We start from the raw sequence: 117,756 nt of genomic DNA on the forward strand, positions 1-117,756 counted from the left end.
GCTGTTTTGTGCATTTGATATACGACAGCTTTCGTTCCGAAGTTCTCCATGGCCCTCAATAGGAGACTTCAAAGATAATTTTCCTCATTTAAACAAAAATTGTAATGATAACACTTGCCATATAACAAGAACTGTTTATTTGCTTTCAACTTACACATAAAAGTAATTTTCAATCAGACAAACACACAGCTCAAGTTGCATCTCAATGTGGACAAAAACAATTATATATTGATATTTGTAATCTGGACCTAACATTATTTTTTTTCGTGAAATATAACTTCTGTGCAGTGAGTATTTGTGGCTCAAATATTCATACAAAGTGCAGTATTGCCATACAATGAATGCAATGCAAACGATAAACAGTTTAGCTGAATTCTTCAAAGCCTATGTAGGGGGAAAACTGCACTAATGTTACTCTGCTTCAAATACTTTAAGAAGCACCTTTACTTAATATGTAGATCAAATTTGATATGGCAAGAAAAAGCGGTACTTTGAAATTTTTCTCACAAATAACACCCGCACGACATTCTGCGAAATTATGAAGGTACCCACGTGACCACTACTTTTTTCTCTTCAAAACATTTCTGCAAATAGCTATTTTCAGAAGAGTAAATTACATCATTTTTTAAACTATACATCTGTGATGGTCGCCAGGCAGTATGGTTTGTATGTTTGGTGTAGAATAGCCCAGTGCGAAAAACAACAAATGTCTGAGCATCCTTTGACGCTCGGGCAATTTCGAAAGCATTTGTTTGTTAGCAGCAATTCAGTTAAGCCCTTGTCTTTATGCTTAGGCCCAGAAACAAAACACAAGTAACCAAAGTAGTCCTAAGAGTCATGCAGTCTCGCTGTTCCAAGGCTTGTGGAGCCTAATTTAGTGCAAGCTTCACCATTTTTTAAAAATTCAGACTCAACCAACAGGTTTTGGAGGCACAGTGCATTTTCAGCTAACTTGTTTTACACCAGTTACTTTGATAAAAAGCGGGAAGTAGAGGTAAAAATACCATTTTAAAGGCATTGTAGGTAATAACAAAAAGGACTGCTTTCTTTTTTTTGTGTGGTGCTTTACCTGAACGCTGTGCTTTTTGTGGTATAGTTCATTGTCTAGTGAACGTAGGCCTTAAAAACTAACATTAGCCATGATGAGGTCGATTTTTTGGTTATAGTCATAGTAGCCATATTAAAAATATATGACTTCAAACTTGATTGTTCTTTTGAAGATGTTTTCTTGCATAATGATATTTCAGAGTCTTAGTCAATTTTTTTATAAGAAAACGTGATGTCATAATAGGGTCACTTTTTGTAGAGTCGTTCAGTTCTACCTTACCTTTTACATTCCTAATAAAGCAGTTATTTTCAATATCGGTATTTAAAATGGAATGAGCATGCTGTATGTAGTAAGGTGTAAGCACTTACAGATAGCACATGCACTCAACTTTTCTGTTGGCAGTTTATTTCTGTTATTCTTGATTTATATGTGGGGTTTCACGTCCGAAAACCACGATATGATTATGAGAGACGCCGTAATGGAGGGCACTGGAAACTTCGACCACTTGGGGTTCTTTAACGTACACCCAAATCTGAGCACACGTGCCTACAGCATTTCTGCCTCCATCGGAAATGGAGCCGGGATTTGATACTGCGACTTGCGGGTCAGCAGCCGAATTTCTGGTACTCTTGCTCCCCTATATGTGTGCAGTTCAGTTATAGTGATCTGGCTTGCACAGATTTTTAATGGCACCTGCCTTGTCCTGCTTGCTTTCATGGTGATTTTAACCTTCATAAGCTGCATAGGTTTAACTCTCAATATTGTTCAAGATGCCAATTTTGTGCACAAACTGTATAGTATAAAGGCAGCAGATGTACATGCACACAGTATTAAATGTACATTGAGAACTTTCACTTGCAGTTTCTAAAGTTTTACTGTGCAGGAAGCATTTAAACCATAATTTCATAAGGACATATTAATCGATTATCTCTACCATTGAAAATCGTGACAACCTAGTTATTTTCACTGTGATAAGCATGCTGTTTACTTTGATGTGGCAGAACTAATTTATACACTCATTCCTTCTATTATTCACATATGCATAACATGAAGGATTGTGTGCCTTACATTTTCAGTTTCATTCTGTGTGTTATATTTCTTGTGCATGTGAACTAATGTGCTAACATGTGTCTCTGACATTATTTGTGCCAATTATTTTCATTTCCAGGTGCCTATGAAGGACACATAAGTTCTATGGCAGTGACCTTCCAAATTTACAGTGGTGCCGGAGCCTCAAGCAGCGTTTCGCCGATCTCCACAAGGCGTTCATGAGACACAGTGCCACACTTTCACAGTGCTATGATTATTATATATATTTAAACATTTCGTTCTAAAATTGCTGTTACATTGTGTTTTGTGCCACCATCCTGTGGCTTAGGTGGAGCTCGTGAAATTACGGTGTAGTCACCTCATTTGTGTACCATCAACACTGCAATGTCACCACTCACAGCTGAAGCATACAGACAAATAAAAAAATATATTGATTGTAGCAGGGCTGGTGTGTACAATAATGCTTCTCTATTGATAATAATAACTTTATAAGTTCTTTAGGTCTTGCATAGAACACTGCATTAATGTGTTGCAATGTAACCACCATTTATGATCGCTAGCATGTTAATTCAGTAGTTTTGTAACGTATTTTATTTGAAAGGTAATTTTGCTTCCGCATCACGACAATTAGAAAGATGCCGATGATTCAATCCCTCATTAAGTAGCTTCTTAACACATTTGTTTCTTTCAAGCTTTTGTTTACTCATCAAAGCTGTTTCAGATAGCAAACATATTTCACTTTCATGCAACATATTAAGAATGAAATATTCATATATATTTCTACACAGTACTTGCTTTTGCAAACAACGTGAATGGCCAATTGCTTTTACTCGAGATCTAGGATGTCCATTTGATCTTTGCAAGATGCAGCAGATAGATGCATGGTTTCTGCATTATGCTGATTTCCGTAAGCTGCTTATCGGGTAATTTAGCATGATATGGCACTTTCCGTAAGCTGCGGATGTCCGCATCTTTCTGCATGATATGGCGCTTTCCGTAAGCTGCGGATGTCCGCATCTTTTCGCATGATATGGCGCTTTCTGTAAGCTGCGGATGTTCGCATCTTTCTGCATGATGCGGCTTTCCGTAGTCCAATAATTGCGTATGTACGGATCCGTATATGCGGAACGTTTCAGTAGGGATGGTGCGGCATCAATGCTAGAATTTTGAATGCGAATGTGGCAGACGACGCTGACGCTTTCACCATGTGCAAAAATAAAGGCATTCGACACCATCCACATTTTGGTAGGAGTGGTTCCATGCAGCGTTTGGAATTGATATGGGATGTTCACTGGACAACTGCTGGAGCCAGCTTGCTGTAGGGGCAGAAGCTACTGCCTCTATTTACTGCATCGGCACATCTTCATTAGCAGAAATAATTTAATTGTAGCTTGGCTGTGGCGGAGAGTTCATGCGCAATGCACTCGAATGCTCAGACGTGAAAACCTCTTGGGCAATGGAGCTCACCTTGAAGTTCGTATTTGTTTGAACGCTATTACTCTGGTTGCTGGTGGCTACTGAATCTTTATACACACTATCGACCTTCACTCTTTCGGGGCTTCTTTTATCGGCAGTTTGAAGTACATTCAGGCTGACTCGGGGTTTCTCGCTGGTTGCAACTGCGGCGAAACGTCTGGGAAAATGCAAGGAACTGCCTCAGGTACCAACTCTGGCCTCTTCGGGTGGTCAAAAATGACCGCGCCTCCTAGCTCCAAGGACTTTGGACTGAATAAGTTTTCGTACTCTTTAGTTTTAAGTGTCTTGGTTGTTCGATGCAGGTGATTGCATTGTAGCGCGTATTGTTGTCTATGTCCATTGTTTCGAGTGTAGCTAATTGTAATGTGTAGTATGTCGTTTGATTGGTGACTTATCGTATTCAATATTCTCGAGTGTGCATATTTGTGTATCACTTGATCTGCCATATTTGAGCATATAATTTTGTTTTGTTTATCAACTCTCGGTTCTGACTCGTTCTTTGGACTACAGCTGGTGCCTACTGGCGGGCCGAGTGAGACCACTTCTGAATTATCCGCGCTTTCGTGGTGCAGTTCTGGGGGCCGATACTTCGGCCCTTGCAATTAGCCCGGCGATAGCCTTCCTAAATGACGGGGCCTGTGACAATTATTCTGGCGTCCACGACAAGGACCTTTTTGGTGCACAGTGTGTCCAAAATAGTGAGAAAGAGCCTTGAGTTGTTGATAGTGCTATCGGAACAATTTTTGTGTGCTGCTCAGTGTTCTCGTTAATGAGTGTGCAGAGAGTGTTTCGATATACTGATTTAGGCAGATATTTTGTGCACGCGCAAGGTTTTATTGGCGAGACGCCTTGGATCTAGAGAAGATAGTAGCTCTTGGTGATAAAATGGTTCTTTCTGCCGCCGAACTATGGAATTAGGTCACCAAGAAGAAAAAAAAAAGAAAAAGAGAGGGCCAAAGATGAAAAGGCTGCTGAGCTGGAAAAACAAAAGTTGGCGGTTGGAATAGCCAAAGCGGAAAAAGCAGCTGAGTTGGAGAGAGAGAGGTTGGCAGCTGAGAGGGCCTAGGAAGAAAAAGCAGCAGAGTTGAAGAGAGAGAGGTTGGCAGCTGAGAGGGCGAAAGAAGAAAAAGAGGCAAAAGAGCGACAGCTGAAAGAAGAAAGAGAGCAGCAAATGAAGTTGGAGAAGGAGAGAGAAATGCTGGCAGCTGAGAGAGTGAAAGAAGAGAGACAAAGGAGCGGCAGCTGAAAGAATAAAGGGAAGCGGAGATGGCGGAAAGGAAACGGCAGCGGCAACACAAATTGGAACTCGAGTGGCTCCGTTTGCAACAGCAAATGGAAACTCCCGTCCAAGCTAGAGTTGAAAGCAGCAAACGGGAAGATCATGGCTTCCGCTTGAACCCAAGGAAGCTGCTCGTAGCGTTCGATGAAAGGAAGGACGACCTTGACGCGTACCTTCAGAGATTTGAGACCATTGCAAGAAGCCAGAGTTCGCCGGAACATCAATGGGCAACTGCTTTGAGTACTTGCTTCAGTGGCGAAGCGCTCAGCGTGTACGGCAGGCTAACGCCGACTGGTGCAGCCAACTATACAAAGGTGGACACGGCTTTATTGAAGTGATTTAGAGTTACTGTGGAAGGTTTCCTGGACAGATTTGGGATGGGAAAGCCAGCTGATGGCGAGACGACTACGCAGTACGCCGCCTGACTTAGCGATTATTTTTACAGATGGATCGAACGTTTAGACACAGCACAGAAGTATAATGAGCTTAGAGAGCTATTTATTAGAGAGCGATTTCTCACCAGTTGCCATCCAAGCCCGTTGCTGTACTTTAAAGAGAGGAGAGCTAAGTCGGTTGAAGACATGCTTGAATTGGCCAACCGATTCTTAGAAGCGCAAGGTGGCACAAATCTGGCCAAGGTTAAAAAGGAATGTCCCGAAACTTCGGATAAATCGGCACCCGAACAAAAAAAGTGTGCACCGGAGAGTGTCCCGCGTTGTTTACTGTGTAACCGAGTGGGTCATTGCGCTAACAGCTGTCGAACTAACTTTACAAGTCCTGTGGTTGTAAAATGTTTCAAGTGTGATCAGACCGGGCACAAGGCAGACGCATGTCGTAACGGAGCGAGTCAAACTCACCAAGCAGCCTGTGTGCAGGAGGCACCGAAAGCTAATGATGATGACGTTACCGACGAATTCGTTGAGTTGAAAATGGAAGGAAACTTCCTATTGTGGGTGTTGTAATGACAAAACGGCCAACCGGTGTCACAAAGGGAATGCAAACGCTGCCTGGAAAAGTTGAGAGCAAGTAGGTTACAGTGTTAGGAGACACCGGTATCTCCACGGTTATCGTGTGGAGAAACTTGGTACGGGAAAGTGAGTTAACAGGCAAAACAAAAAGGTTTTGCCTAATTGACAGCACGATTCGGATGCTTCCTGAAGCGGAGATTGACGTTGAAACCCCGTACTACAGTGGAAGGGTTACTTCCCTTTGCAAGACGACCCCCCTGTATGACCTCATCATCAGAAATATCGACGGAGCGTGAGGGCCGAACGATCCCGAATGTTTGGGGGAAGACCCGAAGATGGAGCACCCGGCAACCCAACATTCGAGAGCTACAGTGGAGGAGAATCATGCGAAGGTTTCCACCTGAGCTCAAGCTGAAGCCTGGATGCAAAAGACTGTGAATCAGAAGATGATCGTGTTGAACGAAAAAACGTGCCGTGCAGCTGGACTTGCGGCGGAACGACCTCAACCGACCAACAGTGAAAAGGTGAGGGAGTCGGCCAGCCAGGCCCAATGTCGTGACGTGAACAAGCTGGTGAATAACCACACAAGATCGGTTGAACGTTATGACCCGTTAACGGTGTCGAAAGTGTCAACGATGGCTGAGACGCCACCTCAGATACCGTCGATTGGAAGGGCTCGCCGGAATAGAACGAGAAAAAATATTAAGAGATCGAGTGAGCACCGCAAAAAAGGGCGCAATCGCAGCACTAAGTGCACAGTATAGGAAATTGGGTTGGATTTCCATACGTGTGGCAGTGTTGTGTGCAATACGTCGTGTTATTATTGTTGTTATCCTCTGTCACAAGTGTCAAAGTGTTTGCTGCGGTGACGTGATGTTATCGATATGATTGTGCAATTGTTGTAAGATAAACATTTGTACGCTTGTATTGTTTTGTAGTGTTGTACTCATGTACCTGTGGTTATATTTAATGTGTTTTGAGATCAAATTGCGATGTGTAATTTTATTGAGTGTTCTATTGTGAATGTGACGCGCCCTGAGCAATGGACTATGTTACAGAGTTTAAGTGTGTAGCGACTGTACGCCCTCGTTTGTGTGGTGTTGAATATTATGAGATAGTATTCAGAAAGTGGGGGGGCAGTGTCACAAACGAGCGCTCAGAAAAGACGGCGGCGCCGAATTCTGGCGACCAAGTGCTGAGAGACGCCTCAAGATCAACGCTAAAAGAAGAAAAAAAGTATCCAAAGACTCCCCGGGCACGCCGTCTCCCCCCTCGGAAGCGTAGTTTCGCCGACCAACCTCCTCACATCGGCGGCTGAGCAAGTCCTGGAAGGTTCTCGAAGGAAAAAGGCAGGGTGACGCAGAGTTGCGTCACGTGTCGCGAACGGCCCTCGAAACGTCTCGCCCTTTCCCCAGCCTTGGCTGTGCATCGCGCCGACGAAGCGATGAGAATTTTCTGGAATCTAGCGCAAAAGGTATCTAAGCGAGCAGCGAAAAGTGGTGATAAGGAGAAGAAGAAAGTTTGCGCCAGGGTGCGTAAGATGTTCCGCCTTGTCGGCCAAGGTTTCGTCCTCACTGACAAAGCAGAGAAGAAGAAAGTTTGCGCCCGTGTGCGTAGGCAGGAGAATAAAGTTTTGCGCAAGTGTGCATAGGGTCTTTCCGCATATCGTATCGGCGAAGGTTTTGTCCTTAGTGACAAAGCAGGTGATGAAGAGGGTTTCCGCCTGAAGGGTGAAGGCTGTTGCTACCAGCAGAAGATTAGTTTGAGACTACCGCCACAGAGCAAAGACGCGTCCTGCAATCGCTACGCCTGGGAAGCTGACGTGTTACCGGTGAAGTTTGGTGCTTGGAGAGCACTCAAATGAAGACGCAAGGTTTCCTGGAAGAGAAACTTCGGGGGCAGCGGATCGACAACAGTGCTGGACTGAGTGTATGATTCTTGGAAAAGCATCATTCACACTTTGTTCCAAAAACTTTGGACTGAATAAGTTTTTGAACTCTTTAGTTTTTAAGTGTCTTGGTTGTTCGATGCAGGTGATTGCATTGTGGCGCGTATTGTTGTCTACGTCCGTTGTTTCGAGTGTAGCTGATTGTACTGTGTAGTACGTCGTTTGATTAGTGACATATCATATTCAATTATTGTCGAGTGTGCATATTTGTGTATTGTTTGATCTCCTATATCTGAGATAATTTTGTTTTGTTTATCAACTCTCGGTTCTGACTCGTTTTTGGACCACAGCCGGTGTCTACTGGCGGGCAAAATAGGACCACTTCTAAGTTGTCCGCGCTTTCGGCGTGCAGTTCTGGTGGCTGATACTTCAGCCCTGGAAATTAGCCCGGTGATCACCTCCCTGATTAACGACACCTGTGACAATCGCGATGCGCTTACAGTGCAACGCGATGCTCAAAAAGGTAAGTGCTTCCAACGCTTTGCTACGACAACACGGAGGTGGCACCTGCCCGTCGCTTTGCGTTCTATACCTTATCACTTCCGAGACAGGTGCGCTTAATTCTCCGCGGGCGCGCAGGCCTTCGTTTTTGAAGGTAACTGCCAGATGGCGCTTGTGGATAACGTGCCTCGATGCGCTCGTTCGCCTCCGCTACACGCTGGAGGCACTCTAACGCAGCGCTTCCACAATACCATTCACCAATTTTCTTGCGCAGAACATCAAATAAACGATTTGTTCACTCTCCCCAGACGCAAGACTATCGTCTTTCGACAACATTTGCAATGTAACATGCAGATTTAAGACCAATTTTTTCTTTACCAAAACCGATTACAATTGACAGAGTTCAAGCAAATATTCGGCCAAATTGTATATCTTAAGTAGCCCTAGCGCCACACTCACATGTCGTTCTCTTCTGCTTATGTTACATATGCCGCACGCAACAACTGATAAGAAAAAACGGTCCCAGCGCGCCACATAGTTGCAATTTATTTATTTTATTTAGCACCAACATTTGTGCATGCAACTATAAGAAAAAAACAGTCATATAATCATATCGTGGTTTTGGGACGTTAAACCCCACAAATCAATCAATCAATCAATCTGTTTGTTGCGCCGACTGAGCTAGAGGTCACCAAATCGCAATTAAAAAACGTTTCTAAAAATGGTATTTGCGGCAACAAAATTTAGTGATCCAACTGTAAGAACAATGACTAAATTATGTTATCAATTTTGCGAGGGCTTTTCCCTCGGTACTATTGAATAAAATTGCCAAATTTGGGAGTTTTTGCAAGAACAAGGGAAGCCTAAAGAACAGAAATAAAATATGCGCTGTTGTCTCTTTGCCATCGGATAAATTGAAATTACTTAAGCGATGAAGTTTTGGAAGCAGGCATATAGTTCGAAAAAAAATTCCGCCATATCCACGAAGTGAATGATGATGAGTGGGCGAAGCTCCGGAGGTAAACCTGGTAAACCATGAATCCTCTGTACATTTTGCCCACTCGATTTTATTACATCGCTCCCCTTAGCGTACGTCGCCGCACTAAATCAAACGATTGCCTTCAACCAATGACACGCGCCATATGTGACATCATTCCTATTTTATAAGATCTCGCGTCTTTCATCAACTACAAGTACCGCTTTCTAGTTTAAAACATCTTGCATCTTTTCATCATCAGCTACAAGTACCACCATCTAGTAAACACTACAAGAACTAAACGAGAGGTGGCTACATGCAGGAGACGGTACCGCCATCTAGTGAACACTGCAAGAACTAAACTAGAAGTGGCTACATACAGTGGACGGTACCGCCATCTTGTGAACACTGCAAGAACTAAACTAGAGGTGGCTACATACAGGGGACGCACAGCCCACGCCCTAAGGAGCTTCGCCCCTAAAAATTTCGAATTTCACTTTATTTTTAGAAAACCTGTGTATTCAGCGTGAAAATTATGCCTTGGTGGTCGGAATAAGTATATGCACATTATCTCACGTGAAAATCCCAAGTATTTTTTAAAAACAGGTGAAGTTCCTGAGGGTATTATATTTGAACTAAATATGTTTTCGAAATTACTCCTCTCTACCACTTTTTCACCAAAGTAACTGAAGTGGCATGATGCACTCGCAAGGGCAATCTTCAGCACAAGCCCAAGTTTGTCGTCTACATACCAGGTTAGTGGCCTTCTGCTATAGATTACCATTGCGAGTGGATCATAGCGTTTGAGTAAAACAGGTGAAAATGTGGTGGAAATACAAAATTAAAAAAAAATATTTCTCAAGTTTAAAAATTACACCTTCTAGTAACCTTGTCTATTTTTAACTAATAATTAGTTATTTCAAATGATATATTCAGAATAGTTATAGCCCGACCACCAAGCATGTTTTGGACCCTGAATACAAAGCTTTTTTTTTCAGACAATCTGCGGTAACCTCAGCGCCTAAATTACTCTATTCAGTATTGCTTGAGCGAAAAGCATTCGAAGAATTGATATACATAAGTAAGTCATTAATTTTACAGTTAGATCACTACATTAAGTTGCGGCACATGCGGTTTTTTTTAATAAAGTCTAGTAACCTCTTCTAAAAAATATTGCTGTTTGACGCCCTCTAGCTCAGACGGTGCAAAACAACAGTCCCACAAATAAACAGGAAAATTTTTGGCAACGGAAAAATGAGCAGGGTGAGTTTCGAACTTCAAGAAACTTGTGAATGTTTTTTCAGTCAGATTAGTGATGGCTGAAAAAACGCTAAAGTATTTGGCATGGAATGACCTCTATTTTAGTTTAAAAATATAAGGTGGTCACCAGAGGTAATCATTGTGCAAGAAGGGTCTACTGTTACTTTCAGTGAAAGGCCACAAAGGAGTGCTCGTTTCCTCGCAGGAGAAAGGGGTATTGTTTGTCGCGCACATTCATCGAATTTTTGAGGGTGCATGTATATAGTTTCCACAATAGCTAGATTAGAACGATAGAAAATAATGTACCATCACCCTTCCGAGGGCCTTTAAGCATGCTGGTCACCGCAGGTGATCAACTTCAGCGTTGCGGGGCTAAGTATATTGATCGAGTGCAGCTTTTCCTTATAGATTCCTTGTTATGAGCAGCTCGAACGACATGACGACCGATTCTATCAAGATAATACTGGGAAACATAAGTACTTCGCTTGCTATGGGCGCTTCAGTCGTGTTGACGTACTAAAGGCGATCTGCTCAACAACTAATAAGGTCGTTGTCATAAATCGAACAATTCAGAAAAGTTTCAACTTCAACTACATGCTTTAGGGGTCTCTAATGGTGGCTGGCAATAAACATCTTCGAGACGATACCGAGCCACAAAAGAACAAGTCGTTACTTGTCCAAGCCTCAGCCACGATTATGATCAATGATGATGATGATGATAATAATCATGATGACGATATCTTTTTGCTGATGGTGTTCGATGGTGTGTAAGCGGCCGCTCAGTGTGAGCTGCTACAGCATACCATTGTGCACCGTTCTATTCTTTTATGGTCGGTCAGCCCGCAGCCGCCACTTCCATAATGTGTATCACAGGCTTACTAAGGCCCTTCATTCATGGTGGTCACCCGAGGTGACCACCAACTTCGTTGACATGGCACTCTGTACTGGCGAGTACAGCTCTGCATTTCTAAATAACTTAGCGTTAGCTACTCCTACAACACTCTTTTCCACACAATCAACATAATAATACATACTTTTGAATCCATAAAAATATATAGGGTCCACAATCTAGCGCGCCTTGAAGACGATAGCAGCTGAAAGAAGGCAAACATAACATGTCAAATTGAAACCGAAATGAGGTAGCGTCAGCTTTGTCAGATTGTCGAAAGCTTCAAAAAATGCGCCATTGAAAATCCGACACGCAGGGCTTAAGTGTTTGAAGAGTAGAAAATGAAGAAAAGGTGGTTACCCTCGGGTGACTACCACGCTGAAAAGAGTTGACAATTCGAGATCGCAAAGTAACGGTTGCTCGCAAATATAGCGTCGATAGACCCCCGTATCCCAGCTCGCTTGTCAGCCTTACCTGGCGCGTTTGAAATAATGCTACTTAATGCGCAAGGGTGTCTGTAACGTTTGCCACAACGCCGAGGTCGTTGGCGACATGGTGCGCCCAGTGTTCGTCGCTTGAGCTGGTGGCAATGGAGTCGTAGTCAAAATTCGGATCTATTAATAACTGCCCAAATCGTGAGATGATAATGGGGCCGACGACATGGCGATGGTACGGGTAACACGCTGTAATGGTTTACAGTATAGTTTTCATAAGTGTACAAGCATATTGGACACATGTAGAAGCACATCAATTGTTGGGTCACCATTTATGACCCTTTTAGGTCTTTTCTCCAGACTTTCAGGGTGAGGGGGATGTATTCGCCCCCGTACCTCAAGTTTCGCATGTGTAGTATGTTCTGTATTTCGCGTATACCCCGGTCGTGTGTGTTGACATCGGCCATTTTACATTACGGCCTCCGAGCGTCGTAGAAATCGGAGCCTCCCCCCCGTTTCTTTTTGCTGTACGTTCCGTTGTACAAACGACACATCAGACGTCATCGTGTCTCGTAAGTAGAGAATTTACGCATTTGTAATTGTTAGTGTCATGAAAGTAGGAAACGCATGCGCAACGGCGGGTTTACTGGGACAACTAAATTGTATTAGAGAAATACGGTCATTGCTCTGGCAGCATTGCGACACATCGGAGTTGTATTCTCAAGTAAGGAATATCTTCGTACCTGTGCGTGGCATATCAAATACGTGCAGAGGTTTGCTCGGAAAACCGATTGAATGGCGTCGAAAACGGTGTGGAGCTTCGACAAAGAAAAAATGGCCCCGAATCAGCATGTTACAATGCAAATGTCGTCGAAAGACGATAGTCTTGCGTCAAGAGAGAGTGAATAAAACGTTTATTTGATGTTCTGTGGAAGAAAATCGGTGAAGGGTATTTTGGAGGCGCAGCGTTAGAGTGCCTCGAGCGTGTAGCGGAGGCGAACGAGCGCATCGAGGCACGTTAGAAAGGAGCGCCATCTAGCAGTTATCTCTGAAAACGAAGGCGTGCGCCTCGCGAAAAAAGATGCGCGCCTGAAGATTAGTTCCTAGTCAGCGCACTGTCCTGTCTCCTGTTTCTTCCCTACCGTTTTTGTGCATTTTTAATAGGAAGCAGATAGATTACTGGTGCTCCAGTGATAAGAGTACACCACAGGCACTAGCAAGCCTGTCAGAGCCAATGAAAAAACACGCTTCAGGTAATATATAAGCAGCTGCTGCTGGCACGACATCTCATAGCAGAAAATTGCAGCATTTACGACTCATTGGCTCATTTTCTAATTTGGTCCCACTATCTAGTTCTGTGGCTTCCCTGATTACGTTATCCTACCTTTGGTAAGCTTTCCGTTCCTGTTACTGTCAACAGGTTGTCTGTTGTACGTATTGCGTGACCAGCCCCGGTTCATCCCCCCCCCCCTCCTTTTTTTTTGCTTGACGTCAGGTAGGCTGTCTGCCACTCCTACCTGTTCTGTTACGCATGCTGCAAGCTCTCGCTCTCTCGATGTTATTCCTGTCATGTTACGTCCTATTGCACGCTGCGGGGTTCTCAGCGTTTCGCTCTAGTTGTTTGTTAATTTCCATTTTTCTATTCCGCACGTCAGAACTGCCAGCATGCAGGGGTTGTACACGTTTTGCTTAATGATAGCGGCAAAATTTGTGACAATATTTGAAAGGGCCTGCCAAATATGCTCCACTACATCCGTATTTTTCAGCTAATTTAGTTTTTTGTGATTACGTTCGCTCGTAAGTACATATCCTTGGTGTACATATTTTTGTATATATTTTGCAATTTTTGGTTTTCGACCATACATACTTTGTTTCGCCAGGCCATTTCGCATTACTTTATTTTTCCCGTATTAAACTCGAAGCTACCTTAAAATTTTCTACGTTAGTTCCTCTGTAGTCTTTTGCAGTACTTTGCTATCAATAACTGAAGACATGATGTCGTCGGTAAATTGTAGATTGGGAAGCCATTCTTTCTCAACCTTAATTTCCCTTTCCTCACAGCCTAGCTGTTTAAACCATAACCGACAGATTTGGCCATAGCTTGGCAACACTGACCCCTAAATCTGGCAGCAGATTTGTGCGACACCAAACGGAACCTCGCCGCAATAGAAAGTTAGTAAATGTCTCATCGTACCTTTTGGAAACACATTAACAACATTCTCACAGGAACCTTTTTGACCCAGCTTCGCTGCTTCCGAATTCGGTATAAATACTTTTGCTTAATTTGGTGATAAGTAGCACATAATAATGTGTTGGTTCAACGAAATCGCGCGCTGTCATAAAGTGCGTCAGCATATTTTCGAACTGTTACTAACGTTAACTGGTGAACTCCTGCATATCATGATGGTACGCAAATGACCGAAGGAAGTAGAGCCTTTTAATGCAGTGACAATTTCAAACATCGGAGGCTCGCGCGTGCTCTCGACGATGCCTCCGCGGATTGTCTTGTACGGCACTGTTCGCTTCCTTGCGAAGGCTCGTGGGTTTCCGGGCGCAGGCCGCGCGGCACTCAGCCACACTAGCGAAGCGATTTGGAGCCACCAGGCAGCGGTGGCCAACGAGCGTCGCCTGCGACGCCATCAGGCACCGCACACGGCCCGACGACACGTCGGCAAAGAACGGGAAGCGCAGGTGGCGCTCGCTGCACGGCTGCGACAGGGGTGGGCCACAGCGGTGACCTTGTTGGTGCTTCTGCGAGTAGAAAATGGACCTCGCGCTTCTTTCATACAACATGGCAAAGGTAGGAGGGCAGGTAAAAAAAAGTCACAGGCGAAGCTATGAACGCGATAGCTAAAATTTGAAAGGTCACGCGCAGAATGGAAAGCAGATCGAAAGGTGCCCCGCTTTTCTCGCGGAAAAATTACGCACGAAACGTACTCACAGTTACGAATGCACGCGAATAAGCGTCTCATTTTTACTTCGCTGAGTCTGAAAAGCGTGCGCTGTTCGCGAACGGAGACTACATTGATTGCAGTGACCTTTGTGTTCCAAAGAGGGAAATATTTTCTTCATAGTTTCAGTAGGGTGATGGAACGTGTGTGGCCTTGATTTGTATACAGCATTGCAGATTCCTTTGTCAAGAAACGTCGGTGTTTGTTGTGAATTGCTTGTTGCGTTTGTTGCAATTCATCGACCTCCAAAAACGCAGTTTTACGTGATGGTACACTTCTCGCATATTGCGAAGATGTTCTGCGGTGAATGTATGACACTTCGACGCGCTCAGAACGCAGAAAGTGGATCACTGTTCGTTATTCTTGTTTTGAGCAAACTTGGAACGGAACAGTTGTCACATAGCCTCAACAGAAGAAAGAAAATTATAGAAATTATTGTTAGACTCTCACAACTTCACCATAACAGTATAACAACAAGATTTGTGTGGTCAGGAGAAACGCTGTGCAATGTAAGAACAGTTATGACAAGTTATTTGTGAGTTGCTTTCGTAGAACATTCACGATAGGGCATAAATATTTATTGCACACATGACAGTCGACCCTGTGTACCTTAAACAATGATTATTACAGAAGCATGGAGAGTTTCATTTATATTCTCTGTGATTGACAGAACGCAGAAAATAATCTTAATACCACTACAGCTGTGCCGCCTTCAGAGGAAACAAATTGCTAGAAAATATTCGCTATATGACCGCTAATGAGCTTTGGCATGGTTAGCCTGAAGGCGCTAATTTGATTCAGAGCCACAATAACGTCGGTTCGCTGGTAGCTTCCAGAAAAAATGATGGTCCATTTGGGTTCACTATGAAGGACAATAGCTGATCGAAATTCATCTGATGACCTGAGTATGATGTACGCTCATTTTAATAATATCGGTTATGCGATGGGAGATTCCTGAATGAAGGAGAGAGAAAATAAACACAGCATAGCTCGTAGATTTGTGGGAGAATAAACAGTCTCAAATCGTTGATTTTCTGAATAAAGGCGTTGAATGCGCCTTGGGGCACTATTCACCTTGGGGCACTACTAATCACCTTGGGGCACTACTAGCCATGATATCGTTCGACAGCCACTGCGATCGCTTGGTGATCGTTTGGGCCACACTCAATCGCGATGCATCGAGACGGCTCTTGTTTTCGTCGCACACCACAGTTGATGCGGTGCGCGTAACGGGAACGCAAATGTTGTTTCAAAAGTGCCGGCAGTCAAGCACTCTGAGTATTGCTGTTCAACCACTGGACGCTGTCTAAACCAAGTCCTTCTGCGCCGCTCAGAATAGGGGCAGACTGATCACGATAAGCTGGGCACCTGTAATTGTACGAGCTACTTGAAAAGTACTTCAAGAAAACATATCTACAATACACGCAAACTTAAACTGCGCTAGAGGCGAGACACTATAGAGATGATGCTGAAAGGAGTGCAGCGTTTCGCCCCTGGCATAATTTAGGTTCACATATCTATTACCACCTAGCGCCCAACACACGCTTCTCTAGTTCGTATCTATATTTGTCAGAATAACACTGACATGTTGGCACCTAGTCTCCAACTGCCCAGGGTTATATCATAGACGATAGATATCCCAGAGCACAACACCCCGTTAGAATCACTGAAGTGATGTGGTATGGTGGTGGTAGTGTGAAGGCGCACTCCTGACTGGCATAAGCAGTGTGTACAAACATTGTCACATCCATATCAATATTTTACTACAAAACTTAAGGTCATTAATTATAAAAGAGTGGCTGACCATGCACTTGTTCTGCTGCGAAGCTACCAAGACAATTTGGGCAGAGTGATCACGCTTTATGGCAGCGTTGCCATTACCGCCTGCCAAGGCGATCGGCTCATCGCACTCAGCAGGCCTTAAAAGCAGCCGCAATAACTTGCGCCACTTCAGGGCCAATGAAGGCACTGCAGCCGTCATGTTTGAAACACTTTCCCCTATCTGGGTGCCTTTGAGTACCGCACCTAAAGTTTACTGTAAAACGTCAAACAACGTTTGGCTGCTAGTGCTTCCAAGCACACAAGTTTTGTCTTATTCAATATGTGATTGTGTAGCTAACACCTGGTCCCCCCAAAGACAATTCTAACAAACAATTAGCACAGGTTATAAATCACTCCACGATAAACTTGATTCCCAACATTCAGAAGTGATATCTGCCCTGAATGAGGTCAAAGAGGCTCACTGTTCAATGGATCAACACATCGCCAATATCAGCAACAGATCTAAGAACTGCAGAGTAGACTTGTGTTTTAGGATACTTGAAGTTGAAAGCATGAATACAACACGCACAAAGAGAGACACTACACAAACACGGAGCGCCACTTCCTACAAATATTTCATTAGAAAGAGCACAGAACAAAAGACCAGCAAGAGACTTTTCGCGGTAGAACCACACATTAGATCGTCTGACGGAAACACGAAGAAAGACTAGTCGCTCATAAGGCCTTACTAAACGAACTGTTCAATGAATGCGAATACCGTTCACGTCGAGAAAATCTGATATCGCACGGCATAGCAGATGCCGCTGCTCAAAGATTCGCACAGTGAGAACAAGACGTCTTCTCAAAAATAAATTCAGCCTTAAGTCTGAACAAAAATAGGAGCGACGATCATATTTCCCGACTACATAGACTTGGCTGTTTCTTCCAATATAAGTGCAAACCTTTTGTCCTATCTTCTAAAATCTAAGAGAAATGATTCTGTCTTCAATAAATGAGCTATAATCAACAAGTGTGTCCGTAAGTAAAGACCCTTGTTAGGCAACCGTAGAGAAGTCGGGACAAAACTATACAATTTTTCAAAAAAAGTAGCAAATTTTTTTTGAGGTAGATTGAGCTATATATCCACAAAAAATTACACTCCCCTGATGAAGCTGACATTGCCTGTGAACATAATTCGGGCCATGCTCCAACAAATGCTGAATTGTTACCTGCCTTTACAAACCACCATTCTGATGCGTCTTTTTTTTTAACAGTTCGGCATTAGCCACGCAGCTAGTCCTCTTCAGGTTTAAAATTTTTGTTGTCAAATGTGTGCAGGCTTATCAATAAACAGCACGCTCTATTTCCTATTTTTGGCTCGTGTGCCACTGACGTGGTTGCATATTGACATGCATTGGTTGACCGCTCAAATTTTCAGTCAACGGTTGTTTCTTTGTCACTAGAAATATGTGGTGTACAGTCATGACCGCGATCTAAAACTGCGTGGTAATGCCCGATTAATGCTGCTGATCACACTGGGTCTGCTAGGATTGCATTAACGACGTAGTTAGTATTGGTTTCTTTTCGGGCTGTCTTAAACCCCTGAAACACACTCTGAAACACACTACTGTGTGCTTGTTATGGGCCGCCAAAGTAACCAACTATTTGCTGTGATGCACATTCACGTTATTAACTTTCGCGTCTCAGAATCTCCTCATTCCCCCTTGTTTTTTCTGTGTGACTTCAATTTTTTCAAAATAAATTGGGCGTCACAATTTCTCTTCGTTGATGGTTCGTTCACTGAAAATAAATATTTTATTGACTTGTGCTACAATTTTATTCTCATGCAAATTGTTTCTAGGCGTAGTACTACAACTGGCACTACTTCATCAATTATGTTTGACCTGGTGCTCGCCAATAGCCGCAACGTAGTGCACTCATAATTGTTTACCTGGAATAAGTGATCCTTGTTTAATACACTTTTTTCGGTAAAGGTCTACGTCAAATGTCCTAAAAGCAAACCAAAATTTATCCGAGATTCTGCGAGAAGTGATTACACAACATTCAACAAAGAGTTTGCCCTATTCATTGACAAGTACATGCCAGCATGCTTTACCTAGACCGTCGTAGATATCTAGATTCGAACTTGTGTAAAAATAAGGTAACTTCATTTGTTGCTAAATACGTTCGACTGTGCAGGCTCGCCGACAGATAATTTACCCCTTGGCTTTAGACATTAAAACGATTGTGACACAAGAAAAAAAAACTGCTTTTTTTTACCTTGTGAATAACACTCAAAGTTCTCCTGGTTTTAATGATTGCTCTAACACACTTCATGGATATCGCACCACGTTAGGAGAATCAAAGGCAGCCTTCTATATACATGTCTACCTTCACTTCTATCCACTGTTGTGATCGGCCGCCATGTCTCGGCGCCACTTGGGTGCGTGGAATGGTTCCGGCTAGATCAACCCCAATTTGTTCCAGCTTTGCAGCGCCCCCCCCAAAGGTGCCCAGAAGCAGCGACGTCACTGAAAATTCTTCAGGGCCGGTGGCTCATCATCACATAGATAGTGTTGGGTGGCTCCACGCGCCAGAGCCTCTTTGGTCATGCTCGACCGTCTGATGGCTTAGAAATGGTTATCAAGGTACACCAGACTTTGAGCCGAACCTCGGGGAGTGCTCTTCGCGGACGTTTCCCACGTTTCATACTACCTTCTCGTTTTCATTTTTCCGCACAGCGTGGTCTTCCCGGCCTGGCAGCCACATTTATTAGCCAACACAACATGCGGGTCACTACGTCATTACGCTGTGCCGTGTTGTGCCGCACAATTGCATTGTCCCTTCCCTCTTTCTTAGGTTAAGAAAAAGGCGGCATTTCACTTTCCCACTTCGGGGGCAGAGGAGAAGACGACAATTTCGTGGACTCAATTGAGTCCTGGACTCAGTTGTTTTTCCTGCAGGGAATCTTGGGAATATCTTGGCTTTAAAACGCGAGCGCAAGGCGCTTCAAGAATCCTACCATCATTCATCTAGTACCACGCTACCTTCAACAAGTAAAAAACTGCTTCTAAATTACTGTAAATACACGTTCCTGATATCAGCGCTAGTTCTTATGCTCGTCCTCGTCTTTAAACTTGGAGGACTCTGGTCCCGACGAATTCCCCAGTCACAACACTGTGAATCTACCAATATATAGAAGCATTCTTTTGGAAAAAAAGCAAAATAAGAAATAACTCATAGGCTCTGACGGTTGTCTCATCATCAATGAATATTTATACATAATATTTGGTGACACCTTTGTGAAATATTTCTATGATTGCTGTAGTGACACAGTGTTGTGCATGTAATAAAATTATTTTTCCCTATGAATCCACTTGTTCATTTTGTACATATTTAATTGTTATTTCCTGGTTGAAAACTACATTTTTCTTGTGATGCGGATGAAATCAATTCCAAATTTTTGAATAGTTTTGCTGTGTACTCTGTTATACTTTCATACACCTTTTCACCCAAAGATGGAGTGCTCAATTTTCCCTGCATACTGAAAGGCGAAAAAGGGGATACCTCTGTTAAAATTAGGTAACCGGTATTCAAATATCAGTTAAAGGTCAATTTCACTTACTGAAGTACTTTGGAAAATAATTGAACATGTTATATTTACCAGTTTTGTTTCCTTTCTTCATTTTTTCTGATGAACTTTTTCTACTTTATTTCAACGTAGCTTTTGCAAGAAATCCTCTAGCAAAATGCAACAAATACTGTTTAACCACAACACTTCCACTTTTTTAGACAAAGGCAGTGTTATTCACTTTGTCTTTTCAGATTTTGCCAAAGGTTTTGACAAGCTGTCTTATCGCCTACTACTTATACAACGTAGTATTCTTGATAATGATCATAACACCTTGAACTGAATAGAATGTTTTTCGACTAATCATAGTTATTTTGTAACTGCTAATGAACTGCTAATGGCTTACCTACTGGTTTTGGCAGTCCCACTAAATTATTTGCTGTTGATTGCGTTCCACGCAGTGATATGACTGATAAGCAAGATAAGCCTAGTCTTTATACAAACTTAAGTAACATATAATACTTCTGCTGACGATAGAAAATGTTCTTGTTCTCACCAAATGGTAAATTACGCATTTATCGCGTCGCTATGACTTATTCACATCTGTCAGCTGTGCTATCAATAACATAAACCTCGAGTACTTAACATCCTATAATGGTGTCGGAGTTCAGCTCACCAAGAAACTTTCTTACATCTCTTAAAATGGCAACAGATCTCCCGCGTACATAAGTAGAATTTTTTTTCATAGCTGCACGTCGTTAAAAATAATATTTACAAACACTAATTAGACTTGAGCTGAAGTGTGCTTCTTTAATTATGGACACCAGGCAAAAACATATCTATCATTGAATCAGTTCAAAATCGTTCACAGCGTTTCATTATTTCAAACTATTCTCGCTCAACTAACATTTTGCCAAATAAATTGGCCCTTTGACTAACGGATTTGAAACTTGCAAGAAAAATTTGTCTTGTGCTTTTTTTCGAAAAATCATCTAACAAAATAATTCACTTAAATAAGGATTGATGTCAGCGCCTTTCGCTTTGTTTGTATTGATCATCAATAAAAAGTTTTCATTCTTTTTTGCTGCAGTAATGTTTTTCCAGGGTCCTATTTGTAAAAACAAACGCTGAGTGTAACAGCCTTCCCCCCTTTATTGCTGCACTGAAGACTCGTTCTCGGCAGCGCTAATTCATTATGCCTTCAGTCTCTAATACTTTAGAGCTTTTTGAACATTTATTCTCATTGTTTGTTGTATTTCTGTACTCTACTTTTAAATTTTTATTGTATATTTTTTTTACCCACTCCATTCTACGACGCCTCTCTTCACCATGAAGGTAAAATAAATAAATAAAGCGGATACTGCATTACATCTTATATTCCTTTACAGGAAAAACTATAAAATTATGAGGAGATGCATGCCACATGCAAGTGGTCGGCAAATGGATAGGACCTCAGCGGCGGCACGTTTGTTTTCCTTCAATGGGGCTTCCTTTTTTTTTTTTTGTCGTAGTTACAGAACGCCCGTAAAACTACGAATAATGGCTTAAGTTGGTTCTATGTGGAGCGAAAAAAAAGTATGCAAGTATATTTATTTTATTTGCTCAATACTGAAGATTCGTGATTCAAACAGAATGCCTAATACATATAGATCAGGAGTAGCAATAACAGAACAACGATATAAGCTGACGAAGCCAGATTTGTAGTTTGCACTAGAAATGAAGTTGCAGTAGCAATTTTTCTCGGAAAATGAGAAATACACAAAACTACGGCAGCTTCACAAAAATAGAGCTAAGCCAGAGGGAAGGGTGTCGCTGAGTGGCTCTTCTTGTATTTTTGAAATTTTCTTTCTTCCTTCCTTTCTACAGTTTTCGTTTTCTTATTGACTACATCAGCACTTTTCTTTTTCTATCGCTTTCTTTGGCTCTGTTTTCTATCTTCATTTCCTCTTTTTTTCTATCTCTACATCTTTTATGGTCTCCCCTTCCTGCGTATCCCGTGGTCTGAACTGTAAGTTAACGCTCGCACCTGACGTATTGAGACCCGCAATGGTTCTCCAGTGGTTACGCTCTTGGACTGCCACCCGCAAGTCGCGGGATTGAATCCTGGCCGCTGCGGCCGCATTTTTATTGAGGTGAAAATGGTTGAGACCCGTGAATTTAGTTGAAGGTGCCTGCTTACAAACTACGAGGCGGTCAAAATTTCTGGAGCCCTCCACTACGGCGTCTCTCATGATCATATATTGTGGTCTCGTAACGTTGAACCCCATCAAATATTACTGGCTATACTCTGTTCTGAGGCTTCCCCAATTTCACTGACACATGCAAGTTTTTACGAACTGATTGAACAGATCTGCTGTTAACATGTGAATAGCAGCAAGTCATGGGGCTAAGGTATATTTAAAAATCTTTGAGCCAGCTAGTTAGGCGTGTCATATGCGGCAATCAATCGAGAACTAGCTTGTTATGGAACAGTGTAGAAAGCGATTCTCTGATTGTTTTTTTTTGCTTTTCTTCGTATAAAAGGGAAATGTAAATGGCTCACATTAAACAAGATGGTGTATTAAGTACAGCAAATTTCCAAACCACACCGTGTTTAACGGCGCGTGGTTTCCCCTTATCTAGAAGTGCTGTCTCCGCATCGTCACTTATTTCTTCTTGAGTAGAATACCAGCATAGCGTCGAGTCTGTCAGGCTTTCGCACCTTTCGACTACATGCGGCTGTGTCCGCTTGCACTGTCACAAAACAAAATGAATGCACTTTATTACGCTTGGTACTCCTGCGAGACAAAGCAGAATGGGCCAGTGACTGCATGTCAAAGTAGGGTACGCCACAGTTAACAACAGATATTTCTCGCATGTCGTCCTTGATTGCTCAAAACATCCTGCCGTCCTGTGAAATTTCTGAGGTCCCCAATCAAAATCCTACGGCAGCAAACGCCCGAAGAGAACAACGTGGTCGTTCTTCGCATTTTCAAAGGTTGTTTAGGCGCCCTCTAAGTATATTAAAGGCTTTAATTGAATACCTGCGAAAGTATCAATATCTCGTTCAGTCGAATGTTCTCGTAATATATTCACGGGATTAAGACGACAAAGAGTGCTGCTGAAAGAATTGTAACTACTCAACTGTTCATTGCGTCAACTTGTGCCCGAAAATTGAATGGTCAATGTCAAGTGTAGGGCTCCAGAAATGTAGACCTTATGGTGTTCTTAACGTGCACTGTCATCACACGGCACACAGGTCTCCAGAACTACCCCTCTATCGAAATAGAATCGCCTCTGCCAGGACCAAACCTGCGAATTTCCGGTCCGCAGCCGAGCATCGTAATCACTCTACCACCGAGAGGGATAAAGAAGCTGTGTTCATGAAGATAATCATGCATTTGAGGATCAACAGGTGTACGCACAGAAGTAGGCGTCAGAATTGTAGCGTGCGGGCTTGTAAACAACAGTAAATTTGAATGCTTGACGTCTCAGGCTCTGACGTGCGACGCGCTGCAAAAGATCTCTCAAGGTTGCTAGACAACACAAGGCGTGGTGGTCACGCCATGTCATCTCAGTTTGCTCAATTTAATACCGCCCTGAAAAGCCATATTTTCTTTTTGTAATTATGATGTAGTGCTGTTTTCCAATTTTGTTGCAAATGCTGCCATGCCTTCTTTTGTTTCATATATTATATTTTTGCGCACCCCACATGTAATGTCCCTCGGGAATCTCGAGGTACTAATAAACGAACAACATGAAATTGAAGGGCCTGCAGCATAGGTAGGGGCAAAACACTGATATAGCTTTCGCTAGTGTACGCGATGACGGGTATCTTATGCGGGTCAGAGGGACTGCAGATTTGCTGGTAACGTCGCATAGGGAGAGGATCGCTTTATATGCGAATTGAACCTTTTGTGATCTCAGTGTTTGGTCAGTTACCCCGATTATCTGAAGTACTGTTTCAAGGTTTTGGAGGTGCTTTTCAAAGCTGGGAGTAAAGATGACGACGCCATACGGCTATGCACAAGACAAGCCTGACACTATAGTCAAGACAGAACAGCGTTCTTGATGTGCTGAAACATCGCAGGTGCTGTGTACAGATCAAACGGCAGGACCTTGAACTCAAATACGTGTTGAGTGTTATCGAAACCATCTTTTCATTGCTTTTCTTGTCGACTGCAACTTGACAGTTGTGCTTTGCCTCAATTCCCTTACATTGTCGAGGTAAGACATCGTCTATTCGGGATAGTCTATATGTATTGTTTTCCCGATCTTGTTCAGGTGAGTATAATCAACACAGAAACGCAGAGCTTCATGCTCTTTTTTCACCAAGAATACTGCCAATTCCTACACACTTTTCAAGGGATTCAATATTTAATGCTGCAATATTTAGCTAACTTTGTTGCATTTTAGCATCACGTCCTCACGTGCAAAGCAGGCAGGCTCTTTAGTGGAGTAGTCGAGTATTTTTTTCCAATAAGCTGTGGTGGTTCCCACGTGGCGTTTGTTGAATTCTCGATGACGACCAGAAACATTGTTTAGCTGCAGAAGGCATCGAAACTGTAGTGGCTGGCGAGCTGAAGATTGGCGTTGACAACATAAGACGCTTGGGTCATTGAGGTCATTGATATATCTTCGTCAGAATCGTCAAAAAAGCAAACGCCATGCCGAAGGCCACGTTTTCTTCAATGTGCGCGATCATCGCACACCTGGGCAGGTGTCTGCCTTTTTGGCTGAAGTTCGTTAATATCACGTTTCCTTTTCCTTCGTGTAACCAAGCAATCCAGCCCCGCCGCGGTGGTCTATTGGCTAAGGTACTCGGTATCTGACTCGCTGGTTGCGGGATCGAATCCCTGCTGCGGCATCTGCATTTCCGTTGGAGGCGAAAATGCTGTAGGCCTGTGTGATCAGATTTGGGTGCACGTTAGAGAACCCCAGGTGGTCCAAATTTTCGGAACCCTTCACTACAGCGTCTCTCATAGTCATAATATGTTTTTGGGACGTTAAACTTGACATATCAGTGAATCAATCAACCTAGTAATGCGTGTTTCGGAGCAAATGCAGTGGTCTAGTAGCAACCACTGATCGCACTCGACAACACTTTCATTGTCTTAAGACTTTTCGGTGTCGATAACAATTATGATTCAAGGGTGAGGCGGAATGGTGACTTAATCCTCCAGCACGTTCAAGGCAGGGTGACACGAGTTCATGTCCGGCGCTGAAGCTTTGTCCATTGATAGCTTTATGGACACAGTTCTGAAGTCCATCATAGTGCCTTGGTAGATTAAAAAGTCCATGCAAAGTATGACATTGCTCTAGCGATGTTGCAGGATTCACAATTCTGTCTGAGCTGTGGTTAGTAGGCAGATAGCAAGTCTGCAATGACGAACACAAAATAATCGAAAAAATTACCATAACTTAAGCTTATTGTCAAAATAATACATTTACGAAACTCTTATGATGACAAGATGCTTTTGTTTTCAAAATGTAGTAGTACAGACATAATTTTTTTTGCATTTCGTTGGCATTCCCAACCAATAATAAGAAAAAAAAAACTAATAACTAGGTGGTTTGAAGGAAGCAACAAGCTACATTTCTGGAGAAGTTTTGATGAAGTTTATTGGTTCAAAAGGTTGTTTTTTATGATTAGGCAATTAAGTTCAAACTTTGTAACAAACAATAGTTTCAGTCACTTCATATGAAAGAAAGCACTGTAAATTTGGTCACAATATGAATGTATATACGCATGCGTATGTAAACAAGGCATCAATTTAAGGGTCATTCGTGCCACAACATTGCTATTGTCTAAGCAAGCCCGTTGGCAATCTAAAGGTTTTAAATATTGCATTAGTTCAAACTTGTCGCGAGTGGCAAAGATGCTCACCTTTCCCCTAACCTCATCTGTGGGTCTGCACATCCTCATGCACTGGCTCCGCGTACGAAAGGCGGTGGCGTCGGCACATCGGCCGGCCGGGAACTGCCACGTGCGGCAGCGGAGACCATCGAAGAACCACCACGTGGAGCGTACAAGCTCCCTGTGATCATATTGAAGGACACGTGTGAGTGCTGTGGCCAAGTGGCTTTCAATCGATGCTGTGGCGCAATCGCAGACACCAACTTCGTAAGGTTCATAAATGGCGCGCATGAACTATAGTTGTTAACCTCATTTGAAAACTTATGTCGTCTGGAAAAACTGATAATGATGCGTACTGACAAAACCGGTTCAATTTTTTTTGTTGCAATGAAAGATACAAACAGTGAGAAAGGTGCTGGCTTGATGTTTTTCAACAAGGCTAACCTTAACCGGCACATGTGAATGGGCCTCGTGCGTAAGCTAAGTGGCATTTGATAGATATGTGGGGTTTAACGTCCCCAAACCACCATAAGATTATGAGAGATGCCGTAGTGGAGGGCTCCGGACCACCTGGAGTTCTTTAACGTGCACCAAAATCTGAGCACATGGGCCTACAGGATTTCCACTTCCATCAGAAATGCAGCCTCCGCAGCCGGTATTCGAACCCACGACCTGCGGGTGCTTAGTGGCATTTCTTTTTTTTTCTTCGAAGTAATCCCGAAGTAGTGCAAGTTGCTCTTTCAACTATACCTAAATCTATCGGTGCATTTCAAGCATTTGGAAGAAATATTAAATTCACAACAGAAGAATAAACTACAAGACACTTTATTGAAAGTTATGTTTATTTGTATAGCGAGCGTGTGGGCAAATTAGACGTTTTTATTGTCTTTGATCTTGAAACAATCATTCACCTGCCATCATTTATGTTGAGCCAATCGCATTAACAAATTGATTCAATCATGTGTATTTTAATACTATATACTGAGTAAGCAATTTTTCCGTTAGGACATTAACAACAAAAAAGTCAATCATGCTGTTAACTGGAAATACTATTGGGGAATTATTGACCGCTCATACTACTCTCTTGATCTATCACAGGCGTATTCCACTAACCCCTTCCCATTTACATCCTTTAGTGCCATCAGTGCTTCATAAATTTCAATGATGTATGTCAGTACAAGACATGTACAACAAACAAGGTCGTTCAACATTTCTGCGCCATTGCGCAGCCCTCGTCAGGACTCTACATTGCCTAACTAACCTCTGAAGCTATACATATCTTTTTTTTTTGTTCTCCACGTTTCTCTCTTTTGGACCAATCATTTCTCGTAAAACTTTTTTTTCGTCGTAGCGTGAGCTACGACGCATCATACAACAATGATATAAAAAAACAGCGTGTGGGAACATTCACTCAAGAGAGAATTAAACACTGTACAAACTTAGTTGGTGACAGCCTAAGAATAAATATAGGATCCACCTCTGAAACCGCTTTGGTCTTACTTTTCATGCTTTCAACGGGGCGCTACTTAACGCTCTAGAAACGACGGAAAGCGATGAAGCGCCGCAAAACACTCTGATCTGATGCCACTGTGGTGCATGTGAAATGTGACACAATCACACATTTCAACTGCGTCTAATGACGACCGACAGGTATTGTGCTGTGTACGTGTGGATAACAGGTGAATGCATTTTCATTAGTTCGTACGTCATAGCAAAAGGTAGCTCTCGTCTATAGGACGCGCAAAGTACAAATGAATAGTGGCGTACATTGTTTTTATATCTTAGCTTGCCACCGACTATAGGTAAGCTGCAATTAGATAAACTGCCAAAGGTAAGCTGCCAATAAGCTGAGAAAACTTGTGCCGCTGTGCAGGGAAACAATGAGACAGCAATAGGTCTACAAGCAGCAGACTTACATCCCTTTCCTAAAACACTCCAAAATATTACTGATTGGTGTGTATACGGTTATCTTTGTCAGTGGTCGCTTTACGACCAGCCGTAGTCTTAACCTGATATTACTGGAACATAAGAAATCACAAACGGCAAGCTCACATTTAAATGTTTCTTTACGCTGCCTAGAACTAGAATATAAACGCATCCCCCACTGCAGTGGCCTAGTGGCTAACGTACTCAGCTGCTGACGCGCACGTTGTGGGATCGAATCCCGGCTACGACGGCTGTAATTTCTATTGAGGCGAAAATGCTGTAGTTCCCAGTGTTCAGATTTGGGTGCACGTTAAAGAAACCCAGGTGGTCGAAATTTCTGGAGCCCTCCACTACGGCGTCTCTCATTTATATGGTGGTTTTGTGACGTTGAAATCCACACATCGATCAATCAGAATATAAATGCATGCCATAATTCGACGAATGTGCAGTTTTCTATCGTCGCAGAAATGCAGGAACATTTCTAATAACTGGGGCTCACCGTAGCGACAGTATTGATAGCGCATGCGTGGGTCAATCCTCTATCATCTTGAATAATGATAAAGAACAAATAAAATGTCCAAACAGTTAATATTCGAGTAGACCACCAAAGCGCTCCAGTTTAGCAGGTGTTTTATTGACTTCAGACTCTGGAGTTTAGCAAGCTGCGTAGTGCCACTTTTCAGAAGTATTGTACAACGCAAAGTCAACCACCGTAAAAGTGCACGACTTCTGTCACTCAGTTTGCGGTGGAACCCAGTGCAGCAGTCGAGTGCTAAACAATGATTTAGGTCAGTGGTGCGCATTTCGCGCATTTGACATTTGGAAAGAGAGCAAATCATTTTTATCTGCTAGTCGGACGCCCCACCAAACTGCCATGAATTTCTCGTTCGATCACACGCCAGAATGCCGGAGAAAATAAAGGCAGACGCGACAGCTCCGTGCCCTACGACGAAAAGCTGCAATCAATGCTACTGCAGGTAAGTGCCACGAATGTAAAGAACTGAAGAACCACGTTTACGTTTACCAGTTTTAATAAGTGCCGTACGAAGCAGACAAGCAAGAGTGCTTTATAAAGCATTCGAGGTGTTCGGTAAGGTAATTATACGTAATATACGCAGCCCCTCGTAGGAGAAAGCATGACAATGCGGCTGTGCTGCTTTTTTTTTTGCCTAACCCCGACGAAGAACCGTGGTTAGTATTTCCGTATGAAGCTCAGCAGAATCTCTGACCACGCTGCCCACCATGTAATGCAGCATGAGCAGCAAGTGCAGACTAAAAATACGTGATGAACAACATGCACGTCGCCACGTCACATTAAATAAAATTGGTTGCCACCAGACAGAATAAAACACTCATTTGTTTGAAGGCTCAGTGCGCTGGTTTTAACTGGCAAATGCTTACAAGTACACAGTACAAGTAATTTGAACGGTATTGCTCCTCACCATTTTCAGGTTTCTTTTACTTCTGTTGTACCCCATTAAAGTGGACACGTTATACCCCTGTCACACGTGGCAATTTGAGTGCACTCTGAGCGGTTGTACTTATGCTCGCGGAGTGTCATTTTGGCGCTTCGCTGCTGCATGAGAAAGAGAAGTGTGCTTTGAGAATGATCACAGTGGCAATGGACGGATTTGAAGCACAACGTATGTTGGTTATTTTTGCGCATGTGTCTCATCGTCATATCACATAGTCTTCGTGGAAGTAGCCCCTGTGGCACACGCTATTTTAAAGGACTAGAGAACGACTCACCTACACATGTGTTAGTGTGCTTGGAAGTAAACAACGCGGCGGACGCCGCCCTTGCAAAGCATGTGGCTGCCGCATTCACTAGCAGACTTGGCCGCATAGTGACCTATGGTGAGAGTAGCGAGCTTTTTGTTATATTCGATTAGTTGTTTTCAACACATAGCATTATTTCTTGTGTCAAAAACAATGCTTGAAATAATAGAAACACCACTTTAGGCAACAGCGTTTTTCTGTACAAGCCACTGGTACCTATAGGCTACACACATCGTCGCAGCCGTCGCAGCAAAGTGAGGTGGACGAACACACTTGCCGGCAAGTGTACTTTGACACCAAACTTTTTTGTGTGACAGCGCGCAAATTACACTCGTGGCGAAGTGTACTCGCTGAAACTGCACTTAAGTTGCCACGTGAGACCTCGTTTGCAGTATACTATACAAACGAAAAAAAAAACCGTCGCCTACATAACATTTGCGCTTGCGCATAAACGTTCGCAAGCAAGAGAAGGAATGTGGGGCTTTCACTCGGTTAGTCACCTTCATGGCGGGGGGGGGGGGGCGCATGTTTGCCCTATATATCACATAGCAGGGGAGAGAGTGCTGCGATAAACCTTCGCCGCCCCCTCCCCCCTTCTGAATGACAAGCCTGCGCACGCTTATCAGGATTTGTAACCAAGCAGCCTGATGCCCAGGAGACGAGAGCTGAAAGGAGAAATCACCTCAAAAGGTGAAAATCACCGGAGGTACTAGTCTCTCATAAAGTGAGCTTTGAACCAATGATGGTATGCATACATAGGAAACTGAATTGATCTTTTATGTACTTCACCACACTGCCATTACGTACATAGTCACATTTTACGCAATGGGGTTTTACACAACGGATATCTGCGAACTTCCCTCGAGCTCAATGTCGTACGATGCTCACGTGCACCTGCGAGTTCCACAGCGTCTGATACTTTTTTTAGCAATGTAGCCGTAGTTTCCTTTATTAAGAATCTGTTTTTCTGAAGCGTGAAATGTCGAAAGGAGCTTTCTAGCTTCTTGATTTTTTAGGAAACCGCAGCTGGAGACCAACGAAACAAGATTTTTGATTGCGGCCTAAACACAATCGTTTGGGGACCACTCTCTTTGTCCTATCCACTTAGCACCAAGGCTGCGATGAGGGCGCTAGAGGCAGAGTTTTTCGCAGCACTGCCTGAGCAGAGTCTGTCGTCTGCTTTTTGAAGACGCACAGATAACTTTTCTGCCTTAAACTGTTCATTGTAAAAGGCAGACACTGTACACACACACACACACACACACACACACACACACACACACACAGATATATATATATATATATATATATAAAGGAAAAAAGGGTACACCTAACGGCTCAGTTTTCCGTGTTTTGACACAATAATAACGAGATCTTACAGACAATAATGCCAAGGAGTGTATAGAGGAAGTTATTACAACCAATGTAATGTAAATAGAAAGAAATAAAAGTGTGTAAAAAAATAATTCGCCGTGAGCATGAATCGAACCTACGACCTTAAAATAACGCCTTCGATGCTCTAACGACTGAGCTATCCCGGCAGCTATCTCCTCATCCACTTTATTGGGTTTATATGTGAATTTAGACGTGGGAGTGTCGGTCGCTATCTGTAGCCATATATATATATATATATATATATATATATATATATATATATATATATATATATATATATATATATATATATATATATATATTCAGGAAAAAGGGTATAAAGACTGTTGTTGGTTTGGCGTGTAACGTTCCGTCTGGTACACCAGAGTACAGCTGCCATGGACGTCAGCGGAATGGAGATCGGCGGCAACTGCTTGCACGGCCAACTCCAGTGCCAAGCTTACTCAACAAGAGGGAGCCGAGAGACACCGAGCCATGCAGGGCCCCAGCAGTGATGACGTCGCCACTCCCATCAGTGAGGTGCTACAACGCCAGGCGGACGAACACGACGAAGACTAGGGCAGCGGCTTCCCATTGACACGGGGAAACAAAAGGTACGGGCAGTCTCGAACACGCATGGTCCTCGTCATTTCTATCGATTAGGAAAATGCTTGGAAAACGGGTGCAATACGAAAAACCTGCGGAAAACTTAACCAAATATCTGTCTCACTAAATTAAACTTAAGGGTCGCCGCCTAGCTTCCAACCCCTCAATGTCTATACGAAGTGAAGCAGAAAGGGGGAAGTGTGAAAAAAGCTTTACTGGAAGCGCCCTTGCAACTTTCTCAGGTCATTGCGGACCATAATGAGTGTAAGACCACCGAATACAGTGACACGGAGGCCACGCAGAAATTGGTATCTACTCTCGGAGGGCATAAGGCAAGAGAACTGGAAAGATATGCTCTAAAGAACAGAGGTGGAATTTCAATAAAGATAGAAACATTAAAGGGACAAGAGAAGCTCCACCGCTCAGCTACAGAAAAGTGTAAATAAGACCTTACAGGAAAATAAAAATAAGGCTTGACCTTTTCTCCATCATCTGGTAGATTCAATGAATTTGAACTGTACTAATACCTCGAGAACTTTTCGCGTTATCTCCGCCTCTGTGAATACTTTCAAGATCGGAAGCACTGTAGGGACAAGAATAGATTGATTGGTAGTGACAAATCAGGGTGGCCAGGTGAGCAGAGGGACAAACACCTTGATATTTATATATGAGCAGTGCAAAAAGATATCACAAGAGCGTATGAAAAAAATCGGCCATGTAGAAACAACCTATCAAAATCCAAACGAAGGGCACTCGATGAACTACGAAAAAAAACGCTGAAATTACCATCAAACCTGGTGATAAAAGGGGCTGAATAGTAATCTAAACACGTCGAAGTACCTGAAGGTAGAGGAACGACAACTATCAGACACAAATTTCCACAAAATACTTCCAACGGACCCGAATTTAAAAGTGAGATAAAAGGAGCCCTGAATTATCTCCGCCGGGGCGAGAAAACTACCGGCAAAATGTTAAAAGCAATATTACCGGCCCATTCTATTCCCGGTCGATTCTAATCTCTACAAAATACACAAGGCAGGCATTTCGAGACGTCCGATAGTCCAGTAACGGCACATCAAAAGAAAATGTATCGGAATTCATCAATTCCTTAATAAACGACATCCCCCGAAGTTTCTTTATTACCTAAAGGAGACAAACCACTTCATCTGCAAAACTTCAAGTCTAAACATCCCAGGTTGTACTTTTCTGGTGACCATGGAAGCCTGCTCACTGTACCCTCACATACCCTACTTGACGGAATAACGGCTATGGTATCGGAATATGTAGAACTTGACTCATCAACTGGTGGAAGGGGCCAGGTACTGTTTACACTTATTGAACTTGTACTAAAATTAACCATTTTTATATCAATGGCAAGCACTTCCTTCAGGTTTGTGGCACTGCATTGTGCACAAAAATGGCCCCAAACTTTGCGATCACCTTCATGGCTTCACTTGAAAGCCCATTCATTGAGGGGCACACCTTGAAACCTTTCTAGTAGAGAAGATACTCAGACAACATTTTTATGTTATGAAACAATGATGGAGGAAGTCTTCTGCGCTTCATATAGGATTTCAACAAGCTTCACTCGTGGAATACATTTACACACAAAACTCCCAAATGTAGCATTAACTTCTTGGACGTCACTGTCTTGGTCAAAAATGACCGCCTGTCAACAAACCTTTGCAAAAAGCCTACAAACCAGCAAATCCACCTACATTTCAACAGCAGCCACCCAAAGCATTGCAAAACGGGTATTCCATATTCTCAGGCTTACCGGTACCGAAGAACATGCACCGATATACAGTAGTTTGACAGACACGCAGAACACCTAACGCATTCCTTATTGAAACAAAAATATCCCGAAGACAATAATGACGATGCATGCCATATACGTGCTCGCAACGTGAACAGCAATGATATAAATGAGAGGCCAAACAGAGTATCTAAAAGGACTTCCCAAACGAGCCTTGTACTAACTTGCTCTTCATCAGTGCCACGAGTCAACAACATACTTTCCCGCCGTTTCAACATAATCATCAGTGCCACGAGTTAACAACGTACTTCCGCGCCAGTTCCACATAATCAGTAAAAGCAAACGACTAACTTCAATTTTCACGGAGCCACCTCACGTGGTGTACCGCAGGGATAAAAACCTAAAGGACATTCTTTTCAGAGCAAAAAGAAGCCCCTCCAAAAATCAATCAGGGTGCCGTCTCTGCGGAAAACCTCAATGGAAAGTATGCCCACAGATGGTCAGAACACGTCAATTCAAAGCGAACTTCTCCGACTTCCAATTCTGCATAACTGAAAGCCCTAATTGTGACTCCAGTAACGTTATACACATGCTACATTGCAAAATCTGCGGGCAAGATTATATAGACCAAACAGACACGCCATTTCGGCTGCGGTCCACCATCACGGGTATCACGCCACTCCACTGCCAAAGCTACCAATGTCTAGACATCTGCACCTTCCAAACCACAGTTTTCAAAATATCAGCTTACCTCTTTTACGGTCCTGTCTCTCAAACATGTGCGAGCGCGAACACCGTGTGGCATATTTTATTTTCAAATTCAGAACATTAGTATGCGGCATGAAGAAGAGCCCCGGAAGACTCTCCTGCCTCTGGGAGGTAAGCCACGAGGAAATTGGCTACTAAGATACATAACTGCAGACCATGTAACTTCCAAGTGTGGCAGCTTGGGCTAGTTGGTATGGCATGACTATAGTTATAGCACGAAAACGAAATGACGACACAGAGACAAGAAAGCCCTTCGTGTCTTTCTTGTCTCTGTGTCATCGTTTTGTTCTCGCGCTATAACTATCGTCATGCAGACTATGCCTGTTTTCTGACTGACTCGTACGTTTTCAATGTATTTTCTTGTTTTGGTTTTTTTTCACGTGTACGTACAAAATAAGTGTTTACGCTCGCCTGCAACTTGAAGGTCATTCAAGGGAAACGGGCGAAGATGAAAGGTAAAGAGCCGACCAACCCATTAGGGGACACTATTTCCTCATACGGGGATGTGCGGGCCCCTTCCGCCACCACGGCAGCAATCTTGGGTAGCCCCAAACACGTCGAGAATTGGCCAGCACATGATGAGAACCAAATGTGGACTTACACCAACTTTTGGATGTGCACAGTCTGATTTAGTGCTCAGCGTTCACAGTGTTTGTTTCATTCCTCTCACACTCTCGCAAACCGATTTCAAGGTGAGAAGGATAGGGCAGAAACAAAGCTTCAGCATATACGTCAGCCTAACTATTTCGGGAGGGGTCCTCTCTTCGTCAGAGGATGATCCTCTGACGAAGAGAGGACCCCTCCCGAAATTGTTGTGAAATGAATATATCGTTGTTGGCAATCCTCCCGTTGTGTTGTATCCCATATCTTCACCGAGATAACCTGCTCATTTAAATATTACTTTCAGTATATATATATATCTTACTAGGAACGGCAAAAGGAAAAAGCCCGGCCCGCACCGACACTGTCACTGTGATAGCGATGTCACCGAAGTAAAAGCAAATTATTTCAAAACTAGTATTTTCCCTTCCTCCACACAGGTTTTACGACTTTTTCGTACAGCTACTGAACCACCCTTTCTGGAAAAGCCGGAATTTCACTATCAATTCCAAGCATATTTATTCTAAAATCGCTTCAAGAGTAATAATTGGGCCGTGAAAATCACGGCCACACGTTACCTCCCGCACTCGGAGAAGATGGTCTTATCGAAGCACCGTTCGGCGGGCAGATGGCTTCGCAGGCATGTCTGGCGGCAGCTCTCGATCGACGAGAAGCGGTTCGGGCTGCTGTTGCACAGCGGCGCCTCGCCCTTGGTGACGCGGCCTCCGTGCCGCACGGCCCGTACTGCCACTTCCTGTTCAGCGTCCTGCTCGGCGGCCGCGGCGACAGCGATGCATTCGCTGCTCTCGCGATCGTAGAACACCTCTCGGCGTAGGCGCGGGCAGAAGGTGTAACGCACTGCGCCGCACTTGTCGTTCTTCTGGAGTGTCGGATGCGGCTGAATTACGGAGCATCATTTGTCATACTGGTGGGACTACAGACCGCAAAAAAGGTGGGAAGATTGCAATAAGTGCCGCAAGGCTCAATCACAATGAGGCTGATGGTTTCCTCGCCAGTCTCGGCTCTCACTCCTACCTACTGGTGGTGTTTGGTCATCGTTCGTCAATGATTGGAAATTAGTCTGAATCATTCGATAACACAGCAATAATTGTCAAGCCAACTCTACCTGAAATCTTATGCTGAATTCCAATAGCAGTTCGTGAGCGCAGGGCCGGATTGCGAATGCAGCACGCAGGTGCGATCGCGATTGCTCTCGCCAAATCTGCGATTGGAACGCGCGCGTCTCGGCAGCAGTTGTTGGAGAGCGGAAATCTAGCAAGGGAGCTCCAGAGGGTGCGAGGAAGTTCAAAGCGTTTTCCGGAAATTCATCGGTGATTGAAATAAAGGCGGGTGCATAGAATACGTCACTTTAGCTTCTGGCCAAATCCACCGATTTAGGCGGAGCGAGAATTCTTGGTCCACAGAGCAATCCGTGATCTATGGTTGCTCTCAATCTGCCATTGGAACACACAATTCACTCTGACAATTCGCCATTGGAATGTTATTGTTACACTTAGAGCAGAAACACTTGATCTGTATCTGCCATTGGAATTAAACATCAGTGATGTTTATATATTGTCATTGGGTCACCAGTATTAAGTATGTTGGTTGATTCGGTCCTAAACAACTTATTTAGTCGTAATAATAATGACTACTAAAAATCTAATTAAGAGGCATTAGACTTAACTAGAGTCGACTAAAGCAATAGCAACACTTTTCACTAAGGTAACAGGCCTTCAACTTGCAATGATTGTAGTTATTTATATATTGCCTAATTATATTTAGTCATACATGGTTTAAGTAGAAGATACCATGTTAAAATACGCTTAATAAGTTTTGCATAAGAATGGAAGCTAGAGTGAGTTGGTGCGAGTTATTCTCTATTGAACAGCGCACACGAGAAGACGACGAAGCAAAAGTAGACAGACAGGCGCTGACTCGCCTGTTGTGGCTTTGCTGGTCCCATGTAAGCCTAATCTGGCTGAAAATGGCTAAGCCAAGCTGGGCTATCCTTTATTATGCTCGTCTTAACGAAACATTATTACAATAGTTCTAGTTAGACCTTTAGGTTATCTAGGCTTCATTCGGTTTGGCTACACTTCCCTTGGCCTAGCTACGCTCATTTAGGTTTTAACTAGGCTCAACGAGGCGAGGGAGCGCTGGGCGGAGTTTTCGTTCCTACCACACGGCATAACACAAAACTTAAACAGCTCTGCGTTTAAGGGCATCTATGTAATTTGATTACACAGTTAGAAAACTTCACTTTTGCTATATGCACACGCCAACGAGCCGTCTGCGGAAAAAGTACAGAACTTGAAAGCTTGCGCCAAAGGTCAAAACCGCTTGGCGCTAGTTTTACTGATAAACAGGAGGTCGGCTCGAAAATTGCGCAGTAACTGCAATGGAGGCAATGCAGGGTTATAGCACGCCTGTCTCTTTACTGGAAATGAAACATCCTTGAACGTAAGGCTGGATATTGATAATAATACATGGATAACACGTATCCGACGGCCGAACAATATGCTCCACCGAGCCAGCGTTGGCGAAGGACGCCTACAAATTCTACACAGTCATTCATTCCTTAGGCGAGGACTGGTGATAACTGGTTTGACTACACAGTCGTTCATTCCTTAGGCGAGGACTGGTGATAATTGGTTTGAAACGAAGTTTTTAACACGTGTTCTATGATACTATTAAAGCGAAAAATATGCGGATATAGACTCAGGTTAACAGAACGAAGTGATTTCTCCCGTTGAGCTAGCTGGCCAACGCTGTGTCTTCGTTATAAATGTTTCGAAAATGACAAATAGGAAAAAGTATTGCTTAGGCTAAAGAAAATGCCGTTTCCGCGCAAATTGGAATTGCAGAAAGTGTCAAGACGCAAAGCCGAGCCTTCCTGTTTGCCTTTGTTCACCGTGCGTCAAACGAAACATAATTATTTACCGTAGCTTGTACTGGAGGAGCACTGCTAAAGCGACAGTCGAGCTGACGGGCACGTGGGTAGTCTTCGTTTTTACTGTTTTGCCAAGTTTTCGAAAATTTTCTTTTTTCCGTTTTTCTGATTTATATGACTACGCGTGCAAGACAGTCAGCACTGGCACGAAGGACTGTGACAGTTACGTGCGTCGTTTTATCTGGCAACGGTTGTAGGCTGAAATGCCCGCGTCTTTGAGTGCCGTGAAAGGTTCTCATGGATCTTCATCAACTAGACCGGTCAATAACTCTGTCCCCCATTTAGTTGCGGCGAAGCTTCTTCGCCTGTTAAAGTTTAATTTGGTTGATATGTAGAATTTAACGTCCCAAAACCACCATATGATTATGAGAGACGCTGTAGGGGAGGGCTCCGGAAATTTCGACCACCTGGGGTTCTTTAACGTGCGCCCAAATCTGAGCACACGGGCCTACAACATTTCCGCCTCCATAGGAAATGCAGCCGCCGCAGCCAGAATTCGATCCTCTTAAACTTTTGATGGGCGCTGGCACAACTTATCTCATTTAAAAAGTACTCAGAAGAATGTGATGGATATCCTACAAGCACGCAAGACAGGCGGACTCGACAAAGGCCGACTCCGTAAGTATGCGTCCCCAGTATTCTACTTGGTTTTTATTTCATATAGGGCAAAAATGGGTGCTTTAGAGCGCTACTGAGAGCTCTCAGGGCAGCGAAATTTGAAAGAAAAGTCGGTTTAAGTACAACCGCCGTTGCGAACCATTCTCTGCATTCATAAGCGTGCCCACGAGGGGCCAGGCATTTGGCGGTGGCTCCCCTTCTAGTCACCTAAACAGGAGTGGCAAATCCACCTTATATTTTTACTCAGTTGTACCTATTTCATCATTTCTTGAATTGCAATGCTGTGGTATGCATGCTTATGTCAATAATGATTCGTCGACCACACATAATACTTCCCAAGACCTGTTTTACTACGCGTCTTTTCACCTGAAAGTGCAGGACGAGGTGAAACTACTGCGGGAAAATTGCTTCATTTAAACTGTGCATACACCCCACAGCTTTTCCTTTTCCTTCTAAAGGGGACGGCTGCAGTTAGAACTGAGCACTCCCCTCCTCACCTTATCAGTTAGACCCACCCCCATGTTACGTATTAGGCACCACTTAGTGGAAGACCGAGTCAAGCACAACCGAATGCATGATCGAGATTCCGAAGGTTTCACGTGAATTCACACGAAAACTAGACAATTCCTTATCTTTTGTCTCACTGCATTGGCAGTCATGCGCTAGAGAAACTGAAGCGAACATAATTCGCATTTTACTCAATGATCGATACTTTGTTGATTACGTGTGTTTTTTTTTAATGCGAAGCACTTCTTAGCACACTTCTGCAACCTTGACCTTATCTATCTATCTATCTATCTATCTATCTATCTATCTATCTATCTATCTATCTATCTATCTATCTATCTATCTATCTATCTATCTATCTATCTATCTATCTATCTATCTATCTATCTAGCCGCCTACGACCTAAAGCCGTCCTGGCCGTTTCGATACTGGTAATAATACCAAAATTGTTTTTCTTCGTTCAGCGAACTGGGAGCGCAGAGAAAACACAAAGGACGAAGCGAGGAACCACACAACACGAGCGCTCACTAACAACTGATTTATTTTCCACATCGGAAGGACATATATAAACACAAAATGCGCATGTCAAAAAAGATTATGACGAAATCAAGGGCAGCATGCGAAGCGTGTAATCAAGGCACATGTCTAAGGGTTATCTAGGTAGCTGAATTCACAGTCAAGTAGTGAGAGGGAAGGATGACTTATAGATTGGTCCGTATTCCTGGAAATGTGATAGGCTTCAGAAATTTCGCGCGTAGTTTGATGAGGATGCCGGAACAGAACAATTGTATTCTCAAACAGAGGTTGGCACTTGCACGAAACGCAATGTGACGCTAAATGGGAGTAAGGTGTACTTTTCAACGAGCTTCTGTGTTCCCTGAGACGCACGTTCACACATCGGCCGGTCTGGCCAATGTACATCCGTCCGCAAGAAAGGGGTATCTTATATACTACTCCGGTGATGCACTTAACAAACTTAGTTACGTGCTTCTGGAGGCATCCTCTACCTTTAGATGCATTATGTGCCCTCCTGTGCACCATTGAACATATACTGGCCAATTTATTGGGTGCCGAGAAAACCACGCGCACACCGAACCGGTTTCCCACGTTTTTTAACCCATGGGCCACGTTTTTTAACCCATGGGCCATTTTATGAATGTAGGGGATTACTGCTGCGCGCTTCTTATTCCCTTCCTTGTTCTCTGAAGAAGTACATGTGCGTTTTTCATTATTTTTGACCGTACGCAAGAGCTTTTCACAGACTGAGGCTATTACGTAGGAAGGGTATCCCGCACCTATCAGCCGTTCCAACTGTGCTACGAAACCACTTTGCAAGGTATGCAGGCAACTTTTTCCGAGGGCTGAACGTAAGCATGACATTACGATTCCGCGTTTAACAAGCTTGGAATGGCCGGAAGAGTAGTCTAGAACGGGTTTTGCAGAACGAGGATTATATCGCCAGCAAAGGTGCTTATCACCAAAAAACAGGGAAAGGTCTAGGAACTGCAATTTGTTATCTTTTGGAAGCTCGGAGGTGAACCGGAGGCCCATGCCTTCCTTCTCGAAGCATGCCTTCATACTTTCAACGTCCACTGCTGAACACTTCTTGATGATAATCAGATAATCGTCAACATAACGGAATACTTTTGTGCCAGGTTGAAGTTTAGTGCTTAAGGCTGCATCCACCTTCCCAAGAAAGATTTGGCTTAAAACAGGGGCCACACTTGAACCTATACACACACCTGATTTTTGCATGTACAGGTTCCCAAGCCATACGACGAAGGTGGACTTCAAATAGAACGTCAAAATTTCTAGAAAAGACTGAGTCGAAATTCCCGTGCTATTCCTGAACGATATCTCATCATTGTCTTCCACAATGCACTGCTCTACGCTGTTTAACAGTTGATCATGCGGCAAAGAATAATATAAGTCGACTACATCAAGACTAAAAGCTGTAACACCGGAGCATTCACATGTGTTGAGGTATTCAACCACGACACCAGAGTTTTTTGCGTGAAAAGGGTCATTTACGCGCAACGCAGAAAGATGTGCTTGCAGATACTGAGATACAACCAACTGCCACGTATCCCTTTCTGAAACAATCGCGCGCAGCGGCATTTCCGGTTTGTGTGTTTTAATGGAGTAAAAAAGTTCTAGCTCTACACCTTTCGCCTTTTCTACTGAAGAGCCGAGTTTTTCCAGGTTAAGCCTTTTCAGCAGCGATATCGCTCTAGTCTTTACTTCCTTGCTTTTTACAGAGAGTGGTTTAAAATTTCTTTCTAAGGCTTCCTCAGCCTTCTTGAGAAAATCTAGTTCATTAATGATAACGAAGAACCCTTCTTTGTCAGAAATGAGTACCCTTAGCTGATTGTTCAAACAAAACTTAACAACTGGATGAACGCGCAGTCTTCTATTCACATCGCTAACATTGCTCGAAAATTGCTCACCGGAGTAGTATATAAGATACCCCTTTCTTGCGGACGGATGTACATTGGCCAGACCGGCCGATGTGTGAACGTGCGTCTCAGGGAACACCGAAGCTCGTTGAAAAGTACACCTTACTCCCATTTAGCGTCACATTGCGTTTCGTGCAAGTGCCAACCTCTGTTTGAGAATACAATTGTTCTGTTCCGGCATCCTCATCAAACTACGCGCGAAATTTCTGAAGCCTATCACATTTCCAGGAATACGGACCAATGTATAAGTCATCCTTCCCTCTCACTACTTGACTGTGAATTCAGCTACCTAGATAACCCTTAGACATGTGCCTTGATTACACGCTTCGCATGCTGCCCTTGATTTCGTCATAATCTTTTTTTGACATGCGCATTTTGTGTTTATATATGTCCTTCCGATGTGGAAAATAAATCAGTTGTTAGTGAGCACTCGTGTTGTGTGGTTCCTCGCTTCGTCCTTTGTGTTTTCTCTGCGCTCTCAGTTCGCTGAACGAAGAAAATGAATTACCAACTGGCCCACATTTTGATTCTTTTGCAATGATACCAAAATTGGTATGGAATTACATGACTGTGTGACGAGCATAAGTGACTAGCAGTAACATGAAAATAATGAGACGTATGTCATGAACATCATGATATACATTGCATGGTCTTGCGGCTCTTACAGTGGTTTAGTTCACAACTTCTTGCAAAACTGGTATGATATGACGTGACTGCATGGCGAACATAAGTGACAGACCTTAGCGTGGATATAATGACATGCATGTCATTTGAGCCCTGACTACACGCCAAGATCATGGTGCGCTCGTGGTTATTTTGTTAGCTTCATATATACCAAATTTAGTATTACGGGACGTGAATGGATGACGAAGGCATAAGACTGATGCAAACATCATAATCATGAGATACATGTCATGTAAGGACCTGACAACATACCACGCTCATGATGTGCTCGCAGCCGTTTCGCTAGCTTCACATATACGAAATTTGGTATTAGGTGACGTGAATGGCTGAAGTGCAGACTTGATAATGAAGGCATGCGTGTCATTTAAAACATGACAACTTGCTATGCTCACAGCATGCTCTCGGCCGTTACGCTCGCTCCACATATACAAAATTTGGTATCACGTAACGTGAATAGACGACAAAGGTAAATGAGACCTGCAAACAGTGCAATGATACGCCTGTCATGTAAAACATGACAATATGCTACGCTCATTGGGTGCTCGCCGCAGTTTTGCTAGCTCCACAATACCGAATTTGGTATCACGTGACGTCAATACATGACGAAGGTAAGTGAAACGTCCCAACATGGTAATCATGATATGCCTGTTATGTAAAACATGACATGCTACGCTCATGCATGCTCGCCACGGTTTCGCTAGCTCCACATATACCAAATTCGGTACCACGTGATGTGAAGAGACGACGAAGGTAAATGACACGTAAAAATGTGATAATCATGACTTGGACGTCATATACGGCATATTTTATGGCAGCCTCGTAACATTGTGCTGATTTTAAAGTTACATATCAACCTTCCCCATTCGTGCTTCGCATATAATTGGTTCCCACTGTACGGGGGATCTGACAAATCTTTTTTTTTTTCGCAAATATAGGGGCAGTTTCTTCTGGCAATGGTTAGTTGGCATTTGTAAGTGCCGGAGTTGCTTTTTTTGGTACTTTTGATAGTGATATAATGAATTTAACTTTTTCGTAAAAATACATTTTAAAATAAAAGCCCTTTTTGCACTTGGCAATTGTAGTTACGCGGCCAGTGCCACCATGTACGTAACATGCAAATGTAAGGCTATGTGCACGGAAGGATTCAGACCAAGTGTAGGCGATCTTTTGAAGTGGAGGGCTGGCTATCATAAAACTCACTTGGCGTAGGCTGCACTGCAAATCAAGAAGGGGGGGGGGGTACTTTTCAGGCAAAGAGAAATAATTTGTGAAATCGCCCGTAAGTATAGGAGCTAGAATAAAAATTATGGTCATTTTCAGCGCGAATGTTACGAAGCACAAGTTTAAAAGAATAGCTTTAACCAAACATTATTCCCTCTGCCAGAGCGCATAAGCTCCTGACCGCAGTCTAAGTGGTGTTGCCCCCCTCCAACTAAATATCAGCTACCAAAATGCAAGATTTGTCTATCCGCTGAAACAACTTTTGGTACTGGAATATTTCCAGGTAACTGGCAAATATCTACATCGAGGTTGCTTGCCGACAGATGCAGGAAGTTGTGGTTTCTATCGGATAGTCGGGAATGCATTCCATGAACCTCATTTTCGAGAAAGCTTGTTTCGAGATGCATCTATTCTACTAAGGTGTGATCGTGGCTATTTTCCTCAAACTTACTTCGCTCCTTCCTCAACCCGTTTCATGTCAAGACTGACATGTTGCCCTTCACATGGGAAGTGGGGAATTTTGACATCGTGCAGGGAGCGAAATCTCGCTCCCCCGCCTGCAGATGTGGCTCGCGACATACAGGTTCTCGACCTTGGTCTTATACACAACTGAATCACGTGGCAGTTGCTCAGAAATTCTGGGTGCTATAATACGGCAACGATGAATAAGCACTGATGTGAAAGGAGGGACAACGTTAGGTCATTTTCTACAACGTTGCATGCTTTCTGGATGCTTTGAAGGTTGAAAGAGTGGGACCATGAATTTACGTTTATCGGTTTGTTCTGTGCAACATTTTATGGTACAACTCGGTGACGATAAGCCTCCCTTACCGTGGCATCGATGTGGTCGTGGTTCACGCCAATAGGCGGCCGGTGAGCAGCATGCATTTTTCGGTGAAACAGCTTGCCATCATCCCCGATGACAGCGTCGTGACCACGATGCCAAGACTCGAGGGCTCGCCTTTTTGTCGCTGCGGCCTGTGTTCGCCGCTGCTCACGCCGCCGTCTCTGCACGGCAGTTCGTCTCGTCGACCGGGTTCTTCCCCTCGTCGGATACGTCTCGTCGTTGTAAGCCTTCGCAGCATCCCGAAAAATAAGGAGTGGATGAGGTTTTTTAGCTGCTTGTGGCAGCGATAAAAAGTATGGCTTCTCTGTGTGCATGTGTGCGTATGTGTGATGGCGTTTAGGTATTTGTGCCTGTGTATGTGTGTGTGTTTGTGTGCTTGCGTTTCTGCATACGTGCGTGTCTACATGCGTGTGTGTGAGTGCGTTCGTGTACTTGTGCGTGTGTATATGTTTGTGTTTTCGCTTGCGTGCGTGTGTCTGTGCGTGCGTGTGTGCGTTTGTGTATTTGTGCGTGTGTATGTGTGTGCTTGTGTCTATGTGTGTGTCACACCACTTTTCACCCGAAGATTAAATTGCATCTCAGCCAACCCCAGAGGTCGAGTGAATATGGGGCCCAATAGCTCAACCATATGTCGCGGGATCGAATCATGGCCGTGGCCACAGCATTCTTAATGTATGCGAAAGTGCATGGGGCCGGTGTGCTAATATTTAGGTGAGCGCACTTACGTATAGGTAGTCGAAACGTTTGAAGCTCTTTGCTACAATGTCTCTCATATTCGTATCACGGTTTTGGGACGGTAAACAGAAACGGTTCTTAGATAGCAGTTAAGTGGTGCAGCCGGAAATTTCTTCCTAGGAGGAAAGAAATTCACCTCGTTTGGCGAAGCAAAGAGTTTTCGCTCGAAACAGCGACTTATTATGCAATAGGCCTACATTGTTATAAGAAAGTTGGCATATTCACTAAGTGTTAACCATTAACCTGCCAAAAAGAACATTGTTGATCACCCTTTTTAGAAACCCAGGATAACACGAAAGTGAAACGTCTTCTTGCAGAGGTAGCTGAGCGTTCATTGTACATTGTTTTGCCACAAGGGCGAATGAATGGATGCTACAGCAAGAAATTCCAATGTCACGCGACAAACGGCAAACAGCTCGAAACTTGCCACGCCCAGCTTGAGCAAAAATCACGCACGAAATCAGCATACACAGGACGAGCGTGGACAAACAGCTGTCACAGCTCAACACCCCAAACGCGCTTTTCCAACACAAACAAAGGCGTATGATTCAAATGAAATGAATGTACAAGTACACACAGCACAAGCGTGAACAACTGTCACAGTTTTTACTTCTGCGTGTATGTGCAGTGTGCCCCTTTCGTAAACGCAGCCTTGGCAGCGAGTAAAGTGAAGTGTGCTTTAGCAAATGACGAGTCTGATAAGCGCGCACGCTGGAGAGACCACGTGCTGTGGAGGTGGTGATTACCGAAACACGAGAGTGACGGTCTTTAGAGCGCTCCCAACACTAAAGCCCCTATACCTTCGAAAAAGTACGGCCTTCTTTTGATCTGCGATGCTTTTTACTCTCCCCGCCAGAGCTTCTTCTCTCTTCGGGTGGATGCGGCGAAGAACCTGTTTTCGCCGCTCGGCGCCATGTTGGATGCGCCAAAGCGTCACTGTGTTGCTTGTTCACCGCACGCAAAGTGCAGGACGTTTATTTATTTATTTATTTATTTATTAGAATACCCTCAGGGCCCGTAGGGCATTACAAAGGGGGTGGGTACAACATATATAACACACAAGAAAAAAGACAAAATAAAGAAACAAGTATCAGATGCGCAAATCAGGAAGGCAACATAAGTCAACCAAAAATGTATAAGAATTCAAGCACATACAAGACAAAGATAGATAATGGAAACTGCGTATAGTTACAAGCATTGCTGAGAAATTGCAGTCTTGAATAACAAAGGGTCTGTTATTGATACAACGGAAGAGGGAAGGTGGTTCCAATCGGCGGCTGTTTTCGGTAAGAAGGCTGCTGAAAAGAATTTGGTGCGGCAAAACGTTCCAGAGCATTTCTCAGTTAATGTTTCGTTAATGTTTCGAATTTTCAAAATTATCGCGGCTGTTGTCAAGCGCAGCCCGTGTCTGCAAAAGCATGCACGTCGCGTGTGCTCTTTATGTAAGGAACCACTGTCACTTGCAAAAAAAAAACGCTTTGTTACAATACATATGACGATGTGTCAAACTTTTTTCATTTCTTAGAGGCGATACGGTGCATTGAGTTCAGAGAATACATCGCTAGAAATGAGCGAGCAGTAATTGCGATAGCGATGACGTGACTTCGTTTTCCGACTTCTACATCACAGCCCCATCTTCGCCATCCAGCAAATTGAAATAGTTTACGTGTGCAAGATTGACCTTCGTCACTTACATTATCTGCAACACTCATGAAGACATGTAAAACCTCAAGACAATGGTTGCTAACTGCGCCGCAGTGGACAATCATTTGAGAACGGCGAACTGCGTGCACAAGTCATTGGGCAGGCAGAGGAGAATACGTAGCTTGTGAAACGTCACGAAGTTCTGAGCGAGCAGTTTCATGAACATTGTTGACATCGCTGCACTTATAAAATATCGAGATAGTTTGTACACACTGGAACTTCTTTACCAGACGGCGTGGCTCAGGGCACCACAGCTGCGATTTAAATATTTCTTACCGGTTTATTAAATTGCGTGCCGAAATTACTTAATTTATTTCAAACTGTTCTCAATAAACCTAGATACGTATATCAGCGCCAGATACAGAAGGAAACACTACCCTGCGAAAATAAGTTTAAAAGACGTGCCATCCTCTACAACTTGTGCATGTCTTCTAGTAGCTCTTCTGCCGTAATATTGATGGGGAGTGCACCTAGTCTTCCTGAGAAAATCAGCGCAAAAGAATCATAACATAAAGCTGTATGAGGGGCACGGCATAAGGTTACGGCTGTACAGGACCGGCTGTTACTAATTCAGCAGCGGCGGCACGCCACCGGCTCGAAAGCAAACTGCAAGCTCGTGGCGCGTTACAGGGGGCGCCACTGTCGCAAGCGAAAGAAAAAAAGCAACGCACCGGAGAGGAGGGAGCGAGGGGAGAGCAGATGGCGGTACTTTTACGAAGTATAGGGGCTTTACTCAACACAAGCCCATCGCGCTGTCTTGCCACTGAGTACGAAAACGCACTGAAGTTAGGGAGCTCAGAGGACCGTCAAACTGTGTGGTGTATACAAATGGCTTGCAGTAGCAAGTTAAAGAAGGTTCGCTCTGAGACGTAGTGATTTTAATGAAGAAAATAGGATTGTATAAGCTTCCTTCAGGACTTTCAAAATTATGGTATGATGTATTACGTTAAACATGAGGCACATAGACCTTTCAGTAGTTACCTACCATGAAAAAAACAGGAAAGCCTTGGTTAGAAGCGACCAAACTTACAAGCTTTGCTAGCTGTTCCCTAGTAAAGGAATAACTTTGAGCGTAAATGGACAACATACAAGAAGCGAGGACGACTGTACGAGCGTTTTTTTCTTTTTGAGCCTCTCTTCTTTCGTGCTGTCAATTTGCACTCAAATCTATTCCAGAATGAACCGACGCACCCAACAAAACATCTTAATAAAATGCCCAGTAAAGAGATGCCACGAAGATAGTAAACTAAGCTCGAAACCGGTTATACATACACTTACTGTTTACTAACGTTTAGGGCAGAAGCTGTTATCATCTTTCAGAAGCAATAGGACAGTTGTCCACTACCACCGCTGTCCGCCACCGTCATCACGAGAGACAAGGACAATATTAATATCAGTAGTAGTAAACAACTTTATTAAAAAATAATGTCAGAAAAATATTTCAGAAACATTGACAGCTCTTGATAATTATCGTCATCAATCTAACACGAGCACTTCAACAGTTGGTATAGGATCCATTTCCGCTACCTCTCTTGTTAAGATAAAGTGATGACGTCAACCTGGGCGACAAACACGACTAGTTTGCTTTCACCTTTCAGCTGGTTCTTCAAGGTCACTCACTAATATACCCTATACAAGTATCATGTCCAGGAACACTTGGGACAATGCTTGAAACTTATTATAAAAGGCTGAGCCATAGTTTTTCTCCATGATCAGCCAAGGCCCACCATATCAAAAAAGTGTACGTACTGTCTTGCATATATTTAGCGGGTACCTGGCTTATCCGCCAAATGAAGAATATTTGCATAAAGGGTGCTTCACAACTTCATGAAAGTTACGGTGTTTCACGGGGTAGTAGTGGTTACCGTACACGTGTACATATTTTAGTCGCCGCAAGAAAGTGTGCAACGGGCTCTGGAAAGGCTGTTCTTACAGCTTTGGCTGTGACTGTGCTGCGAGTTTTGCGTAGGCCGAGTGATCTTTTACTTAAGTGTGTTGCGTATATAAAAACTCGTCAAGAACAAGCTGGGAACCTACCACTGCTGACATGTCTGCAGAGCAGAAGGCAAGATTTCCTAAGAATTTTGTGAAAGGGGCTGGTACTGAAATATCAGGGTGATGCCGCGAATAGAAGGCACCAAACTAATTATCAACCTGAAAGACATCGGTCACGAAATTCAGTGCATGTTGGAAGCAGCCCTGCCTCAAACAAGCCCTGGTGGTCATTTGATGTCGTTTAACGTCCGGTAACGACTATATCTACGAGAGGCACCATGCATACTTAAAGGCTACGCATTGGATCAACCACGTGGAGGTTTTCAACCCGCATTGACATAGCACAGTACATGCATGGGCTTTCAGCATTTCGTAACCATCTGAATGCGACCGCTGCAGCCGTGATGTAACCCACTAAGCTATCGCGGAGACAGATCTTGCGGTGTGGCAATTAGGAATCAATATTTTCGTTAAGCTGAGACGTTCACCTCACTGGTAGTGCCTCCTTGGTCAGTTTGTTCGCTTTCTTCTGTTTCTTCCTCGAAGCCCAAAGCTGTTGTCAACACAGGTGCATGGTTGCGGTTCCAGACCTTGGCCGACGGCTTCGTTGAGGCGACATCAACAGTTGCAGTCACTGGCATGATTTTCGCCTTGGATGCATTCCGGACTGCCATGGCCGGCGCGTCCAACGCTCGGACAATGTTCCACGCTGGTGCAGCCGCGGCGGTTGTCGTCACGCTGGGCTCAAAGGGAATCCAGTGGTCCAGCTACATTTGTAAAAAAGAAAGAACAAAGATTTAACGAAGTCTCCTTTGTCGTCAATAACCTACACGATACAGTATGAATGACTTGTTAATTTATACATGCTAAGTATGCAACGTGATATTTTTAACAAACCTATGTTTATTCATAACCTACCAGCATATGATGTACTCTGCATTACAGAATGCCTGTTGCCACCGTGAATATTTTATGTTCGTACAAGTTAGACCAGCAGCCCCTCTGTGCTTCAGTTGTTTTCAATACTTATTATGCTAGTGAAAATCAGCGCTAACAAGACTGGCACAATACACGAAAAGGACACAGCATAGGTGCAGATTCTTTTTCGCGCTGATTTTTTGAAGTACTCATCGTTTCGAACATGCGCATCTTTGTACCAACTCTACGAGTCGCTCTTTCTAAAAACTACAATGGGCCCTCTGCAGTAACTCATTAAAAAACGTTTTGCTACTGAGCAAAACATTGCAAATGCCCTGTGGTAGCTACACTTTTGATGCGGACGATATGAAATAACGCTTGCATGATTGGGCTTATGTACTCTCTTCAAAAAAGAACTTGTAATGAATTTCTAATTGCGTGCATTTGCATGTCTTGAGCGCACTTTATAATTTCGCACCATTCATTTACTAGCTAGCAGCTAGTAAAGTTCGTTCTAAGTAACCATGGAGGAATTTTAAGCGCCTTTCTCAACGTATCTGCTATGCAACCTATATTGGCAGATGCTTCGTAGGGGCCCCAGTATACCCTACTTCAGTCACGAGAGTCTGAGGCAGGATTTAGACAAACTCAAGTTTTTTTTAAAATATGGTGGAATAATAGTTTCGGGCTACATACTGGTAAACATATATGCAAGCAGTGAGATAGACAATAGTAGGTAGACATAGTGGAAAATTTATCTGAATTATGCACCATCTAACGTGTACAATGTTTGATTTTCTAAAACAGGAACACAAAGAGCTTTCCAGCTGTGCTTAGAGTAGATATGGTGAACATAAGCTTTCTTGACAAACTTTAATTCGACTGCCATAGGGAGAAAGTTTGAATGTACCCGCGCAATCACTTTACGGGCTAATCATTACAAGAACCCATCGGCGACCGCAGAAACTCGTGCTCAGTCGAAGAGTGCCTTCTAGAGAAAAACAGCGTAGTAAATAGTGGCTACTCGAGCCGGTATGAGGCTTCGCAGGGAAGGATATGGACACCGGCCAAGTGGCGCAACCATGCGCACCTCCACTTCATTATCAGCACTTCTAACAGCCGCTTCAGGAGTACCTCAAAAACACGAGCTTGCTTAAGAAGAAAAACGTTTAGTGATGTGCATATTCCTCCGTGTCGGCTCTTCTTCGTGCCCTGTAGATGTAGTTTAATGCAATGCCACAAAATAGAGTAGAGCCTGCATAAAAACTGTCCTGTTTCTTAATTTTTTTTCTTCCATGCGTACAACGCTTCCATATGGTTCAGATGTACACGTAGACGCCATCATAAAGTGCTCTAGCTTAGCCTAGTGCTAAAAGCAATCGCCTATACGCAGCATAAATGCGTGTGTTCAAAACTCAATACCAAAAACAAAACGTTCTTCTTTCCTGCATTTTATTTTTCGTCATGCCAATAATCCACCCAGCTGGCTTTTCGTGGCGTTGACATCTGTGCAGTAGCTCGGCCACGGGGCTCTATGGAAGTGTCGACTCTCTATGCATAGGTGTAAGTATACATATGTACTGGTCTATGTATACCTCTCTGAGGGCTTTCTAGTTCGCAAATCCGCAAGAGCAGAGCAGTCTCCCAGTACTCCGGGGTGGGGCTTTCTTTTTTGGTGAGGCCAGGGATGATGGGCATGCCTACATCTTGTGGAAAATGTCCGCGCATGTCTCGGCAAAGTCTGCACACTTTACTGTACCGGCATGATCAAAGTGTTTTCAAAGTGCCGGAGACAGCAGTGTTTTGGTGTAAACGTCGGCACAGAAACCTTAATGTTTTGTCTGTGCTTTTCTGACACTCGTTCGTGGTTCTTCATACCACTCTATGCGCGTTGTTAATGTGCTTACTTATCCTGGCAAATATTGGAAGTAATCAACGGTTAATAATCAGTGTGTGACAATCCCGCTTAGCTCTGCTTTTTTATTTTATCACATATGTGATTTTGTAATAGAATCCACTTGATATGGCAGTGCGCAAGTAAATATATACAAAACAGGCATTAACCTCTAGTGGGTAATTGTATAGCTCACTAGAATTAGCCTGGTTATTGAATGGCTAGTGTGACTGCTAACTTTAGCAATGAACTGAACATTTGATTTGCTCCTATTCACCTACTAAGCAGGCAGCTAATTTCACTAGCGCGCATTTTACTGCTCTCCCTACTGGGAGTTCAGTGCATTTCGCGACAGATAAACGGTTAGTATTTAGTGAGTCAATACTCAGGCTTTTTTTAAGTGCAGTTGTTAGGTAGTCGTGAATATTCTAAATAGGCTTATAACCCATAATCTTAAAATATGCCAATAAAATAAATGCAGCTCCACTACTGCGAAACTTGAGGAAGTGCGCCGTACAGGCATTCAGCGATATCCTTTCGTAGGGGTCCCACTGATTCGTTTAATAGATCACCGATGACCCCGATGTCTGAGAGGGGCATTCAGCGTTTCTCCGCTCACGAAGTATCTTGTTCGGGCGATTCGTAAAATCCATGTGCGGCAAGCGCACTGCTTTTTTGTGCTCTTTAGGTACTTCCTACTTGTTACGGCAATGTAGATACTTGTCTCGTGCAGCGAGTTCTGCCAGGTTGTTTCTCCTCTTCAAGTACGTGCCGTGAAGTGCACTTTGGATGAGCAATCGCTATAGCTGAGTGAGGTGGTAGCGTGCTATGTAGGATGAAGCTGGAGTCAGCCACTTTGCCTGCATATTTTGAGCGATTTCAGGTTAGTTACAACACTTACACCTGTTGTGTATTTACGTTGTTACCTGTATTATTTTTTGGAGATTGATAGCTTACTCTAAACTGTTTTTGAGCGATGGTAACCTCGTTTTAGGCTTGAAAGGAGCACTTTAATATAAACGTTATTGCGGCACTAAAATCTATGGTTGGAGTACAAGCAAGGCCCCCGACGTGCCAGGTATACTTTCAAAATTTGGGCAGCTATGCTCTTGCGTTGCGCAGACGGGAGACGACAGAGCCTGGAGTCCTTTCTCTTATCCTCGCCCTTACACCCCTCTTCCTCACAATGACTGCTCTTTCTATTTTCCTCTCTCGTTCTTTGTTTCTCCAAGTTTGTTTATGTGCTGCTCTCAGTTTTGCCTTTTCTCTTTCGTTTTTAAATACGGAGCATTTTTTGCGAACTTTGGCAACTTTGACCGTATCTATCTATCTATCTATCTATCTATCTATCTATCTATCTATCTATCTATCTATCTATCTATCTATCTATCTATCTATCTGTTTGTCTGTATATTTGTCTCTCTGTATCTATCTATCTATCTATCATACTATCTATCTATCAATCTATCCATCCATCTATCTATCTATCTATCTATTCCTCCTACGACTATGAGCTCTTCTGGCCGTTTCGATAATGCTATCTACACCAAACGTGGTATGCCATAACACCACTGCATGAAATCATAAGCGTCTAGTCATTATATTACAATCATGACATGCATGTCATGAGTGTCATGTTTTACTTGTCATGGTCTTGCTGCTCTTACGATGGTTTCGTTCACATGATATATTGCAAAGCTAGTATACACAGGCGAAAGATGGGAAAACTTAGGAGCGATGTGCTTTGCGACACATTACTTCTACTTTACAAGTTTTCTTTTTTTAGTTATTTGTTTCTCCCTTTCTTTTTTCCCACCCTCCGAGAATATTTTGAATCATTACCACCTAACTTGAAAGGAAGCGTGGACTGGACTTTTCTGCTTTATGGTTTTTTTTTCTTCTCAGACGGCAATGTCTAACAGGGACACGCGACACAACCAGGAGATTACGTCACTACTAACCCCTTAAAACTAACACGCCAAGATTGATCACGCCTCTGACAAAGATAGGTCCTCCTATGGAAACGTCGGCCAGCCTGTCTGAGGCACTTCACTTGTTCACACTGAGTATCCGACTACGTGTTTCTATCTGTCGGCCCCATCATGATTCTTGAACACTGGCACAGTACGACATGACTGCATGGTGAATACGACTGACAGACTCTAACGTGGAACTTATGATATGCACGTCGTCTAAATCATGATATGCACGTCAGTAAGTCATGTTATGGGACGTAAATGAATAACGACTGTTGCAAACAATATAATTATGAGATGCGTGTCATATAAGAACATGACTACATGCTACGCTCATAGTGCGCTCGCGGCCGTTTCGCTAGCTTCACATATACCGAATTTGGTATTACGTGACGTGAATGGACGACTAAGAAAAATTTTCCGTCCAAACTTGATGATCATTAAGTGCGTGACATGTAAAACTTGACTACATGCTAGGCTCATAGTCTGCTCCCGGCCGTTTCGCTAGCTCCACATATACTAAATTTGGTATCACGTGACGTGAATGGACGAAGAAGTCAAACGACTTGTCCCAACATAATAATCATGATAATCATGATATGCGTGTCATGTAAAACATGAGTACATGCTATGGTCATAGCGTGCTCACGGCCGTTCCGCTATATACATAATGTGGTTTTACCTGACTTGAATGTCAGGCGTAAACATGAGAATCATCCCACGAGAGTGATGAACGGCATAATTGAAGTCCACCTCGTAACCTTGTGTTAGTTTAAAAGTGGCATATCAACCTTGCAATTCGTGCTTTGCATATCATCGACTCCCACTGTATATGGGATCTGCCAATTTTTTCTATATTTTTGTGTTTTTCGATTGTTCTTTTCCTCTGACATGCTTCGTTTTACTTTTATTCTGCAGATGAGTTCGAGGTTCATTCAGTCACGTCCATTTTGCAAAACACAGGCTCGGAAACTCACAATGTTTTTGCACTGATTTTAATTAAACTTGTAACAGATATGTTGCCACCTTTATTTAGGTACATCTTGAATTCTATATTTGTTACAGGTGTGTTTGCAGCCTGAATGAATATTGATAAGGTACCAGCATTTGGGCTTATAGAGAGAAACGGGGCATCAGAAAACACCGTCCTATTTCAGTGCTGATATTTTTCAGCAAATTACCAGAAAAATATACGCTCCGTATATCACTTTGATGGCTATTAGCCCAGCTCAGTATTCTTTCTCGGTACTGATTTCGGAAATGGTCTTTTCAGTAAAAATATTTCTACAGTGTACACATACTGCAGGGTCAAGTTACAGACAGAATTATAAAATCAATAGATGGTGCCTATCTCGTGTAAAAAACTGTTCATATCTTTTACATAAATCTTCTGACTGGCTAAATCATTATATATTTAGAGGACATTAGGGCCCCAATGATCCTTTTTTTTGTGCTACAGTGAAATCTCACTTGAGAAATTGACTGGACTCGAAGTAATAGTTGAATTATCAAAACTGTACTAAACTGAATAATCATTGAAATATCCAACAGCATCGAAAACAGAAAATTATAAACGAAAAGCATAAAGTGCCGTTTAGTTTTTTTTTTAATTCTGCCACTTTAATCTGAACTGGCGTCTATAAAGCGCTGAAAGACGCAAAGATGTCCAAAGTGTACGTATCCGTGCACTGCTTCTGGCTCAGCTGCACGTCTTGGAGGTACGTGATGTGTGTACGATTACAGGCCCGCCAATCAGATGTGAAGTCTTAAAGCTGCTATGGGACAAGAACTCTGACGTTGCAGACAACTTTCATTCCGACATATAACACCGACAGAAAATCAGCGTTTTCCTTGGTTCCGACGTGTGTTGGCAGGTCGAAATTGAAATGATAGATTGCGTGTGCAGGTGAAATTATAGATTGCGTGTGCAGGTGTATCATGGCCGTGAAAACCAGGTTCAGATTAACCGATCAGAGGAAAATGAAAGTATCAAAAAGTTCACCTACTGCCGCTTGATTCCTGAGCTGCATCACGACCCCCAATCCTCACAGCGATGATTCTGCGATGCGATATCTCCTCGATGTCCTCGTAGTCAAGCCATCTCTTCAGAAAAAAAAACAAGACTTCACCAGAATTTGAGGCAATCGAAGAGCGCCTCGTCAAGTCACACAAGTGCTAGCAGGTGCTACTGATGTCAAAGTATCCAGGAATACCTGCACTAGCGACAACTGAAGGCTAGCTGAGCGCCGGTGCCAAGCCCAATTGAGCAAGCTCAAAGAGAAGCTCGAACTCCTTAAGCAGTGTGACTCGGTAGTTTGAGAGTATACGTCAACAAACAGTACCCAGAGCGAATCACAGAACTACTGCAAAGGAAGATTGTATATTCTACATGCTTGGTCAGGTGATGGGCCTGTCATGTTTACAAAGGCGGGTGAGGTGCTACGCGATGGCTGCAAAACTCTAACAAAGCGGCAAAAATGAGAGCATAGACCAAACAGAGCGCGAACGTCTTTGCATGAACGAGGAGTGGAGTTAAGATTGGTATGATGGATGTAATCCCGACGGTTCCGATGATCCCGACGACACGTTGAATGACTGGGCTGCACACTTCCTGGCAAACTTCCGATTATTTGCGCACTGACACTTATTCACCAACAAAGATCGGGGCGGCAACTAAACCGACCGCACATTAAGAACTGGACTGTATTAACGTCGACGTCACTTGCCCAGACCTTCGTATACTCAACATATCGACACTACTTCTAGATGTAGTATCAATCTTTGATCAAAGTCGGCGCCAAGCACGACTTCTTCCCCCGCTTCCCGATCTCCTTCTCTTCCATGCTACCCTCCTCTCTAATTTTCTCTAATAAATACCTCCCGTGTCATCTGAGACCGCCTAGTGGGACTAGCCCCTTCTCGATGCTGCACCAATGCAGTGAACAACTCTTCTGTTCTCAGAGACGCGTGTCCGCCTCTGGGTTCCCAGACTTAGCTATTCTCATCCTCCAAGAAATCGGCAAAAGAATTCCATCATTTTGTCAACGTACAGCTTGAAAATAATTTCGTGCGACAACAAGCCTGGCTAGACAGGTGGTCGGCTGTCTGGAGTTAATACACATGGTGCTGCCGTCTATCCACCTGTATTGTAACAGCACGCCACCACATTATCTTGTCGGGAGTGGTGTCGTGACAGGGACCACTTATTTCTTAGTCTGGCTCATCGTGAGAAGGCTTCCACCGTGCAGGTGACTCACCAGCACAAGGTGTGGTGAACAAAAGCTTATGGGGTTTGGTAACCAAAGCACGTGTAGAGGCGAATTGCCTAGTCCGCGCCTGCACAGCTTCTTTTCACTAACTTCCATTTTCGGCGGGCGCCGTTTACCAATTGGCCAACCTTCGCGTGCCCCAAACATAACTAGTGGGGAAGTTCGTAACGTCGCGTATTTTTTCGGGGTCCGGTCGGTTACCCGCAGCGTCAACAAGGTGCCCAAGCACGGTGACCTCTTGGTGGCCAAAGCGGCATTTTAAAGAGTTGAGCTTCAGACCTGCTGTGCGAAAGAAGTTCAATATTGCCGACAAACGTTGCAGGTGACTTGTGAACGTAGGTGGGAAAATCCCCGTCGAGGTAAAAGAGGCATGTGGACCACAGTAAACCGCGATGAGTCCATCATACGTTCAAATCTTGCTGGCGCAATCCATAGTCCATCGGGCATGACAAATATGTACATGACACTTGTAGACCCTGCCTGGTGTGTTAAAGTTAGTGTTCTACCGATAATTTTCATAAATTTCGTCGACAGCTGTTCGCGAAATGCCTGAGCGGAGGTCTATGAAAGTGCCACGCATCATGAAGAGTATCAAAGGCGTAGCCCATTGTCTGCAAAAGAGAGACGTCTTTAATGGTGATCTTGTTTAGGTTCCAATAGTGGACGCAGAATCTCCAGGTGTTTTTCTCATTACAAGAATGTCAGCCGACGCCCAAGGACTCGAAGATGGTTCGATTATGTTCTTAGCGAGTATCTTTTCGACTTCCGTTTGTACGATGGTGCGTTTGGTCGTGGAGACACCGTAAGAGAGTCGTTGAATGGGTCTGCGGTATGAAGTCATGCGCTCATACGCAGTAATCCACCGCGATCCCATAAAAAATTGTCACCCACCTGTCCCGAAGGGGGAGGGGGAGGTAAGGGGAGCTCGTGTAAATGCATTGCAGAGTGCTGGGGCTATCGCGTAAATGTTGCGTAATATGGTATGGTCTGGGAATGCATATTGGTTATTTAGTCTTGAGTGTTGCTATTTATTACATGAAGGAGAAGTGAAGGTAAGGAGTGTAAATTTAAAGCGTGTCTCTTCAAGCGCGTGTTCCACCGCTTACATACACATAACCCGCGTTCGAGGGAGACAAGATGAGGCACGAGATAAACCAAGCATGCGCAGTGGGGGTGGGGACGGTGCCGAGGCCGAAGCGCGATGTCGTGTGACTAAAAAATGCTCCACGTTGAAATGCTTCGTGTTGTATTTAAGGCTTCGCCGCAAGTGCAAGCCGCTTATCTCTGAGAGAATGATGTCCCACTGGTGTGTACAAACCTCGACGCTGATGCGCGGCTACCCATTGTCTTCCGAAGGCAACAAATCATGAAATAGAGGTTCCTGGGTAATAATAGAATTCATTGGTGGGCAAACAAGTTAGAGCGCGTCGTCCAATTGGCGAAAAGCGTATTTTGATTGACGTTCAGTTGGGAGCAACAATCTCAACACCGAGGGCCTCGCTACTGTGATATTTGAAGCTCAAGTGGTCATCAGCAGCGAAGCTACATTGTATGCATTGACAGCAATCCTGATAAAATCTCACCTCAGACTTGATCACACTTCTTTTGCCAAGGACACGACGTACGCTCCCTACAATAATCTACGCTTTCCGAATGCAAAAAAAAATTACAAGAGAGGACGTTCCCCGCCACGTGCACTATCATGAGTGCACAGCGGAACTACGGACGTGATAGAAGGGGTCGTTTTGGACATTACTTCAACTCGTCCACAAAGGGCGTGGTCGTTAACAGTGCCAGCTATGGGCTGGTGATTATGCGTGTGAGTAAAACGCACATTGAGTGCTACGCTAGCTGACTGTAATTGTGTTAGTGCACCCAAAAAATGACTGTTTTATGTGTATCTCTACAGTGCGATTACTTTATGGACACAAAAACTAAAAAGGCCATTCAGAAAGTACACAGCCACCAGCACGCTTAACTCGAACACTCCACCTCGGGGGCTCGACCCACTTCGACAGATGCCAGTGTCAAAGTAAATGTAGACTGGTGGCGTAACTTTCATAAAAGCCCAAGTATCTAGTAGTTGGCCGCTCGTTGAAACCGTCGCCTACTACGAATAAAAGAGACAACAGCAAACAAAAAATTAAAATAAAAATATTATGCCAGGCCGGAAGTGGTAACGACGTCGTGCAATTGTCCTACGTCAAGCAAAATTGAAAGTTTGTTAATTGCTAACTTTTACGTGTCGTTATAAATACGCGATTTTATTGCGCCTTATGGCTCAATACTTGCGTGCGTGCGAGAAAGGGAAGACCAACAAGGAAGATTAAGAAAGCAATGTTGTTTTATTAGTCTAACAGTGTACTTGCAATATACGCGAAAAACTTCACAGACCAAATTGTGACACAACTGTTCACCAGCACCAAAGCATTATAGCTCAAAAACTTATGTTGCCCGCTCATGGAAAACCAACGCAGTGAGGCAGCAGTTTTGAGAATAATGTTTTTGCAATCGTAGAGTACAGCATCTCGTTGCTTAGCGAGTCACATTCACCATCACCAGAGGGCATGCCAGCCATGAAGCAGCGAGGGCAGTTGTCAGTCACAGGAGCGGCTATCTACACATTCTGCGAGCTAGTCAAGCTCTGAAATGTCCTGCCAGTGAACAGCACATAAGCAACTAAATAAAGTACAGACAAAACGCAAGAAACCACCAGCCAAAAGTGAGCAATGCCTCGTTGAACCCCATTGCGCCGAGCTTTTAGTACAAGCCCACAAGACATCATATATGATTGCCTAAATTCACCCCTCCCGCCCCACTCACTCTTAAGACATTAGACCAAAAAATGAGGCAATCAACCATTTAGCCAAGTGTTAGATATACTGTAGAGTAAATATATTGGTAATGTTGGCATATATAAAATTACGACTATTTGAAAAATATAGTGAGTTTTTGTTTTAGTTTGTCCCTCTCCTCACCTAGTCGCGCTTTGGTCATTGGTAGGCGTTGATGCCAGTGGCAATAGGTTTTCGAAACATTTCGTTCCAAGTTTCGCGATATATGCATTTTGAATATCTAGCAGACTACCTGCATACGCCCCCATTTATGGCACTTGACCGAAAAGTGAAACAATCTACCATTTGGCCAAAGGAGATAAACTTCAAAGTAAGTTTCTCCTTTTTATTGTCATATTTAAAATTACAAATTTTGAAAAAAAATTTTGCCTTTATTGTTTGTCTACGCCTCACCTAATTACCTAGGCGCGCTTCAATCGTAGGGTAGGCGATGTTTGTGACAGGGGTTTTTACACCACTTTTCGTTTCAAGCTTCACGGCCATTGTGATTTGGCCACCGTCTCATTTATTTACTTCAATGCCAGTGTAAACACGCTTCTCAAAAGAAACCATAGGTCCCTGGTGGTTCAGAGAAGGGTCATGATGTCATGCTACAAGATCGCTAGCGCTGCTTGCGTCGCACGTTTTTTCGAGCGTTTTCGCGATGCGATAGACATGTTTCCTACTCCAATATGTTAGGTCTCTCAGATTCGTTTCATTGTGCTTCTTCTTTGTCACTTGAAGCATCGCCACCGCTGCATCACAGAGGAGCCCATGTAGTAGCGTTGGAGTGAAACTTCGCCATTGATTCGCCGCATAGCACCATGAACGACGACACTCTATCTGAAAGCACCAGACTTTTTACAGAGCCAGCGTGACCACCAATATTGTTACCACGAGGAATGCAAGACGCACCCAACGAATCTGTACACAACTAAACAAAAAAATACTTCATATTATTTCAGTCGTGAAGCACTGCATGAGGGGTTCTCTACCCCATGACCGCCAAAGCGCATGCGAAGGTTAGGCGATGGGCGAGAGCAAAAAATGGGCAGATACAAGGGTGGTGAATGGCTTAGTCGGGCGCATGTGGCTGGCATTCATAAAACAGAGGAGGCGTCCATTTGATCATGCCAGTGTCGCCAAATCATGGACGAAATATATTTGCTGCAGCTAAAGACAGATGGTACGTTGGTCGATTTCACTGTTAAGTTCCTACTTCACTTCTGCCTGACCAGTGTTTCGAAACCATTCACTTACTAGGGGTTCTTTATTGCTGTGATTCACTAAGCGTGGCGTTCTCATGCGTGCACACGAAATTCGTTGCCATACGCTCATCTCGGCACTAAATCATATGTGCGACTGCTGACGCCGAGATAAAAAATACCACGAGGAATTGATTGATTTGTGGGGTTTAACGTCCCAAAACCACCATTTGATTATGAGAGACGCCGGTGTGGAGGACTCCGGAAATTTTGACCACCTGGGGTTTTTTAACGTGCACCCAAATCTGAGTACACGGGCCTACAACATTTCCGCCTCCATCGGAAATGCAGCCGCCGAAGCCGGGAATCGAACCCGCGACCTGCGGGTCAGCAGCCGAGTACCTTAGCCACTAGACCACCGTGGCGGAGCACCACGAGGAATTTCATGCGCACTCGTGAAAGCGTAGCCACGAGTAAACGTAGCAAAAACGAACTTGCCATGCTAGTGTATTCCACCCACCGGTATAGGAGAAGTGAAATAGAAATTATTAGTGCAATCATTCGCTACGCAAACATACCGGCTCCATCGTTTGGCGACACTGGCGTCAGTCGAAGCGGGTCGAGGCCACGTGGTAGGGCTTTCGAGTTAAGCGTGCTGGCAGCTAGACTCAAGTCTGCAAGAAGAGGTTTCTGAGTGATCACTGCGCACCTTCGAGAATATGTTAATGATAATTGCGGACGGGCAGCAGCGAGAACCTCAAAAAAGAGGAAGACTAAGAAATTCGGCACGAGAACTCGAATAATAATTGGAGGCTGTGATTTAGATGTCGGGCCTTCAGCAGCAGAATTCTTTATAATATGACACTAGCAATATAAGCATAGAGAATCTAGGAGCAAAGGACCTTAGCGTCGCACGAAAACTCTCTTTGTCGAGGCTCATCGAAGTCACTAGTCGAAGAACATGCGCGAAAAATTTATGTATAATGCCTTCTACAAAGCGCACGTCACGCGCATTTCCTAAACAACCGAAATAAAAGTAGACAATACCGCAAACACCTACATTTAAAGGGACAATAAAGACAAGTATTGGGTCAAAGTTGATTGTTGAAATAGCGGTCCAGAAACATCGTAGTGTTACTTTTGTGCTAAGAAAGGTCCTACTTCCAAATAAAATCAACTTTTAGTGGTCCGCATTGGATTAGCGCACTTCAAATTACCTGCTTTATAAAGTGGAAAAGCCGGACCGACTTGCCGGGCACAAAGTTGCCCGGCTTTAGTGCGCTCATAGCAGCCGACCGAAAGGACAGTGAGGCACAGCAGCAACAACGGCCATTGATCAATTTCCCGCCATTGGCTTCGAGACTGCAGACGGTTTTTGTTTCAACAGCACTCTACTAGACGGCCCTAGCTGTCCTTTGTAACCACGCGATAATGGAATCTTTTAACCCCTCGCGTCATTCCCCATAGTAACGTCCGGCAGTTCTTTTTTTTTTCGTGAATCAAACAGAAACGAACAATCATATTTTATTGCGCCACTTGATGTACGGAAGGTTTTTTATTTAGTGCAGTAACATCGATTACTAGTGATGACAGCGGCATCATTTTGAAAATGTCCAACTGCCGCGCTTGTGTTCTTGCGCATTTACATTAATTTCTCGGTTAGTAGGGCACTGTAATTGATAAAGTTGTCGTTTTAGATGTCGTACATTGAGCTTTCTTTTTGACATTATTTGTTATTTGACTTTAGTGTCCCTTTAAGAATTCCGGAATGAAGAGTAACAAGAAGTGAAAGAGCTGACCCACAAAACACGCATTTTTTTTGTTTTTCTCCAATTCTCTGTCGCCATTAAAGTGACTAAGTCCTGTCATGTACGCTGTGAGTTTTTTTTATTGCTGTGTGCTACTAGCTCGGCTATGTTGTGCCTTAAAAACATATCAAAAATGCATATTAGAGCAAAGTGTGAAGAACAAAATAAAACACTCTTAACAAATACGAAAACTTGGACCATCTCCCCGAAGGGAACAGCGGTGTAAAGAGCGGCGGTCACGGCAAGTATTGCAGGCGAACGGATGAGGCGACAAGTGCGTGGGCCGCGGTGAGTGCGCGACAGACGAGGGAAAGGGTGACGTCAGCACGCACTGCGAGGGAAGCGTCACGCCAACGCCCAGCAACGCTGTGACCTACTTGGCAGCGCACCGACACCTGCGGCGGGCGGCACGTTAGTATGGAAGGACAGCGTTACGCAGTCTAGTCAAAACCTGCTTCACATCTAATAGGAGGGTACATCATAAAAGCGACAAAGTGGCAACGCCTACAATTTGGAAACAAACCGAAACATCTGTGAACAACAAAAGGTTATTAAAAAGCTATTAACTAGAACAAACACAATAAAAGGCCACGCCACCGTAATAGAAATGACATTCAACCGCCCATCCATCAAAGCTTATGACAGAACAAAAGGCTAACAAGAACGAAATTGAAGGCCACTATTCATAATCAGATACGCACTGCTTCTCTATGTCATCAGCATTCACTTCGTGGATATGCAGTGATAAAAATATTAAAATACGCTGCTGTTTCTTGTACAAGTACATTTGGCGAAAATTTTCCACTGCATGAAGCAAGCTACAACCCATTGATTATTGCTTTTTTCTCCTCGGTTTGCAATAGCCATGAGGGGTGGAGGCACCGCTCGGGGCACTTCCGAGAACTGCGCTAGTGTAGACGAAGACGTTTTGTGAAATACTTGTTCGTAGTAATAATTTCTGTTAAATGTGGTGCGGCATCTACGTCTAGAAAGTGTAGTTGTTGAATGGCAGCAGTAAAGAAGAACGACAAGATTTCTGCATTTAGCGCCTAGTTGAGAGCATCTCTAAATATGCCCACAGAAGTTCAACACATAGAGCCATTATCAGAGCAAGCAATCTTCGGTTTACTTAATACTGAGAGCTGAATTGTGTTTAGCTTGCTGAACCTGAATGCTTTCGTTTGTACGTTAGTATACGAACACGTTAAAATAACTAACATGTGAATACAGATTATAAAGGCCGTGTTCTTGGTTCGTGAATTAGAACAGTGAATGTCTGCTCTCACTGTGTATTCTGTATAATATTCTGTTACCACTCACCGCAGTTGCCGCAACGCAACCGATGATGAACATACCGAGCGCAGCCACCACCACGTTGTCACGGTGCGCCCGCCACCACGACTTGAACCCTTGGCGGTGGCGACGGCGGTGCGGAGACTCTCCTCGCGAAGCCTCCGCACGGCATCCAGTGCGCCGAGTGCCTTCAAGAGATGTGACCGAGCTACCATACTCGCTTGAACTGCGATAAAGAATAAAGGCAGCACGCTGGTTTAGGCAGTTTCAAGGCGAGCTGCCTTTTATATTGAGAGTAATCTGTAAATATATATTTTAAAATCTCATCTATTTGACGGAACTACCGTGACTAAAACATTCTCGTGCTAAAAAATCATCTCTCACTGAAACGGCCGTATTTTTTACCGCTGGCAAGTTGCGGTGTTAAAAAAAGATCCCATCCAAGAGAGTTATAGCCTTGACACACAGGCGCTCTAAAGTCGTTTGGACAAAGGGACATCTTCCGCAAAGACGTGCAGCCGCAGTGGCACACGAAAAAGCATCAATTACTTTCCGGCAAATATTCTTTTCGAAAAAGAAGATCTGCGTTCATTTTTGGGCATGAAGGGAGTATACTCTCTCGTGCAGTGTGCATAATTGATCATAGAACTAGACATGTCGCAACAATGCGGTGCCCTAGTATTTCTGGAGCTCAGAAAACGTGTCGATTTTCAGCAGTACCACGATTTGTTTAAAAGAGAAGGTTAATATTCTCGCTATACTCTCAAACGCCAGCATCACGTCACTAATGCCGCCATATTAGTGTTGGCAGCGGCGGTTGTTCTGTGCTGCCAATACACAGCAGGATCCTGGTCCTATGCGCATCGCACAAAACTGCCCCTTAAGAAGCGCGTAAGGAGCCCGTCGGTTGTACACTCAGTTATGGCTGACCTTTGTTGGCATTCTATTTTCTTGTGTGCGCATGATCGCTCTTGTGATGCGGAAGCGAATCTCTGTGCTCCTTAAGAAAAACTCGTCTAAATGTGTCTCTCCGCTGATTTATAGCAGATTCACAATAAAACGCTGCCCGCCGTCACTGTCTCAGCCATGAAAAAGCACGGAAAAAACAAGAACAGCAAACCACGATTTGCAGCGGCCGCCTTTTCTACGGAGGCGTAAAACTGTAAACGCCCGTGTGCTCAGATTTGAGTGAACCTTGAAGAACCACAGGTTGTCAAAATTTCTGGAGCCCTCCACTATGGCATCTCTCATAATCATATGGTCGTTTTCGCACAGTAAACTTCACATATCGTCTCATTTCCAGCAACAGCAGCAGCAGCAGCAGCAGCAGCTGCTGCTGCTGCTGCTGCATAATATCGCTTTACCGGCACATTTATGTTTTATGAGCACGATTCTTTAATATTGTGACATTAAAAATCTACAAAACAAATGCTTATCAGTGCAAGAAGGAAATCCCTGATGAGTTAAAAAGACAATCTTGTATATTTGAGACATAAGCCTGAATATTGGTTAAATCGTAAAAATAGAGTAAAAAAATTGGAGTTTGCACATTACAAGCTTTCAGACGATATCAGAAATAGTTTTTACGCTCTCTTATTTCTGGACGTGACGCACGTATATGCACTTTTTTGTAGATATTTGCAACCTTTTACCTTCCACAAATACCGCCATTTTTTCCGGAGGCATTCTTCTGGAGAACCACCTGAAGGAGGAGTCCGCTGTCGTGTGTCATCGGCGTGACTCCTTTCTGCAAAGGAACCCTTTTGGCGACAAAAGTCGTTTACTTCGAGGCACTTTACCTTTGCCCGTGTGTCACGGGTATTATCTACCATCTTAACGCCGTATAGCATTACAGTTTTTTGCTTGTTGCTATCATAATCACCGTTGTGTCTTTGTGGCAAAACTAATTTTCGCTTATTTTCTTTTTGAAGAAAGGAGTGGCTACTGCCCAGGGCTCCATGAAGCGCTGAGTGAGCACGTTGACGTCAAGTTTAGAATGGAATGTCATCTGCAACAGAAGCCCTGTTGAAGCGTGGCTTTCATGGTTAGCTCCGTTGGAAGCGCCCAGCCGGCGCTTATGCTGGTGGCCACAATTGAAAGTACCATAAGCTTGGCTGTTTGACGCCATGGTAGATATTTCAATTCATGAGAACAACTTAGTTTTTCTATACTTTCGTCAGCCTGCAGTACACAGTAAAATTTTATACCTTTTTAAGTAAAAAAAAGGTTGTTTCCTGAATTTACACCCTTTTATCTGCTGGTAGACTACAAGAGAAGGGTAGCATAAGAGTGTTATTATCCCAATTGTGAGGGTGTTAGTGGAAAAGATGAAGTGTGTGCATCTATAATTGCAATAACAATTTTTCGGTTGCATGTCCGAAAGCCGTAATATAGCACACACACACACACACACACACACACACACACACACACACACACACACACACACACACACACACACACACACACACACACACACACACACACACACACACACATATATATATATATATATATATATATATATATATATATATATATATATATAAATATATATATTGAAGAAGTTTTTCAATAGACCAAACGTACTTGGGAAGAGAAGAAACCTAACTTAGTGGTTGTCTTTATTTTACTACCAACGGTTTCAACTGGTGAACCGGTCTTCGTCAGGGCCGGACCGATCTACCCTGACGAAGACCGGTCCACCAGTCGAAACCGTTGGTAATATTGTGCGACGCCGCGTCCCACGGCATAAAATTTTTATTTGCTATCTATTCAGTTTCATAGCCCTTAAGGGGGCGATAGGCAAGTATGAGGTGATCAGGAGGGGGCACCGCAAACCCCTTCGGGTCACAATGCTTTTTCCCTATTTCTCTATGTATAGCGCTTCACTTTGCCCTCTCTTTAGTGATCAGGGGTCGACCCCTTCCCCCGCATGATGTGCACGCCTATGCATAAGCACCATCAATCATTGCAACAAAATCTCGCCTGTATATGTCTGAACTAATATTTGCATTTCTTTTTAATCCAAAACACATGAGAGTTTTGTGGTGATTATTACCGCTGTTGTCCATTTGTTTCAAATAGCGTTATACCTGCAAACGTTTCGAATATTGCGCGCTCAGGTTTTTAGTATTATGTTTTTTTTCGCAGAAGTAAAAATATTTTGCGCTTTGCGTATTTATGTATTAAAAATTTACATATAAATTTCATACTTATTTGCATTACCAAAACATTTTAGTGGGCAAATGCAGTGTACGTCTGCGGGGCTGTAACCATGAGACTTGTTCGGACGTGCCGGACATGCTGCCAGCTCATCGGGCGCCTCGCAGGGTGTCGGTTTTGCATCGATTTTCCTTTCTTTTTGAGGTTTGTTTGCGCTCTGTGTTCTTGCTTTGTGTTCTTCCAGTGATGCTTATTACGAAGGTGAGCTTTACTCAAGCGAGGATGTGTGGCGTCGTATAGTAGAGCACTCGCCAGATATGTACCACATTTCAGCTATCAGCGTTTCGTTAACAACAAGAGTGTGATAACGATGCCCTGCTATGTTTTTCGTAACATGTGGACTATAAAGTGAGATTTTTAACGTATCGAACCTGTTTGTGTGTGTCATTTCATCAGGGCGAAGGCAAATTTGTGGAAAGTTGAGCGCGGGCGAGCTCGTTCTTTCGATTGAAGCATGCTTCGATGTGTGAAGGAGAGAGCGAGTGTGTTCGCAGAGGGAAGTCGGCGGCAGATTTGAGCAGAATTGTGGCGGCGGCCGCCTCCTGCGGCAGTGGTGTTGGAAGAGAGCTTTGCTTGCCGTTAATCAACATTTCGGGTAAATATTTGTTGGGTGAAGACAGCGTTTGTTAGCTGTAAGTGTTGATCACATCTAGGGCGCGAATGCTTGGATCTGTTATTTGGGGATTTGGTTTGCATAGCTGTTAATATTGTGTGCTATAAGAGTGAACTTGACTGAGACCATTTTGTATGTTATACGTCCTATTTTGAGCTGCTATGATATAATTCTTGCGGGTAGCCGAACGTATGCCACCGTATGCATCCGCGCCGGCACGCATCTTTGAACTACCGTGTTACCCACGTTGGCATGCAGCATGTTGCCCTGTCTTAGGTAGTTCTCGCAAAGCTTTCACTTACGTTTAGGTGTTTATGGAGCCCGTTTAGTCAAATCTGACCTTACGGTATACAGCGGCAACAAAAGTAGCCTGATGTGGCCACAACCTATGAACTTTGAGCAATTCCTTAAATTTAAACTGTAATTTCGAACAAATTTTTTATGGCTAATTGTGGCCAAATTGCTGTACCTTAACTGTGCGAGCCCTAATTCGATCATTAGTTCATGCTGTTGAGCGCATTTGATTTTATTTTATTGAGCTTGTTTTCGCTATGCTTGGACTTCATTATTTTGTTGTGGTTTATTAAATATTGTATGCTCCTCGCCCAACCTTGATGTTCCAACTTAGCTAAACACTTTTACGTGTGCGAACAATAAGAACAGTTTAGACCACCACCTTCATTGAAATTTTCTGATGCTTAAACCCGTCTGTTGAGATACACACATGAAAAACTTGAAAAACTACACATTGGCCACGAATAAAAGTACAATTTTTTCACTTGTGAATATGGCTCTTGTGCGGGGGCCAAATCGTCACGTTTTTATTTGCCTTTATTTGTGGTCCGCATGCTGTTTTGTCTTTAGATCAGATGACAAGCTTAAGTAAATTCTCTAGACATGCGCTATGTATGTTGAAGGGATCTAGGGTGTTTACAGAAGCGAATAAATTATTATTCGCTCAAAACATGCAATATTGTTATACATCATGGCATGCATATATAAGGTATGCGCGTGTTACTATGAAAATGTTAAAGTGGACAAGGTCTGAGAATCATGAATATAGATTGAGATTCATGAATATAGACTGCATGTTTCCAAGCTGTTGGCATTGAAACAATTATTCAACTTCGGAAATCCGTCTCATCAAATGTTTAATATGTATTGCTGAATCGCAGCCATTAGCTTTAAGGATTCAGGTTACCGGAGATTGTTGCAGATGCTGGCAGCTTTCTTGGGAAGTTATTGATTGATTTGTGGAGTTTACGTCCCGAAACCACCATTTGATTATGAGAGACGCCGTAGTGAAGGGCTCCGGAAATTTTGACCAGCTGGGTTTCTTTAACGTGCACCCAAATCTGAGTACACGGGCCTACAACATTTCCGCCTCCATGGGAAATGCAGCCGCCGCAGCCGGGAATCGAACCCGCGACCTGCGGGTCAGCAGCCGAGTACCTTAGCCACTAGACCACCGCGGCGGGGCTCTTGGGAAGTTATGTAGTTCAAGATGGGTGCCTTGTATGTCTTAGCATTTCCCCATTTTTTTTTCATATATTCATTCAGCCTGTGGTGAGGGATATGTGAGGGATGAATGAAGGGCACTGCCTTTTTTAGCTACCTGGAAACATTGAAAATTATAGCTATATTTTAACAGCAAACAATAGTAATTTAGTTCAACCAATTGTTAGTCTTAGAGGTATAATCGTCTTAACATAAGCAGCCGGAAGAAAGTTACATTACCTGTGTTAAAAATAAAATTAAAAATTTAATTTTACATGTTACTTGCATTGGATACTTGACGAAAGGGCACACCGTCATATATGTGCTGTCCTGTCACTGAATTAGCATGTATATGCCGGTGGGAAGTTGTGTGTTTGTCCACCCTAATTTCTGAACATTTTTATCGTGATTGCTGTACTAATGTCAAAAAGCTACATATAACGTCTCCTATATTTTTCATGGGCTGATTGTCTGTACTCATTGAAGGACTGTATATACATCTGCACAGCTTTGTAATAAATTTCAGTTGAAAGATTGTGCTGCATCTTTGTATCTTTTGTCCCTTCTATTGCATTTGCTCGGAGCAGCCTTTGCAGGCGAGGTAACTTGTGGGATATGGGGGGGCACGGTTGTTGTCTACATAATATCAACAAGTGATGTATGCTGGAACACACTTAAATCAAATTCACAGTGCTTGTCATACCTTTACTTGCAGAACACCCCTTTGGTTTCTGTCCAAACCAGCCACTACCTTCTACATCATAAGTGTGTGTTGGCTTCCACGAGCCTTGCAAGTGCTCTCCTAGCAGACTTCCACAAATGAAGAGGGGGCAGACTTGCATGGGAGCACAAAGGCTGATGTCCTTGCTTTGGCTGCGAAATTTTATGGGTCATGCATAATTACATCTCAGAGGCAATTATCGCTGCAACCAGGAATCCTTCATTGAAGAAAGTTGTCTGTGCGGTGACTACGTCCATGCGGCTTTGTGTTCATGTAGCCAGCTATGTTCGCATGAAAACCATGTTACGTTCCACCTCTCTTGTTGACGCCCTCTGAAACCGAAATCGAGACGGAGCACTGTAAAACCTTTTTCTAGGTAACTAACTGTTCCATCCACGATGAGTGTGTCATTACCTACTTATTGCAACGGAAAAACCACTATGAAAATATTTTGTGTGAGTGATCAGGCTGTGTCCATGAAAGATAATTGAAGCCTTAAATGCTCATTTTGTTCTGTGACATGCAGGATGGTCAGTGGCTAAGACAGAAACCTTACATAAGATGCACTCTGTGAGCACCATTGCAATCTATAAACAGCAGTTTAAAGGTTTCTCGGAATCCCTGCGTGGGTTGATGGGTTAGGCCCATTTTGACGACAGTGTGTTGCTTGCACTTAGTCTAAGTCAAAAGGTCAGGGAGATAGTAGAGGTGCAGCAGATTGCAAGGTGAACTTACAGATGTGTAAGCAAGCTATCGTTGCACCTTTGAGAGAAAGAGCATTCTCTTTTGGTGTGATTTAGAGATGCGAGCAGTTAAGCTGCATCTTTTTAGTTTCGCTTATCCTGATATTTTTTTATTCTGGTCCATGATTTGATGCTTTTATTTCTTGTATTTTTGTATACAGCTTACTCTTGTTGTACCTAGATGGACAGGTGAACAGAAAAATTTTGGTGTTGCAAGGCTTTCGTTATTGGAAAATAACACAGTACTTACTGAAATATGCAAAGATGCATACCATCGGGGAACTAAACTGAGGACAGAACAGAAAATGCGTCACTCGCAACTAACTTTATTCTTGGAAAATCAGCGAAATATGTAAGCGTAGCAACCATGCGCACGCACATTGCCTCACATGCTAGTTATAAAACAAGCAATTAAATTGACAATGAAATAATAATGGCAAAAAAGCCACTAAACGAAAAAGATTCTGAGAAACAAAAATTCCCCCCCCCCCATGCAGAGCTACAGATGCATCACAAACATGCGTATCCCATTTTTTTAATGTAAAATGCTTCCATAATTTCACGTGTGAAGGTATCATTACTCTTTCCAAGGACGGATACAATGAAAAACCTAGCCTCACTTTTGCATGAACCCCAATGTGCTGGCAAATATGCCAAAAGTTGAGTTTTCACAGGAAGTTCTTGTTTCCTAATTCTGTCCTTTATGCACCAGCACGTTTGCCTGCACATTGTGGTTTCTGCAAGTGTGAGGCTACGTTTTTCAGTTTATCCTTCCTTGGAAAGAGTAATCACACCTTAGCACGCAAAACTATGGAAGCATACTACACTAAAAAGAAGAGGGTTACGCATGTTAGTATTACATCTGTTGCTCTGCGTGGTGGGGAATTTCTCCTTCAGAATCTTTTTTTTGTTTTGTGTCTTTTTGTCATATTTTTTTGTTGTCAATCTTATCGCGTGTTTTTTTACCAGCATGTGAGGCAATGTGCGTGCGCAAGGTTGCTACGCTTATATATTTAGCTGATTTTCTGAGAATAAAGTTAGTTGCGAATGACGCCCTTTTTGTTCTGTCCTCAATTTTCTTCTCCGATAGTATGCGTCTTTTTAGAATTAAGTAAGCATGTACCAACTACCCCAACAAAATGATTTATTAAGGTGGCGGTCCCTCCCTGGCAGCACCCGCTCTGCATTTTAATCACTGTTTGCTGATACTCTACGTTCAGCCTATCAACATGAATTTTATTGCATTAGAAAGCTTACATTCTCCACTTTCTAATGACAGCTATTATTGTCGCCTACTCTGAAATGGTTTTGCATAGCACTCAAAACAGTGCGAGCAAAGACCAGTGCTTTTGCTGTACAAGCCTTGGTTGCACTGGAAGTGTGGCAAACCTGTTCAACATAACCAAATGAAACTTCCTGAGCCTCTTTATAAAGCACTATGCAAGGTTTGTATGAAAAAATGTAGCCAGTAAAGCAATCAAAAAGTCATGCAGGCTTCAATCAAAATGAGCAGAACACTGTAGATTTATGAGTGAATAACTTTTTTTCTTTTTTGTGTGGAACAACAATATGGAATAGGTTTCCAGGCTATAATGTACTTAATGTCTATGATAAGTTGTTTCTCGTTTTGATTGATTGATATGTGGGATTTAACGTCCCAAATCCGCCATATGATTACGAGAGACGCCGTAGTGGAGGGCTCCGGAAATTTCGACCACCTGGGGTTCTTTAACGTGCACCCAAATCATAGCACACGGGCCCACAACATTTCCACCTCCATCGGAAATGCAGCGCCGCAACCGGGATCTGATCCCGCGACCAGCGGGTTAGCAGCCGAGTACCTTAGCCACTACACCACCGCGGCGGGGCTGTTTCGCGTTCTGATGAATAGCTCATAAATAATAACGGCTTGAAGTCACAAATTTATGGATCCATTTGTTCAAGCATTACCGACGAGGTGTAGGAACTGTCCAAGATGAAAATAGGAAATTTTCAATATTGAAGCAGCAAGCCTTCAATAATTTGTCATAAGTTAATTGGAAAAATGTAAGACAAAGTGAATTCAGCTCATTTTCTGCTTGCCAGGTTTGTGCAAATTAACTTTGTTCTTTTATTGCTAATTCACAGTTTTTGCACATTAGCAGGACTATGTCATCATTTGTAATTACCGGTGCTCGCTAACTATGCATGGCAGCGCTTGACTCAAAAGATTTTCAACAAATAATAAATATTGCAAACATTTTTGTTTGTAGTGGCGTTATCTGGGAAAAAAACCATGTAGTTGTCTCGTGTCAGTTCAGACGTTTGTGAAAACTGATGCCGCTAAACACGACTGCGCCGCCAAAACACACATTGATTAGTTCTCCAGATTTCAGACTTCAGTGCCTAGCCCAATGGGTAAATTTAGTCGCTACGTTTCCAATACACAATGTAACTACAAGAGGCTGCTGAAAAAAAAAGAAAGTAGGGACTGTGTGACAGAAAGAAAGAAGGGAACAAAGCGTGCCACATTCCTGACCAAGTGGTTTGGCAATTGTGCCGAGCATTCCAGGACCTGCTTGGCTGCTCGCCTTTGTATTCAGGGGACTGCAGAAGCGTTCTAAAGTACACAGAGAACTTGACCTTGCCTTCTATTTTTTGAGACTCGTGGGACATTACCTGGTGGTCTTTCCTTCGCGAGGAGGTGAGGTATGTTTGGCAGTGTGTGTTGCACGTGACACTGGTTGAAGGGTAGTATACCATTGGACCTTTTTCAAGAGACTCGTCTGCACGTGTGAAGGGGTGGCGACATGACACGCGTCACGTTTTGTTTCTTAGGAGAGGAGGGGAGTTCACAAGGCCAAGCTGCCTCTATAAACGTTCCACAGAGTGGCGACAGGTGCTAGCTAAGAGGTAGTATGAATCGTCTGCAGATAATTCCTGAAAAATTCTAAAACCCCGAGATTTTTTTTGCCAGTCCGTGGCGGATAACTTCACAGGCTACGGACCCCGAGTTTTGATTTCGGTGACTTCCAGAGGCGCTTTTTAGACTTGAAAAGGACCCATTGACAAGTTTGTGGATAGTTTGTGGGCAAGTCGGTGCATAACAAACTTGCATGTGCGCAGCAACTATGTCATAAACTGTCAGTTAATGAGTCATATTTCCCTGACTGCAGGAAAAAGTGTGGATGGCTGCGTGAGCTCTATAGCGTTCCCAGCCACGCGTAGCAAAACAAACGTCAAGTTTCTTGACGCTTTCTGAAGTTTGGAAACAATATTTTCAGTATGCGAACTTCTCGAGAAAAAATTGTGTTTGCTAGCGTAATACTAACCCTGAAATTATGGTAACACGTGTATTGCGAATGATCATTTTGTCCTCGAAGATCATTGATGTAATGCCATTTGCTTGTTGTAGTGGGCAGTGACTGGTCTAGCAGAGAAGTAGCAGGAATGAAGCTTAAACTGCACGAAATAGACAAGACTGTCTCAAATAGACAAGACCTCTAGCAAAGCTAAGCTTTGGCAAATAAACTCGTCGCTCGTGTCGGTCATGTTATATCTTACTTTCTAGGCACCCAGCCTTCACTGACCATAGCGGGACATAACGCATTTACTCTCAGCATCGGCCACCATATAGACACCTCGAAATTGAGACGTTCGCAGAAAACGTAGACGCACTCAAGCCTATTTCTCCTGTTAACTTCTTCGAGTGCTCACTCGGTGCAGCCACAAATGTGTGAGCTGTCTATTTCCCTGCACCTCAAAAATGACCAATGCAATACCCGGACTGGTTTTGCAGCTTCTACTCGCTAAGCCAAGGGTGTCAATCAGCTAGCGTGCTGTCCAGACACTCAAGATGGTAAAATCTCAAACGGGGTGGGAGAGCGAGAGGCAATTTCAAGTTTTAAACAAAACAAATGGAACTTTGAAAAAAAAAGACTGTGCGTGAGTTTCCGCGATGACCATATCACATGCTAGAGCTATAAGTACTCACATAGGTGAGCACTAATGAAGCAATCGTTTCGTGTGATCACTTCGTATACCAAACCACTGTGCTGCTCTTCTAAAACTGGAATGAAAATATCTGCAGTACCATGTGCCCAAACTGATCAGACTCTGACAGGTCTACCGTCGCTTTCGTGAAAGCCCAGTAAGTGCGCTGGTGGGGTGTGAAATTTCTGTCCCAGAAAAACTCCGAAGATCCCATATGCATTTGCCTCAGACGATTTGAACGCCAAAGCAGCCATCCAGTTCTGCTTCTTGGTCGACTGCATTTCCTCGCCAAAAGCTTAATGCACCGAATGCGATTTGTCAGTTTTTCGGGGATCTGCCCAATTTAGACCAAGCGGCGATGTCACTTGATGACATCATGATTTCAAAAACTTTGGTGACCTATGATGTCCACCAATAATTTTACTTAGCACTTGTGTAAATGGCGACAGGCACTTTTTATGCTTGATAATACTTTTCATACATTTAGGATTAGAAATCTGCGTATATATGATATCATTAGATTCGTTGTTCAAAGTTCAGCGGGTGCAATTTAAATCTGTCTTACAAATGAATTGCGGTGCAAAAGGAACTCGTTTTATAGCTGAAAGAATGGACTGTCATATGTTTTACTAAATCTGAACACTGCATTCCTGTATGTAAGTGCGAGACCACCCTCTAAGTATGACTGCTGCGCTGCTTGATCTCATCTTTCCCTCTGTGGGCCTACCACACTTGCACCACTTCATGACCGATGTCAGCCCAACCCCATTTATATTCTTGAAGGTTTCAAGTACCTATTTGAGAAAGAGAAAGAAAGTGGCAACCGATACATCTGTTTAGCGATGCATGAGGCTAGTAATGTTTTGGCTGGCAAAATATTTCCGCCCTTCATGCCCATGAAATCATCTTTTTTTCACTCACTTCAAGGCGTGAAAAAGGGGCTTTGTGTAATGATAGCCAAGAATTAGTAAAAGATAGTTTTCCGGGTAGCTTCTGTATGTAGCGACATAAGTACCAAGCGGACCATGAGCAACACCCGCAGTATATGTGCAGAGGGGTCCACTGTTAAAGGGAACGCCAGAACACGTGTAATTTGCTCTTGTGTTTTTTTACAAACTGCCACATCTAGTGGCCATGTGATAAAGTAGAGGAGGTTACTTTAACATCCACTGAAACGGGTTTGCAAACCTCGCCAGCTATCGCTCGTGTCTGTCAACTCACTACATTCCCCCTGTAGGGTTTCTAGAACGAATATGAATAGACTGGCAGTGATTAATGATGCCGGCTGGAGGGCAAAGCCCCGAAAAGGGGGCCATGTTAGCACTTTCGTTAAAGGAAGAGTGCACGATGTAAAGCAGAAGTGAAGAAAGGGAAGTAGCAAAACAGGACGTTTGACATCAATCCACAGGGGCGTCGGGCATCATGTCCATCAAGGTGCTGCCTCACAAAGACTGGTGTGCAGCTGCGCCCTGCTAGCGATGTTTCAAAAATACAGGCAGATCTTGAGAAACACTGAAAGCAAATGGTTTATCAGAACAGAAGCTGCTCTCAAGTAAAATTTTAATGCTTTCATTTTTTTTTCCCTGTTTTTGTTCAGTGTGCTTTAAGCTCCGACAGAGGCATTTTAGAGTGATGCATATTAGAGTAGTTTGAGTGTCAAAGAAGCGCTGTGTTGTAAACGAAATGTGGTAAAATGAAGGTATTCTGTTGCTTTGCACGAGTCAAAATGTTGCTAACATAAGTTATACCAGTATAATGAAGGCTAGGCATTGTACGTGATTTAGCCATGTTTTGTTGTGAATTTGCATGTTAAAATGATATTCAAGGGAATGACTTTGCAAAGCCACTGAAACAATGTCTTCATGACGAGGAAGTACATAAATTTTTAATCTTATGCGACAAATTGTAGAGCGAAAAACTAAGGTTGTCCTATTCTAAAAACTTTGGGAAATTTCAGTTAAGGCAAATGCATGAAATTGGGTTAAGTTTGTTTTGATGCTTTAAACTTAGACGGTGCAAACTGATAGATTGAGCAGCAGTCATTGAGCTAACTACTAACCAAAAATTTGTTAGTCAACTGTTGCAATTCTTGAATTGACACAGGCGGTGTAGCCAAATATAAGAGACACATAGATAACAATTTCCAAGAAAACGGTTCACTGGCAATAGCATAATTATGGGATGGTAGATAATTAGTAGTGAAAAAACGGCCTGAATGCTGAGTAGCAATGTATAATTTGCCTCAGGAGGGAACCATGTACGCAAAGATGGAAAACAAGTCTAAAATATTTCTTTTTTGTTTGAATAAAAATTTTTTTTCTCTGAAAATATTTTAACATATGCCAAATATACATGTAAATAAAACTCTGCTCCTTAGTGATTAGAATATGTACTCCGACTTTACACAACAAAATATAACAAATATACACATACAATTCGCCTCCTATGTGAGTGACATCCTGAGTGTGCACTGGCACCAAATGTGTGGAGGTGACCAAATTTAATGATTGTCTCGTATGTGTCTACTCATCCGGATGGAGGCCGTGATTGTTGTTGCACGCTGGCTGGCCAAGACGGTCTAACCACGACTCGAAAATCTTCCTCTTCCCTCTCTTTTGTTCCCGAGCCAGCGTCATCAAATTAGGGAATTGAAAGCATGCCCCATTTTCAAGCAGTGTTTGATGTGTTTTGTCTTAGAATGCGCAGTTTTTAAGATGTCCCCTTTGTGTTCAATAAAACTCGTTGACCACTTCCTGCTAGTTTTGCCATCATAAGTGGTGTCGCAGCCACCGCACAGAAACTTGTAAACAACCCTGTTTTTATCATTCGCAGGGGTGCTGTCTTTGGGCTTAGAACGCACCTTTACCAAGGTACAATGAGGCTTGGAAATTGTTTTCATTCCCAGTGGACGATGTGCTATTCAAACACAGTCTAAAAGCCTTCAACATAAGATACAGAAACAACAGGTTTTGTGTTTTCTCGCGGCACACTCCTTGTTCCCTTTTGCACGTGTTTCTGCGTGTTGTTGGTAAACCTGCTCAGATAATGGCTTCGTTACAATACACCAACTACGTTTTCTATCTATATGATTGCAAGTGCTGATCAGTGATGTATGCGACACCACATGCATGAGTGAAATAGGCACGAAGCGACCAACAGGGCTCAAAGAGCACAAAGGAGACATTGCAAAATCCACCCATGCCACGCATGATAAGACAAAACTCGTCGAACACTGTTCGACGACGGGACATGCCTTCGATTTCAGTATTGAGACAACGCTAGCTCGGGAACAAGTGGGGCAAGAGAAATCTCCTCGAGTCGTGATTCATGAATGTGCAACGTGTGGCATGTGGCATTTGCAACGCTAACTTTAAAGACATGCTTGTTCACGCAAAACATAAAGCAAAAACTAGGACAACCTTTAGCCCCTGTGGCGAGCCCAGATGCTCCACCTGCAACCATACACTGCCGGCTACCAACATAAAAAGCACAGCGTCTGACTGCATTCACAAGATCACATCGAGCTTCACCTGCTTCTCAACAACCTAATATACTGTCTTGAGTGTGCCACCTGTAGAAGAAAATATATAGGCAAAACTGGGCAACCAATTAAGGTCAGACTTAACGGCCACTGAGCAGACACAAAGCACAATTTACTAAAAGCAGTATACAGCCAGTTATTTCAACCAAAAGTACCATGATTTCGACCAAGCAAAGCTTTACCGTCTATAAACAAATTTAGGGTCACCACGAAAGAGAAAATACATAAAATCATATTTGACACACAAAATTAAGTCTCTACACCAATCAGAAACCAACGTAGCACGTGGGAATTTGAAATCGCTGAAAGCCATAGCCTAATTGCGGCAGTATTTAGAGACAAGATATGCTTAACCTTCCATTAGACATAAGCGGCATTACGTGTAATCGCTCCAAGCGCACATGTCGTAGTACTAATATTTTCTAAGTTCTTTTATTATCATTAAAAATGTATCTATGTACAACTGAACAGTTTTTATTTTCTAGACCCTTTCAACTACGGCTTTCATTCCTAATTTCTTGCTTCAAAAAATAGTCTGACCGCGCTTCGTTGAAGTCAATGCCAACCCACCAAATTTTCAGCGTGTCGTTGTTTTCACTCGTCTGTTAACGCTAACGTCCCACCTACCCCCAACCACCTTGTTCCATTTTCCCCTTTCTTTTTGTGTTTCTCTCGTCCCTGCTCATTTTCTTTGCATTGTCAATTTCCCTTTTTCTCTGCCAACATGCCGACAAATTCCTGGCCATTCCTCTGAGGGGGCCACCTATGGGGCTACTTGAAGCATATTTTAACCAATGACCTTCCCCGTGAAGCACGTGCTTTTCCGAACCCATTCGGAATTGCTTACCTTCGACGTCATGGCATTTAAAAGTACGCCGTCTGCTTCTCTCCCTGCCTCCCTTTTTGGAATTGCTTTTTTGTTATGCGTCCCATTCATAGGTGTTCGAGAACAGGCGTAAGCCACTATCGTCGGGAACCCTTTCGGTGGCCGGACACGTGGACCATCTGCCGGCTTTGAACTTTCAAGATCTTTCCTTTTTCGTGTTTATCGTGGCCACCACTTCGCAGCAGAACGCTCCTACTTTGCGTGTTTTCTCGGTATTTTTATCTTTCCTTTTATAAGACGATAGTTTTGCTTGGGGACCTTCGACGCAAAAAGTTTGGTCTGTCTGTCTGTCTGTATGTTTGTCTGTTTGTCCACTCATAACGTCACCTGGTACTTGAATTGGTCAACTCCATCCGCAGCGCCTACCAACGTTGCTCAAGATTTAGCGTTATACTTGTGCAATTGTCAATTAAAAAGCAATTCTTGAGCATGTCTGGGGCACCATAACAACACGTATATATTCTGCATGTGCGTCTTTTACTAGAAAAGGCATACATAGGTAATTTTAAAGACCGTAGCGCTTATCACGCTGCACTGACCATGCAACGCTTGCACGAAAAGGCGAGTTTCCAACGTTTCGCTAAGACGAAACGGTAGTGACACCTACCCGTCACCTTGCGTTCTACACCTTATCATCTCTGAGACGGGCGCGCACACCTGTCTCAGAGCCGCGCGCTTGGTTTTCCAAGAAAATGGCCAGTTGGCGCTCATGAATCACATGTGACGTGACTTGATGCGCTCGTTCGCCTCCACTCTAGAACAGCGCCTCCAGAATACTATTTACCGATTTTCTTGTGCAAAACATCAAATAAATGTTTTGTTCACTCTCTTCACACGCAAGACTATGGTCTTTCGACAAAATTTGCAGATTAACATGTAGCTACGGGGCCAATTTTTTTTTCTCCACCGTCCTTTTTTTCTCCAGTAGTGAGTATGAACTTTATTAAGGTCCTGAGAGGAAAGAAAGCGGTGCCGAAAGCCCCGCCATCAATCCGGCGGCTCCACCCAGGTCGGGACCGGTAGACAGAGTCTCTCGGCGACGGCCCGGGCCCTCTGGACAGCCTTGAGCTGGGCGATGAGCTCTGTGCTTCGAAGGGCGGAGTCCCAGGAGGACTGGTCAGAAAATTCTGTACCCACGTTGGCAGGGCACAACCAGAGCATGTGGTCGAAATTGTTATACTCGTTTCCACAGTGTGGACATGCAGTGGAAAAGTCCGGATTAATCCTGCTTAGTGTCGTTGGTGTGATGTATGTACGTGTCTGCAATTGTCTGTAAGTGATTGCTTGTGCTCTGTTCAGATCTCTGTGAGGAGGAGGAAAAGTTCGACGTTCTAATCTATGATGTGAGGTGAGTTCGTGATATGATACAAGTGGGTCTTTGTAATCGAGGTTCCTGCAGGCTGCATTTAAGCGAGGGGGCGAACCACTGACGCGGAAAGTGAGCTCTCGCGCCAGTGTGTGTGCCCGCTCGTTTGGGTTGCCAGCAAAGCCGGAAATGTTTCCCATGTGGGCTGGGAACCATGCGATGTGTGTAGACCGAAAGTTTTCCTCCTTCGTCTCGTGGTTGAAAAGCCTGTTAACGACCGCAGCTGCCTTCGAAGAGACTAGGGCCGCCGAAAAAGTTCTTATAGCTGTTCTAGAGTCCGAGTAAATGACAGAGGCTTCAGTGCAGCTTCGAAGGGCTAGCGCAATGGCCATTTCCTCTGCTTCGTGGGTGAAGTTGGTAACTACCGTGGCTGCGTTGACGAGCGAGCCGTGGGCGTCCACCACAGAGACTGCATAGGCACCTCGATTCCAATATTTTGCGGCATCAACGAAGAGGACCTGCGTATCGTTGCACCTGATCTTGGCGAGTATTGCCTTGGCTCTCGCTTTTCTTCGTCCTTCATTGTGGGTTGGGTGTATGTTTCTGGGAATCGGGTCAACTGTTATCGCTTTCCTGGCTTGTGTGCAAAGTTGGGACTTTTCTGGCGGCATGAAGAAAGGCTGAAGACCGGCTTCAAACAATATCTCGTTGCCCGCCTTTGAGAGTGAGAGCCGACTAATCTGTGCATGCCGCTGTGCCTCAAAGAGTTCGGTAGCTGTATTATGCAGGCCCAATTGTAAGAGTCGTTCCGTACTAGTGTTGCGAGGGAGGCTCAGGACCCTTTTCAATCCTGTTCGAATTAATGTATCAATTTTGTTGAGCTCTGTCTTCTTCCAGTTGAGGAAGGGGGCGGCGTAAGTCACGTGGCTGATGAGAAAGGCGTGAAATGCTTTCATGAGGTTGTCCTCTTTCAGACCAGCCCTTCTACTGTTGACCCTTGATAATACCCTGGTGAAGTTGAAGACACTTTTCTCTATACGTTTGAGGGCCTCCGCGTTGTCACCGCTGTAAGCACCAACTACCATGCCCAGGACCTTGATTGTGTTACATATTGGGATACTACCTCCGTCCTTGGTGTGTAGGTGAACACTCCACATTTTGAATCACTAGAAACCGACTTGAAATGAAGTGAGGACTGTACTCCTCTGCTTTAGAGTCTTTTTCCAGAGGGCAATGGCCAACAAGGACATGCACCACCACCAGGAGATGACGTCTCTACTAACCCCGTTGAAACGAAATCAACAACGATGACAAGGCACCGTTGATGAAGATAGGTCCTCTCTCGAAACGCCAGCCAGCCTATCTGAGGCACTTCCTTTGTTGACACTATCCCACAAAGTGATTCCACCTATAGGCTCCCATTTTGCTTTCTTAGGAAAATTGTGATTTTTAGAAATGAAGGTAGTCTCTATTACCTAGAAAAGTGGTGAATAACCTTAAAATTTTAATAAGGTGGTGAAGCTTGATGACGGTAGGGTTGATCTGTTAATCTTATCTTTCTTCAGTAACTGACAGATGTACATTACCTGTGCGAATATTGTCTCGAAAATGCTCTAAACTGTAGTATAAACGATAACATTTATGAAATATAATAAATGTATTTGTTTTCAGCAGAGAGAAAACTTGTGTTGTGAAAAGGGTTCTTAATGTTTATACTACGCAAATATACATCTATTTTCAGGAGGTGTGAAAAAGGATTTGTAAATAAGTGGAAACAATGTCTATCAGAGCAGCTTTTTCATTCGTGTATAATCAGAAACTGAAATGAACTAGGTTAAGGTGAATTTACATGGTTTCACGATGCTAAGTTTACCTGCAAATGAAGTTGCTTAACGTTTATATGTCTGCATCCTGCATGAGACGTGTGCACTACTACGCGTACTATTTTATTCAAAATAATGTGTTTGTGTGTCTACACACGCGTATACATACCAAGAACCTTTGCTGTATCGACTCACAGAGCCTCCTGTAAGAGACTTATGTTATTTACCACTCTAAATAATTCTAAATAATTGGATACCCATAAAAGGCAGTCTAAATATCTATAGTTCACTTTACAAAGAAGGCTTTGAGTAATATTATTGCATTTCAGAAAGCTTCCTGCAAATATATATATATATATATATATATATATATATATATATATATTATTTTTTCATCCACTTTTTTTTCTTCTTATTTACATTCCATTGGTTCTAATAACTTCCCCTGTACATTTCTTAGCATTACTGTCTGTTAGATCTCAATAATATTGTGTTAAAACGTGGAAAAACGAGCCCTTAGGTATACACTTCTTTCCCTTATTTCATTGAATGAGGGTCTCGTAATGACAGACTTGGTGTGTTTAGGTCGTATAAGAGGGACAATTAATCAGCTGCCCGCTCATAATAAGTTCACGTGTTACGTGACGCCAAACATGCGCATAAGAGTGTTTACACACTCGTCGTTTGGCTTAAAGATGGCGCTGACTGTCACTTCTACTACTAAATTCACATATAAACCCAAAAAAGTGGATGGAGGGAAGGCCGCTGTGGTTGCTCAGTGGATAGAGCATCGAACGCGTTATTTGTACGGTCGTAGGTTCGAATCCTGCTCACGGCTGGTTATTTTTTCATACACTTTCCTTTCTTCCTATTTACATTCCATTGGTTCTAATAACTTCCCCTGTACAATCCTTGGCATTACTGTCTGTTAGATCTCATTAATCATGTGTAAAAACACGGAAAAACGAGCACTTCTTTTCTCTCTCTCTCTCTCTCTCTCTCTCTCTCTCTCTCTCTATATATATATATATATATATATATATATATATATATATATATATATATATATATATATATATATATATATATATATATAGGAAAAATAAGTATACGCCTCTAAAAAACCTTTTATTGGTAACGTTTTAATCGCAGACCGATCTTAATCAGACAAAACTTAGTAGGCTCCGACGCGCTTTTATGCCATCGTCCAGCCGAGAGAGAGAAAGAAAAGAGAGAAAAAAGAAAAAGAAAAATATACATATACCAGTGGCCCAACATTTTACATATACCAGCAACCCATCATGCAGTGATAAGCAGCCAAACAGTCACGTGTGCGTACTACGCATAGCTCGTGCATTTAAAAAAACGCACCTGGGCCCGTGGGAATACCACTCAATATACACAGATAAGTAGTCAAACGACCACATGGGCGTACTACCAATGGCAGGTGCATTTTGTAAAAAAAATCAAAAACGAGTGGTCAAACAACATACAACAATCACGGCAAGTTTTTGGCCCAGATGGCTAAATTAGGCAAATTGCAGTGATTCCAGAAATTCTCTCTTTTTTTCTCTCTCTCGCTCTCTCGGCGAGACGATGGCATAAAAGCGCGTCGGAGCCTACTAAATTTTGTCTGATGATGATCGGTCTCCGATCAAAACGTCACCAATAAATAGTTTTTTAGAGGCGTATACTTATTTTTCCTTAATTCTGCGGCAACCTAAGCCACTCTTTAAAACCTCTTTCTCTCTTTCTCTCTCTCTCTCTCTCTATATATATATATATATATATATTTATATATATATATATATATATATATATATATATATATATATATATATATATATATATATATATATATATATATATACATATGTAGCCTTCATTGTGACATGGACTACCAGAGAACTTTTTCTATTATTACCTTTTGCAGTTATTGATAGCGTGCCTACCCATTCGAGGTTCTGTGAGAGTCGATATAGCAGGGGGCACGAACTCTTTCAACACACTCATAGAAGGTTGGTAAAGTATAACACTATAACACCCTGAGTTTTATTTTGCCAGACACCATTCGTGTAGGGTGTTCAGCTAATGCCCTTTCAGAAGGGTGTATTCGAAAACAACACTCGTGGGGTCTCCTTCTGGCGACAAGGCAGTTTGCATCTTTGACGGTGTAAAAAATTACTGAACTGATTGATTGTTATGTGGGGTTTACCATCACAAAACCACGATATGATTATGAGAGACGCCGTAGTGAAGGGCTCCAAAAATTTCAATCACTTGGGGTTCTTTAACGTGCACGCAAATCTGAGCACACGGGCCTACAACATTTCCGCCTCCCATCGAAAATGCAGCCGCCACAGCCCGGATTCGAACCCGCAACCTGCGGGTCAGCCGCCGCGTACCTTAGCCACTAGACCACCGCGGCGGTGCGTAAAAACTACTCTGTACGCTAACAGCACTCTTGCAGTTCGTGTCAGTGAGTGACGGGAGCTTCCATCGGAGTGCAGCGTGGCTTCGCCAAAGAAACCGAAATGGACGTAGTTGTGGTCATTCCGTTTTCAGCTCAGTTTCGGAGCGCTTGTGTTGGCGGAGTAAAAGAAACTTTTCGAGTTTCTATCAAAAACCTCATGCTGCTACGACAGCAAAAAAATTAAATCGTTAGCAATTTTTTGGTCCTTCTGAACCGAATTCTAAAGCTGCATAGCCTTCCTTTTGATAACATGGTTTGTGGGAACGATTGTCAGTACTCCACTGCCGCTTCATGGTTTCTGAAGGCCACTAAACAAACTTGGGCGTTAAAGATTTCTCTGTTTAGACAGATAGAAGGCTTACCTGAGAGATGCACTGCCCATGGTTGATTGTGTATTCTGCGCACTCTCGGTGCTCGTTGCTGTGCAATTCGTAGACTCACTGGAAGACGGAGGTGCCTCGCTATCCTCGCCTTCCGCCCGCTGCTGCTCGTCTTTCTCCGCGGGCGGTCTCCGTGGTGAACCAGATGACTTTTGGCGCTTCCCTGAAGACCGCGACGCTCGTCCTCGGGAGTTGCTCTTCCGGACAGCAGAATTCTTGGAACGCAGCTTCATTGCTGTTCTATTACTTAAGCGAATGGTAATAAGCGGGCGGCCGATCGAGGCACTTCGTTGTCGTCGCTCCCTAGCCTTTAAAGCTCGCAACCACAATGGGGGTGGGGGGAGGGGCTGATGATGATGATAATGATGATTAATGATGACGATATCTAAAACATGACCCATAAGCATTCTCGGAGATCGGACAAAAATACTAAAAAAGTCTCATTATATTAAAGTGAAGGCATAAACTAAAAAATACTAAATAATTTACCCCCGCCCCCCCAAAAAAAAAAACAAATCTCAGCATATATTCACCGAGTTAATGGTCATAAGTGGGGTGTAGCTTCGGAGAGTTTTATTGGTAAAACGTGAATCATGTGTCTGTCGGTCTGTCTGTCACGTTCAGAAGAGACAAGCATGTAAAGAGCTACGCCTTTAGGAACTTCTGCTTTAAAACAACACAGTAAGGTATCAGCCATTTTCAATGTATTTTGCCTCAAAGTTAGTAGCCTCAACACTGTCGAAATAAACTTGACTGGCGCAAATACCCTGTTTCGCTGTAGAAAAATTCTTAATGAAATCAAGGCAATTTTAATCGCAAGTCTCAACATTAGTAACCCTAATTTTTGAAACAATTTTATCATTCAATTTATACCCAATTTGTACGTGATCCCTTCTATGTAAAAATTTCTTTGATGGCCAATCCCCAAGAGTGGGTGTGAGCCATATTTATAGGCTGTTATCGTCATCATAATCAAGATCTTCTTCATCAAATACTCAGCGAGAAAGAAAAAGAATAAAACACTCGGCCAGTGACAGCGGTGATGGATACACTGGAGCAGTATCTAAGAAACACAGCTCACGTTTGTAGTATTATCTGGTAGTCAAAGCTAGGAAGTATGATGCGCTGACGGATTGCGGCTGCTGGCAACCCTCACTGGTTGTTACCGAAGGATTCACTGATGCATGAGTATAAGGCAACGAAGCAGGTCGACACTGCAAGAAACACTTTCAAGCAATAAAGCACCACGGGAACTTTTCTTATCCAAATCAAATAAGCTACAAACGCCGACTGCACAACGGTGTTCACACTCGGGCACTGATCCCTGTGGCGAATACATCCACCTTGTGCACATCTAAGAAACTTTGCTCATTTTCGCAAGATAGTTTGCTGTTTCGCAAAAACTAGCAGTTCGTCCATGTACTAATCGATCTGATGGATGAACCTCGTTGTAAAAGGAATGCAAAAGAGGAGGCATATTTTGAGCCTGTTTATTGAAGACATTTTAGTCAAACATTTTTGGATTTTACTTGGTCTTCAAAGTGCCCCTCACCAGGTTGGACAATTTGTAGCTGACGTGCGCAATGCACGAATGGTCTGTTCACGAACATGTCGGCCGAAATGTCCAACGCTTACGTACGTGTGGCGGAAATGGGTTAAATTTCAAGATAAACACTGCCTGCCCTGCCTTTCGAGGGCACACGCCGGAGAATGAGGGCATGACGTAGGCGTAGGAATTGCCCTACGCAGACGGTACTGCAGTGACATCGGTTAATAGCACTTAGATAATTTCAGGCCTGCTGACTGTTTCTCGAGTGGAATCTGATGTCACTGTTTAGACCGGTGTGTTTAGCTGCACAGACGTGATTGCGCCTGCTCTCGTTGCTAAAGAGATATTTATTGCCAAGTCTGCCGAACGTTTTTGTGGTGTGCTTCTTGGCGACTCTAGAAGACCGTGTCTTTCTGTTTCCGTTAATACCTGCAACGTCGATATGCGATGCGCTTTGTGCACTGGATATTGTCAATCTGTACAGCTGCAAATCTGAACGGCTGGGTGATGCTGCGTGCAAGTAGTCATGGCAAAAGAACCGAAATTGTGAGCGTTCTCGTTTCATTTTTAAAGAAAAGAAAGAACACTATGTGAGCGTGCATTAGTCAAGCTGACGTCCACACCAGTTTTCTTCGTCACCCGAAGGTACGCGTGTTCGCCCTACATATTTTTTTTTCTTAACCAAGGTGCAATGTGTACTTCTGACTTGTTATTGTAAGCCCTGGCATTAAAATATTCAAAGCACGTGGCAGTACGTTTTCAGAAAAGTCGTTATTCCTCTCGGGTCGATGAACATTTTGCTATTGGCAATCAGCGAATCGGACTTCTTGTGTTACTTCTGTTCACTTGGTTGAGAAAAAAGGAAGGAATGCTGTTGCATTTCTTAGTGCATTGGTTTGTGCGTAGTATTTTCTTGCCAGTGTTCCAACCACTTCATTGCGGTAATATAATTTTGCGCAAGTCTTGCCAGCCCCTTCTTTCTCATAAGTTTCCTCGAAATTTAGGTGCTTGTAGACACTTACTGTAAAGCATTCTCTTAAATGGTTTCTATTGACGTGTGAGCTCTACTTTAAGCTAGAATACTTGATAAACACTACAAAATATGCCCATTCAAGAACCAGCCGTGCAGTAAAAGCACCCGCGGGGGCTGCACGGCTTAATCTAGACTCAGTACCAACATTTTTTTCCTGGCCCAAGGTAGTCGACTTGTGGGGTTTAACGTCCCAAAACCACTATTTGATTATGAGAGACACCAGGCCCAAAGTAGTATGAGCGACTACACACCACTGCGTGAGGGGCCGGAGCAAAAGAGGAGACATCACTTCTTGTGTCGCTCATAAGATAATTTTGTGAACAGAAAGATCGTTTTTCTCTTGCATTGGTCATCCCCGTGGTAATGTACTGAATTACATACTTTTGGCAGCAGTCCACTTTCCTCAATACAAAGTGTCTTTGAAGACAGGTGTTCGAAAGAGTGCAGATAAAACTGCAGAAACTTTGAAAATGAATAGTAACAGTTCCTCCGCATTGTGGGTTCTATATTGTATGTGTGTGTGTGCTCGTGCGCGTGTGTAAAAATAAATGAAGAATGAATCAAATTTACCCCATTGCATTCGTAGTTTTGTTATCCCATCAAATTTTGCTCTTATCGACCACACGCGCAATTTGACATTTTTTGGAATAAATGGCTCACAGATAAATTTGAAAACGGTTTCAAGTCTACTGGAATAGGTAGGACAGGCTCAAGTTTGCGCAGCGCCGTTAACCGCCCTAGCGGAAAGAGGGCAAAGCTCCGGTAACTCGGACGGGCTGCGCTTGCTGGGTTTTCCCACTGCGCGCGCGGAAAACGTGTTCCTTGGAGCGCTTATCTCGCATTTGCACGCTATGGGCACCACTCCTTCGTCATCCTGAAAAGCAGGCATGCACTACTGCTGCATTGTTTGCTGCTACAAATGTGCAAGCGTCACGAAGACCTCATAACTGCCCGTCAAGTTTTTACCGCTTCTAATGCGATCAGTGCGAGAAGCAAAGGCGTTAAGAGTGGATTACGGCAATTCGCCGATACTCCGCCGTCTCATTGCTTTGAAACTTTTTGTAGTGCACAGTACTACAAACTATTAATTAACTGAAAGAAGCGCAATGACCTAACTCCGGATAAAAGAAAGCGTGTTTGTAAACTGAAACTATGACAAATAGAAAACCGCTGTACATTTCGTGATTGGGCTCTGGCTTTCCGAGACAACCATTGGTAGTACGAAAGCGGTGGAGCTTGCTAGCTTATTACACCTAAAATACCGTACTGTGAGCCCAACAAGTGTTTTATTCAGGCGACGGCTGTTGACTTCTCGTCGCCGCTCAGTGTAAAGAGATTTGCGCGGTGGGTTCGCGCTGAGCGTTTATGAGTACAGGTCTTGCAAGCAACGCCCACCGATAAGTTAGCACAATGAAGTGTTGTGATTCTAGGATCAAAGTTCGATTCCCACAAACGCCAGATACATTTTCACGGGAGAGAAACGCAAAAACAGTGCGCTCAGATTTTGGTGCAAGAATGATAGACAGGGCGTGTTGGTGTTGCACATTTCTTGCGTACGGTGGTATGCTCAATGTAAACAGAAGTGACACTTGGTGTGTGTGCACCGTTTGTCAGTGGTTGTCCGGCCGTATACTATTCAGTAAATTTAGGTGCACATTAAAAAAAACCTCAGGTGGCCGGAATCAATCTGAAGTCTCAAACCACGGCTTACCCCTTAATAGTATGATGGTTTTGGCATGTAAAATATTATGTCCTAGCATTTGCCCGAGCTGCGGGTGATATACAGCTGCCGCTATGAAAACGAGTTGAAAAAGGAACCAAGGCATATGTAAAATTTTCGATGGTTTCGTGAAATTTGGCGCAGTTATCAGGGGCGAATCTTGGCGTAATTAAAAACATGCTCGATCCTAGTGCATATCGTGAGGTATGACGACGGCCAAGGGAGCTGTCATAACCACCTCATCAACATAAGAATCAGTAAACACGCTGCGTGATAAGGCATGAATATTATCCGCAATGAAACATGCACTGCAAGAAACATGCATAATCGAAGTGGACGTACAAAATCTTTTTTTTTTTTGTGCGCATCATTGTACTTTCAAAGGAGCTGCTAAAATCAAAGGTGTCCTTCAACTTATGATACGACCTTGTTAACATCCGATGACAACCTCGGCAAAAGTGAAACTTATGAAACTGAACACACAGCATTAAAATAGTGCTACGGACTGAGCAGGGCAAACGTAAGTTTAGTCTCTTTACACTGACCTCCTAGTAAATTGAAAGCCACATGACAAACTTGGCATTCAATCAATAGAAATACCAACGCTATATGCAAATCAACGCGAAAGCGTGGTGGTAGTTTGCTGACAGCTCATAGAAGAGACGAATGCAGCCGCAAATGCGCGTTTTACCGCTAACACACATACAAATTTTGCGCCGTCCCCTCACTTTTAACGGCACAGAAAGGCAACTGTTCACCATCGACTTTTACAGTCCATTCGATCAAACAAAACTTGTTTGTTTCACTTTCTTGGCGTCGCAAAGTTTGTCAATAAATCGTTCTCGGTTCAGATAAGATTCACACTTTGAAAACGTTTTCATAATCTTTTTAAACGTTTGGAGCAAGCCACAGATGATGTTGCATGGGGAGGGCGACCACATAAGAGTGCGTGTAGAGCGCGTGAACGTGCTGAAATAGCGCAGGCAGAAGGCGGCAACGGTGTACCCAGTGACCGGCTTTTGATAGAAAGGCAGCAAAACGCACGCGGAGCAGCACCCTCTAGCCGAGGTTAGGAGGCCTATAGCTAAACCAGTGTCTTTTTAGACGGAAACTGCACAATGAAGTTGTTAAGCATGTAAAAGTTGTCGCGAACGCTTTATCATTTAACGGGACACGATCGTGGTAAATTTTTCACAGCATCCCGTACGCCCGCTCACTCGGGCAGAACGAATGACGTCATGGACACAGTAAGCAGGTCTGAAAAAAATTATTTATAGGTGGCATTGCATCTGTCCTCTACGTAGACGTTTGTGTTCAGATGTCACCAACAGTCACACGTGACATGGCAAAAAATATTTCAACAATATGTGTATTTTGATTGATATGTAGGGTTTAACGTCCCAAAACCACCATATGATTATGAGACATGCCGTAGTAGAGTGCTCCGGAAGTTTCTACCACCTGGGGTTTTTTAACGTGTACCCAAATCTGAGCACACGGGCCTACAACATTTCCGCCTCCACCGGAAATGCAGCCGCCGCAGCCGGGATTCGATCCTGTGACTTGCGGGTCAGCAGCCGAGTACCTTAGCCACTAGACCACCGCGGCGGGGCATATGTGTAGTTTGTTGCTTGAATCGACGAATAAAACGAGATAAATAATGAGACGCACAAAAGTGAATGTGGGCATCTTTTTCATTTTGACCCGAGGATTGCGTCAAGATGTGGGATTATTGTGCCAGAATTTTGAATGCGTTCGAGTCCCCGCGACTAGCTCATCAAGCAGGCCCCAGCTGTAAAAACAAAATAAGTATTCTTACGCGTTCCAGCACTCAATATGCTCATCTATTCTACCACATCTAATTCCATACGAGCACGTACCGAGGTGCACATACTGCAAAGCGTCACCGCTTTGCTGCAAAGACAATGCAATGAACGCGAAAGCAACAAATTGTAAGGTCACGCGCCCAATGGCAAGCACATCAAAACATGCCCTGCGTTTCTTAGCACAAATTACGCACGAAATGTACTCACAGGTACAGATGAAAGCCAACAAGCGCCTCTGTTGTTACTTCGCTGTGTCTGAAAAGCGCACCCTTTTCGCAAACGAAGACTGTGCAACGATTGCAGTGACCTTTGTGTGACCGGTCACGACAACAGCATCGTTCCGGGAAAAGCCAAAGGCCAGCCAAGATGTACGATTTACCCCACCGGAAGATAAGCGCTCGCGTTAGCGTCCATCCTGCTCCAGTCCACGGGGTGAGAGTACACGTGGGAGATGAGAGCGCGCGCTGCCACGTCGTCACGAGGTGGCGACGCACGCTATTAGCGCCATTTTGCTGGTAATGTTTAAATGACGATAGACCAGCGGTAAGCGGTAGATATAAACAGCTTGCCGTCTGAACGTTTCAGGAGGGGTTCATTCGTGGCACAGTGGTTAATGCCTCACACTCACACTTCAGAGGCTCCACGTTTGATTCAGTGTGCCGGAGTTTTTCATGAATTATTTTTTTTGCGTTCTAATATATATAGATGCGTAAAGATGTACGGTGAGCTGTGGTGATGCCGACGCCGGCAGCAAAATCCAGCCGCAAGTGTCCATGTAATTGATATCCCAATAAAACGAGAAAGAAAAGATCAGTCCCGGCAACCAGCTACCTCTATGTATTGCGCGTGGCGCTTGCCACTACGTTGAGGAGCATAGTTGCCAAGAATACCAATAGAAAGCCATTTATATACACGTTATACCGTTTGGCAGTCCTCAGGGCTTCGTAACTTCAGCGCTTTTCTGTCATCAGTAGCCAGCTTGCGCGAAAGTATTGTATTGGGCGTGCTCTCAAGGTCATCGCTTCTAGCGTTTCGATCAGTGCCGCCTTCAATAAGCGTTGTCTCTCCTGCGTTTGCCCTTATCAGACTCGTTATTCGGGAAAACACGAAAGTCACTTCGCTAAGGCACACCCTGCTCAAGCATGGGGAAGTTGCTCGCGCTGGTCCTGTGCGTACTTGGGCGTTCGTTTCGTGAGTCTTTTTTTCGAGTAGCATGCTTTAAGTGCCGAGCGGGGACAGCTGCTAGTCCACGCACATCTTGTGTATGCTCACTTTGTGCGTGCTTTCTGCTTGAGGTGTGTACTGCAAAGTTACAGGTCGTTGTCAATTTTCACGTAATTTTGCAATTAGTTGCTGTAGCATTCATTCTTTCGCCTTTTTGTCGAAACAATCCACAGAAAAAGGCCCAACTTCTCTGTGAAGGCACGTTTCGATTTCCTGTTATACTGATCCTGAGAAAAAAGAATAACCACATTTCTTTATTGATCGAATGGCTTCAATAATAACATTATCGTCTCACGAGTTGCCTGTTAGAAATTTTTTTAATTTGTCAAGTCTGAAAGAATTGTAGGGATTTGTCGCACGCTTCAAGTGTTTCTCTCTCATGTCGTACTAGCAAACGCATAGAAAGTTCTACGCAGGGAGGTGGAGGGGACAAGAAGATGCGTTCTTTCGTCAGCTGGCGTCTTCACACTGAGTACTTAGTTTTCATTTTTTTTTTGTTAAGCGTGGAGCATATTTGCAAAGTGATCGCGAGCAAGTGCGCACACACATGGCGGCATCTTGCGGCGGCCGCTGTAGCTATGAAGACCGCGGTGCTGAAATATGCCAATGGCCGTTGACTTTGGCTTATGGCGCAGTCATTCTGGTAGCTGGCATCATTTGTAGATAGAACATGAAGTGATTTCTAACTTACTGTACATTCCAGGTCGCGGGCGACGCTTTACATTTGGCTCATGTTCTCTCATGAGCCTCGACTACAGATCGGCAGCGTATTGTACCTATGCAAAATTGTGTTGCAAGGCCCCTTTCAACTATATATTGCATAATAAGCACATGGAAATCTACTATAGAGTATGTGCAAGCTCAATTAACGTTCAGTGAATAAAATTCTCTCGTGTAACTCGCTGCATTGAACATATTTGCACGTGTCTCGCCATGCACACAAACGTACGTTGCTATCTGCGAGGGCGGAATAATCTCCCGCGGTCCTGAAGACCAGAAAAGACAGCCAGGCGGCGCAAATGTTACGCAAATTCTTCCGTTATATCTGTCGTCAGTATATAAACTAAAGACAACATATGTGTGAAGTGAAGCGACGTGAAGTTTATTTCTTTCAACCAAAGAAGGAAGCCGGAGATTAAGGCTGGGATGCCTGACAAAGGCCTCGGCTCCATTGTACAGTCTGGCGACCGTTAAAAAAACAATACAACTAAACACATAGCATAATAAATAGATAAATAAGCAAGCTTGCAAGTACAACAAAATAAAGTATTCTTAAGCATATAGCAGTAAAAATGTTATACCTAACAGAGACCAGAGTCGAGTAAATCTTTCTTTGTTTTCTTTTTAAATATTTTCAATGAAACATCAAAAATAACATTTCTAGACATTATGTTCATAGCCACAGTCACCTGATAAGTTCATTTTTGTTTTCCATGGTGTGCGTCTCAGGAACCCGCAGGCTTTGTTTTCGAAAATGGTCTGCAGCATTAGTCAAATTATTGCTTTGAGTATGTAAATTGTTTCACTTTATTATGCTGCAACAGACGAAAAAAGTAGACTTGGTTCAGCTTAAGCAAAGCATAGTGACGAAACAATGGCGAAGTGGGAAGATCCTGGGGCCTGCCGCAGTAGCCATGAATTCACCGCAAAGCTCTCTTTTGAAGTGCTTGTAGTTTCTCATCGTTAGTAGTCGTAGTTGTTCATCAGAACAGAATAAAGTTGATTAATTTAGAATCTACACGCACATAATACATCTGCAGTCTCAACAATACAGGTACAAGACTAGTCATCTTGTAGAGACAGCTAACACTTTTGCTTATTGCTGACGCTAATTTTAAGACATGCTTGCTCCAGGAAAGCTTCCGGTGAAACCAGACACCGAGATATTTTATAGAATCAACCTCATGCATTTTACTAGTCCAAACTGGCTGTTTACCTTATAAAAATCTGCAGTATTATTTGGTCTAAAAATAATATAGCTGGTTTTCAATAAATTTGACGAAAACTTGTTGAATTTTAGCCATGATTGCAGGTTGCCTAAGTACCCGTTCACGATAGCCTCTGCTTGTACAAGAGAATTCGCTGTAAAAATATATTTATATCATGAGCATACATGATTATATCATGACAACCTGGTAGTATGGTTATAATGTTGATATATATAAAACAATAGTGGTCCTAGTATTGAGCCTTGAGGTACTAGTTCCGCAAGTGACAGTCAGTTGGTTAGATGTAAGATTGTCGTTCACCCGTACGTAGGGCAGTCTATGACATAAGTAATCTTGTACTAAATTGAGTGTTTTTACTATATTCTATGCTCGCGTGACCGCTGCCGTTGCGGTTTGTTTCTTGTTCTACTATAGGGTTTTTTTCATTCATATTCATCATGTTCAAAATATATACTGGCATTACGACAGTCTTCTTTGATTTTCTACCTTGAAGCACAAGGTTGTGACTTGGTTAAACGCAAGCCAGTGCCATCATGAGTGCTAAATATTCCACAGGGGCTCGCATGAGGACAGAGTGTGATGTCAACTTATCGCTTACACTCGGCCAACGCACACAAAGGGCACAATAGCACATCAGCGATGCAAATATGAACACACACACGCGCACATTCACATACATGCATGCTCACACACTTCAAATGACACTAAAGAAAAAGAACAACTTAGCCTAGATTGAAAAACTGTGCTCTGAGAACTCTAATGTCATAGGTTTCACTGCCATAAGCTCGTTGTTACCGGAGAAAGTGAAGGTTAAAGTTTCCTTTTTAAATTTTACACCAAAATATCCGCGCATCATGTAGAATGCGGCGGCAAGGCAGGTTGAAAAAGACGAGGGAGCTGTTCTGAAACAGGCCAACTCTGAAACAAATCTTGTCAAAACAACCTTTCAAGTTGTGATATTACGTTATATACCACCTTTTTGATTCACATCTACTGTGGCTTGATTCCATTTTCTTAATTTTTATTCATATTTTCCTGGGGGCATGCGGTTATTAGCGAACCGTTCGCATTATTTCAATGAAAGTGAGGACGGCAGAAAGTTCTGCTGATAGGTAGGAGTTCTTCATGAATAATTATTCGCGTCTGCACAGGCACACTATTTTGCAGTCATTTGATTGGCTAGGTGCAGCACGCTGTTTTCCGGTATAATGCTTTCGCCCGTATGCTTTGGTCGCTGTGTTCTTTGAGCCATGTTTCGCTCACGTATTATTGAGTTCAAGCAGCCGCGTCAAAATAAAACTATGGTTCGCACGCATTTGCTTCTATCAGGATTGTAATATTGATAACCTGCAAGTAAAGTAAAATTATTGCGGCTAGTTAGTTAACTGCTTTGTCTCTGGTGTTGTGCCAGCGTTCATTTGAGCAAAGGCTGTGATGTGTAACTTTGCGCGTGCAACACTGGTTCAGCGTCGCTCAAGAACGTTCAGAGGGAGCAAGAAACTTGTCCGGATGGTCTCGAAAGTGCAGCGGACGAGCTACGTACGTTCATTCTAGTATTTTTTCACACATTCTTTGCGTCGAGCTCGAGCGTTGCATTACTGTCATTGCCACTTGCCGGCGATACACGTAGTGGTGCAAGTGGAGCCTTGTCTAGAGGTATCTCTCACATTTTGTCGTTGCCGCAATCGTAGTGTCTATAGAAGTTTTCCTACAACAGGAGTACGTCATCTTAAATTGGTGAATATGAGTGAGCTCAGTTAGTGCACATTTTTTGACGTCATTTGCAATAAGCGTTGTTGCATTATGAACAATGGGAGTACTGGAATTCGGAGCATCTCTTATACCTGCTAACTCTCCCTATTCTCCCGGGAGACTTTACATTTTTTAGTCGTCTTTCAGATGCTGCAGTTAATACTTTCAATCCCCTACTAAACGGCCTCAACGCAATTAAAAAAAAGACGAGCTACCATAAAAAACTTGGGATTAAATCAATACTAACTTATTCATATGACGCACTGAACAAATAGGAACGTCCATGCCTTTCGAAAGGTGCCCTGTCCACTGCTTTTCCTAGTCACCTGCCGGGCAAGCCTCTTTTTACCAGAAATACACAAACACACGCGTGTATCCCAACGGCTAACACTAGTGGGTACGTCGGAATATTTTCTTGGCAAGAGGTCGTATGCTGGATATCTGACCCTACTGCAAACTGGGAACGACAAAAAGTTTTTGATATGAACATAAACTTTCTTATATGTTTGAAAATTATTCTGAGGTCCCTTTGAAGTAATATTTTCAAAAATAAAGAATTTAGTAGACTGATCACCAAAAACACTTTTTCGGACATGACCTTGGCCAGTATCTGAAGTACTTATGTTAGCACGTATGCTTCACGGTAAACAACCCCTTAACGCAAGCACAAGAAGAAAAACAACACCTAGATGCACGCTATATAATTATCGTCGGTGCACATTGAGCGTCTGCATTTCCTGGTGAGGTCTGGCTAGCTATTTGAACGACTATGGTAACATGAAATGCTGGAACCGGGCAGCTCTGACACCAAATCAATGAAACCTGTGGTATTTCAAAGAATTTAGCCTCTTCCTATTGTCGAATACGATGTCTGTTCCACTGTGTGTAATCAGTTCTTAATGTACGCCGTAAAGTATACAGAGTGTCATTCGCCTGAATAATAACCTTACCAGTTATTTGGCTCATGAAGTATCTGTGAAATGCTTCCGTCTCAAACAGTTACATTTCAGTTCATTTTGTTTTCTAAATCTTTAGGTTTGTTGTCCATGCATGACACCATTGTATTCTTGGACTGTCCATTCAGGCTGAAGAATATTTTAGACCTGTTGATATTCATTTGTTTTATATTGATTTGTTGCTCTTTCCTTATTTTATTGCTGACTGCCATGCTAATTTTACATTTATGGTATCTTTGTTGAGCAAGTCCCGTGATAACGTTACTGTTGAACCTCGTCCTGCATATTGCTTTCCGCAAATAGCAAGTTTACGAGAAGGATCCGCAAAAGGGAAAGCTTGTTTTCTCACTCTGAGCAGACCATACATGGTACCTCTCTATCTAGAGAGTGCAAAACCGCGACCTTTTTAACACCCCGCTCAACACGTTGGTATCGCTTGTATTTGCAGCGCCCGAGGATCGGAGCAGGGTGACGAGATACCCGGGGTGGGATCGTCGGGTTCCATGTCGATAAGTGGCGTCTTGGCTGCCGTTCCACAGCTCTTAGTCAATAAAGAGTTTAATTCTAATATAATTAAGTTGTCATTCGAGGTCACTTGTCCCACTATGAAACGTGATACCACTGTACACTCCATGCGTGAAAGCACGATCATATACAATTGGTGGAGTTATACGTGCCGCTACCACCATATGGGTGTTCTTTGCACCCCCCCCCCCCCCGTCGAATACGGCCGCCGTGGCTTGAAGGCGAATCTGCGTCCTCCGGCATAGTCACACGACACCCATTGAGGCTATTCTACCATGGCAAATGAAAGCACAAAGGGAAACAGGCTGCGAAGTTTCATCAAGCGTTTATTTGCTAGACTGGGTTACAATCGTCAGAAACGTTTTAAACATCACCATAACTATACTTTTTAGAAAAGTAAGCCAATGACTTCTGTCAGTTAAACAAAATTCTCAATCGCATGCGTTTTCAATTGCGCATGCTAGCATTGAGAGGTAGAATGGAATTATGCACGCATGCAGTATTCCTTTGTCATCTACATGATTCTCCTTTGTCGTGAGAAACTCAACACAAAATGCACTTCTAGTAACAGCTGTGCACAGCAGGTAAGTACCGACACTTTCACTCACCTATATGAAAAGAGGGAGAGGGGAACCAAAAAGAGAGAGTGGGACAAGCAAATTGAGAGTAAAAGTAACCACCACAGCCACAGCGCTTAGAACACAATTGTGGCATGCACAATGACTGCTAGTTGACAAGCGAGGCGAATCGCCAGACGCATCTGAAGCAGAGGAGTATGTAGGCACAGCAAGCTTTAACGTTATAGTGAATTTGCACACTCCAGTGCTAGTTCCTCCACTCAAGTACTCGAGCTTCCGTGACGCCAAGAGCCACTGACATCACTCACGAAAGAACACCGTCGTGTGCGAGGTCATATCTTATTTCTCTCGCACAACCCACGTTGTAACGTACGTATACACTACTAAGACGGTCGTTACCGCATAAAAAACATTGTCATTTAAGGGCTGGCGGTGTACTGTATCTATTACTCACGGTCGCACTTGTGGTAGGCACGTAAAAAGAATATAAGCAAACGTTAACACAAAACAACTAAACGAGGTTGACGCGCCCACGGAACACCTACCACGATGGAGACAGTCTGGCCTGCATGCTGCGCCTCTCCAAGCAACAAGTGGAAGAATAAAAACAGACGTGACCTCCGACATGGCAACCGCGCGGCAAGCGTTTGCCCTCTCGGAGGCTTCAAGAAAAAAAATTAAATGAGGCAGAGGTTAATAGATGGCGCAGCCTTCGTGATGCCGTTGGAACTGTATGCATAGTTTGGGGTAATCGTTTTCGCGAAAACCTGATAAGCCCTAGTATCTAGTAGTAGTTCGTTCATCATTGTGCAATCATTGAGAAACTTCGGATTGTCTAAGAATCAGATACAGCATATTTCTGTGTACGCATGTTGTGGTATGGCCACAAAACGTAAAAAAAAGTTGACCAAAGCTTACTTGTCACTTCTGTCACTATGGTCAGTCGAAATACATTGCTATATAAGCTTGTGGGCTTTCGTAGTGGGGTGTTAGTAAACACGTCTGAGTGTGTGCCCCTGTGGAGAATTGTTGATTATACTCTTGTTCATTGAGTTCACTCTATTTGTGTACTAAGTGTCCTTGTGTGCAGTGTAGCTATATGAATTGCATCAGCATATATTAGGCGTCCGGTGTCAGTGAGTGATCTATGAATGGGCTGACTCGCCAACTATCCCCTGGGAAGGCGTGCTGGTGGGTATGACAACGTACGTCGCCGCAGGCAACTTTTTTAGTATCATTGAGTCCCTCCAGAAGACGCAAGGACCCGCCTACTTCACGGTTGTGACGCTCTCACACCTCCAGCTACTTATATAACTTTGAACATCCATCTATCAAAATTGTACTAATTAGCTGGAATGGTTTCGCTGCGATAGAGTGTACTAGAAGTCTTGAGTGACATGACCGCGCCTCGCCACCTGATCCCTTCCGCATTGCCCGTAGCGGTGGAGCTGTAGTCGATCAGTACTGAAAGAGCCACGTTCCGCGTGCAGGAACTGCTATGCGTTTCGGCTCCTCTGTCGCACTTTCTTGATGCAGACTTTTTCGTACCTGCCAATCATTCATGTCTAGCACATGATTTCATAGTCCTTGAAGTTTGACACGCCAATGTCCTGAATTCGAACTCCATAAAGGCCCTTGTGCGAGATGGAAATTAATGCAAACGGTGTGTATTATACTGATTTTTCTCTCTCAACTCTTTTTTCGTTGGTTAAGACTCTACAATATTCAGAATAGCTGAGTCGATATATTGGAAGTTAGCTGTCCTCAGAAAACAGAGAGATTAAAAAAACGAATACTGTGTCACGCGCACGCAGAACCAGAAAGACAAAAGTAAAGAGGGCAGGGTAAGGAAATCTGAACCCCTCACACCACGAAATGATTCTGTAATTTAGCTTTTCAGGGTATACTAAAATATTTGCGCGCATTTACAGCGACCACCAAGTGCCAAAGCTAGGCGTTCTGCTGCACACCCCAAACCCTAAAAAAATCTGCCATGGTAGCCCTACGTCGATAGTTTACTGTTGGCGAAGCTGAATATAGCGTGTCTCTACAAATTCGCACTGTGGATTTCACCTTTTCGACAGTATGATGTCTCATAAATAGTTTACAGGGCTGGTGTCACCAGATTTCGAGGCTAACCCAAGCTTTTGGGTTTATTTCCTCTGTATACAAAAATTCTCCCCACGAAGGGTCGGATCCTACAAACACGTACAATATATTTTATTTACTTCTAAAAGTGTAGATGAATGCTCACTCTCGTGATCTAGGCCCATCGCTTGCGTAGCAGCACTGACGTTCAAAATAGGAGAAGCAACGGCAATTGTCGTGACGTCACACCAGGTCTGTAGTGACGTGAGTGAACTCCCTCATCTCTGAAACGAGCGTACCCAACGTACCAGCAATGCATCGGTTGTTGTATTACTCGCAGAGCTTCGATCACTTCTTGGCTAAGTGCTACGCATCGAAACCTGCGAAGGCGTTCTGTTTTGCTGGCGCTTGTGTGGCACCAGTGTGTGAGAGCAGACGAAATTCAGCACGATGCGCGTCACAGCCTTGAGTGATCACGTGGCCAAGCCACTTATGTATCGACGTGACATCCGAACTCAGTGCCGCAAAACCGAAACCGCAAATGGTCCACCTAAGTAGAGCAATATTGAATTATTTAGCAGAAATACACGAATCTTGGTGCGTGCATTATGCTTGTTGGAGCTGAAGGAAACGCTTACAGCAAAGAACATGCATGCCACAAATTTGGTGGCACCACCCCTTTAAGTCTAACGTAATCGGACGAGAAATGCACCGCCTAAAATAGTAGCTGTGCTAAGCAGCATTGAATATATATATATATATATATATATACATATATATATATATATATATATATATATATATATATATATATATATATATATATATATATATATATATATATATATAAATATTTATATATATATAACTCATCCCCTGATGAAGGGAGGACCCCTCCCGAAACTGTTGGGAAATAAATATATTTATCCTTGTTGACAACGCTCCCGTTGTGCCATATCATATATATATATATATATATATATATATATATATATATTCATTTTCACATCATACTGTTTCACACGTTGATTTGTGTGCCACTGTCATATATTTGACATTAGATATAAAATAGACACGTGTTGGGGGCCCCCAATGTATATAAGCAGCACGTTGACGTTTGCAATGTATTCACTGACGAAGGCCGGACCCCGGCCGAAACGTAGGAATAATAAAAGTTTTCTTACGTTTGCCCGCTCAAGCCAATTTTTATTTATCCTGGATCCACAGAAGACACTCGCTTGACGTATATATATATATATATATATATATATATATATATATATATATAAATATATATCTGAGATATAACAGACAGTAATGCCAAGGCATGTACAGGGAAAGTTATTAAAACCAATGGAATGTAAATAAGAAGAAAGAAAAGTGGATGAAAAATTACCAACTGTGAGCAGGAATCGAACCTACGTCCTTCGAGTTACGCGTTCGATGCTCTAACCACTGAGCTATCACAGCGGCCCTCCCTCCATCCACTTTTTGGGGTTTATCTGTGAATTTAGAAGTAGGAGCGACAGTCAGCGCCATCGATAAGCCAAACGACGAGTGTGAAAACACTCTTATGCGCATGTTTGGCGTCACGTAGCACGTGAACTTATTATGAGCGGGCAGCTGATTAATTGTCCCTCTTATACAACCTAAACACACCAAGTCTGCCAGTACGAGACCCTCGTTCAATGAAATAACCGAAAGAAGTGTATACCTAAGAGCTCGTTTTTTCGTGTTTTTAACACAGTATAATGAGATATAACAGACAGTAATGCCAACGAATGTACAGGGGAAGTTATTAGAACCAATGGAATGTAGATAAGAAGAAAGAAAAGTGGATGAAGAAATAACCAGCCGTGGGCAGATATATATACATGTATGTATGTATATATGTGTATATATATATATATATATATATATATATATATATATATATATATATATATATATATATATATATATATATATATATATATATATATATATATATATATATATATATATATATATATATATGAGTATATGCGCGTGTGTAGCGGAAACAATACAGGGCTGGTACTTGCCCATGTTTTGTCTGCCACGAAAGTACATACAGATGCACGTGACAAAAAAAAAAACGTTCCTGAATGCTTCCAGGCTCGGAAAGTAAAGCTTACGGTTTTCGGGAAAATAAAGCTGTCTGTGCAATAAGAAGATCGCATAGTATTCTTTTTTTTCAAAGCCATGCAGCCTCTTGAAATTAGACTAAGTGGTTTTGTACACACGCATACAAATTTGGTTCGTGTAGGGAATGCAAGACGCATCAGTAGAACAGTCCGTGTGTCCAGCAATCATGGTGGGGTGGTCGGCCAGGCCTGATTAATGGATCGGACGTGGCTTCCCGCATCACCAATTCGGTTCAGTCACTCAACTTAATGCGCTAAATGATCGTATTTGCCGAGTGTAAGGCTTGAACGAATTTATCGGGAACTATTGCACATGATTTAGAACTAGAATTATCGCAAGCTAGTTGGGCGGAAATCCGTAAGCTGCATTTTCTTTCAAATTTCAAAACCTATTTGCTATTTTTGGATTTAGAAGAAGCTCAGAAAGTGCACATTGAACCATTTTTCCTAGGTTACGATTTTTTTACGTTTCTGAACAAAAAAGAGCACTAGAATAAAATGCACTTTGCAGCTTTACTTACCGATTGTGGAAACATTTCTTCGCACTTTCTTGTTGTGTTTCTCAGCTTCTCATTCACATCTAGCGGGAGATATGAAAGAAAAAAGTGCATTTTTTCTACTTTCTCCTTACAGAATGGATTTATTGCGCACATAGTACTACTGCAACTCATTTCGATAAATGTAAAATAGTTTGTATAACAAAAAAGAGAACTACAGAATTTTTGTGCGCAATACTTCCACAGAAACAAAGAAAGGAACATTGGCAAAAATTATTTTGCATATGAAGCAAGGTTGTTAAAAAAAAACGCACCGCTTCTGTAGGGCTGAAATAGTACTTTGCTGTGAAGGCCGCAAAGAATAAACATGGTACTTTTCAAGCGTATACAAAGCGCTTCTTCAATGAATCTGCTGAATCAAAAATATACCCAGAATAATTTAACAAAGTATGTCATTCTTATACTCAGAGCGCAGCCTCAGTAATCTAGATTGCGCTAATTTTGAATACGATCGGGTAGATTCGAACGTGAAAAAGAAAAAAAAAAGCTTGTGTACGCATCACAAAAATTAGCTGTGCTAAGCTTCGCTATTTCCATTATTTACTATGAAAAACTTGCAAGCTTGGAAATTTCACGCCACTGTAATTTTGAATGTCGTAGGAGCATTAACTATAGGTCATGACCGTTTGAATATCGGACACAGCAATGAACTCAGTGATATGGCGATGAATTTCGCGTTGGTTTCCTAAACACGTTATTGCGGACAGGGCCGTGCTGACAGAATACTGTTGCTTTGGTAAACAGCATAGCAAAAAGCGTTCTCACATAAGTGCACTTTGTGCACTTGTGCTATATATACGATATGTCGCTAACTTCCCCCTTCTATTATGTGCTATACCATGCCCCGGTGTGAACACTCGTACGACGTTAGTACAGTATTGTGAATACAAAGCTAGGAAGCGGTACTCGTTATTTGTCATCAATCCAGCATTCTACTTCAAGAACCTTCGACGTATATTACCGCTGCCATTGTTGACGCTGAATAAAAGCAAAAGCAGCGGCCGGCACTTCATGGTCCGAGACAGAGGAAACAAAACATTGGAAGTGAAAAAAAAAAGCAATGCCAGATGACAGGAACTCGTCTGTAGCTCCGACTTCTTTCATCTACTGCATGGATTGCAACAAACGGGACGGAACAAAACTGCTCATCGGGCCGCTTCCGAACTAACCGCAGACGATATCCAATGCAGTGCGCTTCGGTGCCACACTCGCAGAGAACGCGAGTCGGTTGGCCCGTGGGTGGTCGAACAAGAGCAGGACGACGAGCACGATCGCTGCCCAGGACGACGGCTTCCAACGAGAAAGCGCCTTGTCAACGTTCTGTTCCTTCGTCGCAGATGCACTCTCTCTATATATCTACCGCGTACTGAAAGCCTTCTCCGCGTCTCACATCACCGCCCGTGCCAAAGTCGCGGGACAAGGAAACGAACCTGCTATACGAGGCCCGTGTACATGGACGCGACGGGGGCGGGCTGAGTTGAGTGGCGGGTTCAGCTTACCTTGACGCGCCCGAGTTTATATAAACTCGCACGGATGAGTTGAAGTGAGCGGTGATCGCAGCGACGCTTTGCGTCGAGGCGAGCCGAAAGCCCGTCTTCCGGTACCGGTTTCCGCTCCTCCAAGCCTGCGCTCTCGCCGCTGTGGGCTGCGGTTGTTTACGCAGTTGTCGCTCCGCCACCGCGATGGTTGTCTTGGCTAACACTGCACAACGCGATGGCAGCAGTGGTTCTGTTGCGGCACAGCACTCGCCGCAGGCGTATCCGCAGCCTGACGCACCGTCCCCTGTTCACCTCTGGCTATAAAAATTTCTGACTTTGGTCAAGAACACTGCATTGCTTCCCCGCAAAGCACATTAACATACACTAGTAGTGAATGCGTATTAACAAGGAAATGCGGTTCTTTTTCTACCGACTGGAATCGTTTTACCGTGCTGCGTATGATATTTCACTTTTTCGAAGTTTCGTCGCAACCTAACTGCCACCATATTTAAGAAATTAAAATTTTCTTTAGAAAATTGTTTCCAAAATTGAATAGTGTAGTAAAGTGACCAACCATTACTTTTTATAGTGTAATCGTAGATGGTTTAGCGTACTGTCTGGGATAATTGGCGTGGAACAACCCTCATCTCCTCCAAAACCCGAACAGTAAACCCGAAAAAACGTTCGTAGTGCCTAAGTCCATTCAGGGATTCATGAAACACGAATTAAAAAGAGCGAAACCAACCCTGGACTACGCTTTGCCTCTGGGGGAAATTACATGTATTGGTAAAGGCACTTAATTTTTGAGATCTCTTGCTTGCACCATCGGGCGGTCGCCAAGCAGAAGGCTCATTTTGTCAAACCACTTCCACTTTGACTGCTCCCCGCCGCTTTTGCATAGGAGCAGGCGTTCCTGCGAATGCCGAAAAAGTCATTAGAAATTAAACCGCCTGAAAACTTTTCGAATCAAAGCGAACAGGGAGGTACTTACAGCCGTGAAGCGTTTCTTCAAATTCTTCCAACAGGTCCTTATTTGCTCCCACGTCCACGTCAGGCCCTGTTCCTTCAAACATCTTTCCAGGTCCATGAATATGTCCTTATTTTTTTGCCGCTTGCTATCGAGCAAATCACTCAGTTTTTTCTCGTTGACTAAAGCTAGCAACGTCGTTATTTTATCATGTGTCCACATGGAGCGTGGATCCCGCGAGGATGTCATCGTGCCTAGCGCGCGCGTACCGGCCGACAGAGAAAGAGCAACGTCGGAGTGATGGGGACAGGGCAAGCGGAGACCGCGACGGGCGGGAGAGGTCACGAGCCGTCAACTCAGCGCGACCAGTTATACATGCCCTTTCTGAGCGCGGCGAGTTCAGTGAACCTACCCCCTGTCTCCGGGTCGACGGGACTCGCCGCGACGACTCTCCGCCCCGACGCGTCCGCTTATACATGGGGAGGGCGAGTCCAGAAAACCTATTTATTTCGACTCAACGCGCCCTCGTCGGGTCAATGTAAACGGGCCTACGGTGCCCTAACCTATACAAGCGCCTGAAGTCTCAAAAGGAAGGACAAAGTTCGTTAGCATTCCGTGTAAACAGCTGCAAGCAAGCAAGCGGGTGTGGGTACGGTTGGGCGACCCTTATATGGAATGACGTGAGCGCCGTGCACTATTGCGACAGGTCATCGCGGCATCACTCACACATTCGCATACCGGCGCGCCCACGCACTCGAGAGAAAGTGGGGCAATCCGCGTTCGCAAACACTTCCTTTCTCCCCGGCTCGTTGATCGACTATGGCTGCCGGCTGGACCCGCTGGACTAAGTTATCGTGCTCTTTTTATAAGGCGGCACAAAGCGAAAGACATACAAGCGTTCCGTCAGAAAGGGCAGTGATCCCGAAAACAAAGTTTCAAGTGGTCCCGGGAAACTGAAGACGACGGGTCGGCGCTGTTTCCTGAAGAACTGAGCATGTTCATACAGCGGCACGGCTTTAGAGGAAGTCGTGTGCGCGCGAAGACGTTTCCTCACGAGTTTGTGTCGTAACAAACGCGTATTACAAAAAGAAAAAAAAATGAAAGAAAATACGGCTTCGGCAACTGGAGGCAGGTTATAGGTAGACGGTTACAAATGCTGGCAACACGACAAAGGTTATGTTTTAAATGAAGTGTCTCATGTAGCGTTTTAATGTTGCCGCATTCAGTATAGGTATACGAGATAGAAACACAATTGACTGAACAACGCCCCCGTCCTTCACATGGCAGCAGAGGCGGCAGCCAAGCTCGAGGACTAAAACACTACACATCTTTCACGCAGGTTTGTGCCCAAATTCCTGCTTGTTTCTTGAATTTTCGCCTGTCTCGTTTTGCTGCTGCTGGTGTTGCCACAAGTGTTCTGTTGTCTGTATTGACTCGTTGAGACATGGCGAAAGAGATAAGAGCACTTTTCGAGGAACTTAAGCGTGAATTACGGGCTGAATTTAAAGGCTTCAAGGAAACACTCGAGCGAGACTTTCGTAATGAGCTGAGGGAAATTAAGTCCTCTGTGGCTTCCTTAAATACTGATTGTGAAGAAGTAAAGGCTGAAAATGTAAAGCTCAAGGCGACCAACGCTATGCTAGAGGCCACGTGCGCTGATCTTGCTCAAAAGGTGAAAGATCATGAGAGTAGGCTGCTACACCTTGAGCAGTATTCTCGTAATGCAAATGTGGAGCTCAAAGGTATCCCGTACAACGCCACTGAAAACCTTATAGATACAGTGATCAAAATTGGCGAGAAAGTAGGTGTACCACTTGAGGAAGCCGATTTTGAGTCGGTGCACAGAGTACCAACCTCCAATCTAACAAAAAAGAACGTAGTAGTTCAGTTCGCACGGAGGCAGAAGAGGGACTGTTTCCTCGAGAATGCGCGTGCTGCCCGGCTCAAGTGCTCTGACGTAGGCTTTGACTCGGAGGAGCCGTTCTTTGTTAACGAGCACCTATGTCCAGAGCTGAAACGTCTACTAGGTCAGGCTACTGCACGCAAACGCGAAACTGGTTGGAAATACGTCTGGGTGCAAAATGGCAAAATTTTCGCACGGCGCATGGACAGCGCTCCAAAAATAAAGATTTCATGCAGTGGGGACGTTGCTAAAATGGTCAACCCTTTATGAAAGCTGGAAAATAAGACCAATGTTCCAAGCTTTGAAGGAGCTCTTTGTGGTGCTATGGCGTATCTTATCATGCCGTTCATATGTGTTAAGGAGACACATAGTTGTATATGTTGCGATAGTCTACCCGGAGCAAAGGCCACATGCGCATGCGCTGTTCGCCACACATTTGTTCTCTTTCCGATATTTGTTGCCTGCTTTTTTAATTTTGTCTTGTGTGCTTTAATTTTGGATTTGATTGATTGATTGATTTGTGGGGTTTAACGTCCCAAAACCACTATATGATTATGAGAGACGCCGTAGTGGAGGGCTCCGGAAATTTTGACCACCTGGGGTTCTTTAACGTGCGCCCAAATCTGAGCACACGGGCCTACAACATTTCCGCCTCCATCGGAAATGCAGCCGCCGCAGCCGGGAATCGAACCCGCGACCTGCGGGTCAGCAGCCGAGTACCTTAGCCACTAGACCACCGCGGCGGGGCTGCTTTAATTTTGGAAGTACTGGTTTGTAGTTGCCGCTTTTGCTTTTTTCTGGATTGTTTGCGTTTATGCCTGTATCGCGACATGAGTTGAGAAACAACTTGGCTATGTTTTTCTGCCCTTGTTGATAAAATCTGTAGGCACAGTGATATTTTTCGTTGTCTGCTTCTCACTTGGAAGTATGTCACTACTTGTCTGCAAACTGACAGCACTTCTATGTTGACCCATAATAATCAGCAATGACTTTATCTTGTATTAGTCCAACCACACTCAAGTCGGATATTGTTGAAAAGTGTAAATCACCATTAACATTTTTACATATGAACATGCAGTCATTACGCCAAAAACATGATGACTTTTGCATTTAAATAAACGAGTTTGGGTTTTCCTTCTCGGTTATTATGCTGACTGAGACGTGGTACTCTGATCTTGATACCATACATTTAGATGGCTACAGTGCCGTTTCTTTGAATAGGAAATTGAAAAGGGGAGGTGGCGTATGCATGTTCACAAAACTGGGATTTACCTATGACCTCCTCGATGACTTTTCTTGGTCCACAACGGACATTGAGGTAATTTGTACAAAATGCGACAATTTTGTATTTGCTGTCGTGTATAGGCCACCTGAAGGTAACTTGAGCGAATTTTTCACGTTTCTAGAGGCTATTTTCTCGTTTGTAAACGTAAACCAATACTCTTTAATTTTAGGAGGTGACCTAAACATTGATATGCTGACAAAAACTCCTAAACAGGGCGAATTATCTGCAATTCTCAATTCCCAGTTTTTGTTTAATGTAATAACCACCCCCACACGTATCACTGCAACTAGTGAAACTCTTATCGACCTTTTTATTACTAACCTAGCAATTAATGACTTATTTTCTGGTACCAATAATGTGACACTTAGCGACCACCTGCCTATCTATTTAGTAACTGATACGTACAATACGGCAAAAAATTCACTGTAAATATAATATATCAAGACATCAACGCGGTTACACTGTCGCAGTTCCGAGATGAACTCGCCAGGACAAGCTGGAACGCAGTTTTTGCGTGCTCTACGGCTGATACTGCATATGACCATTTCATAGAAATTTTTTCTTCGGTATATAAAAAACACTTTCCGTACAAAAAAATAACTAAGCCAAACCGCGCACGTAAGCCTTGGGTAACGTTAAGTATATTGAAAATGATACGTACGAAAAACAGACTGTACCAGGTGTTCTTGAAAAATCGCGATTTGAATGCACTGAAAGCGTTTAGGGCCTACAGAAACAGTCTTTCAAAAACTTTAAGGCAAGCCAAACGCGACTATTACCATACTCTTTTTAACGGTATTGTAGATGTCAAGCAAATGTGGAAAAAATTAAACACAATTATATCTTCAAGTAATAGGACGCCAGGTGTCGACGAAATTACAATTGATAATCATATATTTAAAGGAAAAGCATTAGCCAATAAATTCAATGGGTACTTTACTTCTTTGTCAGAAAGTACTTACGACGGAAATGCATTAAGTTACATGCGAACACCTATAGCCCCCTCAATATTTATTGACCCTACGGAGCAAACTGAGGTAAACAACGTTTTCATGAAACTTAAAAAAAGCAAAAGTGAGGACATTAACGGCATAAAAATGGAACCGGTTATCTTTGTTATTGGTTTATTATCACCCTGCCTGACGCATATTTATAATATTGTTTTAAGCACAGGAATGTTCCCTAAGCGGATGAAAAATGCCAAAGTTGCAGTGATTTATAAAGGTGGTGACAAAAATGAAATGAGTAATTACCGGCCAATATCGGTATTACCTATATTTTCAAAGGCTCTAGAAAAAATCATTTTCACTAGATTGTATAAATTTTTGGACTCGAATTCTGTGATTACAACAGCACAATATGGGTTCAGGTCTGGCGTATTGGCGGAAACAGCGCTGTTGCATCAAAAAGAGTCGATACTGGGCAACATTGAAGCAAGAAAGCTAACATTAGGCGTATTCATAGACATTACGAAGGCGTTCGACAGAATTGATCACCAAACCTTGTTAGAAAAATTGCCTTATTACGGGATTAGAGGCATCGCGCTCGATTTATTAGAAAGCTACCTTAGTGATAGGTACCAGTGTGTGTCTATAAATAGGCAAACATCTATGCCCAAAAAAATCAAACACGGTGTACCACAGGGAAGCATATTAGGACCTCTTCTATTTAACCTTTATATCAATGATATTGTAAATGTGGATCACTCAATAACGTACATTATTTATGCAGATGATACAAGCTTATTCTTTACGGGAACAACTATAGACGATTTGATAAAAGCAGCTAATAAAACGTTAGTCAATTTTTCGAAATGGTCCTGCCAAAATTCGTTACAGATCAACAGCTCTAAAACCAAGGCCGTTCTTTTCCGTGCGAAAGGAATGACATGTACGTACACTCAAAAACTGATGCTAAATAATTTCAATATCGAACTTTCAGAGACTGTCAAAACTTTGGGCGTCATCTTTCATCAACATATGTTCTGGAATTCTCACACTGAACAATTGTGTATTAAGCTAAGAAAAGCCCTTGGCGTGCTGAGAAGGTGTCAGTCGTTTCTACCGCTCCCCCAGAAACTTCTTATCTTTAATACGCTTTTTTGTTCTCATCTACGCCATTGTCAGTTGGTATGGGCTTCTGGAACTGAAACATCAAAACAAAAGTTGTATACACTTCAAAAAAGCGCTTTACGGGCTGTTGCAAATATAGGTTACAGAGAACACACATCCCATTTATTTGTCAAGTTTGAGGTTTTAAAATTTTGTGTTGCATATGAACACAACTTGTTGTTGTCTTTGAGGTCTGAAATTCGAAAGAATTGCGCAAACCTGAGAGGCTTAGCACATTTACAGCCTAAAATTTTGTTGCGTCCTATGCGGAGTTCTGAACACTGGCACATCCCCCGACCGCGAACAAATTACGGACTCCAAATGCTAAAGCACTCTGTTCCCCATATACTAAATAAGTTCAAGCTCACAGAACAGCAATTGCGTCTCCTTTCAAGTAGTGATATATTAAACCTGTTTGTATAAGGAGCTATAAACCCAGAAAAATTGCACCCAGTACTTGTAAATGCATGAAATTTTAAGTGTACCCCTTTCTGTTATAGCGTCTTATTTTGGTTCCCTTTTTTCCCAATAATTGTTTGTTTGTAAACATCCAAGTGTGCATCTATTCTGTACTTCATAAACAACCACTAGAATGTTATTTTCTTTTCTTTTTTCTTTCAATCATACGTGAGCACCGTATGGAGTTGGGTGTGCCATTGTTTCTGTTGCCTTGTACAAATGGGAGGTGGGGCTAGTCAAGCTGCTATAGCGCAGCTTTTTTCCTACTTTCCATGCCACAATTGTTTCTTGTTTGTGTAAATCACGGTGTATCGTTGTGGCGAAATAAAATTTCAACTTCAACTTCAACTTCAATGGCTCTGTAATAGCAGGCTCACGTGCAATATCGTCGCTAACAAAGCATGTCGGTGTTAGATAGGCTGAAACCAATGATCCGTGGATGGGGTATGGTCTCCTGCTATGTACTTCACGCAGATATTTTTTTTCTTTCTGCTTCGTCTCACTGTCACGTGGCTAAGATCAGAACCGAAGATAGCATATTGCAATAAAGGATAAAAGTGTGGCTGCACACTAACTGAAAACTTTCACAGGTATAAGAGCTTCTTTTTGTCGCTCGTATTGTTTCTTAGCAAAATTTTGTGTTAGGACGCCTACCATAGTACATCACATGCCTGACTTTTACAAAAAGATGCAAGCAGACGATTTTGAAATAATAGTGAAGATGATTGCAAAACGAAATTTTTTCATCCACTTTTCTGTGTTCTTATTTACATTACATTGGTTCTAATAACTTCCCCTGTGCATTCCTTGGCATTACTGTCTGTTATATCTCATTAATATTGTGTTAAAACACGGAAAAACGAGCCCTTAGGTATACACTTCTTTCCCTTATTTCATTGAACAAGGGTATCGTACTGGCAGACTTGGTGTGTTTAGGTTGTATAAGAGGGACAATTAATCAGCTGCCCGCTCATAATAAGTTCACGTGCTTCGTGACGCCAAAACATGCGCATAAGAGTGTTTTCACACTCGTAGTTTGGCTTATAGATGGCGCTGACTGTCACTCCTACTTCTAAATTCACAGATAAACACAAAAAAGTGGATGGAGGGAGGGCCGCTGTGATAGCTCAGTGGGTAGAGCATCGAACGCGTAATTCGAAGGTGGTAGGTTCGATTCCTGCTCACAGTTGGTAATTTTTTCGTCCACTTTTCTTTCTTCTTATTTACATTCCATTGGTTCTAATAACTTCCCCTGTGCATTCCTTGGCATTACTGTCTGTTATATCTCATTAATATTGTGTTAAAACACGGAAAAACGAGCCCTTAGGTATACACTTCTTTCCCTTATTTCATTGAACGAGGGTATCGTACTGGCAGACTTGGTGTGTTTAGGTTGTATAAGACGGACAATTAATCAGCTGCCCGCTCATAATAAGTTCGCGTGCTACGTGACGCCAAAACATGCGCATAAGAGTGTTTTCACACTCGTCGTTTGGCTTATAGATGGCGCTGACTGTCACTCCTACTTCTAAATTCACAGATAAACCCAAAAAAGTGGATGGAGGGAGGGCCGCTGTGATAGCTCAGTGGTTAGAGCATCGAACGCGTAATTCGAAGGTCGTAGGTTCGATTCCTGCTCACAGTTGGTAATTTTTTCATCCACTTTTCTTTCTTCTTATTTACATTCCATTGGTTCTAATAACTTCCCCTGTGCATTCCTTGGCATTACTGTCTGTTATATCTCATTAAAATTGTGTTAAAACACGGAAAAACGAGCCCTTAGGTATACACTTCTTTCCCCCCATATATATATATATATATATATATATATATATATATATATATATATATATATATATATTTGTATCTATATATATGTAAATGTGTGTGTGTGTGTACTGTGCACATATACGAGCGTGGTAAATTTCTCGAAACAATATGCACCACTGCCTGCCTAAACTTTTGACCATGCTTTTGACCATGCTGTTCTATAATAATAGAACCATGCTTATAATACAAAACATCGTCATAAATTTGGTCACTTGCAATGGCGTTACGCCAATAGAATATTTGGAAAGCAGCACAATTTCAGCTTTAGATACAAAATGAGAAATGGTTACAATGAATTTACGTAGGTTAACAGACAGGTTATATATACAATTGGCACTTTTTGATATATTTGTGTGTTGTTTTAATAAGTTTAATATTTAATAAGCCTTTCGAAAAGCAATAATTATTATGTTCCGTGAAACTGCCATGAAGAAACTCAGTCGTGACCGATTAATGTGGTGACAACGTTACTTATACTCGGGTTTCTTGTGAAACAATCGAGCGCATGTGAGCTCATTAGATGAACACTGTGCTCTGGATATCGTAGAGACTGTTGACAAATCGAGCATTTAGTATATTCATGGTTTCGATACTTCTACTCTCTTTGTAGTTCGCCAGTATCCACCTATGATGTAACGCAGCTCAAAGGGCTGATTGTGTAAGAAGCTAGGCGATCAGTGCAAATTACCATTGACAGTTTTTTGTGTGTGTGTGTGTGGTTCAGCAGGCTCTTGAAGCAGTTAGTGTATCGATGCAATTTAGGCGTGCATGCATATTCACTCGTGCTCCATGGCGCGTGTCGGGTGCATCCACTGACAAAGGCTCAGAAAGGCAATGAACTCGCTAAAAACGAGCAATTACACGCTTTCGTAGGCACGGGTGCGCGCGCTCCCAAGGCAGACGCTCCTGAGATCTTCAGTACCATGGGACTACAGCGCCGCCACTACTGTCACCCGCCGGAGAATCTGCCAAGATGCGGCGCGGCCACCTCGTTCACTCCACTGCTCTTTCTATAGTACACTGTAGCTGCGATCAAGTCTACGGTTTGGGGGCACATCTCGTGGTCTGTGGCCCCGAAAACACGTAGATAACGTCGCTACACTCTGTGAATCTGCGAGAAATAAAAACAGTAAGCCTAGGATGCACTCCTCGGGTGATGACTCCGCAGTATTCGTGTGTTTCAAAGGGAACGTTGTCTCGCTGGCCGAACCAAAGCCAACTAGCTCTGTCGTTCTGTTTCGTGCTGTTTTCATCCCCACAGGTTCGTCTGCTCGGTTTTATAATCGTGCCATTCGATATCGAGCTCACAAGGACCGTTTTTGTAGCGTTAGCTACACTGGCCTCCCTGAGCCGATCTTGCGTGGCACTGGTCTGCGCATGCGCAATGATACTCCGCCGCCATGTGCGCGCAATTCGATGCGCTGCGCAGACGATCAGTGGGGTGTCACGCACCGGAGCCGGCACCTTCCTCGCAGTCGGCTGCGGCCGCGCGCGACTCGCCGCCGCCGGTGTCCGCTTTCCAGAGGTGTGCCGTCATAGCCTTGGTAGACATATGAACGCCGACGCACGCGCTTTCCCTGTGCAGTCGTCATGTGACACTGCGCTGGAGCCGCTTGATAGCGCCTCTGACTGGCGTTCGCCACTGTGGTTTAACCGTGGAGAAGGAGAGTGCAAATGCTGCTCAACGATGCCGTAAAGCGGAGAATCATAACTCATCGGATCCCGAAGTAGTTGCCCGGCAAAATAAATATACATGTGCCACATATTACGTATATCATGTGTGTCATAGGAACAGCTGTAAGCATGATAATCAAGCTAATTCTAGACAATCAGGAAAGCTTTCCAGAGGAGTGACGTCATGGCCTTGACATACATATCGGCGCCAGCGTTGGAGCTGCTATGCGATGCGCAGACGACCTGTGGTGTCACGAACCGGAGCCGGCACCTCCCGCGACTCGCCGCCGCCGCTGGTATGCGCTTTCCAGAGGAGCGACGTCGTAGTCCGGGCAGCCGTAATGGCGCCGGCGCGCGCGCAGCTATCTCACACTCGTTGTCTGACACTACGCTGGAGCCACTTGATAGCGCCTCTGACTGGCGTTTGCCAGTGTGGTATAGTTATGGAGGAGAGCACAGAAGCTGCTCAACAGCGTGCAAGAGCGGAGAAGCTTAACCCCTGGCAGTTAGCGGTTGAGCGTAGGAGGAACGAACAGAAGAAGGCTAAACGTGCTGCGGAGACACTGGAGCAAAGGGAGGAACGTCTAGCAAAGCGGCGTCGCCAGGAGGCTGAGCGATGTGCCCGACCATCTCTGCAGCATCAAGAACAAGACGCCGTCGATGACGTGAAGGCTTGCCAATCGACTGACTATACTGTGAAACTTAGCGAAAGCGCCAGTGCGACTCGGACCTTCGAGACGGACTTCGCAAACAATCCGTTTGAATATGTGTGCGACGTGTGTGAAAGACTATGACACATGTAAGACTTGACGCCGCTAAGTAGTGCCATGCGTGAAACGTTGAGTTTAGCGGTGGCGCCTGAGTGGGGTGAAACCGTGGCGCGAGTTTGTACAACGTGCAAGAACGTTTTCGTTAAGCAGAAGATTCTACTCTTTAGCGTTACCAATGGGTCTCGTTACCCGGCCATGCCGCCAGGTCTACCGGTTCTGAACGATGTGGCCGAGCGTTTACTTTCGCCACGGATTCCCTTTGTTCAGATCCGTCGTCTGATAAACTGGAGAAATGGTCAGTTTGGCATTAAGGGACCCGTGGTGAACGTGCCGGTAGACACAGACGAGATGCTAAAGCAGTCGCCTTGTGGCTTGGCAGACGATAAGTGCATAGTAGTGAACATAAAGAGGAGAATGTTTGCCAAGACTACCTATCTGTCGAACATGGTTTCTCGCAATGTGCTGGGACCATGGGTTGAGGTACTAAGAGTCTTACCGCTGTATGAGCATTACGGCATAAACATAGACGAGGGACGTTTGGAGAGGCTGTATCGGGAAGCCATCGCTCCAGACAAAGACTTTAACGTGGAGGCTTGTCCCGATCTCGCCGATTTAGATGATCCGATGAATGTGGCCACAGCTTTGACATTGGACCAGCATACTTTGGTATTGTGGTCGGGATAGATTGTGGTCGGGATAGACAGCCATTATGTTCGGGATGGATCTCCGACCATAATGGCTGCATTTAGATGGGGACGAAATAGAAAAAGAACACCCGTGAACCAAAAGATATGTGCACAATGGAGAACCCCAGGCGGTCCCAATCTTGGTACGCACCCTACAGCGTACCTCACAATGATATGTTGTTGGTACATTAAAGCCTAGCAATTATCGATGTTGAACAGACATGTTCATTTTAGGCCGACACAGGCAAATGGAAAAAACTGAAATTGTGTGTAAGGTGAACTAAACAACAAGTAAACATCGAAGACATTTGATACTTCTTTAGCAACGCGTACATTCCAATTTTACTTAGCCACGGCAGCAAGTGAGAAAAACGCTTGCCGAATCAGTTGGCTTCATAAAGGTAAGTTTTGATTAGTCCGCTCCTTTGTTCGTAACAAAAATAAAAATAAAGTAATCTAAAAAAACAAAACCCTGTCTTTTTCACAAATTAAGTTAAACAAGGGCACTTTAGCATCGAGTTTTCACCGCGAGAGTATCTTTTATAACAGTTCAGAGGCGTATGAACGTGGCCCTGCACAAGTGTTGTGGGCAACGCAGCTTTCCTTTACACGCAACTGTTTACAAAAAAAAAAAGACTACCTGCCTATCGTTTCGTTCACTACACGCAGTGGCATCAGATATAGTTTGGTGGTGATGGTCAAATGGACGGACGCATGGAAACTTTGTTAGTCTTGATGTTCACTACTCAAAGCTCATCGGACCAGATAAAAAAAAAGTTTACAATGCCGTTTGTTGCATAATATGCTCCTTTCATTTCCGGCAAAACGCCGTTGAAACCAGACTGTTTGGCCCTGGTTTCCACTGGTAGCTGTCTTCACTGTCGAATAAATATAGCAGACACGTGCCATCCGGTTTAGAAACGAGCCAGACAGCACTAGAAAGGAGAGCGAGAGCACAATTTTTCTCGGCTTGCCGCTTAGATGCAACGCTGCCTCCTCTTTCTACGTTCTCCCTTTCCTCTATACGTCCTCCTTTTTACATACTGTTTGTTGCGCTTGAATAAGCAGCAGTACCGCCAATGCCCTTTTGTTTTTTATTTTGATAGAAATATACTTCCTTGGTTCGCAGAGAACGTTTCAGAAGGAAGATATAGCATTCATTGATATTAGGGGTATACCGTCTCAAAACCATTATATGACTGTGAGAGACGTCGTAGTGGAGGGCTCCGGAAATTTCGACCACCTGGGGTTCATTAACGTGCACCCAAATCTGAGCACACGGGCCTGCACCATTTCCGGCTCCATCGGAAAAGGAAGATAAAGCAGATAGATAGAACAGAGCACCCACTTGCAGCCAATTTTATTGCACAGATGGCGTGAATATATATACAGTCAAGAGGGCGAGGAGATCACGCACAGAAGAAAGAGCAAACGATGGCGCATGCGCCAAACCACCTTTTTCCAGTCTTAATGTAACAACTTAACTAAAAAGATACATGTATTCATTATCCGACAGATTAACAGGTATATTTTCAGTTAAGTTTTCATTTTAAGATTGGAATAAGGTGGTGTGGCGTATGCACCATCATTTGTCCTTTCTTCAGTGCGTGGTCCCCTCGCCCTCTTGGCTGTATATATATTCCCGCCATCTGTGCAATAAAATTGGCTGTAAGTGTGCGCTCTGTCCTATCTCTCTGCTATATCTTCCCTCTGAAACATTCTCTGCGCACTAAGGAAGTATATTTCGCTGAAAAAGTGCAATACCAACGAGCCCAAGTAGGCACTTTTTTGGTTTTGTAACCACGATGCGCGCACGCACCATCTCTACCAGCCGCCACTCTCGTCTGCGGGAGCAGCTGAGAAGTGCGTGCTCTCAC

At 43.4% G+C, this 117,756-nt stretch overlaps 1 protein-coding gene and 1 non-coding gene across 2 annotated transcripts; one reads left to right on the forward strand and one right to left on the reverse strand.

Moving 5' to 3' along the window:
• Positions 1 to 14,184: 14,184 nt before the first annotated feature.
• Positions 14,185 to 85,084, reverse strand: LOC142776639 (uncharacterized). Its single transcript, XM_075880619.1, has 7 exons — positions 84,777 to 85,084; positions 63,642 to 63,840; positions 48,906 to 49,184; positions 43,968 to 44,210; positions 35,276 to 35,595; positions 25,919 to 26,069; positions 14,185 to 14,520 (listed from the first exon to the last, which is right to left on the reverse strand). Exons 1-7 carry the CDS (start codon positions 85,025 to 85,027, stop codon positions 14,224 to 14,226), a joined length of 1,740 nt encoding a protein of 579 aa, XP_075736734.1. The 5' UTR covers positions 85,028 to 85,084; the 3' UTR covers positions 14,185 to 14,223.
• A 27,407-nt stretch (positions 85,085 to 112,491) lies between these two features.
• On the forward strand, positions 112,492 to 112,564 carry TRNAT-CGU (transfer RNA threonine (anticodon CGU)). The gene has a single exon. It is a non-coding gene; the product is annotated as a tRNA-Thr (tRNA).
• Positions 112,565 to 117,756: the final 5,192 nt, after the last annotated feature.

The sequence above is a fragment of the Rhipicephalus microplus genome, chromosome X (genome assembly GCF_043290135.1).
Source record: "Rhipicephalus microplus isolate Deutch F79 chromosome X, USDA_Rmic, whole genome shotgun sequence".
Taxonomy (NCBI): Eukaryota; Metazoa; Arthropoda; class Arachnida; order Ixodida; family Ixodidae; genus Rhipicephalus; species Rhipicephalus microplus.

Bases quoted from the DNA above. Each gene is read 5' to 3' on its own strand.
- LOC142776639 (XM_075880619.1), bottom strand. From the start codon at position 85,027: ATGAAGCTGCGTTCCAAGAATTCTGCTGTCCGGAAGAGCAACTCCCGA. The intron at 35,596-43,967 runs GTAAGGGAGGCT...TCCGTAATTCAG, and splicing joins ACGACCACATCGATGCCACG to CCGCATCCGACACTCCAGAA. The intron at 14,521-25,918 runs GTGAGCATCTTT...TTCTACTCGCAG, and splicing joins CAGATGAGGTTAGGGGAAAG to AAGCACCAACAAGGTCACCG.